The sequence below is a fragment of the Xiphias gladius genome, chromosome 22, assembly GCF_016859285.1.
Source record: "Xiphias gladius isolate SHS-SW01 ecotype Sanya breed wild chromosome 22, ASM1685928v1, whole genome shotgun sequence".
NCBI classification, from domain to species: Eukaryota; Metazoa; Chordata; class Actinopteri; order Istiophoriformes; family Xiphiidae; genus Xiphias; species Xiphias gladius.
The window spans coordinates 22,775,315-22,896,959 of NC_053421.1; the positions used below are offsets into that span (position 1 = coordinate 22,775,315).

At 40.3% G+C, this 121,645-nt stretch overlaps 4 protein-coding genes and 2 long non-coding RNA genes across 9 annotated transcripts; 2 read left to right on the forward strand and 4 right to left on the reverse strand.

Annotated features, from left to right (window-relative positions):
- Positions 1 to 3,024: 3,024 nt before the first annotated feature.
- LOC120783592 (uncharacterized protein C1orf232) lies at positions 3,025 to 6,148 on the reverse strand. Its single transcript, XM_040116660.1, has 4 exons — positions 6,068 to 6,148; positions 4,232 to 4,309; positions 3,810 to 3,916; positions 3,025 to 3,391 (listed from the first exon to the last, which is right to left on the reverse strand). Exons 1-4 carry the CDS (start codon positions 6,146 to 6,148, stop codon positions 3,025 to 3,027), a joined length of 633 nt encoding a protein of 210 aa, XP_039972594.1.
- Positions 6,149 to 25,623: 19,475 nt separating this feature from the next.
- On the reverse strand, positions 25,624 to 33,557 carry LOC120784621. Its single transcript, XR_005706469.1, has 3 exons — positions 33,459 to 33,557; positions 27,997 to 28,104; positions 25,624 to 26,350 (listed from the first exon to the last, which is right to left on the reverse strand). It is a non-coding gene; the product is annotated as an uncharacterized LOC120784621 (long non-coding RNA).
- Positions 33,558 to 37,508: 3,951 nt separating this feature from the next.
- LOC120784620 lies at positions 37,509 to 41,916 on the reverse strand. Its single transcript, XR_005706468.1, has 6 exons — positions 41,696 to 41,916; positions 40,230 to 40,247; positions 39,854 to 39,883; positions 39,384 to 39,431; positions 39,085 to 39,141; positions 37,509 to 38,191 (listed from the first exon to the last, which is right to left on the reverse strand). It is a non-coding gene; the product is annotated as an uncharacterized LOC120784620 (long non-coding RNA).
- Positions 41,917 to 46,839: 4,923 nt separating this feature from the next.
- Positions 46,840 to 53,340, reverse strand: dhdds (dehydrodolichyl diphosphate synthase). Of its 3 annotated transcripts, none has more exons than XM_040116675.1 (9): positions 53,232 to 53,340; positions 52,748 to 52,829; positions 51,385 to 51,501; positions 51,139 to 51,281; positions 50,122 to 50,238; positions 49,878 to 49,979; positions 49,627 to 49,741; positions 48,740 to 48,847; positions 46,840 to 47,602 (listed from the first exon to the last, which is right to left on the reverse strand). In XM_040116675.1, the coding sequence occupies exons 2-9, from the start codon at positions 52,808 to 52,810 to the stop codon at positions 47,360 to 47,362; spliced, it is 1,008 nt and encodes a 335-aa protein (XP_039972609.1). In that variant the 5' UTR covers positions 52,811 to 52,829; positions 53,232 to 53,340; the 3' UTR covers positions 46,840 to 47,359. The 3 variants fall into 3 exon arrangements, with proteins under 3 accessions (XP_039972609.1, XP_039972610.1, XP_039972612.1); XM_040116676.1 differs by having other exon boundaries at positions 53,220 to 53,331; XM_040116678.1 differs by lacking the exon at positions 53,232 to 53,340 and adding an exon at positions 53,099 to 53,213.
- Positions 53,341 to 56,334: 2,994 nt separating this feature from the next.
- Positions 56,335 to 76,051, forward strand: ago1 (argonaute RISC component 1). The gene is made up of 19 exons (XM_040116638.1): positions 56,335 to 56,476; positions 60,245 to 60,431; positions 63,630 to 63,750; positions 64,516 to 64,697; positions 65,458 to 65,594; positions 65,950 to 66,084; positions 66,373 to 66,460; positions 67,521 to 67,668; positions 67,903 to 68,022; positions 68,149 to 68,271; positions 68,423 to 68,556; positions 68,762 to 68,946; positions 69,210 to 69,369; positions 69,878 to 69,968; positions 72,447 to 72,641; positions 72,824 to 72,958; positions 73,057 to 73,158; positions 73,350 to 73,549; positions 73,708 to 76,051. Exons 1-19 carry the CDS (start codon positions 56,452 to 56,454, stop codon positions 73,814 to 73,816), a joined length of 2,577 nt encoding a protein of 858 aa, XP_039972572.1. The 5' UTR covers positions 56,335 to 56,451; the 3' UTR covers positions 73,817 to 76,051.
- Positions 76,052 to 77,423: 1,372 nt separating this feature from the next.
- LOC120783578 (protein argonaute-3) lies at positions 77,424 to 109,340 on the forward strand. 2 transcript variants are annotated; one of them, XM_040116636.1, is made up of 19 exons: positions 77,424 to 78,201; positions 91,839 to 92,010; positions 92,355 to 92,475; positions 92,736 to 92,944; positions 93,803 to 93,939; positions 98,057 to 98,191; positions 98,371 to 98,458; positions 98,760 to 98,907; positions 99,155 to 99,274; positions 101,974 to 102,117; positions 103,093 to 103,226; positions 104,041 to 104,225; positions 104,755 to 104,914; positions 105,104 to 105,194; positions 105,351 to 105,545; positions 106,084 to 106,218; positions 106,834 to 106,935; positions 107,885 to 108,084; positions 108,272 to 109,340. In XM_040116636.1, exons 1-19 carry the CDS (start codon positions 78,183 to 78,185, stop codon positions 108,378 to 108,380), a joined length of 2,604 nt encoding a protein of 867 aa, XP_039972570.1. In that variant the 5' UTR covers positions 77,424 to 78,182; the 3' UTR covers positions 108,381 to 109,340. The 2 variants fall into 2 exon arrangements, with proteins under 2 accessions (XP_039972570.1, XP_039972571.1); XM_040116637.1 differs by having other exon boundaries at positions 101,974 to 102,096.
- Positions 109,341 to 121,645: the final 12,305 nt, after the last annotated feature.

Here is a 121,645-nt window from a genome sequence, read left to right on the forward strand (position 1 = left end):
AAAGAACTCTCTAACACCCCTTTCTGGGCTTGTTTTTTATGGTCCCTGGCACAGAAATGTGGTGAGTTACATAAGTATGTCCAAAAAGCTGAACACATCGCTGTGATCTGTCAAACTGAGGCTGATAACTGTGGAAGTCTGGACAAAACTACAGAGACTCACTGAGTTTCACAGGATCCATGATGACAGCCCGAAATCTGACTGATGCTGGGAGCACATGGAAATAGTGTAGACTGGTCAGCTAAAAAAAAAAAAAAAAAAAAAAAGCAGCATGAACTTGAGCTTGAGGTGCATTTGCTCACGTAATTTTCACCTTTTATTGGGCCGTGTTGTCAAATTCAAATGGAAATGTCAACAAAGGCCCCTAAATTGAAAAGGAAACGGCATTGTATCTGAGGAAACATGGCACAGTAAGAGAGGAAATGGGTGTAGATGAGGGAAACAGGAAATACAAAGAGGAGAAGGAAAAGAGAGATCAGAAAGGACAATTGAGGTATTAATGACAGAAAATCTTTTGCACTGTTAGAAAGTTTTGCCCTCTATAGACTTTGGTGTGAACGTCATACAGATGTGGGCAGTAACACAAGAAAGAAGCATAGTTTTTTCAATACAGGGTTAAAGGGAGCCCCCTGCTGGTTAGAGGACCAATAGAGATTAAATTTACAATGTTGAAATATATATTCACTTTAAATTTTGGATTCCACGGTCAAAATTCAGAAAATGTATGTTAGGGCCTCTCAACACAATCATGGCCAAACCAGAGAGCACATGACATGCCCCCAAAAAGTTACTGAAGTGAGGATTCATAGTAAAGCAAGAATAAAACTTTACAGCCCAGACAAAGTGAATTTGGAGGCCTGGACCAGATCCAAGAAAAGGATGAGGAAGACCCTGAAACAACCATGGAGTACGCCATCAGCCCCAGGACTTCACGCTCAAATACCAAAGCAATCCCAAACTAAAGTTACCCAGAACAAAACCTAAAAACGGGGACTACCACTGACTTCGAACCCAGGCCCTGATAAAGTAGCTTCAAAATAACAAGAAGGACTTTGTGCCAGCTCAGATGCTCAGACGATCTATTTGTCAATTAGATGACGAAAGCAGCGGCAGAGGGCGCCACATACTATTTACTTATTTTTCTGACATTATTAATGTCAGAGATATTCTATCCCAAAGTCAGTTGTTTCTTATTTGGGGGAAAAAAGAAAACAGAACAACAAAACCAGATTGATTGACGTTATAAAAAGGTGAAACTGTGAAGAGTTGTTTATTCGTGCAATCCATAAAAAGCATTCAACGAACTTTGAACAATTTATGCTTCTGAGTTTTGTAATACAGTGCTCCTGATCGGACCTCTACAGTAGATGGTTCATCTTTCGTTACTGAATTTACTTTTCAATAGCCTTATCCTCTCTATAGACAACCATACGGTAGCCAGCCCCTTTTCACTGAGCTAATAGAAAGTCTTTTGATAATTCCTCATAACTAGATATCGAAATTTTATTCAGCTCCATTTCAGCTTGTCTGCTTTACCTCTGAGAGACAAAAGCTGCAACAAAGGTTCCGTTTACCTTTACATTTGTTTTGTAGTTGCGTCAAACAGTCTTGGCACGTTTTTGGCCTTTGAAAGAAAAATTACAACCAGTCATTCATGCTTGGTCAAATCTTTTGGTGCAATAGTCTTTATTAAAGCATACCAGAAACCAAAACAACAGAATAAAACATACAACAAAGCAAAACCAAAACCAAAACCAAAAATAATATTCATATTAAATATATTAAAATAATATTTCCTGTCACAAAATTAGGAAAGTTGAAAACTCACACTTTTTGCACATTTCAGTCTCAGTCGCAATCAGAAGATTCAAGTCAGTTAAATCATCATGTTAGCGCGCGTGACATTATCTCGCCACACACACGTTCAGTTTTTACACATTTCATATAATTGTGCGACACGTTTTCCATTCCTGGTGATGAAAACAAAAGAATTTACTAAATGCTTACAGATTATTATGTAATAGGTATGTTCCACTGCCAAATCCCGCAACTGTAATCCCCTGCCCCCTTGAACAGGTTAAGTGAGATAATCCTGAACTAATCCAGCTATCACCGCCTTTAATCTCTTAATCCAGTTTTTGCTAAACTACAGATTAGATCAAGTTTACTAACAGGTGTGAAGGCCCCCTTTTTTGTGGTTTAAGAAGCAGTTTGGGTAAATAGAGCTCACCATACAATCCCAGAAGAAACGAACTTCACTGTGTAGCCTGTTCCAGGTTCAACACTGGGTAAAATAATAAATCTGTTGACTTTACCTCTACCATACTGATCACTCGTTACTCTGTTGGCTGCACGCTGTTTCTTAAGATGGTACAGAGACAGCCACGAGCTCTGTGGGGAGATCTGCATGGTACACCCACCTCATTTCCGAGGCATAATCCAATATCTCATCAACTAGCCTTATTCCCTTTTAGTATGAACTATTTTAGAAGTCCCCCTAGTGAAGCAAATTCTAAACATTTTTTTGTGTAATAGCAGTAGTGTGTGTTCCTATATTCCAGAGTCTCCAAACTTGGTCTCTCTAAATGTGAATACAGAGTTATAGGTCAGTTTCAAAGAAATATGCCATCATTCATACTATAAACCCTCCTTTCTGGAAAAAAAGGAAAATTGAATACAAAAACTTTTTTCAAGACTATTTTCTATTTGTGTCCTGACAATATTTGGACCTAACACAGGGTTGAGGGAAAGTAAAGGTTATAAAACCCTGGTTTATTGTAACTTTTTTCGTTTATTGTGATATGGTTGTAAAAGAAAAACATTTCTGGGAGATGGTGCACGAGGTTCAACAGTTCAGAATGCAGTAATAAGGGACTTCTAAAATAGCTGTACAGTTCAGTGACAGGACATATTGTGTAAATAAACCCTGCTCCTGAACTTCCTCCACAGTCCTACATCGAACCCCCCTCCACCCCCACCGGCCACACATCGTTTACAACCTCCTGACTCCCTCTTCACGAGCAGCTAGTTGGTCTTGGTCATGCTCTTGGCCTTCAGCTCTGCCAGCTTGCTGGTGACAAAGTTCCACTTGAAGGTTGCCTCCTCGCTGCCTCCTCCCAGCGAGACGTATTTGGAGAAGCTGTTGTTGGTCCTTCCTCCACCTCCTTCACTCTCCTCTGCCTCGGCGATCTGCCCATCCTGGTGCTCGTCCCCTCCGGCCTCTGTCGCACTTTTATCACCTTGGCCTGCCGCCGCCGCCTCGTCTGCAGCAGCGGCAGCGGTGGCTGCGGCTTCGGCCTGCTTCTTGGCAGCCCAGTTCGCTGCAAAGCTATCCCAGAATCCTGTGTGTCTGGTGGGCCGAGGAGGCTCCTCTGGCTTTACCGCAAGCGGACTGAGAATTCAGAGGAAGTAGCAGGGTGACATGTGCTTTGGCTTTGAAACCTGAAAGCTTTTTAAATGTCTATGTTAAATATAACATATGTTAATAACAGCATTTAAATTACAATTTCTAAATGTACTTAGGACTTGCTTTACATTAAACGAATAGTTGGAAAATTTGGGACTACACTTATTCATTTTCCTGCTATAATTACATGATAAGATCGATACCCCTCACATGACTGTAAGATAAATATGAAGCTGGAACCAGCCGCAATTTAGCTTAGCTTAGCATAAAGACTGGAAACAGAGGGAAACAGCTAGCCTGGCTCTGTGCAAGGTAGCAAAACCTGCCTGCCAGCACCTCTAAACCGAGGTTGACCGAGAAGAAGGAGAGCACACGTCAACAGAAGGGAAAGTTTTCCACTCACTGGTCAGCAACCGGTGGGCTCTCAGTCTCCTCCAGAAGCTGGTGTTCATCATCTCTACTGAAGAGAGCTGATAGTCTGTTCCAGCTTTTGGCCCCGGCCCCCTGCATCTGGACACACAACCAACCACACACGCAGGGTCAAAGGTCAAAATAGGGACATTTAGGTGTTTCCATAGACTCAGCTGAACATCAATCCTCTCTGATACTTTAAAAAAAAAAAATTAGTTTACAACTACTTATTATGATATTCCTCATTACTTGTGCAGCACTGAAGCTGTAAGGTACAATTTCTGTCTCTGAAGTCTAACACTCAATAGTTGTATGATCACATCGTAAACTGTGTTTGTCCCCTAGGAAAAAAGAAATCTTTGTGGAAGATAAACTGTCCCGAAACTCAAGCAGGAGCTGTCAGCGGTCACATACTTTCTTGGCCAACTGGGAAATAGCGTTAGGCGCCTCATCTTCCTGCACTGGGCTCACATCATTCTCCACTTCTGTGACCTGCAACAGCAGAGAGAAACCGATGATGAAATGGATGCAGCAAGGTCCAAAATGTATGCACAACATGCTGTCAAACGTGACGGCAAATGCACAGGACCTGTGCACATTAGTCGCCATCTAGTGCATATAATGGATATTACAATAGAAAATGTTAACGTATTGAGAACGCTTAAGGAGAACTAGATAAATATATTAACATATGTTTTTTTGAGCCAGAAATATTGGCAACTTTTGAAAAACTTCAATTTTTTTTGAGATTCCTTTAATGATTTTATTTCTGATGTACAGTTATACACTTAGATTATCAATAATAATATTACAATCATATTTCCACATTAGTACATGTTTTGAAACAGAGAAAGGTCAAAGAAATATACTTTATTTGTCTCATATTTCACAAGTGCACGTGGGGTATTGGTGGAGTAATGACAGCCCCGCACATCCATCTAAATGGAAACTATGTCTCCACACACACTCCGTATTCCCTGTTGTCCCAGTAGAGGCCCTGGCATTGCGAGAGGCCACATTTTGAAGCTGTCGGCTGGCTCATTCAAATACACCCCAAGGCCCTGGCTATCTGGCTCATCCCTCTGTCAGTCGGTCGGTGGAATGCCAACTAATCCGTTTGTTCAGCTCCCGTTCAGGATCGAGTTTCGCAGCACTCTAGAGATCTGGGTCAGCACAACACTGTCTGTTTCGCTGGCACCAAACACTGGAGGGGGTAGAGGTGTCACAATGAGGCTATAAAAACCGGTGGTGGGAGAAGTACTCAGAGTATCCAGGTAACATACAGCAATTCACAGTACTCCATTACAAGTAAATTGCTGCATTCATAATCCCAGTGAAGTAAACTTACCGTTGTTGATGCAATGCATAAGCAGCATTTTACTGTTGTAGGTGTGTAGGTGTAGGTGGACTATTTAACTACTTTACACACAGTTAGGTAGTTTAGTCCAATGGTTCCAAAGCTAGGGGTCTGCCCCCTCCAAAGGGTCACAGTATAAATCTGAGGGGTCGTGAGATGATCATTGGGAGAGGAAAGATGAAAATTTGTGAGGAAACTGGTGAAACTGCTAACACCTCAGACATCAGAAATATGACAAGGGGTCCTAAAAGGACCCTGCTTTTTTATAAAGGGTCATTAGCCAGAAAGGTTGAGAACCGCTGGTTTAAACATGAACAATGCTTTGTATTTTATAAGCTTATTGTCATAAAATCTCTTGATCTAATAAGTAACTAGTAACTACAGTGTTTGGATAACAGTGGTGGAGGAAAAAGTACAGTATGTAGTGGAGTAGAGGCATAACGTAGTACAAAATGGAACTTGTACTTGAATAAAAATTGTATACTCTGTTTCGTTCCACCACTGATGAAAACCTTGCCTTGGCGCACAGTGCTTGAGTTACAAGTTGCTTCTCTGGCGCTACTGGGCTCCATTTTGACACTGGTAACAGGAGAGTTAACAGTCGATCTGTATACTGTGTCAGCATTAACTAGCACAGTTTTATCAGACAGTGATTGATTTGGCAGTCAGCCCTTCAAGAGGAAGCACTGAGTGGTCCCAACGTCTGCCTGAAAGTTCCCTTTGCACAGAAAAACGATACAGCTCAGCGAGCTCATCTGACCCTGTGATGAATAAAAAATGATCAACCTGGTGACTTTCTGACTTCAGTGCCCACAACCGTGTCAACTCGCTAATACCACACGCATATGAATGGCGAAGAGGAACAAAGACGGAGAAAACTGTTAATTCTGTACCTCTTCAGCAGCGTCCTCCTCATACTCAGGGTTAAAAGTCTTCAGCACTTTACTCTTATAAACCTTCCACATTGGATTCATAGTTGCACAGAGAGATGCTCAACACTCAAGGCAAGACCTTCGAAGACCTCTGTATGCCCCTGTGGTCCACCCTCGCCAAGTCTCCGCTCCCAGCTTCAGCTCGTCTCAGTTGGGACAACTTTGACCTGTTTCCATGCGTAAAGTTCTCAGTAGTTCAGTGGCGCACGGACCCTGGGCGTCACCGGGCCCACAGCATTTTCTGGTCAGATTATGTCTTGTCTTTTCAAGCCAGCCGGGTTGAAAGCTGCTTTCGTCCCCACAGATTGCCTGCACAGGTGAAGCTAGGAAGCGGTGCTGCCCACGCATGCACCCACGCAGGTGTATACACACACACACACACACACACACGCATATGCACTCCCATTCAGCATCACTGTTCAGAATCCTGCCTTGGTTACCTGGAAACAGGTGTGGATTTCCTCATTCATATTTCAGAGGTTCTCTTTTCCAGAGCCAAAGGTCCATTGTCAGCCAGCGTTGGTAGACTGGCTCCTGTAACCCTGATGCACATGCACACATACGTACACACACATGAACAGTACTGACTTGTCTCTGTTTAAAAAGAAAGCTTATTTTTATTATTTTTAACCTGCAGGAGCTCTGTGCTTGAGCAGGTACACGTTCTTTCATACCTGAAGAGTTAGCAGTTTCCATCAAAGTTTGGTTTTAACTCTCCCTGGTGCACCTTAGCAGGAAGGCCTTTTTTTAAAAACACGCATTAATCACTTAATCTGATCTGTATTTTCCTATGAATTGACTATACACACACATTCATGCCTGCAGTTTATTCATGGAAACCCCCTTATCTTCCACCGATACCTGGGCACTTCCTCACCGTCCTCGCCTCTGTTTTCATTGGCCGCTTCGGCAGTCGATCCCCAACCAGATTTCAGGTACACCGCAAGGTTTTTTTTGTGACCGGTCGCTTGGCAACCTGAGAGGGCCGGCAAGTGTCATGTAGATAAAGAGAGATGTATAAAGCTTTGAGGACTGATTGGGTTTCATCAGCCGCCCACAACAATGCAGCCGACTATGCTAATAAACAGTGTTTTTACTTATTAACATTCAAACATGTAGGCTAATATGTAAGAAACAACTACATTTATTGTAACATGTTATCTCGACATGTCTCAAATATCCCTTTCATTGCAATAATGATTAAGGCATGGGAAAAGTCTATATATTTACTCAAACAATAGAAATACAGCACATGTCCACTTACAATACATCTATTTAAACCCATCCAGTCTAGACTTGATGATAATCTTGATTATACACCTGGGAAATTGGATCTAAACTGTCCTATAGCTCTCCTGTTCCTGGTTTTAATTACGACACAGAGTTCGACAGAAAAGAAGCTCTAAGGTCGGGCAGATGCATAGGATCGACATGAATTATGAATGCAGTTCTATGGACGACGCGTCTATGCACACAGACTGATGCATGTTGGTTATCTGAGGAGCAGCCAGTTTGGTTGTGGCCGCAGCAGCTCATGTTTCAGACTGGAAAAGATGCGATCAAGTGTTTATCAGTTAGCACGCAACGCCAAGGCAGTCGATTGTTATGGAGGCAGCGTGGCTGCTTTGATAACCTACATCTCTCTTTGTTTTTTTAAAGGATTATATAATTAAACTTATCAAGCAGTTGCCAGGGGAGATTTGAGAAGAATTTATATGAAGTGAAGTTTTAGAGAAGTTATGGCACTTTTACTTCAGAAAGACCTGGGAACAAGATGAGGTGGATTCAACGTGGTCTCAGTCTGGATTTAATGTGCATAGATGTACTGTGCACATTATGATCTCACAATGATATGATGATGAGTTTATGAAATACAAAGCATTGCTATAGTTGAAACTACCTAATAGTATATGAAGAAGGTAAAAAAGGCACCACCTTGACCCCCCCTTTTTCATTATCACTGGTATTTGAACATTGTTTACTGACTAGATATTTCCCAGCTCAAGTGCTGAAGAGAAACATACTGTTAGAGGTCATAGCCTTAGATCAACACCAGGTGGCTCAAGAGCCATTTGCAGTGTTGAGCTTCTGGTTTTGCACATCATGAGGAAGGAGTGATTTCCATTTTATTCAAACGTATATGATTTATTTATCGCATGAAAATCTGCTGATGCAAAGTTGTGAGGGATTTTTCAAAATAATTTGACCAATTAAAGACTAAATATAACAATTTATACTCCAAAAAGCAAAAGTGCAATGATGAAAATGTCACAGTAGCATCATACAGTCTTTTAAGGAACTTTCAAGCTACAGAGCAGAGAACAAAGAGCTTCACTGATCATTGTGCGGCAGTTTGAAAATATACTTTGCAGATGTAGAGGCCGGAGTCATCTAAATCATGAGTACTGAGTTTGATTTTATGTTTCTTGACGACATTTATTAACGCAAAATGTCAGTGCAATCTCTGTTCTGTCTCTGTCAGGCAGTGACCTGGTTTCGTTCGGTTTTACTTCATCTTGCCAAGATGTGACCATCTTTTGTATTTTCCAGTCCAAAGTTCTTTGTGAATGTGGGACAACACCTGTGTCTTAAAAGCAGGCTACGCCTTGATGTGCTCTGTGCATGAGAAAATGATTTGTATTTAAACCTTTGAGAACTTGTACATTTGCCTTCTTGCTTGCCCCTAACTCCAGAGGGGATGGCACCCCGTGAACCTGGCAGGGGTGGAGTACGATCTCTGTGCACATTAAAACAGCCCGGTCCATGGCTGAGCATGGTCCTGACTGCCATTGACTGCTCACAATGCTTTCATGACTGTTACAATCCCCGAGAAAGGTTCCTCTTTGGAGCTTTTGAACAAATACTTCCTGCCTTCCTCTCCACTGCCAGAGGAGAAATGCCATGCTCATCTATTTATTTACATCATATGCAGGCCACGCATCCCTTTTTGTTGTTATATCATTGCCCTTGCCTCCCTTATTTGACCACTAGGGGGAAACAGTGGAACAACCCCATGCTCCTAGTGGTGTGCTTGAGAGATATAGAACAGAATGTACAGAACGTAGCATACATATACGTTACTCCATGTTTAAGATACAGTGTTAACATACAGGGCGGTTCAAAGTCATCTGAGAGTTCAAGAACAGCTGAGACTTCTCTGAGGACAACCAACATTACATGTAGAAGCAAATGAGCTGAGCAGATTCAGTTTGTTTTTTTATGCAGAATCCTACATTTTCCTTTAAGCAGTAAGATAACTCCCAGCAGATATAATGAAGACATTGGTTTAGTGAGAGCTAATCCAGTGGGCATGGGGAAACGTCCCACTCAAGAAAACTAAAGCAAGCCAGCTGAACCTCTTTTGTAGAAGCAGACCTCCCGCAAGCGCTGTGGGGAGCACTACATGGGGGATGGGGATGGAAGAAGAAGATGGCAGTCTTCGTTGACCGCTCACATGGACAGCTTTCCCTCGCCACGAAATGTAGACCAGCAGCCAGAAATCTAGTCAGAGGACTGTCATTAGATAAACCAGATCATTACCATATGAGTGTTAAACAGATGCGAGTTAGCGTTCATTGAACTGTGCTTTGTACTGGTGTCTCACATCAAGCAGCTCTGTGCCCTCATATGAGACCGACATCGGCAGTAACTTTCAATTATAATCCACATGAAATGCTAAAATGTACAAGAAAACTTTGATTTTTGTAAAGCAAATTCCCAGAGGAAACCTGTTGTCAGTGGGAGAAGTATTCTGATCCTTTACTCATGTAAAAGTAGCAATAAAATAGTGAAAGAATACCCCCTTTGCAAGCAAATAAAAGTCCTGCATTCATAATTTGACTTGCCTGAAAGTATCTAAGCATTAGCAGCAAAATATACTTAAAGCATGAGAAAGTAGTCATGAGCAGAAAAACATTATTATGTATTTATGACTATTTTTTACTGATGTATTTTCACAGTGGTGGAGGAAGTGTCAAGTTTAGATCATTTATTTAAGTACAGGCCTGTTTGAAATTATTGGCGCAACTGAATTTTAAGTACAGAATTTAGACTATCTTCAGAAATAAATGCAAAATAACCAATTTTATATAATCAGAATATTTAATCAAATTTCCAAAGTTGCTGAACAAAAGAAAAGAAAAAAAACTTGCCTAACAGTGAAATAATACAAATACAAAATGGACCCCAGACAGTTATCGGCACTTTTCACTAAGATTTGGTTACAGAACCTTTGGCAGCCTCTAAATGTTTCTTGTAGCCATCTAGAAGCTTCTTGCACCTGAATGCTGGTAGTTTCTGCCACTCTTGACGTTCTTTTAAGTTTGCAGGAGTCCTTTTCGCAATGGCAGATTTCGGCTCTCTCCAAAGGTTTTCAATGGGATTTGGGACAGGACTCATTGCTGGCCAGTTTAAAACAGCCCATCTTTTCCTTTTCAAACAATCTCTTGTGTTGTTGGATGTTTTCTTTGGGTTGTTGACCTGCTGAGAGACCCTACACCTTCGCCTCAAACCTAGTTTTCTGACACTGGGTAACAGATTTCGCTCTAAAATGCCTTGGGAACCTCTGATATCATCATTGCTTTGATACATTCAATGCAACCAGTGCCAGAGGCAGCAAAGCAGCCCCACAGCATGATTGAACCTCCCCCTTGTTTTACTGTAGGTAGGGTGTTCTTTTCCGTATCGGCTTCATTTTGTCGCCTACAACCAAACTCATGCACTGCATTCCCAGAGAGCTCTACCTTGGTTTCATCTTGCCATAGAACATTATCCCAGAAAGACTGGCTTATCGCAAACATTAGTCTTGCTGTTTTGCGCCTATCTTTCAATAGTGGAGTCCTCCTTGGCCTTGGCCCATGGAGCCCTGCTTGGAATTGTGTACGGCGTCTGGTACAGGCCGAAACCACAACTCCAGATTGCTCCAGCTCAGCCTGAAGCTCTTTAGATGTCTTCTGCAGTGTTTTTTTCCACAATACAAATGCAGACTTCTCTCATTGACTTTCTTCTTAGTGCCACATCCTGGAAGCATCTTAACATTTAAAGATTTATGGCGATTGCCTTGTAGCCTTTGGAATTGTTATATTTTTTGATAATAGCATTGCTGATGCTCTCAGAAAGCTCTCTTGTCTTCACCATTGTGAAAAAGTAACTAGACGCAATCATCCCCCTTTTATGCAGTAAAACCATCATTCATTGGTTAATTCAGGTCATGTGAACACTGACAATTAAGCACAGGTGAGTCTTATTTGTTTTTTATTTTGTTTCGGGAACTCATTTAAATTTATCAAAAGGGTACTATATAATCAATTGTGTCAAGCGTACATTTTTTATTTCACTATATGAAAGTATTTTTTTTTGCTGTTGTTCAATAACTCTGGACATTTTATTAAATATTCTGATTATACAAAATTGGTGAATTTGTGTTTATTTCTGAAGATATTCTAAATTCTGTACTTAAAATTCAGGGGTGCCAATAATTTCAACCAGGACTGTAAAAATAGCAATACCAAAATGTAAAAATACATCATTACAAGTAACAGTCCTGAATTCAAAACTGGCAAATATCCTTAAAATATCAAAAGTAAAAAAGTAAAAGTATTCATTATGCAGACAGATGGACTCATCTCAGTGTTATTATATATTTTATTATTTAATCATTAATGTCATAAGTGGTCAAGGTGGAGCTCATTTTAACTACTTTACATTCTTGTAGTTTAATCTATAACAATGCACTTTATCTTACGCTTAAGTTGATCTTTGTAAAATCTTCATATACAAGTTGACTGGTAATTACAGCTGTTAAAAACATCATGCTGATTGCTAATTTGGAATTTTGAGACCTGACAACCCACATCTGTGCTTGGCTTCAACCACGTAATGAGCCAGGCGTTGAATGGGTGTGACATGGACACTGCTGCCCTTTGCTCTATTTACTCTGCAGTGTGCACTGGCAGGACTATCTGACTAAAATGCAGCAGTGTTCAAGTCACAGCAAATTTCAGGTTTATAGCATCTGACATCTAATATCAGCTACAAGTGGAGCGACCAATTCGATGACGTAATGATATTTCCGTCTCCAGGTGAGTAGGTCATATTACAGGACAGGTGCTTGTCCTACTGTGTATGTACACAGGCTAGGCCTCCCCTGGCCTCTTCTTAGTGTTGCCTATGGTCCTTTGGTTAAGGTAATAAAGTAGATTAAATTAATACTTTGACAATGAATGATATACACCTCCACATTTTCTCGCTGAGAGATAGATGAGAAGATCAATACCACTCTCATGTCTGCACGCTACATGTGAAGCTACAGCCAGCAGATGGTTATCTTATCTTAAACACATTACTGTATATCTCCTTTAATCTGACCAAAAAATCAAAGCGTAAAAACAACAATTCCCGGCCTCTCCACTTGTAGCCTGACATCCAATCTTCTTGCATATAATAGTAAATTTTTGTTTTTGCACATCAGCTTTTGGCTTTACGTTTTGGCGGGCAGATTTTTTAAACTTTGGACAGAGTCGGGCTAGCTGTTCCCCCCGTCTCCATTCTTTATGCCAAGGTAACTATCTCCTGGCTGTGGGTCCATATTTAACAAACAGACATGAGAGTGGTATCGAGCTTATCATCTTATTCTTTGCAAGAAAGCAAGTAAACGTATTTCCCAAAATGTCCAACTATTCCTTTAAAACGAAGTGTTGTCTATTTTCAACCCCACTTCACGGATTCAATATTCTGTATCTATGAACTGCTCAACCACAAAACGATTCTCTTTTCCAATTTTCTCATCTTTCATTTGAAGATGTAAAACTGTACAGTATTTCAAAGAAGCAAAGATTGAAAAAAAGTCAGAATGGAAATCTAAATTTAGTTAGCAGCACAAAATCTTTCCTCTTTTGTGTCCCATTAATCATCTTTTGACCGCTTGGACTTATTTTGCAACCCTTTAGAGGAGCTCCCCCGGGTTGAGACTACTGTTGTATACTTTCAGTCTTTGTCAAGCATTTATTCGATCCAGTGGGTGTTCATCAATAAGTGACATATTGGGACAGCGCCTCAGAGAAATATTTCCCTCTCTGGTGTTAGGATTAGGGTCATAATCTGTGTCAGCTCAAGTGACTATTTCTCCTCAGAATTGCAGTTAATCTAACAACATTAACACCTTTTTTAAAATTTGTGTTTGTTAAAATTATTTCATGACTTAAAATGTGTTGGACCACGTGCACTTTTCTTATGCAAATGAAAACAAGGCCAAATGTAAATGTAACCAGCCACATGGTTTGTTGGTAAGGCGTGGTGATCTGCATCAATTTAAAAAACAAAGAATGCTCCTACTCAAAAAGTAGACAAAGAAATCCATGAGTAAATCACCATGGACTTGCTAAAGCATTTCAAATGGCTTCTGAAAAATGTCAGATTAGGACCTTGTCCCATTGGTGAACACAGGTAAATCTGTATTAGTGTGTATGTGCATGAGTTTAGAAGTACTCGTGTACATGCATGTGACTGCATGTATGTTTTTTTTTTCTCTTTGTGTACGCGCATATGCATTTTTAAAAGCACGCTACTAGATAATGCAATACCGTGCACGTTCGTTGCACACATCCTTCTACGTTCTTCTCATGTTTTACGAGGCCCTGCAGGCATGTAAATTTCTGCACATTGGCTTCCTGTCGTGCCAGTTGTTGTGTGATATCCAGTAAAATGTCCACCGACAGCTCCTCCTACCTCCCAAAACAGGCTTTTACTGTTGTTATGTTTCTATCATCAACTTGGCTTCAGACTCTGGTTGTAAATAAGAACTCTCAAGCTTTTTTTGACAGCTTGGCCTGCATTACAGTAGAATACATGCAGTTTACAAAACAAAAGGAAACCTCTTATGACAATGTACTTCTTATGAAATTTCTAATTTTGTCAGTATGCTTAGAGACTTCCCTATACAAATGGACTGCCATACATATGTGTAATAACTTTAGTGATGACTTTTCCTGACGTATCATCATCAAATTTTGGTAATGTCAAAATTATTGACCGAATACCTGCAAAACCAGTAACACCTGTACTTTGGATTTACTGCTAATTAGCAAATGTTGTCATACTGACCTGTTAAACTGAGATGGTGAACATGGTAAACATTATACCTGCTAAACATCAACATGCTAACATTGTTGTCTCTGCACTTGTCTTGTTAGATCCTAGTGCTGCATTTGATACCATTGACCATTGACCATCATATCCGATTACAGAGACTGGAACATTTAATTGGCCTTAAAGGAACCACTCTAAGTTGGTTTAAGCCCTATTTATCAGATCGATTTCAGTTTGTGCATGTTTATGATAAATCCTCCATATACTCAAAAGTTAGTCACACAGTTCCTCGAGATTCGGTGCTTAGACCAGTTCTATTCACCTTATATATGCTTCCTTTAGGCAATGTTATTAGGAAACACTCCATAAACTACAACTGTTATGCAGATGATACCAATTGTATTTGTCAATAAAGACTGGGGAAACCAATCAGTTAGCTAAACTTAAAGCATTCCTTAAGGACTTAAAGACCTGGATGACCAGCAACCTTCTGCTGTTAAACTCAGACAAAACTGAAGTTATTGTGCTTGGCCCCAACCACCTCAGAAAAACATTATCTAATGATATAGTTATAGATGGCACTGCCCTGGCATCCAGCACCACTGTTATCTTTGATCGGGATATGTTCTTTAACTCTCACATAAAACAGACTTCAAGGACTAACTTTTTTTGCCCATGTAACACTGCAAAAATCAGGCACATCCTTTCTGAAAAAGATGCAGAAAAACTAGTCCATGCTTTTGTTACTTCTAGGCTGGATTATTGTAATTCCTTATTATCAGGCTGTCCCAACAAATCTTTAAATACCCTCCAGCTGATCCAGAATGCTGCAGCACGAGTACTGACAGGAACTAGTAAAAGAGATCACATTTCTCCTGTGTTAGCCTCTCTTCACTGGCTCCCTGTAAAATTCAGGATAGAATTTACAATCCCCCTCCTCCCCTACAAAGCCCTTAATGGTCAGGCACCATCATATCTTAAAGAGCTCATAGTACCCTATTACCCCACTAGAACACTGTGCTCCCAGAACGCAGGCTTGCTTGTGGTTCCTAGAGTCTCCTAAAGTAGAATGGGAGGCAGAGCCTTCAGATATCAGGCTCCTCTACTGTGGAACCATCTTCCAGTTTGGGTCCTGGTGGCAGACACCTTCTCCACGTTTAAGAGTAGGCTTAAAACCCTCCTTTTTGATAAAGCTTACAGTTGAACCACCCCCTAGTTATGCTGCTATAGGCCTAGAATGCCATGGGACTTCCCATGATTCACTGAGCTCCCCTCTCCATCTGTACGCAGTGATATGGCATCAATGCTTGTTACTAACTTGACTTCTTCTCTCTCCCGTAGTTTTGTGCTTTCTCGTCTCTCTCCTCTCTCTTCCTGTTGCTTTCTGCAGGTATTTCTGCCCCTGGTGCTGCAGAGTCTGGATCTGTGACTGCAGACCACCTACTGCCCCCATGATCCTGCTCAACTACCACTGCTTCAATTATTATGATGATCAACTATTATTACATTTAATTTTATTAATACTATTATTCACCCTATTTTTTATAAGTATCTGTTTTATTATTAGTCTCATTATTGTTACACATCTTTATGTTATATCTGTACTGTGGTGTGCCCCCCCAACCCAGCCGGTCCGGGCAGATGGCCGCCCACCATGATCTGGGTTCTGTTCATGTTGGGTCTCTGTAAATATAACTATAAAGAGTAGAGTCTAGACCTGCTCTACATGAAAAGTGCCCTGAGATTACCCCTGTTATGATTTGGCGCTATATAAATAAAATTGAATTGAATTGAACTGAATTGGTAATGTGAGCATGTTCGCCCGTTGATGTAAGCTTTTAGCTCAAAGCAAAGCCTCACAGACCTGCTAGCATGGCTGTAGACTTGAAGTCTTATTGTGATACAAAAGCTGGTGTCAGTGTCTACGTGTCCGGCCAGTTCTGCTGTTGCAATGTAGCACTGGTATCTGGGTATGGGAACATTTTGGCTACATGACATAGGTGGTTTATTTTGGTGAGGAGAATCAGGGGTCACATTCGTTTACAGGTAAGCAGGGAGTTGCTTACTTTATAATAGAGAAAATTTATGCTTTTGTATTAACCTCTGTGTGTTTGTGTGCTTTTGTGGGATTGTATTTGCGATAGTTTGTGTAATACACAGTCACAGGAGAACACCAAGGAGTTCTTTTCAAGCAGGCTGGATTCAACCCCTTTCTCAAACTGTATATGCGGTTGTGTGTTTGGCAGTGCACTTGTGGAAGGATTTTTTTCATAAAACAACCCGTTAAAACTGGCTGTGAAGCGGTTACAAGCAGGTTTTCTGCTGCAAGGCTGGAGGCAGTTCCCTGACAGCAGGCCTGCTGTTTTGCTCAACAGGAATTTAAAGTTCACGACCAAGAAGAAAACAAACATACAGTTTAAAGCTAAAGTAAAATTAATGAGATACACTGAGACATTAAAAGATTTGAAGCAGATATGAACCTTGAATGGAAACAAAAACATGCTCATGGCTCCATATACACGGACTGCAAAAAAGCACATGGAAGCACATTTATAGTCAACACGCACAGGTAAATGTCATGCTATAGTCATCTTCACTAGAAAGTAACCTGAGAGGGGTTTTATTTTTGATCAAAGCTGGACAAAAAATTACAATTTATCGACTGCTTTACAGGTCATAAAAAACAAACGTATGAACTTATAGAAAGAGATTATCGTCATTTTTAAAAAAGCCACAGAGATGTAATGTTGACTTTGAGTCTCTGACAGCTGATTTTTTATAACACTGGAGCAACGTATCTTACTCAGTATCAGTACAAAACAAAGACGAAAAACATCAGAGAAAAAGAGAATTTACTGTAACGTAGCACAAAATCTGCATGCATGTGTATGAACATACTCTATGTCATGTCATACAATACGTTCCTGGTTGAAATTACTGACACCCCTGAATTTTAAGTACAGAACTTAGAATATCTTCAGGAATAAATGCAAATTAACCAATTTTGTATAATCAGAATATTTAATAAAATGTCCAAAGTTATTGAACAACAAAAACAACAACCAAATGATTTTATATAATGAAATAGAAAATACAGACATAAAATCTATGCTGGAAACAATTATTGGCACCCTTTTGATGAATTTAAATTACTTCCTCAAGCAAAATAAAAAACATATACAACTCACCTGTGCTTAACTTTCCAGTTTCTTTTTCACAGTGGCGAAGACAAAAGAGCTGCATTTTGTGTTTGTAATTTTTCACTATTATGCATGTTTTGTTTTTGTTTTTTATTTTTATTTTCTTTTGTTCAGTAACCTTGGGCATTTTATTAAAATTATTCTGATTATACAAAATTGGTTAATTTGCCTTTACTTCTGAAGATATTCTAAATTCTCTGCTTAAAATTCAGGGGTGCCAATAATTTCCACCAGGACTGTATGTACTGTCTCTGTACTTGTGCGCATGAACATGAGTGTGAACATGTTAAGGAGTGGACATGACCAGTATACATGACAGAGCTGTGAATCCTGTTATGCAACAGAGCCAAATGACCTCATTGGCGGCCAATCACAACATCCCCTTCTGCTTTATAGCATCAACTGTTGCTGCCATGATGATGTACAACTGCTTCCTTCCATCCTCACCAATCCGCGAGCTTTGACCTTAATATATCAATTAACTGATGGCTCTATTGACCAATGAGAACCAGCTTGGATGTAGAACAAACTTTACGAGCATGCAGGGGGAATTTATTTTCTGTTGCTGCTTGTCCCAGTGGTTTCAAATGGATGCAGTTACACAATTTACAATTAGCGTCCATACCAAGCTTCGCGTTCTGCAGCAAAGTCTCTCCGATGTCCAGCCACACCTGCCTTCAAATGTTCCCTTTACCTGACCTGGCTGGATTTGTATTTGTGAAGGAGGGAAGAGGTTGCTGACTCAGCAGTTAGAAGCCCAGCAAAGTATGACAACTTAAGACAATGTATGTCAATGTATGACTAAATGGATATATGACTCATTCTGCAGGGAGTCTGGAGCACCAAAAAATGTCAGAGTGTACACAAGGTAAGCTTAAGCTTAGATACTGTACATGAGAAGTTGCTGGTTGAAGTTCCTCACCCCACTGGGAAAATCTGAACAGAGACTAATAATTAGTGACTAACACCTGCACAAATGCCACTGAGCAAGGGATTTAAACTAAAATTGCTCCGAGGAGGCGACTGAATGAAACACTGTGACTTCAGTCGGCCTCTCCCACCATGAATAGATGACTGTGAAAAAAGACGTGGAGAAAAAGCAAACATTTCTTGCATTAATTTGAAAGCTGATACACTGTAGGTCCAACTGATATCACTGAGGACATTCCCAGAAAAGAAGCTACTTCATTAAGCAATGAGTGCTAGTGATTAGATTAAAGAGCTTTTAGTTAGTTCTGGATTTAACTGAGAAAAATGACTAGGTCAGGTCAGTTTGACTGACTGAAGACACAGATTCATTTTAGACAAATTAAGTAAAACCCTGGTTCCATTTTAAAGATTGAAGACTTGCTGTCTTCAAAACTAAACAGGTACACAAAGAAGAAAAAGTATGTCTGTGTTGGTGAGTGCAAGTGGGTAGTAAGATCTGGTTTTGCTAAAAAGGTAGGCCACTTCCCCTCCCCTAGACTCATATATGTCAAGGCCTGAACATGACATAACTGGGAAAGGTGATCTAATCCTAACAAGGCACGCCTTCCCTCAGAATGACAAAAGGTTTGGGTCAGCTACTCTTTAATCGAGCTTAAAAAAGAGACAAAACTGAAAACAAGTAAAAGGAGTCGGGGAGAGTTAACGAAAAAACCAAACATTGACAGGAACTGAATGTGGACGACCTTCCTGACACAGAGACTTCCACCAGACCTTCTCTTCATACTTTTGTCCATATAAATGCATCAAATGCCAATACTGAGCGCTCTCAAACAGGCCAAGGTGTTAATCTTCATAACTGAACATCTGTGAAAACATATATGTTACCAGTTTGCCCAGGGAAACTATTTCAGAAAGGGAGGGAATGAGAGCCTTTAATTCCCAAACCACCACCTATTTCCAGCTCTGGCTCCCACAATTGCTGGTATTCTCACAAGCATTCCCCACCGATATAGACAGGAAATCAGCAGCTCAGTGTCCCTGCCCCTCTCATATAGCGGCTCAGCCAAAAAATGTGCTCATCAAATCCATGTCGGGTGCTAAAACAACATTCTCAGGCTGTGGATTTTGATTAACAAAAGGAACAGTCCGAACTGGGATTGAATGATTTTAAAAAGGTTGAAGATTGAATAAATGCAGAAAACACTGATATACTTTTTTAACGGTTCATTCATCTGCCCATACAGTGGGATACGTTTTCCAGCACCATACCTCCACATATAAGTTGAATTACAGCGGAAACTACTGAAACTGTCATAACAAATCAACAAGTTCTTTCACTTATTTCACTGGAAATTCAGTTAATGAGAAAAGCATAATCTTTTTATTTATTGTGTATAACCATTGCACAGTAGGCCACTGCTTTCCATTTTTGATCGCTTAGCATTAGTTGTAAGGCTGAAGAATGACATCCAGCAGTCAAGATACTCATCATTTACCCGGAAGTGAAATTTGTAGATGGATATATACGCCAATCAACCACAACATTAAAACAACCTGCCTAATATTGTGTAGATCCCCCTCATGCTGCCAGAACAGCTGTAACCCGTCGAGGCATGGACTCAACAATACCTCTTAAGGTTTCCCGTGCTGTCTGGCACCAAGACGTTAGCAGGAGATCCTTTAAGTCTTGTAAGTTGCGAGGTGGGGCCTTCATGGATTCGACTTGTTTTTCCAGGACATCCCACAGATGCTTGATCAGTTTGAGATCTGGGGAATTTGGAGGCCAACCCAACACCTTGAACTCTTTGCCGTGTTTCTCAAACCACTGAACAATGTTTGCAGTGTGGCAGGGCGCATTATCCTGTGAAAGAGAATACCAGTGTGATGAAGGGTGTACTTGGTCTGCAACAATATGTAGATGGTACATGTCAAAGTAACATCCATATGAATTCCTGGACCCAAGGCATCCCAGCAGAACATTGCCCAGAGCATCACACTGCCTCTGCCGGCTTGCCTTCTTCCCATATTGCATCCTGCTGCCATCTTTTCCCCAGGTAAATGACACACACACACACACACACACACACGGCCATCCAATTGACGTTAAAGAAAACATGATTCATCAGACCGGGCCACCTTCCTCTATTGCTCCATGGTCCATTTCTGACGCTCACATGCCCATTGTAGGCGCTTTGCCACTGAGCACTCCGGTCTGCGGATACACAGCCCCATATGCAGCAACCTGCGCTGCACTGTGCGTTCTTCTCTTGTTAGTGGTTTCAGTTGTTGTGGCTGATTGTTGTATATAGCCCAGAATGTAGTATCGTCATTTTTATTTTGACAGCACAGTCACTAACTTCTGTGACAGTGCGATAGTAGTGGTTTACCAAGCCACTACTTCCTATTTCAGTGATTTCTATTTAAGTTTTGCACAGGTTCTGCAAATGCCTGCCCCTCGTGTTTTCTCTTGAAATGTCAGAGAGAGCTGTGGATTTAAAAAAAAAAAAATCAACAGTGCTTCTGGTGTGAGGAAGGATGAACACTCAGTAGTTTCAAGTTGTTTGACAGAGCAGGAATGGTCATAAGATTAAAACACAAAAAACAAAACATCCTTTAAATGATGTTTAAAAAAGTATAAGGGTGTGCAGCCATGCTAGCCCTTAGTCCAAATATAAAATCCAATGTTTTCAAAAAGAATCGGACGTATTGGCTTGATATTTATAGTCGCAGACGTTTGTTCTTTTTCTTTGAACTAAAGAGATAACATCAGCTGACAAGTCATAAAGAAATAAACCCTGTGAGAAAAAAAGAAACATTTGAACCCATAAATAGATAAACAAACAGCTTCGAGTCCAGAGATAAGCCGCTTTTCAGTAAATCCTAATGAAAAGGAGCCATAGGGAGATAGAAAAAAAATCAGAGTGAGATTAAGAGGCAGAACATGGCGCCCTACATCACTGACCTGGGAGGGTGAAGGGCTGAGATGTCGCACTAACAAACACTCTTTAAACTCCACGCCCTGCGAGAGAAAGGGAGAACGTGTGGAGAAGCAGTCGCCAATCTGCCTCAAACCTGTCTGTGTAGCAGGGGAACCAGGGAATAAAGTGCCAAGACATCCAGAATTCTGCCACACTTGCTGTTGTACCCTGTGTTAGTGAGGAACATAAATCTATAAACTACAATTTTACAATTATGTAGTAGCAATTTGCAATTTACTAATTTGTTTTTTGGGAGAGGCAGGTTTTCTGTGGCACTTAAAAGTGATCCAACAAGACAAACTTTCATGATCACTGAAAAATACACTTTTAGTTATTAGAAGGGCTTCTGATGAGTCAAAGCATATTATTGGAAGATTGGAGGCTTTTATGCGGCAGCAGATAAAAACGGATGCTGCTGATTGTGCTGCAGGGCGGGGATGTCTGGAGCTGAGAGACAGTGTGTTCTCTTCAGTCTGCACGTTGGAGGCCAGACACAACAGTGGGTCCCCCCCAGAGTGAACCTCCATGCAGCGCATGCTCCAGCCAGGCACGTGCACGCTGCCATCTCCTTAGCCTGACTCTGCCAGGGATGCCGAAATGTGACCTGATGCGGTCTGTGCACATAAACAGGACCGTTACCTGCTTCGGTTTGTACATTTTGTGTGATTAATAAATCTGTGGGGGAAGTCTGAGCACATCAGAGGTTTACATTCTTTAGCATGCGTCGTCCGAACTGCTTGTTGAATGGTCGAAGAGCTTCAGAAACACTCTCCGCACTGTCCGACAATGTCTGTCGGCAACTGAAACCGAAAATTGGACGTTCACAACCACTGATGAATGGCCATGATGGGCTGTGATTGGTCACCTGTGCAGAGGTGAGAAAGGAGCCAGGGTTTAAACTTGTCCGCTCTTCATTTCATTACACGACTATTTCTGTCACTTTTCATGTGAACGACCGAGTGAAACACATTGAATAACATCCAGGAGAGACTGTCTGAAAATGTGCACCACTGCCGCCATACTTAAATGATATCACGTTTCCCTCCTGTCTGCGATGGCTGGCTGTTTGCTCTGCCTCCGAGCGTGCCCTTTCAGAACAGCCGCAAACATATCTAATTTCCGACTAGTCGTTCCGACAACACATCGTATAGACGCACAAGCTATAGGCTGTGGTGAGGCCCATGACGCTCTAATGATTTCATTTGTAGCGTTTTTTTCTTTTGACGTACAACTTGAACATTCTGTTTTTGGCCTCACCAAGCTGACACATGCCATCGAGACGAACGCGGCTAAATACAAAAATGTAAAAAACGAATCCTGTGCCGGCTGAAGACAGTGGGCAAATACTTAAGGAGGCAGGGAAGTTTAGAAAACAAGAGTCGAACAACTGACAACGAAAACAACACTGAAGCTGCCCGTGGAGAGACAGAACCGGGAGGTGTAGGCAGTAAAATCATATCCCTTGCTAACAATAACACTGTTGTAGAGCTTGAAACTGAGGGTAAGTCAGCTTACCAACCAGTGGTGTTGGGTGTTGGTGTTACATAGTCCAACTTGTCTTTGTGGTTTAAGAAACATCATACCATTATATTACAATGGTGATGAAACATATTAGTCTCCTTTGTTTGTCACCTTTAAACAGTGGCATCAAGCTTACTATGTACTCACATGGACTCGACAGTTATCTACTTGTTTAATAATGACCAAACAAGGGGCCTCAAATGCTCATAGCCTGGGTCAACCAGAGTTATCAGCCCAGTCCTGGATATACAGTATATGGTGTAGGTGACAATCGCCTAATGTATATGACTTTTCAGCAGTATGCTTCTGACAAGACAATAGTTAATGAGGACAGTCACAAAGCTTTATTGGACATAAATCAGCTACAAAACATAATATTTTCATAGGTAGGAGAAAATTTCTTGTAAGGCATTTCATCCCCCATGAAAAGGGGTGTGTACAGTACTTTTTGAGAGAAAATAAAGCGGCTTCATACAGTATACAGCCTATGAAACAGGTCTGTAAACTTAAAATGGATTTTAATCAGTACGAACGTCATCCAGAACAATATTTTCTCATTACTGTACAGCCTGTCTAGAATCAGGTCATGTTTATCATACAAGATGATACATACAGGAGCAACAACCCTCCCATTGCCATACAGTACAAAGCTTTTTCAGGCACACGCAAGTTGAAAATATTTATGGTAACTCTGAACCCAGTGAGTGGAAAATTAAAGGTGATGTTTATCTGACAATGAGCTTCAAAGTCCTGTTTGTGTCTCTTGTTCATACCTGCAGCTCTTAGTCCCACCCATTCCTGATTTTTCTTTTTGTAGAAAGCTTCAGGACCCTTCACAAACATCTCCAAAGCCATCTCATATACAGAACTTTACTTGGTTTTGACTGTTACGGCGACCTCTCTCTTGAGTGTATTCACAAGCCCCTTTGTGAGAAGCGGTTGGATGTTGAAACAAAATAAAATTACGTGAACGGAGCCCCCCCACCCTCATCCCAAACAATGATCCTTTCGTCCACATTCCCTACCAATGACCTTATCCCCATCCTTTTGTCTCTGTGGCTTAGAACCAGACCAATTTTGGTGACGCATCACAGGTCAGCCAATGGGCGCTCTTCGCTAAGGGTCGTGTCCTGTTTCTACCATCACTGAGACACCAGAGTGATATTTTTGCCCAGTGATGTGCAAGGGGGAGGCGATGGGGAGGGCAGTGGGGAGGAGCTTGCGGCGGGTACAGGGGGGCACGTGGCGCCCAACGAGGTCTCAGCCTGTCGCAGGGCATCACATCAGCCTGTGAGCAGGCATGCGCACTTTCTAAACTCCGCGCCCTGCGAGAGAAAGGGAGAACGTGTAGAAAAGCAGTCGCTGATCTGCCTCAAACCTGTCTGTGTAGCAGGGGAAGGTGGGAATAAAAAAAATAAAATTAAGGAATCGGTTTTGTCCGACCAACTTAATTCTGCCACACTTACTGATGTACCCTATGTTAGTGAAGAACATAAATCTATAAAATCAGCGTGAAGAATGTTCCATGAATATTCTGAGATGACAAAAAAAGATGACATGCAATAATCAACTCTTAACGTGGAAGACTACATATTCCTTAATTTGCCATCCAGAGACATCACAGTAAAGTATATTCACAAACTAGCCAAACTGATATTAATCCCTGATCGATTCCAACATATTTCCTTGAGTTTTAGAACTTCATATCATTTAAATGCTTAAAGGGTCTTTTATGTGGAGCATTTTGGATGCACCTGAACACAGTCATCAACTGCCCTTTTAAACAACCCTTTCAACTTTGACTTCCTTAAAGCATATAGTCGATAATCCAAAATGCTGACAGAAAACTTGATGTGTCAGGTCTAATTGGACCCAAAAAGACTTGAACATGCTCTCCTTACACTTTTATTCCTCACGTGGGTTTTCTGCCATCATAAAGAGGCATTCATTCTCAAGTTCATTTATTGCATGAGCTTCACACGCCAACAATCGAGCAAAGCCATCGCACACAACCAAATTTTTGCTACTTCGTGATAAGTTTGGGCTTGCGTGTGCAGATGGCACACTAGCAGGCAGAAAAAAAAAAAACAACAAAAAAAAAAAAACAAACCATGCTTCCTCACTTAAGGAGAGAGACATGTGCAACAGCCTGACCACTTCCTGTTGCGTGCAAATGACACCACAGATTCTCTGATACAGAAAATACTGAAGCTCTGCAGCTTCCAGTGCCAACCTCGGGATTGTTCAGACGTAACTCAATTTCTCTGTAAATTAAAACAATCTAAGTTTGGGATTAATCTGAGAGGCTTCAATACTACTCGACAACCACTGTACATCTCATTCAGAGTATTCACAGCTTTATTAAATCATTACAAAATAAAGTAATACATTCATGCATCAATAAAAACAAGACAGACTTATGAATTTTGCTTTGATTAAAAGTTTGTACACCCATGCAGTGTTAAATGCTTGCATTAACATGTAGTCGATACTGCAGAAGGGTTCTTAACCAGGGTGCTTATCAAGGTCGTCACACATCTTATAACAGGACTTTGATTAATGTTAAACAGTGTGAAAATCACAGAAAAAAAAAGTCCCTTTGCAGTTCTATTGTAGTATTTAAAAATGTTCCTGCGGTTTTGTGCAAATATTTATTGACACCTGACAGATACAGCACATTTCACAAGTATATACTGCACATTGACAGTATGCGGGCACAGTTCCTGATCTGTTCACAGGTTCTGCGAGGTTTTCTTGTGAAGAGGGAAAAAAAAGAAAAAAAAAAAAATACAGAAAACCTAAAAAGGGTTGCGCTTACTTTTAATCCCCCTTTAACCATGTTCTGGGCCTGCCATCACTTCAATACAAGGTACATCTCAATTGCAGTCTGCTTTCCCTTAAAAAGGCATTACTGTTCATATTACTAAACATTATTTAACCCTATTTGGACAGGCTTTGAGTACTGGCAAAATTCACGTTTATACAAGAGTTTTAGTTTTTTCCCCGTTTTGTAGCTTAGAACAGTACTGACATGTTGCAAGCATGTACCTTTGTAACGGCTAATGGTCAGACCCAAAATCACAGTCAGCTGGCTTTGACCACCCATTCAAACCAGTCCTATCCACAACCCCGACTGAGCCAACCCCCACAAATACCTCAAAGTCTTAACAGAAAGTATAGAAAACACTTAGCAGCAGCCCTGAAATCTCTGCGCATGGTGAGTGAGGGATACCAGAAATTCAGTGTCCGAGTGTGACTATGACTGTCAGGTGAGAAAAGTGAGGTCCTGGAAGATACTGCCGTGCTTCCTGCTTCCTCACTCCATCTACTTCACTTCTCATTGGCTCATCCATTATCTCCACGATCATAGTAGTCAAGCTTCTTCAGGGTGCAGGCTGGACCTGGACCTTCTCCGTCATCTGTTTGGCACTGTAGTAGGACAAACTCAGGCCCATGATGGCCAGCATCATGGCTATCTGGTTGACAGCACGGTCTTGCGGCTGCGTCTGCACCTCACCAGCAACTTGCCTCTGCAGAGACAAATGGGACAAAAGGTCAGAGGTCAGCCAACAGTGCTAACAAGCAAGCCATTGAGAACTTGTTTCTTGAGATCAAAGATGTTCAACCCTGAATTGCTAAAACTGTATAAAAGCAAACATTCACCAAATATTTGTCCTAAGAGGTTTCTTCCTTAAAAAGACCTAACATCTGTGACTTTAGCTCCAAAAAGCCCTCTTCCGTGTGACCAAACCTTTGGCAAGAACAGTGATTAAACATTTAGGAGGGGGGAGGGATTTCAGCAAAAGGGGAACACAATGTTCTAAGCACAAAGTAGAGCATGAAGAGCAAACCATGCCCCCAATATCAAATTGGGTGTATTGTAAAGAATGACCGCCTCCATCAGATCATGCCTACTGTATGTGGTTTCTAAATGTAAAAGCTCCTCCTTGTTCCCTGTGACCTTTGCAGGGCCTGAAGCAGTAAGATAGTAATGTCGGCATTTATAAAAAGCTCAAGCTTCTGAGACAGCTGCCCACACTCCAAAATGCCCCCTTCATTCAAAGAAAAAGGTATACATACACACAATGTCAGATAAGACTTGACTTCTGGCAAAACTGGTAGGAAAAACTACACTTGTTAGCAAAATGCTAATGGAATCAAAGTTAGTGTTAATGTTTTCAGAACCAACGGTCAAAAAAGAAGCAAATTTCAAAGACATTTTTTCTTTTGCAGCAGTTAAGCAAACACGTAGGTGATTTGGTCCATGCCAATTTAGCATGTTGTTGAACTGAGCAAAATGTGAAATGCAAATGTATAAAACATACAAAGAGGAACTGGCTATTGATATCTCAGTTGAACAGCGACCTCTCTTTACGTACAAATTTCCACTGCAAATTAGTCCTTGGTAGCTTCAGAATCTGCCCTCACCATTACCAAAAAAAAAAAACTATTGTTACTATTGTTGCACTGATGTGTCAGACTGACTCTTTACCAAGTCAGCAATTATCTGAGTGTATCTTATTTTAGAGGAAATTATAATGTCAAACCAGATGGTGATATATTTGTTAATTCCAACCAAAGTGCTACATTTAAAATCAACTGAATAATAGATCGTGGTAGTAAAGTCTCCACCACAATTACTCAGAATTAGCAAAGCAAATTTACAGTTGCTCCAGTGTCAAGTATTACATAACAGCCAGTCAATTTTTCTACGGTTGCTTAAGCATTCGAGTCACTGTAAATGCCAAACGAGGGGACAACCTTTGTATTCAAATTAACACAATGGAAGAAGCATATGGGATCATTACTGATGAGTGGATTATGATGACGGCGAGAGGAACAAAAGAAACAGAGGAAATGATATCACAATGATTAGTGTCACCCCTAATTATACTGTTGTTGAAAGCGGATTGTGGGTCACAGCACAGCACTGGGCCCATTATCTGAAAGCAGTTCAGATTAGATCCAGTGTATATAGGATAAAGACAACAGTGGCCTAACAGTTGGAGAATAAAGCTAATTTGCCAATATAAAACCATTTATCATTAATTTTCCTCATCAAAAACTATTAAAATCATACTGGATGTACTGTATGTCTCATCTGTCACCTTTACACTGAGTAAGAGTATGATCCGTTCAGTGCTCATATTTGAACTGTAGTGAAAGCTGTACATACCTGGAGGAGGCGGAAGTACCCAGGTGTCAGCCTGCCGAGTCTGATGATCATGTCTGCTGATGTGGTGTGAGGTGGGTCAGTGGGAAGAGCTGGGGTGGCTCTCGAGACCTACAGAGAAAATGGAGACTTCAATTGGCATCCCCACAACAGTCCAAAGTGATATTTGAGAAAAATCAAATCAAGGATAAAAGTTGCCAACACAGAAATACAGTTGGAAAACTAAAATATCCACCTGAAGTGACACAGCTGCGTCCCAAAAACACATTTAAAAAATAAATTACATCTAAACATTTCTGGTCCTGTATTGAGGAATACAAATCTAGAAATTAATTATACTTTTATGGAAGCATCAGATAGAGTTGACTTTCCCTGTCAAACTTTCAGTGAAAAACTATTATTAAAAAAAAAGGGGGAAGAAGAACACTGCCATTGGCTTGCAAATAAACCAAAACCAAATGATCCATGTGTGAGGGAGGAACATCTCTCGCCTGAAGCCATAGCACATAACTTGTGCAGCACACTGTGTGCCAATCCAATATGATTGCCATGCAACATGTGCTGTGTGTAAAAGCTCACTGAGATTACTTTGCATGAAATGTGCAGTACAAATAAATTTTGATTTGATTTTTGATGCATAGACACCCAACATACACAATAAGTGTAAGAAGTGGAAGTCTTAGATGTAACCTAACCTGGCACAGTTTCTCATCTTGCACCTAAACCCCCCCCTGTTATTTAATCAGTATGTTTGAACCAGATCCGCAACCAAAGCAACAGAGCCTCTGTTCATGCTGTGTCATAACCTGGCGCAGCAAAGAAAATGACAATTTCATTTAATCGCACATGGACAATCTCTTATGTAATTGATCGGATCGCGAATGTGGAGCTTTACATTTAGTAATTGCTGCGAAAGGATATGGGGGGGAGGTCCAAACCAACCATGGGTTATGAACAACATGTACCCAACAGGCAAAGCCTAAAATTTTTACATTTCAAAACTGTATAAACTGTTGGAAGGAATGGCTGTTTAAAAAAAAAATAATAATAATAAAATAAAATAATAATAATAATAATAATAATAATAATAATAATAATAAAAAAAAGGTCATCTCAAAAGGCATCCCAGCAAGACTAGATGAAACAGAACAGATTGTTCTTTACTAGACACAAACCCCCAGGTGTTCGCTTCACAAAACCACTTAAGTCATGTTCAGCTGGGTTTTGGTCGTTGCATCTGAGATCAGGGTTCCAGGGAAGGGGAGGTGGAGGATTGTGGATAAGGTAAGACATATGTGAAGCATTGATGTGCCAACCTGGTTGGAGTTACACCTCCTTACGAGAAAAAGAAATGCAATCCAAGCTTCACAAGTTGCTCCTTGTGTGAAAAGTCAGACTTATTCATGAAAACCAAAAAGGCGTGGGATTCCTCACCTTTCCAAAAAACAAAACAACAACTTAAAAATAAGATTTAAAAAAAATAAATAATAAAAAATAATAATTGCCAGAGAGTGCCAGTCCAACTGGCCAGCAGGACCTTCCACTTCCCAGCCACACTGAAAATCCGAACAGATCCCACTGATGAACTTAAACTACTGAGAGAGCTTCTGTGCGGTGCTCCGCCTTTTTATACAACCCTGCTCTCACCCAACCAGATCTGCGGACTGGTCTACAAAAACACACGCCCACTCTCGAACACATACCCACTGCTGTCGAAATGCATTACTCTCAGTTACCAAACACAGCCCTTCCCACCTCCTTCCAAAACAAGAAAAACCCTTTGTGAACCATCAGATGTGATTTGCTCATCTGGTCAAGACAAAGTAAACAGGAATAATACAATACAGTGTGACTTTGTGCTCTCAGAGCATTAATGTCGAAATGTCAAAGTGTAGGGTTACATAACCAGCCTGTTGTTTCCATTTAATCTCAAACTGGTGCCGAAATTAAATATCACAGACCTCAGGACTGTCATTAAGAACCTAATACCTCCAGATTAGAAACATCAGACAATAAGATCTCCTTTTACTTAATATCTATTTCAGTTGCAGTGTTTTATTCACTCCAGTTGCTGGCTGTGTTATATAGCCTATTTCCATTTCACTGAACAAAAGAGTTGCAGTTTTTCGCCAAGGATCTTTGAGTGAGGTAACCAGTGTTTACAATCAATCAAACTTCTTAAAACTCGAAATTTGCATAACAATGGATCCATGAAAATACCGCATGGGTCAATTTTCTTACAGTGAAGTGTTTTACTCTACATAAGCAGATCACACCTTGAGCAAAGAGCAAAAGAATGAAAGCTCATTACTGGAGGTCTTGACAACATTTTGATTGGAAGACTAAGCCAAAGCTTGGTATACAACTCCCAGCAGATCTAAAGCAGCAACAATAACCCGATACTAGTAGCTTTCAATTGGTTTTACACTTCAAAAGACAAGTAAGGAAGATAGAATGTGTCAAAGATTTAAACCGACATTTCTGTGTTTGTTAAGAGCATCAGGAGGAAAAAAAACAAACCAAAAAAAAAAAAAACGGTGGTTACCTGAGGCTCTTTTGAAACCGTTTTCCAGTGATCAACTGGCAGTGCCAAATGTGTAATAATGGTGGACGTTCCAACAGGCTGGATACCTGCAATGGGCCGCGTTGCCAGCAACTATGATTAGACACAGTGATGTGGGCCTGTTTCCAGCCAAGTTGCCAAATGACAGAGACAACGCAGGGAATGGCATTGCTTCATCCACACAACAGCAAGCACTTTAACCTCTTTCACCTTTTTGTGTCTTCTACAAGCAAACTAGAACTGAAAACAACTTGGCCGCTGTGTGATGTACACATTGCTGTCATTTGGATATTTGTTTATTCACTTCATTGCCTTCAATCTGAATAGATCCAAAAAAAAAAAAAAAAAAAAATCTATCTATCTAAGAGAACTTAAGATTAAGAGCATAATGCAGAGAAAAAAACAAAAAAAACCCCAAAAAAACACTTGTTTAAGATGGCACTGACTCAGTCATGTCGTCTTCCTCAACTAATTAGTTGACTCTGCAGATGGTTTGAATGATTTGGCCTTGCTTACACTGCATGTCAGCTCAGTTATCACCTGCTACGAACTTGTAATGGAAACAGTCCCCTTGCACGCAATACTGTGCTTTTAAAAAAAAAAAAAAAAAAAAAAAAAAGGAGCACACCACCAATTTTAGATATTTAGTTTAGTTTACTCATCATGAGTAGTACCAAACAGTCTGTGAAAACAGGTGTCTGACAATTTTCATTTTCCATTGCTTATGGGGTCTCAAGAGTTAGGACATGTCACACACACACACAATCTCAGCTGCTGCTCAAAGATGTGTACAGCATTAAAAAAAAAAAAAAAAAAAAAAAAAAAAGGACAAAAAGCCAAGTCACCAGTCTGAGGGTAACAACTTCTGAATTCAGCAATTACTGGCACGCAGATTCAGTGGCTGAGAAAGTGTTTAGGAGTGTTTCACTACACACTTCGGCATGAGTCCAAGTGAATCACCTGCGAGCTATTCAGGTTTATCTGAGGCCTAACATCAAAGAAAGAGGGCGTTTCCCCCATTTGTGTGGTCTCGTTTAAAAATACTGGCTGCATAGAGGCTCAGTGTGTTTGGTAGAAAACAGATTGACTCCGGTCTCCTTAATGGCAAAAAACACTTATTTCAAATCCAAAAGTTTCTTAAATTTCAGAAAAACAAAACTAATCTTAATCCAGTTTGTCTAATTTGTAACGCCTCGGCTTTTCATCAGGAGACGCTGAGCAGAACGCGATAAAACAACAACTCCTCAAGCGTGTCAATCACATGTGAATGGGGCCTGTAAACATAGTTTGGGTACAGCGTGTACTTTACTCCAAAACAGCCAATCAAATCCAGTCAGCGCTCCTTTCTTCTGCCTACAGCATGGGATCTCCAATAAGTCGGCGTTGACAACAGCCGAGGCATCAGTGGGTAGCCGCGGTAGGACTATGACTAAGTAAGAGTCTCCAGCAAAGCAACAGCAGCTCAGGATTACATCATCTTCATCATCCTCCTCCTCCTCATTGTCTGGTCAAGCAGTCGCTCCACTCTAACTGTGCCATCCTCCATATTTCATGACTATGGCATGTACGTGTATAATCGCCATGGTTTTTCTGTGCTACCGAGGTGGTTTTCCTGGACTCCATCTGCACAAGCTCTCACGAAGATGCTGTAAAAACCGGCAACTACTAAGCTGAAGCTATTTCTCCTGAATTTTAAGACTCCTGGACCAAGGTCCATCATTGCACCGACATACTGTGTAAACATCCAAGAAACACCAGAAGAATTTTAAAAACTGTCAGGATCTAAAGAAACTAAAAAAGGTCTACCAAATTCCATAGAGATTATTCTGTTGATTATTTTTTTGGATCAGCTGATTAAATTGTATGTCTATAAAACATCAGAAAATAGAGAAAAACGCCTGTCACGAGTTCCCAGCGCCCGATGTAACATCTTATTGTGTTTTTACTTGGTGGTAGTGGGGCTTGGGGGCAAATAAAAAGAAAAAGCTACTGTCACTTGGGTTCATGCAAACTATTTTGTTCATTATTAGCGGACGTACTCAAGGTGTACAATGAAACTCAAGATGTGACCTCCATTTTGGGCCCCTGCTCTGAAGAAGCAGACATGGTGGACCCATAGGAACAAAGAAAAAACGTTTTGAGGGCGAAAAAAAAAAAAAAAGATTGAGGAATGAAGCTTTGTCAGTTACATGAACCAAATCTCAAAGTGTTTGCCCGCCTACTGTTACAAAACTACCCACTTGCTGGGCGGACACGAGTGTAAATCTAAGCAAGGAGGGAGACGTGACCCCAAAGTCCTGACAAGACGTTCAGATAACACGCCGTGCATGAAGAGGACTCTGCATAGAGCAGGTCAGATAAGCAGACAGTACAACAGAAATGAATGTAAATAATTAGGTAGTTTAAGATAAGCCCCTTGCTGATATTTGTAGGATCTTTAAATGCAAAAAGCTACAAAACAAGAGATGTTTAGAAGTTTAGCGCTCTCGCTTGCTATCGTCAGGATGATGAAATTATAGAAAAAAATTACACATAGAAAATGCTGCCTAGACTTTTTATTCACAGTATTGTCCTTGTAACGCCATTAAATGAACAGCAACAATGCTAAATTAAGGCAGAGTGGCTGTGGCCACCGGGGTCCTTTCCCAATTTGGACACGTTCAAGAAATTAAAAAAAAGGGGGGGAAAAAAGCATCTTCAGTAAATTCAACTCAAAAGATATTTAATTTAAGTTTAAGTAAAGCCTACAGACAAGCCACATCAACTTTTAACACTTTTTTTAAACCGGGCGCCGACTGTTGTGAAACCGTCTACGGTCGCTTGTTTACCCACGGGCCACTTCTTCGCTGTTTCGCTCAGGCTTCCCCGTCAAAGCGCCGAGGTGGCAAATCCGAGCGCTTACCTGTTCTGCGGGCGGGCGGACGGAAGGTCGGTCTGCGCCGGGATGGAGGGTACGCTTTGTCCCCGGGTGTGAGGTCTTTATAGGAACCCGGGCCGCGAGTGCCCCGCCCCTCCCCCCTCCGTGGAAGGTGTTTAGGGGGGGGGTGGGGCACTCGCGGCCCCGGCAGCACACACGAGGCATGACGCTCAGCATGTGAAACACATGCATGTAGTGGCCCCGACCCCGCCCGCCCCCATCCCACCCCTGCCCCCACTGCTGGGACATTTTGTCTTCCTCCTCCGTTGGTCTTGTCGTCGTGGAACACCGAAACATAGGTGGGCTACCGGTACATGTCATGTGCAGCCCATGCCTCCTGGTGGGTTTTGGTTCAAATATAAGTTGTCAGGAAAAAAAAAAAAGTTGTTTCCATGCCCCCAAAATTCACCTTGGAAACACCCAAACAATCTCAACACAGGGTCCACTTACTAGCTGTCCTGGAGCTTTTGCAAACATTAATGTTCAAAGTTCCTTTTTTTTTTTTTTGGGAGCACTTCTTCTCCATGAATACTTCAAAATTGTTGGCTTAAAAAAAAAGGGGGGGGGGCGCACACACACACACACACACACAACTCAGGTGATAAAATCAAAAAAACAGACTGACAACCTCCATCTAATATCAGCGTTATATGTCAGGCAGCAGGAACTTACCTAAAGTCAACACTTAACACATTATGTTCCCTAAATCAACTTCTCCTCCTGTTTGTTTTGCTTTTTGACATGCAGGTGTACAGTAGTAAAGAAACAAGAGGTTTGCTGGGACTGTAGGTGAGATAGATCCCCTGTCGAGGGGTGGGGGGGGCACCCTTCATCGTGTCGGCTGGGGTCAGTGCGTTCATATACATTCCAAACCCTGGGAGAGAAAAGCATGGTGTCCTACACATACCTCAGAGTAAACACAGCGCTTATTAGGTAACGTTAAGAAAGGTGTTACCAGGAGAAAAAAACCTCTCACCCGTCCTGGTTTACCTCTGGCAGTCTCAACTTTTAACGGCGATTTTGTGACACCATTAGACCAGCTACTGGATGCACCTTGGGGAGGGGACTGTGTTTGTCATCTAAATCGGGATCCCAGTGACCTTTAAAGTTTTGCAGTGTGGGCAAATACACCTGGACGTTTTGTGTCATCGGTTTTCTCCAATTTGACATCGGTCTAACGCAGTAATGTAGTCTTAGGTATTTGTCCCTGCGGGTCGAAGCCAATTAAACTGACTTGTAAGTCGCAGCTGTGTTTCGCCGCAGCCCGCCTCCTCTCTTTTTTGCCACCGCTGACATGTTTCCCCCCCCCCCGGGTCACACCGCATGCGGATTGACGCAACAGTTAACTGATTTAAAGTACGTGTTTACTCTACAGTATGTAAGAAACACACATTTTCTGTCCTAGTTCAGGAATGCATGTGAACCCATTGACCATAGCCAGAAGCATGGAGGATGTTCCTATTCCCCTATAAATCTTGTATTTCAGCACGTCAGCTAATAAGCAAACAATTTTAGTAGGGAAGTTCAGTTTAAAAAGTAAGTTTAGGTAGGTTAGTCTTACCTTTGATATTAGGATAAGGGTTGTTGATCTCTTCTTGATTTCGTCATCTGTCTGATTGATGTGGTGCTTGTCTTTTTCTTTTCTTTTATGAGCCAACATTTGTAAGCCATCACATCCACGATCCCGTATCAACTGGGAAAAACTCCATCCGCCGAGGGGGACCGTGGGATACGGTCGAAAGCTCCAGAACAGCTACTAAGAGTGGAGAGATGGTTTCTGTCAACTGTGCCGAGGTCAAGAGTGAACTTTGAATCTCATTGCTTTTTTTCCCTCTTATGCTGATACAGTTTATAAAAGTCATAAAAGCCCTCGCCTCCTGACATGTAATCCTTGCGCATACATTATACAGAGAGGCACGGTAGAAATCCAGGTGGGAAACATTACAGGGATACCATAGGAAACTGAAAAAGGTCTTTGTGCTCGGGAAACGTAGAGTAGTCGACATAAGCAGTTTCAGCACCAAGTCCACCGACTTACTCTTCTGGAGCTTTCAGTCGTATCACACAGCCTTCCTCGGCAGATGGGGTATGCCCAGCCGTCATAGAAATGTAGATGTTCAAGTTACCGTTTTTTTTCTCATCCATGTGGGCTTATGAATCGAGACTGAAAATCTACTTTGACATTTCCATGACAACTGGGCAAACTCCGTCTGCTGATGAAGATTAAGTGACGTGATGTACTTCAGCCTGTGGCTGCCCCTTACTTCAACATGCATTTTTTTTGTTTAACAAAAAAAAAAAAAGAAAAGAGAAAGTTACATTTGACCCATATCTGACATTACCGTTGCTGCTAAATCATTATGGGAGCTCACAGAGTGTTAAATGCACCAATTAACTACTAATAAATAAATAAATAAATAAACAAAATGACCGAGTTTCACAGGTTGTACAAGTTGAAGGAGAGGGAGACCCCAGCTGGAGTAAAGACAGGTATTTCATCTGTCTGCAGCGATGTGGCACTGTCCTCTAGTGGTGCTACACTGCACAGTCACCGAAGGTTCTGCCAAAGGCGGGAAGAACCTTTGGGCTCAGTGCTCGGTATTTTTGAGAACATGTGATTTTTGTGCGACTCTGTAATTCCACTTCACTGTTCCGGAGGAGAATGTTGTACTTTCCTGCCACTGTTTGTGCGTTGGCACAGGATTTTACACTGAAAAGCCGTGGCGGAAGAAGTATTCAGATCCGTAATTTATGTAAAAGAAGGAATACTATGTAAAAATACTGAAAGTCTCTCATTCAAAATTATGCTTAAGTAAAAGTACATATAATTATTTGATATGTGCATTGTAGGTTTAAAAATATATTAACTTGCAAAGTAACTGCCAAGATAAATGTAGTAAAGTATAAAGTAGCTCAAAATTAAAAAACTTAAGTATTACTTCCTTAGAATATAATATATAATATAAAATATGATGGACTGATTATCAAACTGCCCAAAATACCTGAACCAAATACAATATTAATTTCTACTTAATTCATCAGTAAATTCAGACCAAAGACCTTTCTTCCATGTGTACTTTAAGTATTTACTTTTGTAGTTATTAAATTATTATTATCATAGTTATTATTGTAATCATGATACTTTGACTACACTACATCACAGAGAAATATTGTACTTTTTACTCCTCTGCATTTATCTCAGTGCTGGAATCCTAGATGTCTTAATTTTCTTAAGACAAATGAACAAAACAAAAAAATCTGCTATGCAATGAGATCATTTCAACCCGGTTTTAATAGAATTTGACTTGTTTTGTAAATTTTGAAGCAATTATCACTTTTTCTGTCTTTTCTAATCTTTTGTAAACCGTACTGGCAGGTTTGATCACTCAATAACTTGATTGATTTATATTTAGCAAAATAGATTTTTTTTCAGCTCAGAACATAACGTGATTATCACATAAAGTAGCTACAATCTGCTCCACCAGGATCAGCTAATTAATTGTTATTGCATAATAACTAAATTGTTTATGTATTTAAAAGCTCTGAAAGGGGCAATTGTGCAAAATAAGCACTTTTACTTCTAATAGTGAACTTTTGCTAATTATAAACTTCTTGCAGGTCTTATAATGGAGTTTTTTCGCACTGCAGATTTGGTTCTTTTACCTACATAAAGGATACTTGTTCCACTGCTGGTTTTATTCTTCATTTAGACTCAGCCAATGTTTAAAGCCAAGTACAGTTCTGGGCACTCGTACAGGAGAGAAGCCTACTTAACAAAAAACTGATGTTGTCGAAATACACATCAGTATGTCGACAAAAAGCCATAAGGAGAAAAATTATCCAAAGACGGAGGAGCCTGCAATTGTTTTTACGGGGGCTGACAGTTAAGACCATTCAAAGATCACAGTATCACAACATGTTTGATTAATCCCCGAGAGGACACTGGGGTGGTCAGAGTATATCTATTAGACGCAAAGCTGCTTCCGTTTTCTTTGTCTCTAAAGTTTTCATCTCACAACAAAATAACGCCAACGCGACCTTTTGAAAATTTTTATTCAAGAACATTTAGATCAACCATGAAGTCAGAAAAGCTTCCTTTTCCCCTAACTGAAACATAACTTAACAGAACTTTTTTTAAAATCAGAAGACCAAGTTCACATCATACATGTTTTTGGGATGTATCAAACGTTTGACCTAATAACAGTATTTTTTCTGTGGCATTTTCACTGACTAAATCTCATGTCGACATACAGTGTTTCAAAACATTTGGTAAGCAATTCTTTTTATTAGTTCAACATTAAAATACAAGGAGATAAAAGGCAAAATTCCTATTCTCCCTCAAATTTTTAACAATATACTTTAGCTGCCTTATAATGTTTAAAATTAGATTTAAAATCCAACTTGTTGGAAAATATCTATTACTCAGCAGTTTACAATTAAAAACAAAACCAAAAAAAAAGAAAAAGGATTAGACAAACTAAAAATGCCACGTCTACAAGATATGGACGGTAATCATTTTAAAATGGATATAAAATGGATATGAATGTGACAACAAAGTTTTGTTACATCAAGTGCAAGCCCAAAACAAACCTATAAATGACATTTGTAATATAAAACTTGGTAAAAAATACTTATTTAAAACTGTACAATCACCAAGTACACAGAGTGAGCACATCAACCGTTATTCATTTGGCGTCAGTGGCTTCGGCCTTTGGCTCCTGGAGACAGAAAATAAAACAGCTTTACATGCAGTGCTTGCTTTGGCAGTATGAAGGTACATTCCCCTCTACTGTGATCATCATGTTATGATATCATCTCCGCCATCTTAATTAGTGTATTGCAGGGTGTTGGCGAGTTTGATCAAGTCACAGCCTTTTCGAATCTTTCTAATTCCAAATAAAGTGGGGGATTACCAACTTTATTCATCCAAGTCATAAAAATGATAGAAAACTGCTCACCGAACGGCTACATTTATTGAGAGAAAATAAGTGCACCAAGAAACCACAACTTGATACTTCTAAACCTTTATTCAAGTTGTATAAAGGGTAATAATCCAAATTTGTTTAAGGACTTTAATTTTCAGACATTTCTAGAGCTTGCACACACTCTTCATTGATTTTGATTGGCTGTGTTTTTATAAATAACACTGATATGCAGAGTCATATTATTATCCAAAGATGTAGAACTTTTCTTCTTAAAAGGAACAAACAAAAAAAAAAAAACAAAAAACCCAAAAAATATTTGTATTCTCAAATTAACAATTTTATCACTTAAGCACCAAGTGTATGTGCAACAGTTCAGCAGCTGTGATTTGGTATTGAGGAGCATGCAACCGCTGAATGAATTCCTTCATTTTAATATTGGTATTTTTCATTCAATGTATTTTTTCCACATACCCTAAACACTCTTTACATATGAAGAAATAACAAATAACTTATCTTTGACTTCTGTTAAGGTAAACCTAAACATATAAAAACATTTTAAAATATTGTTTAATGTGGGTTATGTTAATTTGCCAACATGAGTTATTTATTAATTAGACTGCACAAAAAGAAGAAAAAATATAATGTTTAACAATTATGGTTAAGCTTTCTCTCTTAAAGAAACAAACCTCAGCCTTGGTGCTCCCATTCTCAGCTGGTTTGGCCTTCTTTGCTTTGGGTCCCTTCTACAAAATAACACGACAACTGATTAGAAATCCCCTGCTCGTATACAGTTATCACATGCTTAAGAATTATGAACAAAAACGAGTGCACCAAAACATCTAAAACACTTCTCAAAGGCCTCTCCTTTTTTGGCTTGAACTAGGGCAAACCTAATTTCCCTTCCAGGGCCATGAATCGGTTTCACATGTGACATAGACAGAAGCGTTCTGTTGAGCTCGGCTACTATTATCAATGAGTTTCATACTTTTGCTGCAGCTTTTTTCTTAGTCTCCAACGGTGCAGCTTTAGGTTTCTGCAAAACAAGAAGAAAGAAATTTCAAATTGTATGTGACATTAGATTACACAGTAGAAGTGCCTGGGTTACATTAAAAAACAATGGCTTGTGACACTGAGCATATTATATAATAATCCCTGTTTTTTTACTGTACCCACAAAAGATTAGGAATTTGTTTTGTTACTTCCTCTTATCACAAAAGAATAATAATTACAAACAAGAATTTAATAAATTGATATAAAATGTAACATGTATGTGCAATCCAAATACGCAGGTGATTGGTTTATGCATACTTCATTTTAGAGGTTTAAGTTATTCCTTTGAGAAAGCTGTTATCAGGAAACATCGGGATTATTCCTGGATGTGAACCAAGAATAATCACATAGTAAAATACCAATCATTCATTAGTGATTCCTTAATGGTGTTTCTCAGGATCTTACCAAGGCCAGCCGTGGGGAACATCTTCTTTGCTGTAGAGATATTAAGAAGAAACACTTAAGTAATAATTGCAGGTGTAACTAGGTTGTCTTCTTTTTAACACGACCTTAAACAAATATTTACAGGCCTACGGTGGGCATTGGACGGCTTGTCCAGTCAAAATGACTTAAAACAGAAAAACTAATAACTAAGTAAAATTACACCATTTAACCACAAACCTCAGTTATCAACTACTATGCTGAAAAAGTGAAACACAATCTAAATTACTTCCTGAGAAGGCACAGTTGAACAATATTCATGCATAAACAGAGCATCAGTGTATGAATATATAGGAATCATGCAAACAGGGTTTTTTTAATTTTTATTTTTTTTACTAACCTCAGGGGGCACAATTTGCTGAAAAGACAAGGAATACAAAAGCACAATATTACAATTAGAATACCAGAACAACAAATGCATTACAACTCAAACAACACAATAACCTTTAAAATTACAGGGTATTTGAACAAGATTTCTGCAGACTTTATCTTGCACTTGCAGGAAAATAAAACACACGAGGCGTGAAGACAACATAATAAATTTCCACACCGGTTTCGATTTCGAAGTTCACAAAGAACTTCCCGCGCATATTTGAATTCAAATTTGGGCTGTCCTGTCACCGTGACACCGCCTTGGCGCCCTGACAGCTTCCTTTGTTTTGTATCAGTGCGCGCCGACCGACGACCGACCGACCGACCGACACACACACACACACACACACACACACACAGACACAGACAGACAGCTGTTGGAAAACTGATAAAGATTACTACTTTCCTAATCTGTAGCTACCGCCATATCATAAAGGCAACCGGACGGAAGCCTGCGGGGTTTGCAAACAAATCAAAATTTCATCTGAGTTGAGATTTTATTGAGAAACAATTTTTATTTGTTAATATCGAATTTTGAAATGTTCAATTTTTTTTTTTTTTTTTTTTTTTTAAAGATGCACACGACGCTGGTCCACAATCGTGTAAACACTAACTATCCGCAAGATTAATTCAATCCCGATAAAACAACAGTCTCATCATCGGGTCGTATTAATATAAATATTAAACTTTTCACATCGCTGCGTTCGTGCATTTACTGATAAGCACTGGTGCACAGAAACGTCAGCCGATTTTGACATTTTAAGCCTATTGTTGAATAAACTCAAACTGGCCGGTTAAATATTAAAGCTGTCGTGAATCAACATGCAGGAACAAGCCTAACTTTTCTTATTCAAAACATTGTGAGGGGGGGAAAAAAAAAAACTCCCCTCCCCCTGCTGTTTTGCTCAAATATGCAGGTTGAACCTTTTTCTTTTCTTTTTTTTTTTTTTTTTTTGATTGCTTGATAACCGCTCGACATTAGTTAATTTAGATCACGAGTTATGCAATCGTATTGACGCGTTAGCCACGGATTTACACCGTGTATCAAAAGTTGGTCGCTGCGTTCAACCTGTCAAGATTTCCCACCAAGCGACTGCCAAAGAGGGAAAACACAGACGGTGTCAGGATTTTAGTGCAGTGCAATGACAACGGCTGCACTGGGACACGAAATTATCCTCGTGTGCGTTATCAGTTGTGTTTACCCGGTCGGGAGATATTTTACACGACTGGCGAGAATATAAACTTTTATTTTCGACGAATGGGAGGATGCCTGAACAGGTCTTCCTCCGTCGGACCGCCATTGCTCTAACGTTTGTTAGGGATGATGACGTTCCTCTGATGCAGAAATATCAAACGCAGCCTAACGTTAACCTAAAGTTAACGACGCGAAACTGGTGCGCTGAGTTAAAATAAAAATAAAATTAAAAATCTTACCTTCGTTTTGCCCATGTTGCTAGCAGGAAATGAACGGAAAGCTCACAAAAATATACCTTAAAAACGGGCTTTTTTTCCGGAGAGGTGACACACAACAACCAAGCAGTCGCTGTGTAAAATGGCGAATGTATAATGCAAACGAATGTTTTTGTAGTTTATACACTGAAATATAAGAACGAAACCGGTTCGAACCAGTTTTGTATTTCGAAGTCTGTCATTGGGTGGAGACACGTCACGTGCTTCCAGGTACAACCCATTTGTTAAAGAGGCAGGAGGCAGCCCGGGAAAAAAAATACTGACCAGTGCCGCAGAGGGACGCTGTATCCAAGGTCTCCAAGGGTATCTACAGGTCTAGAGAGGTTTTTTTTTTTGTTTTTTTTTTTAAAGCACAGATTTTAGTTTCCTCAAAAAAGTCCCGCAAATGTCTTAGATGTAATTTACAAAGGTCTTAAATATTTTCTCCGGCCTTACGCGGGCTGTGATGTTACTTATATAATGTTTTTGTATGTGATTTCAGCAAAAACTGGCGGGAAAATCTCTGACCGCATATAAGTTTCATATGTGGACCTTACATAAATTATTTTTTTGTTTGTTTGTTTTTTTAACTCGTGAATCCATTCATCCATCTGTCCTTAGTCTTAATCGTCCTTATCGGTTTCCAGTGATATCTTTCATACTTTGAGTGGCATGATTGTGGAACTGGTATTAAATTGCATTCCATGTGGTATTGAAAAGGTCTTCAAAAGTTCTTCTATCAGGATCTGATTACTTCCTCCACCACTGACTGGGCCCACTATTATCTTAAATTAAGATAATAGGGAGGGAGGAAGGAATGGATATGGATCCATGTGAATTCGTCAATGATTTTGATGTTTACGTTTTTTCTGATGATCTGTGTCTTTCAGTGGAATGCAGGAAGTCTTATCACAGATGGACAGATGGATTTAAGAAATTAATCAGTCAATTTATTAGTCGGGTTAAACCTGACTTTTTATTTGTTCAATGAACGTGGTTAAAACTTTGCCTAGACTCTGTCATCCCAGGATATTTTCTGCACAAAGATAGACATTATAGGTCTACCTTTTATCAACGATAAAAAGAAGTGTGGAGTTCTCATGGCGTTAGTCAACCTCTATAATCTGTGTAAGTCTGTAATTCTATCCAAACTGGAGGATATAGTAAGTAAGGTTAACTCCCCTGTCGTCTGGGTAGGTGATTTTACTGGTCATAACCGCTTGTGGGGAAGTCAGGGAAGAGATGGCAATGGTGCTGTGATTGAGGAACTCTTAGACAGTTGCAATCTAGTAATTATGAATGACAGCAGCAGCAGACCAACTCGACTTGAAATTAATAAATTTAAAATGTCTTGTTAAGCTTTGACGGTTGCTTCACCAGCCCTAGCAAGAGTTGGGGAAGGGAATGTCCTGGGAAAAGACTCAATGGGTAGCGATCACTTTCCTGTTCTGAGCCAGTTGCCAGTTTCCCCGAGCTGAATGGGACAAGTTTGAGGAAGATACAGCAGTAGGTTTAGGGGAAGTCTATGGTGCTGGTTCACTTGAAGAGTGTAATGATTCTTTAATTGTAATGATCTTGGGAGTGGCGTCAGAGACAATCCCCTGCATAGAGGCCCCCAAGGATTGTGTTATTGTTCCATGGTGGAATAAGAACTGTGATAAGGCAGTGAGGAAGAGAAAGCAAGCATTTAGAAATTTACATAAGAACCTACTCAGGCTAATGGTATTGAATACAAATAATGCAGAACTTTAGCAAGAAAGACTATTAAAGATGCAAAAAGGAAAAGTTGGAGGACATTTTGTGGGACACTACGTCTGAATGCCCAAGTGAGGCAGATATGGTCCAGAATCCTTAAAATGTTTGAAAAAGTTGTCGAGACATCAATGCCAGTACTGAACGATGGCTCTACCGAGGCTGTAAATATTGAAGAAAAAGCAGATATGTGTGTGTTGAGATTCTTCAGGATTTTCACAATTCGAAGTCACGAGGAGTGAAGGGCTTCAGGATAAGGGAGGAAGTTTTAAAGATAGAAAAATGTAAATTAAACTATGTATGTGATGGAAAAAGCCCATACAAGGTGTTTTTGGGGCAAATACCACTCCAGGCCAGGATGAGATAAGTTATGCACTGCTTTTACATTTAGATGATATAGTGTTAGAAGAAATTCTTGCTCTTTTTAACTATATCTGGGAGGCTGGTAAGTTCCCCAAAAAAAATGAAAACATGCAGTAGTGATTCCATTGTTGGAACCAGGAAAAGATCCATCCTGTCCATTGTCTTATTGACCTATACCTCAGACACCTGTTCTGTGCAGGGTAATGGAAAGATCGGTTACCAATAGACTGCTATATTTCCTGAAAGCTAATGAATTTTTGGTGAACAATCAAAATGGATTCAGAATCGGAAAAAGCACTTTGCACTATTGCCGTTTTATACCAGGGCATTAGGAAAGCTGTTGTTGATAAGGAAGCTGTACTATGTGGAGGGAGGGTGTGCTTATTAAACTCCATGATGCAGGTATTAATGCCGCAATGTTTTATTGCAGAAAGGATTCCCTCAATTGTAGATCAATTCAGGTACAAGTTGGGGGAGTTTCTTTTCTGAAATTGTATACACTGAAAATGGTATGCCCCAATGCTCAATCATTAGTCCGGTCCTCTTTAATGTAATGATAAATGACATCATTCAAAAAGTTCATCGAGGTTTGGGGAACTTTCTCTGGGGATGATGGCGCCACCTGGAGGTGAGTGAAAAATATTGGTCATTTGTTCTGTCAAACTCAAAAATTCAGAATCTTTTGCTTCAAGAGGAGAATTCCTGCTTTAGATCTTTCTATGTATGAGTGTCCATTAGACAGATTCAAGGTCTTCAAATTTCTGGGTGTGCGGATGGATGAGAAGCTAACATGGAAGGCTCGTATAGATAAAATAATTTGTAAGTGTTAGAAAGTAAAAAACGTTCTCTGTAGTTTAGCTGGAGGTGATTGGGGGGCTGAGAGAAAACATTGCTTAGGGCTCATCGAGCCATGGTAACTTCTACGTTAGACTATGGGTGTGTTGTGTTTGGTTCAGCTGCTAAGTCTATTCTTAGCAAACTGGATCGGGTCCAGGTAAAGGCCCTAAGAATTTGCGATGGAGCTTTTAGAACGACGCCTGTTGCGACCATACTGGTGGAAATGGGGGAATCACCTTTAAGAATATGGAGAAACAAAAGTGGGGCTCCACTACTGGTTTAAGTTAAGTGGAATTAAATACAGCTGTGCAACAAAAGGTCTTTTGGAGGATTGCTGGGAATTTACATGTAAGGAGAAGAAGTCAAGTTTCCTTCGCCTCATAAAATGACTTGCAGTAAACATTGGGCTTGAGCAAGACAGTTTGATTGGGTCTGTCTGGTCTCCTTTCCCTTTCTGGTTTCTCCCTGAACATGAGGTACATTGATCTTTGCCTGCTCTGAAGTGTAATAAAAATATTCCATGTAGTCATATTTAGAAATAGTTGGGATAGTTTATTAGTTTTTCTGTTTGAAGTCATTTTGACTGGACAAGCCGTCCAATGCCCACCTTAGGCCTGTAAATATTTATTTAAGGTCGTGTTAAAAATAAGACAACTTAGTTACACCTATAATTATTACTTAAGTGTTTCTCCCTAATGTCTATATAACAAAGAAGATGTTCCCCACGGCTGGCCTTGGTAAGATCCCGAGAAACACCATTAAGGAATCACTAATGAAGGATTTGTATTTTGTTTTCTAGTTATTCTTTTTCCTCATCCAGAGGGTAGTTTTTTCTGCTAACAGCTTTCTCAAAGGAATAACTTAAACCTCTAAAATGAAGTATGCATAAACCAATCACCTGCGTATTTGGATTGCACATACATGTTACATTTTATATCAATATATTAAAATCTCATTTGTAATTATTATTCTTTTGTGATAAGAGGAAGTAACAAAACCTATTCTCAATATTTTGTGGTTATAGTAAAAAACAGGGATTATTACCAATAATATGCTCAGTGTCACAAGCCATTATTTTTCAGTAACCCAGTGCAATGCAAGTGTAACCCAGGCACTTCTACTGTGTAATCTAATGTTACATACAATTTGAAATTTCTTTCTTCTTGTTTTGCAGAAACCTAAAGCTGCACCGTTGGAGACTAAGAAAAAGCTGCAGCAAAAGTAAGAAACTCATTGATAACAGTAGCTGAGCTCAACAGAACGCTTCTGTCTATGTCACATGTGAAACCGATTCATGGCCCTGGAAAAGAAAATTAGGTTTGCCTTAGTTCAAGCCAAAAAAGGAGAGGCCTTTGATGTTTTGGTGCACTTGTTTTTGTTCATTCTTAAGCATGTGATAATTGTATACGAGCAGGGGATTTCTAATCAGTTATGTTATTTTGTAGAAGGGACCCAGAGCAAAGAAGGCCAAACCAGCTGAGAATGGGAGCACCAAGGCTGAGGTTTGTTTCTTTAAGAGGGAAAGCTTAACCATAATTGTTACACAATATATTTTTTCTTCTCACAATATAAAAATACTCACGAGTAAAGATCCTGAATTGAAAATGTTATTTGAGTAAAACTGCACAAGTCTTGTCAGCAATGGTCTTAATGTATCAAAAGTAAAAGTAATCAATGTGGGAAAATGGCCCCTGCAGGTGTCATATTATTCTTTACCATATCACTGGATTATTACTATCTTTGCATTGATGTGTATGCAGCATTTTGTTGACGTAGTTGGTTGAGGTGGAGCTAATATTTTACACACTATTAGGCAATTGTATGTATATGAATCAAAATGCATCATATTTTATAAGATCATTATGTGTTATGTCTGTCTAATTTTAACTAGTAGCTACAGATGTCAAAAAAAATGTAGTGGAGTAAAATGTATAGTTCCCACTGAAACGTAGTGAGAAGAAGCATAAAGTAGCATGAAATGCAAACAGTCAAGTAAAGTACAAGTAACTAAAATTCATACTTAAGTAACGTACTTGAGTAAATATACATTATATTTTTCTGCCACATAAGTTAAGACATTAATTGCCAATATAGTGGCAGCAAGATTGACGCAAGAACTGGGGCAACTGTCCATATACAGCCAGAACTGTGAGATGTGGTATGCAAGTACAGAGGCGTGATTTGTACATCATTTAATCATATCTGACATACAGCAATCACTTTATTCTATTAAGAAAGCTGGTCAAAATCTAGTTACAAGTTCATCAACATCACACGCAAGAGGCAGCAGTTTCTTTGGGCCTCAACAAAAATTCAAATCTGTACTGATTTTCTATTAATCCAGGGGACTGCATTGGAAGCATTTCCAAAAAACAGGATCCCTGGGTTTCACTTGTAGAATTGGATCTTCCATCAATGGCATGCACTTGACAGATAATTCACACAATTATTTAACTACATCTTGACCAGACGTTTCCACGTTAGACTTTTTTTTTTTTTTTAAATCTACAATCATAAATATCACAATTATTCTACAGCCCCATAGGGGTAAAATTGCCCTCTCGTAAATCAGCAACAAAAAGAAACCAGTCCCAGTTTCTGTTCATGCTTCTCTTTTCCACAGAAGCCCTTTTGGGAAGAGGATGGGAGAGGTTTCATCCCCAATTTTACCAAACCGCTTTCCTCTTCGGAGTCTTCCTAGCCCAAGACCGCTTCACTGCATAAGTCATTAAAGAAAGAGTCTCTCTTGTGTTTCAGGGCCTCCAGGAAATCCTGAACGCGATCTTCCCGGCAGGCGGTGTAGTGCAGCAGTGCCTCTTGCCTCCTTTGGACGTCGGCAGGTTTTCCATTCCCATGATGCTGCAGGTGTTCTGCTATGCAGGCACGATCTGCCTCTAGCTGCAGTAAGGCCTGATGCTCTCGATGGAGGTCTCTGGCTTTCTAAAATACAATGCACATTAAAATTCTAATGAGACATATATAATTAGAAATTGCTTTAATTACTGATTTAAAAAATGTCCTTTTATTTTGGTATAATGTCGATGTATACTGATGTCCCAATACTCATTACAATACACTTATGTGACGGTAGGGACAACAAGCTGCTATACCAAGCAATACTGGCCCAAGATATTTACTTTATCTTTGAAAGAAGTGGCAGCGATAAATTGACTCATTCAAGGTTTGAACCCTTGGATATTTATTAGGAAAAAAAAAATCTATGCTTTGTAACAAGTAAGTTGAAGCCAAGTTAATCTTCACTTACATACACAGTTTCTGTGCATTTGGAATATGTTCTTGTGATTTTTGATGTTTCAGACCTTGCCACATTACATCATTTTGTGTTTGCAATTGATAATTGATGACTTTTCAGATCAACATACAACCAACTAATGTACGAGGAGGCCAGGCAGACGCTCTGACTGTCTCCTTTAATAACGGCTGTCTAAATTTCTGGTGCACTAATTCTGCAGACAAAAAAAAAAAAAAAAAAATAATAATATTGGGGTAGTATTCATGTGTTGGTATATGGCTAACGCAGAAAAACTGTAGTGCAACAGGGAAATGAAGTCGTCACACAGAAACTGACTGAAGAGATGCCTATCAGGATATTTGCTTTATAACACTAGTCTTTAAAAAAATAAAATAAATAAATAAATATCTTTGGCATGGTCACAAAAAAACAAACATTATGTACCCTCTCCAAATCCACACCCAGTAGGCAGTTTATTGGGCTAAAACTAATGCAGTCTAATACAACAGCCCTGCAATAAATCCTCCTTCATGACAGTTATAATGTTCAGTTTGTGTTGGATCTGTTTTAGTGAGCTGTTGAGTCAACTTTATGGTCATTTTAGAGGCTGCAGTTTGTGGTGCTGTTGAGCTGTATTGTATTATACAGACGGGTGTTTCTATTATTTTGTCCACCCCATTTATATCTATGAGGGTAGGCTAAATAACATTTAATGCAAGGTCACTGTATTCTGAGGTGTTCTTGTATCGCCAGTCTCTACCCGTTCCAATGCAGACTCCCATATTGGTGACAACAAACAAATGGTGTCGCAACAAAAGCCTTACCTGAATGGATTTGTGATTTAATTGATACTGGAGAATGGCTTCACACAGGTTCCAGAATGAGTACTCCGGCCATAGAACTGACTGAAACACTAGACAGGAGTGGGAGGTCTAAGGGGAAGGCAGATGAAAATTGAATCAATATAAGTCTCAGAGGTGAAGCTGTAAAGTGTTTGACAAAATGTAGTCTTATTGGTTACTGTCAATCATGGTTGGAACCCCTAATTTGGTGGATAATACTTTGTTGTTACAGGCGTAGAAGCAATTATTTAAAAAAAAAAAAAAAAAAGGTTACATGGAAACAAAAAGTGTGCATTTCTAATAGAAGTCCTATGATCTAAACATCTATGGCTGATATTATAGAATACAAGAAAAAAATAAAAAAATAAAAAAAGCCCTGTATTTGGCTACAGTCTGTTTAAGTCACATGGCTTTATAAAATAACCCTTCATTAAAAATCAAATTTTATTAGTGAAATCCAACGGGCATTTCTCATCTTTGGTGGCTGCTACATTACAGATAAAAGCAATGGCATAATGTCACAACAACCACAGTCTTACTGGAAAACAAAAAGTTGACTTGTGTCACGTCTGCTTTGCTGACACAAATTCCCAGCTCTTGCGGATATCTTTTGTTGGAAGACAAATCTGGGCCAATGCCTACGTAAACTGAAAGCTTTGTTCAAAGTTATGTTCGAGAGTGAATACTTTGAACAGTATAACCTGACATACAAGTCTAACTCCCACAGTTACGGCTACTGTCCCCATTTCAGAATTACTTGTAATTTACAGTGATCAACACTAGGTGAGATCTCTCAAGGGACATATAAAAGACAACAAATCTCATCTTCAACTGGTGTCAATTTTCCACGCAGTCATTCTCATCCTCACCTGCCAAAGAAGGAAGTCGCTGAGGCGCACCTCTCCAGAGGTGCGGATGAGCAGATCGGGATTTGGAGAATTATAGCTGTACAGGCACTCACTTAGCAACGCCTCTGAAACGTCGCTGAGCACCACAAAAACACACACATAGCTCATTAAAGCAATAGCTCCCCTGGTTATCTTTTCACATTCTATGTCGCATCATCGATGTCGCTAAGATATCGACAATTTAATTCAGCACCGTCTTGGCCATTGCTTACCTTGCTTTGATCAAGCCCTGCTCCACTCCCCAAGCCATTTCTCTGACTGCATTTGTGATTTCATATCTCGACGTGTAGGCAAAACACACATTCAAGAAACATCTGCAAAACAAGCATTTCGATAACTGCGGTCATTTATAATGTACAAAATAAAATCTGTTTATGTTAACTGGGTAGTAAAGTGATAACGCTGAGTTACTAATGATTAGAGTCATAGACGGACAGGCAAAATTAATATACATACTTATTGTGAGCCCTTGTTGTGATCACAGCTTTGGCAATCAGCTGCTGAAGGTCGAGTGGCAGCATATTTAAGTCGCCCAGCACCCGGATACACACACCATGCTTCTCCAGATTGTCCCTACGGAAGGAGAGAGAAGAAAGGCATTTAGAGGAGGAGAAAAGCATGAAGAGCAACAGGGAGAACAAGAAGACTACTCCATGTATATACACAGCTGCTGAAACGTGTCTTTCCCGCCCAGAGACACACAAAAGGTGCCTACACACAGGAATTTCTACTGAGTAGTCAGTGAGTACAGTTTGAAACAGTCCAGCGTCTTGTGTATAGCTGGTTAGTCACATGTTAGTCACGACACAATAGCACTAACAAGCCTTCATCATAAACCGTCGTCTTGGTGGCAGCAGCCTTGTAGTTATAAAAACACGGGTTGCAACACATCTGGATCCACATATTGAAAATGCCAAGTGTCACACCAATACGAGGATTTTCTTTTCCCCCTACACCCTTACTGCTGCTGGGGAGGTAAGCGGTGCAGCTAACATGCCACATACTACTGATTGCAAACTCGGGCAAAAGAGAAGAAATTAGTCATTGGTAAAATATTCCCCTCTGTGGAAAAACATGAGGGCAGCTCTGCCAACCCAAGGCTAAATGTTTTTGGGCCGACATCTACTGTCTCTAGTGTCTGGAATTGTGGATTAACACGCCTCACTGTGTTGAATTTAAAACATCAACAGTGAACTGACAGGACCTGAGGCCCCATTGCCTGGCAGCGTTTAAGAGGTGGTTGGCCTCATTTTTGCAAAGACTGAAACTGAAACATGTAAGTTTCAGTCTTGTAAAGACACTTAACTTACTTTAACTACACAGCAGTGCTCCAGAGCTGCATTTGGTTCCTCTCAACTTTACTTTAAGGAAGCTGTGAATCATATGATGCATAAAATGTGACTAAAATGTCCCACAAGCAACAGCCAAATGAAAACTTATTTTAAATCTTTAGAGTCCCCAACTGAAACCCACCGTTCCTTCAACAGCCTTTCAAATTTCTGCCTGGCCAGCTCCATCAGCCCATCCACCTCATCTTTAGTGCGTTTGAAGTTCTCGATGCTGAAGGCGTACACTGTCACCTCTTTGATGTTGAGATGCTTACACCAGCGTAGTGTCTGATGCGGAAGGGACAATGGGTTACACACACACAAACAACCCATTTTATGCCCAGATGACCTGCTTTTGAGAAGACAAGCTTCAAACCCAGGGTAGCCCTACCTCTGCCAGCTTGTTGAAGCCCTGCATATGCCCCTCCTGGCGCTCCATGTTTTTCTTTCGTGCAAAGCGACGGTTACCATCCATGATGAAGGCCACGTGTTTAGGCATGGGTCCAGCCTGCGAGACACAACACACATCAGAGGAGTGAAAAGAGATTTGGAGGTGTACTGACAGAAACATCATACAGTGTTAAACATACAGTGATACAGAGCTGAAAAGTATTGGTCAACCAAAAGAGAGGTAATAAAGCAACAATTGTGATAATCGATCAATCATTTGGTCATATTTCATGTAAAAATTCCATGTCTTCTGCGACAGCAAACATAATATCTTTGTTGGGCGTAACATTTCATTTCTGACCTTGGAAGCAGTAGCTTGACAGAACATCAATCTTTACTCAAAATCCACATACTAGCTTTTTCCAGAGATGTCAACTGCATCTCATGGCGTTCATTAGCAGATGACATATGAGCAACTTCCATCCCCCGATGAAGATCACGACATACGGTTGAAAGAATGGAAAAAGAGGTTGGTTTCTCAAAATAAATGCCTTTGCATTTTGGGCTGTTTTCAGACGTCAAGCTGGGCTTGTGGAAATTGATTAGACAAATGATTAACACAAGTAATCGGGAATTTGATCAGCAGATTACTTGTTTAAGAAAATAATTGTCAGTAGCAGCCCTGCAGTGGTAGTTGATTGCTTTTGGGTGACAGAATAGTACTAGTTTGTGCCTCTCATGTATTAACATTCAAGTCACAGAGCTAAGTTTCTTTATTTTGTAAAAATACAGTTGTATGCAAAAGGGAGCTTACTAAATACTGACTTAGTAGGGTGAACTTTTTCACATGCCACAATTACTGTTTAATTTTTTTTCCATCTAAGTTCATTAAATAAAACTTAACATATTAACATTAGAAGAAAGACTGTTTTTATGTGTGTTTGCTGCAGAGATTGTAATGACTTCTATTCACTTCAAAAATCAACAAATCATGTAATTTGCCGGAACTTCTATATATAACATTTATATAGAAAAATATAACTTATATTAAAAAGTGGTTTATTTTGTTTCAGACTGAGAAAGGAGATTTATTTTCCAGCTGCTATCTTGGCACAGCTTGAGAAATGGGTGTAAAATCTTTTTTATCATTATGCGATGAATTGAACATTTCTTCGTGTAGATGGCTAGAAGAGTCTTTGCATATTCTGGAAATGCCTTCAGAAACGGGCTAAGTGTTTTTTTTAATGACCTTTTCCAGAAAAACAACGATGCTCAGCTGTGCGACTCAAATGCAAGAGCAGTACACTAGAGGCACGAACTGGAGCTGGACAAAAAGGAATGAGTGTGTACAGATTCTGGCTTACCTTTAGGACGTTGGCTGAAATCTTTTCAAGCAGGTTTAATTCACCTTCCTTTATCCACGACATTTTTCAGGCGTTAAACGGTCTGAAAGTAGGTGATGAAATGATTTTTAAAAAGATTTGTGAATGTCAACCTCATAAGCCACCCTACACTTCACGTTTAAAAAAAAAAAAAAAAAAAGTTACCGTTTATACGACAGGAAAATTATTTGAATGTCTCATATTTGTATCATTTAAAAAAAAATATGTTTCACTTTACACTCAGCCGGGAATGGATTTCTCCGTTAACCACCAGCCTGGCTCACAAGGCATGCAATGAACTTAACTGCTATGAGGCTGAAAAAATGCTCAAACCTAGTCAGACATGGTCCAGAAAACAACTACTCTTAATGGGAACGGCTTCATTCATTCAAACTATTGAAGCACAAGCGGTTCTCCTCGCAAATTTACTCTAATTTCGTCGCATTTCACAGACCTTCCAACTCACAGCTTTTACGATGACGACTTCTTCCGCACTGAAAGTCAAGTGACGTTCCCGCACCGTGACGATTTCCTGTCACGTGTTGGTAGATTTTCACGGTAAGTGGATGGACCCCGACGTCAGATCGAGTCCGGTCAGTTTCAGCCTGTTATCACACAAAAACACAATAATCAGCCAAAACATTATCTACAGTAAAGTGTAATTGTATTTAGCTACTTTCCACATCTTCCATACTCATATTTATTATATTATTACAAGATATGTGACCTGCTTTTTAAAAAACTAGCAGGCTTATTTATCTATATCTATTATATATGTATTTATATACAACATTTAAATGGGCAAATAACTCTTTTATATAAATAATGAGTAAAGATAAATTTGTAAATGTTAACAAACAAACCATGTATAGTGACCCAAAGTATTCAAAATTGAATAGATGAATCAAATTAAAATGGACATTATGAAATAATCAATAATATGAATTAGCACTACAGCAAGTGTTGTGATGATCAATTAAACAATGAAATCATTTACAAGCTAAGGGTCGGAAAATGAATAAGAATAAAAATAAGAATAAGATAGGGAATAAGAAAGACAATAAGAAGAAGAAGAAGAAGAAGAAGAATAGGAATAAGAATACGAATAAATAATAAACCATCTCCCAGTTTCAGTTCGTTAATTGTGAAGATTGCTGCCTTTCTTTATCTTATGTGATACTAAGTTGATAATCTTTGGGTTTTGTACAGTTAGTCATACAAAACAAGGAACTTGAAGACATGAACTTGGGCTTTAGGAAATTGTGATTGGCATTTTTCACTCTCTTCTGACATTTTAAAGACCAAACAATTGATCAGTCGATCAAGAAAATAATCCTCTGATTAATCGATTATGAAAAACATTATTGCATTTATTTCACAATGTCATTTTCCTCAATGAGAGTTTTTTGAATGTGATTTCACAAACATGAGCAACATGCCCCGACAAGGAATAAGAAGAGCGGTTAATAACTTCAGATGTATTCTCGTTAAGCTGGAGAAAGTTCTCTGCCATTCAGGATTTGTTTTCCTGAAGACAGTTATTGAGGTGTGTTGGTTTGCATGATGATTAAATCGTAGGGGAGGAATAATCTGAGCATAACAACGAAAAGAGAGGTTTTGCTTAAAGTGACTTAACGGGAACATTTAGATGGAGAGAAGGATGGGACCAAGTATATAACTCTGGGGATTACCACAGGAGATGAAGGCTGAAGAGAACGATGAGTTGCCAATCCAGAAAGTGAAGAATCTGTTGGATAAATATAAAGAAAACTAGTTTATCAGCTATTGATGCCTAAAAACAAAAGATCGGTTTATTTATTTGCGCAGGCAATACATATAATGTCAATTGCCGCTAACAGGCATGTCATACACCTGCTAAAATAGATACAAGGAGAGAGGCGGCCACAGTGTAGTAATTTCAAGTAGTTAGGTTCATCAAATAAGCCTCAGTTTAAACTTTGAGAGAGAGGAAGTCTGCAACACAAAGTACTGACCTGCAATAAACTCTGTTATTCTGAAAAAATTATGAAATAATATCACATAATCATAAACTCAGTTTTAAAATGTAGTGAAAAATTTCAAAACATTTTTGTCTCGTTATTCACATGATTAATAATGACATGATGTCTTATTTATTTATTATATCTTTAACACATTGGTGGAAAATAAGTAAGTACATTTACTCAAATCCTGTACCTAAGGATATTTGAAGTACTTGTATTTTACTTGAGTATTTTCTTCTCATGCCACTTCTACTCCACTACATTTCAAGGGGGGAAATATTGTAGTTTCTACTCCATTACATTTATCTGACAGTGTAAGTTACAAGTTACCGTACAAATTAAGATTTTTGCATGAAAAACATGAAGAGCTTATAAAATATGATGCGTTGTATAGATTAAACTGCCTAACAGTATACATAAGTAGAGCTGAAACGATAGTCAATTAACCAACCAGAAATTAAGGGCATCTATTTTGATAATGGTTTGTTATTTTTTACATGTAAAAATGCCAAACATTTCATGGTACCAGCTTCTCAGATGTTATGGTTTGCTCCTTTTCCTTTTAATCATTTTAATTATTTTAATTTATATTTAATAGTGTAATTTAATAATGAGGTTTAGAATATTGGTGGAACAAAAGCATGCCACTTTTGACATTGTTTAAATGCGATGCGCATGTCTAAGCATTGTCAGAATCTTTACAAGCCAAACAATCAGTCGATTAATTGAGAAAACGATCAGGTGATTATAATCATTAGTTGCAGTCTTATATAAAATTGTTAAATCCACGGCAGCCAACTACAACAGTAAAATGGTACTTACACACTGATGCATGAGTAATAATAATCTAATGATATAATATATAATAGCCACAGGGGCCATTTTTCTGCATTGAGTAGGCTTACGTTTACTTTTAATACTTTGAGTACATTTTCCTGATTATATTTACATACTGAATTCAGGCTTTTTCCTTGTAATGGAGTTTTATTTTTTTGTTTGTTTGTTTTTTACAGTGAGTTATTATTACTTTTACTTGAGTGAAGTATCTGGATACTTTCTCCAACTCCTGGAGAAACACTGGGTCATAATCATAGATCGATAACGCTGAGTCTGCTGTGACACTTGCCCCTATTTGACATTTGCATATCTGCAGTGCAGTTCCCCTTTCAACCTCTGGGGTGTGACAGCAAGTTCATCAACAGTTCCTTTGCACTTTTTTAATGGCAAAGAAGAAGTTTCAGATTTTTGGGGGGTGAGGGGCTGGCCTTTTTTGTTCCGCTGGAGAATCCTGCTTGAACGGTGAGCAGGAGCACAACAGACCGACGAGAAATCACAACGCCGCGGACAATCGGCTCAATCACGGCCCCGGGAGGGACCACACTTCCCCGCGAAGGAAGAGTTGTTGGAAAAAAAAGACGGTATCGCCCTCCAGCTCTGCAGTTACTAGCTCCGGGGTCAACGGGCAGGCAAGCAACTGGCAGCTATCGCCGTTAGCCTCAACTCCTCTGCGGGTCTGGGGGGTTCTGGTAGGGGCAGGGGGCGGGGGTACACCGAGAGGGGAGAAGACTACACGCCGAGAGGAGGGGGCTGGAAGTCTGAGACGCTTCCAGCCTGAAGGGGCCGGCGGTTTGGCCACTGCACCCTGGACTAGCTAGCTTGTACCCGCGCGGCTAAGTGAATGGGATGGAGCCGGGACCGTCTGGCGCTGGTAAGTTTATTTTTACTTTAGTGGTTTAACATGCTATGAATCCGGATATCTGATTTATGGCTGCAGATGTAGACTGCAGTTGAAAAAAAAAAAAAAAACAAGGCACCGTAGCCTGGCCTTCAGGGGGTATGTAAGAGGAGGCTTGGTGACAACCCCGTCTGTTGCACCGCAACGTTTAGAGAAGAGAGAGTGGGAGATGGAGGGGGCGCTTTTGCAGTCTGCATGGACAACACTTTGTAGGAAACGTTATTATTTATCCAGATTTACAGCCATAGACAAGCCTTTTGGAGCGCTGACAATATCCTCAGCCATGCGCGGGGGCAGGGAGGTCGTGGGAATCTCGGTGAGGAGGGACGAGGTGAAGCCCGCCTTCAAGCAGCAGCGGCAGCGGCAGCAGCAGCAGCTCAGCAGCAGCAGCTGGCTGCAACCCGCACTGCCCGCACGGCGGACCAGCCTCCCTTTTCACTGACAGGTCACGGTTGCTCACAGTGTTCGGGCTGTCCAAAGAGTGTTTAATATCTGTAGCTTACATGCGCACATTAGGGACGCAAGCACAGGCCTAACATCTGCGGAGACAGATGAATTATTTATTTATGTGAATCCAAAAATGATCCCCACTTATGATATGTGCACATCTTCCGTTGGAGTTGACAGAACCTGTGTTTAGACTTGGAAAGACTGAGAAGCGTGTGCATGTCCGTGGGGTTTTTCTCTGCATGCCTCACTTTAAGAAATACAGCTAGTGCTTATTTGGCAGTTTTCTTGAATGATACCGAGGAGTGAAGGCCACCAATTAAAACACAAAAGAGGTAGTGACTGACTTTATACCCAGTTCTGAAGTCCGCCTATTGTGTGAAAGCTTGAACCTTGGCATTAATGAAACAGCCCTGAATCTGTCTTGAGCTTTTGGAAGGCAGGCTCTTTTTTTTTTTTTTTTTTTTTTTAAATACATAGGTAGTGTAAATGTTCGGGCTGTCTTTATTTGCACAGGGAGGCCTGGGATTGCAATTACACTGTCATTCTAGATACCGAAACTTGAATTCAGTTGAATAGGCTTGTTTTTATTTTTTAAGATGGGGGAAGGGCCCCCGGGGCCCCCTCATCTCAAAGTCTGCTTTTGTATTTGAAGTGTGATGGTTCAATGTGCTATTTTTCAAAATTGAGCTGATTGCCATGTTAAGCTCATGGTCAACAGCCAATTATTCAGAGAGCCAACTAGTTTGGCCAAGACAATTGATGCATAATTGGTTGTTCATCCTCATTCATGTACTTGGCCTGTTGTGATCTCCTCAGGTCTCCTAGTAAACATCCACTACAGCTCTGTATTTTGAGATTTTTAAAGGGTCTTTTCATTGTGATAGTTTTTTTCTTTTTTTTTTTTTTTTTTTCGGTTTCAATGTGGTCTTGTATTTAAGCTCCGAATCACTCAGCCTTTAGCATTAGCTACACTGGATATCTGCTCTTTCCATCAAAGTCAGAACTTGCTGAACTCAGAATGTAAAAAAAAAAAAAAAAGTACTGTCTAATACTGTCTGTTTGAAAAAATGCTCAAAATTTGTTGTACTGCGAAGCTGATCAAAGGATCCTGTAACAGGCAAATTTGCCAACCGGCCATTAATAAGCCAAAATTAAGTGCACCAAAAACATCCATGACATCTGCAGATAAAATCTTTATGTGGTCATTCCCATGTAACTTGGGCTTATTACGTGTTACGTCATTGCGAGCACAGTAAATAGTGAGTGTCTTCAAGTTGTGATGCAGCACCAAAGCTCTGCTTTAAGTCTTACCGCCCGGGAAAGACTGCTATTGTCTCGGGATATGTGAGAGTGCTGGCTCCGCTTCTCACCATCTGCCTTCACTGGCACGAGGGTGAAGTGTGTGTCATTGTGTGTGAGTGTGCAACGATTACAACGCACTCTAGACACTCACATATTCACACGGACACATGCTTTCTTGCACATAGAGTATGTGTGGTCAACACATGCCTAATGCCTGTGTTTATTTTGTTTGTCAGGTGTGTTGTAGTGAGGTGTGATTCTACACATAGTTTTTTTTTAGTTTTGTTTTGTTTTTTGGGCTAATGTTACTCTTCTGTCAGTTTGGGATTTTCTGAAGGCTTAGTGAAAATGTGATTGAGTGGTGCGTTTGACCCAAGGATTTCCATAGCAGCAATTTAAAGCAGGGCTTCTCCAGTTTGGGATACGAAGGCGCCTTGGCCCAATGCTGGAACATGCACAGGGCAAGACCGAAAAGGCCAAGGTCTCTTCAGCATGACCACAGTAGCACACTACCCCCTCCCATCTCTTCCAACACCCTATGCACGCACACACACACACAGGTCCCCTGATATCCATGACAATACTGTGTTGCCGTGGTGTCTCCATGGTGAGGCTGGGAATGTAGAGGGGGGCCCCCTGTGTTTGTGTGTATCAGTGTGTGTTCGCCGTAGCAAGGGCGCTCCCTCTGTCATACACCCGTATTTGTGTGTGAGTTTGAGACAGAGGAGCAGGGCAGCTGGGGTCTTTGTTGTGGTGGAGGAGGGCTGTTCTCCAGGGACCCAGAGGTTAAGGCACTGGGCCCCTCTAAGGCAGGAGTCACAGATAGCCTCACATCTAGCACCCAGTCCAGGACCCCCTCTATATTAAACCTCTTTCCTGGCTCAGACTTGTTTTTTGGACATGATGCTAGTATGGACACTGATCGTTACTGATCAGTGACATTGAAAAATCTCAAATCTCAATCAATTGGTACATAGAAAGTTAAAAATAGTTGAAAATACCATTGTATGTTCCCAGAGCCCCCTGTGATGCCCTGAACATGATTTTTATTTGTCAGATCAACAGTTCAAAACCCAAAGACAATCAGTTTACAAAAGAAAGAAGCAGAAAATCCTTAATTTTTTAATGGTGGAATGTTTTCCGTTTTTGTTTCATAAATTACTTCATTGATTAACTAATAATCAAGATGTCTGTTAACCTGTATAGCAGGCACCACAAAACCAAAGTTTGCGTAATAAATGAATGGGAGTTGAATTACCATCATCCTCAACAATCACATGTTTAAGATTTAGACTGACATGTTAGAAATAACCAGATAGAACAAAAATATGTGAAGCCTTTGTCCAATTTGTGTAGAATTCCCATAAATGAATTTCTGTCAATGATATGTAAAGACTGTTTTTCTAATGTATTCTTTTTCCTTTCCTTGCCATAATTTTTCCTTGTATCGTCCTCCCCCTCTCTCCCTTGTCCATCCTCATCTGACCTGATCTGGTTGTTTCCCCTCCTCTTCTTTATGCCTTGTCAATATTCTCCTCCTTCACCCCTTATCTTGCTCCTTCTGTAACACACCTCTCTCTCATCTCCCTGCCCCGATATGCACAATTTGCTTCTTAACTTTTTCCTTCTCATTGTTTTCTTCTTTCCAATCTTCCCTTTTCCTTCTGTTACTGCCACTTACTCTCATGTCCACTTGTCATGTCCTCTTGGCCTCTGCTTACGCTTCCTTCCCGGCTTTTTCACACATTTCTTGTCCTCTTTGCCCTGCCTCTGCTGTTGACAATCACTTCCTTTGCCACCTCCTCACTTAATCGTTCTTTATCTCGTGTGTGCCTGCTTTGCCTTTGCCTTTTCTCTACTTTAACTTGTTCTTTTTCTGTACTTGCTGTTTTGCTCACCCACTTTCCTCATTCCTACCATCATCGCGCTGAACTTCCTCCCCTCTGTTGCCGTTCCTTGTCGATGGCTCCCTATCCCCTGTCTATCCAGTGCCCATGGGGGTCTTCCCCCCACCCCTGCAGCAGGTGTTCCATGCCCCCCGCCGGCCAGGCATGGGTACCGTGGGCAAGCCCATCAAGCTGCTGGCCAACTATTTCGAGGTGGAGATCCCAAAGATGGATGTCTACCACTATGAGGTGGACATTAAGCCCGACAAGTGCCCACGACGAGTCAACAGGTAATAGAACATCAGTGTTTCCCACAGAACTAGACATACTTGTGGTGGTAGCCGGCATTACCTGCCGTCACAAAAATGGTCTACTACACGTGACAAAGAACAAATACGTGTGACGTTTAACACAGTATTTTGATTTATTTAATATTTCTATTAATTTCATATAATAATATATTTCAAAGATCCATGTCAGTACACCCTTCTCGCGATAGCAGAACAAAGATGCACGAGCGGGGTGAACCAAGGGGAGACTTTTTTAATAAAAATAAAACACGCTAAAATAGGTCGCCAAATATACTTTGGTGGCCGTTTATATACCTGGGCGGCCCGCCCAAGTAAAGTCTGTGTGGGAAACACTGAACATCACAGTCATGGTATTTCTTGTAATTTCTGCCTGTGATGTCCCACACTAATCTTAAAGATCTATGTACTTGTCAATTGTCATTTGTCATAAGTGGTTATTAACTTGTGGCAGCAAAGCATGCATTATAAGAAGTCGACAAGGAGCTGAAATGTCTGCCGTGTTTGAAATTGGATAATGAAAGCTCAACAGCCACTTGTAATCACTGTGTTGTCGGTCTTTAAGGAGGCAGCAGTAATAGCTTCTTTCAACATGAACAATTCAACTGAGATTTAAATGTAATTCTTTGTAACAACTATTTATTTGTTTTTACAGATTGATTACCATATTTTATGAGGGGAACATAATGACAAATCTGTTGCTGCCAAAGCAAAGCTCTTCAGCACTCGCTTTCACACATGCACTGCAACCCTGAACTTTGGGCCATACCCGGAGGAGCTGTAAGTGAGAACGCAAATGTCCGAGTCAGTTGGACCGGACATTATATGGGCTTTACCCTGCCAGCTCCCTAGTACAAAGCCTGTGCAATGTCCGTTTCAGCCAATGTGTGAATAGAGCAGGTCATTGTCCAGGGAATTTATAATGAGCGAGTGGGAGTGTTGATGACGTTTCTGTCCTTCCTCCTGAATGCTCTACCCAGGCCCCACCCCGTGCCTAAACCAAAAGCAGTATTTCCAGGAGGTGTGAACGTGTTTGACATGGACAATGTCCAGAGTTCAAATGAGTAAATGGTTTTAGACTGGTGTTACTCATTTATGTAAGGAAGTTAAATGTTGAATTGGGGCGCAGTTTCATTAGATATCAGTATCAGTAGATATTAAGTACTAAGTCATAAATTGCTCAAATCAGCAGAAAATAACCTGACCCTTGTGACCTGCTTCAGATATTTTGAGCCAATAAAACTTATTTTTCAAGCTTCATATTGCGTGATATACTCTGCTTAATATGGAAGGTTAAGCTTCTGTGAAAACCAAACTCAGTATGACTCCACATCAGGCCTTGAAGAGCAAAAAGCATTGTGAGAAAAATCAGGCAAAAATTTAACACCAAGTATGCATAGGTTTCTGATCATATAAAGCAGTAGGAAGCTTTCTCTTCCTACAGTAGCTGTGCCCATGTGACTGGACTGGACAGATGGTGGAGTCAAAAGTGAATCTAACTTAACTGACCCTCTCATCTTTTTCTGATGTTTACGTTGCAGAGTGCCCTTGAAGAAACACTTGCTTGGGTGGCTAAATCGTTTGCTGTCTGAAGTAGGTTCAGTCAAAATGGTTGTTTAGATGAAGATCTAGACGAAGTCACTGATTTGAGACGGGTTCAAAGCATATTATTGGATAGCATTAACATACTGTAAGTGTATTCCAATCAATGCTGTGATATGATGCAGGAGCAAGATAGGCATCTTGAAGGTTTCAAAAATTAGAATGGAGCAGGTTTATTTCAAAAGTAATTCAAAGGAATTCTCTTTATGTGCGGAGATTTTTTTAGGTTCACTAACTATTCAGGCTAGCACAGATTGCTATGTTAGTTGCTACATGCTCGTAAGCTTCAGTATTGGCTTTATTCATGAAACTGTTAGTCCCTAGATAGTTTTTACTGGCTCCATCCATTTTTCTTTTTCAGCTGTAACATATTAAAAACAAGAAAGAGCTGCCATGTTCATGATTTGTCACATTTATTACTTTCATCCAGGCAACAAATGGTACATAAACATAAATTTCAAAATTCAGGGGGGGAAATGTGCTGTCCTCCGTGCCGACTTTGTTCATGGCTCTTCAGAGAAGTACATGTTTCATCATGTTCGATTCAGGACAATTCATCCTTTCGTGAACGCAGGAATGTCATTTTCCCTTTTTCTCAGCTTTATTTGCTCTCGATTCCAGACTGAAATTGTAGTGTCATGCTTGTGACTGTGAGGTAGCTGTCAACAAAATATGATTGGCTATCATGTTCCACAGTTGCCTTTTGTGTGATATGCGAGGGTGGCATCTAGATGTTCTAAGCCAGATTTTTATATAATAAAATTGTGTGGCCGTTACTGTTGACAATTTTTACAGACCTAAATTAAATATTTAAGCGGTTTTTGCATGTTTCCTGATGAGAAATTATCATCTCAAAACCTGAAAGGACCAACTTGACATTATTTCTGTCTACTAAAACAGCTTCGACCTCGTACACGTGTCCTCTTATAACATTCTGTTTTGATTAAACATGAAATCTTTTCTTGAAATCATCGAAGAGCTCAGCAGTGGTTGTTCAGCGAAACCTCTAGGAGAGGGTTGAGCTATACTCTTCCTAATTACCAAGGCTGTGAACAGAAACAGACAGAAATGAAGTACTTTGGTAATCTCCTATTTGTATCTAAACAGAGCTGTAGGCCTCAGCAAACCTGAAATTCTAAAGAAGAATCACTGAAAATTGCATGTGTTAGTACCATTTTCTCAAACATGCAGAGAGCTTCAGTCTCTTTTGGCTTGACAAAGGGTCCAAGAAGGCATGCAAAGGTCAAGCCCTTGGACCTTTCCTTTTTCAGGACAACCCCTCATCCCCCACACTTCTATGAAGACCAAGGCACCGTGCATTGGAAGGTGGCCCCCCGCCCACACCCCCTCTCTTTTTGTCCTTGCCTTTCCCCCACCGTGACAACTATGAGCTATTCCACCCACCAGCTGTATCCTGTTCGATCATTATTCTATCATCTTGAGAACTGCTTCCCCACTGATCACAATAGAGCATCCTGATCAGACAATGGGTTTAATTGACAGAGCAGGGTCTCTTTCTGTTTCTGGTGCATATTAATCCCATACTGTGTTATTTTTTTTATGTGTTGCCTCCTACAGGGAGGTTGTGGAGTACATGGTGCAGCACTTCAAGCCCCAGCTCTTTGGCGACAGGAAGCCAGTGTATGATGGCAAGAAGAACATCTACACGGTGCTAGCACTTCCTATTGGGAGTGAGAAGGTAGATGTTTGATGTGGCTTTGTTTTACACTGTTGCACCATACCATAATCCCCTACCAATTTCTCCTCAGGGATCATCATCAATGAAGTCTGTCTTAAGCCCTGTTTGGACAAGAATTACAGAATTTCTCTAGTCGCGGAAGAGTCATTTGAAACACACTGAATAGTGTGCACTGTTTTTAATTTCCTGCAGAGCACATACTGTATGTCTATGCCAATATTAAAAATAACGACGAACATCTACCATCTTAAGGAAACACTCTTACTGTCTGGTTGGAGACTTGTTGTTTTAAGGTTTAGGTGAGTATTTTAATAAAATGAGTTCTGTTTTCTGTAATTACTGATCTTAAAGGAATAGTTTGAGCCTTCGGGAAATACACTTATTTGCTTTCTTGCCGAGAGTTAGCATAGAAGATCAACACCACCTTAGACAGGTTTTAACCTTAGACACAGGTATCCAGGCTTTAAGCTGCCTTCTTGTAAGTGGTAGTAGGAGGAGTAGGAGGAGTAGGAGGAGTAGGAGGAGTAGAAGGAGTAGAAGGAGTAGGAGTCAAGTTGTTTATGAACAATCTTATGTAATGTGAAGTACGTCCTTGAATAATGAATCCTGTGCAACGTAGGATTTAGAGTAAACTGCACAGCCTGATAATTTGTTTTTCTCACTCTTAGTTAATTTTTATTAAAGTTACTGTTGGTTGCTGTTCTTCTCCTCCTGCAGTCTTGTCCTTTACCTCTTACATCCGTTTCTATCCTCTTATCACTCCAGGTGGATTTTGAGGTAACCATACCAGGTGAGGGTAAGGACCGAATCTTCAAGGTGTCCATCCGTTGGCTGGCCAAGGTTTCATGGCGCCTGCTGCAGGAGACTCTGGTCAGCGGCCGCCTGCAGGTCCCCCTCGACTCAGTTCAAGCCCTAGACGTGGCCATGCGCCACCTGGCCTCTATGAGGTACACCAAAGGCACCAGTGCAGGCACAAACACACACATATGTACTCATACTGCAACACCCCTAGTCAAAAAGAGTTATATGAATGCATGTCTTTAAAGCAGTTTGGAAAATCATGTATTTGTAGAGTTCATTTTTGTTGACATTGTAACCATGTAGCTAGGAAAGGTTAACTGGATAGTTCCATCCACTTGCATCAGGCCATCATAGGTCAGAGTCACTAAACAAAAGATGCTTGTCAGCTGAGACATGTGTGACAGTGTCCACTGAACAATGCTGAGCAGGGGAATAATGATAACTGGCTTGAGGACTTGACCTGAAAATGGTCATAAAGGAAGTTCTCCAGCCACAAAAGTAATTTCAGCGATAATTTTTATTCTTCTTCGCCTGTTTCTGAGTAAGGCTCTTCTGGTTAATATAGCGCTATATAGTATTTTTTTTTTTTTTTTTAGATAGATAGATAGATATAGATATATAGATATCTATATTATATATATCTATATAGATAAAGATATAGATATATAGATATAGATAGATAGATAGATATAGATAATGAGTTTTTTTCTTTTCTTTTTTTTTCTTTCTTTTTTTTCTTTTTTTTTTTTTCTAATGATTACTAACAGTTGACTTATTCTGAAACCTTCTCCATGATACACAATCTTTACTGGACATGAGGTCACACTGAAGTCATGCTCTGAATTCAGTCAAGTCATTCTGCACATTCATTATTTTCATTTTCACCTCCCCACCTCCTCCAATTAGGTACACTCCAGTGGGCCGTTCATTTTTCTCCCCACCTGAAGGATACTACCACCCATTGGGTGGGGGGAGGGAAGTCTGGTTTGGCTTCCACCAGTCTGTGCGCCCTGCCATGTGGAAGATGATGCTTAACATTGATGGTGAGTCACCGAAGACAAGCTCACCGGAGTGTCTGTGGTCAGTCAGTGATCTCAGTATGTTTTTTCCTGACATTGCTTGACTAGGCAGAAACAATGGGACAGAGAGAGTGCAAAGGAAAGTTTAATCTTGGACCAAAGAGGATGTGAAATATCTGTTATGATTTATATTTATGTTATCATAAATATAGGCTCCTGCTCTCCTTTCTGTTGGCTAGTTGTAACATTAATTTGGCTCTGATAAATGTCTTAAATTTGCAGGTAAATACTGTATAAAGATCTGGACATCGATCACCTTTTGTTAAGTTTCTCTTTTCTGACTTCTCTGGACCTGTTGCTGCTCTCTGTCTCCCCCCAGTGTCCGCCACCGCCTTCTACAAAGCCCAGCCTGTAATTGAGTTCATGTGTGAGGTTTTGGACATTCGCAACATCGACGAGCAGCCTAAGACTCTCACTGACTCACAAAGGGTCCGCTTCACAAAGGAGATTAAAGGTGGGCTACTGTGAAAGTCCCGGCCAAACATCATGATGAGCCAAAATCAAGAAAACATTTTTCACCTGCATGCCCTCCAAGCATATTTTCTCATTTTACACCTGGCAAATGCATTTCAGAACACTTCCTGGATCTTAAACATTATACATTTCCATTTCCCTTTTAACTTTTTGATTGTGGTGCTTTGTTATTTTATGAGAAGCTGTATTTATTACTTTGCTTCTGATCCTTTCTGTCTTTCTGTGTCTGTGTGTGTTCATTTTTGTGTACCCTACTTGTCGTTGGCAGGCTTGAAGGTGGAGGTGACCCACTGTGGCCAAATGAAGAGAAAGTACCGCGTATGCAATGTCACCCGACGTCCTGCCAGCCACCAGACGTAAGGACACAGACGGCATTAAATTACAGTATATTGCATTCATTTGGCAGACACCTTTGTAAATACAGTAACCAAAGGTATGATCAAATACGCCCACTGGTTATCTTGATACAAACCTTGTTATAAAGTAACAAACCTAGGTTAATTGATTTTTTTTTTTTTAATATTTATTTTTAATTTTTATATGTATATTTTAAAATTTTATTATTTTTTTGCCCCCTAGGGGGAATCGCAACAAACTGTACACAAAACATTGACATGTCATCACTCTATTAAGTTTATGTGGCAAATGTGCTAGCAAATGGTTTCCTTTTCATGCATCCAGTAGATATGGAGCAACATTGGCGTTCATTTGGAGTTGTGTTTGTGTGCAGCGGGATATGGGGTGATGGGAGTGGCGAGAGTGAGTCGTGATAGTAAATTTGTGTGGCGGAAAACCAAAACATTGAGCTAAAAACAGATGCTGAAATGCTCCAGAGAGCTGAGGAAAACTGCTGAGCTGGGTGACAATTATCTGTTGGTTCATCACTACAAGCTACTCCTCTCACATGCATACTGTCATTTGATCCTTTTTAATAATAAAAAACAAAAGATTATAGCAGATTTAATGTTTCCATCAACACGTCTCCAGTATTTGATCCAAAATTATTCATTTTTAAGAGCTGAAATGATTATTTGGTAAGTTGTCTGACAGGTTAGAATATTGTACTAAATAGGCAATTTTAATACATTACTTTGTAATGTACTAATGTGACGTCATTAATGTATTGAGGTTTGTACTTAATGTATTATGGTTTGACAAGGTTTGTACTTTTCCATTACTTTGACATTTTATTAAATAAATGGTTAATTAATTAATGGAAATAATTTTTGGACAATGGACGTAACTGTGGGGCACAATCCTCATTAAAACTTGGCTGAACCTGCAGATCAGGAGCATGAAGGCGTGTATTGCTCAAAAGCTTTTGTAAACCATTACAGCAAAGGCAACTCCTTCGTCTTTTTTTAAGATCATACAGTCACTCATGTTTCTCATTTTTTTTTTTTTTTTTTTTGCCAGATTTCCCCTCCAGCTCGAAAGTGGGCAGACAGTAGAATGTACAGTGGCCCAGTACTTTAAGCAGAAGTACAACCTGCAGCTAAAATACCCCCACCTACCCTGTCTACAGGTGGGCCAGGAGCAGAAGCACACCTACCTGCCCCTGGAGGTGAGGAAGGGTTCAAGGAGGATTTAACTGTGATATGATGACTGAGGTCATCATTTGAACAATAAAAAAACCAGAGGGTGTTCATATGTAATCATTTATTCTCTAGATGATTTGGATAATTTGTGCAACAGCATGTACGTCGTCTTTAAAACAATTTCGAGGTACATACAGTGTATTTATGCACGTAAATAACCAATGTTTCCGGACTAATGAATTCGGACTTACTTGTTCCAGGTGTGTAACATTGTAGCTGGTCAACGATGCATCAAGAAGCTGACAGATAATCAGACCTCCACTATGATCAAAGCCACAGCTCGGTCCGCACCCGACAGACAAGAGGAGATCAGCAGGCTGGTGAGTTGCAGAGACAGCTGGCGGGTGGAGGCCACATAACTGACGTAGCAGCACTGTATAGAAACGTATAACTCGGTGATTTAGAGTGTAAGTCACCAAGACAGTGATTACCTTCACTCTCCACAGATGAAGAATGCTAACTTCAACCTGGACCCGTACATCCAGGAGTTTGGGATCAAGGTGAAAGATGACATGGCTGAGGTGACAGGCAGAGTGCTCCCGGCACCTATCCTGCAGTATGGAGGACGGGTAAAAAAAAAAAGATTATCTTGTCAGCTTAAAGAAAACAGTTTTTGAGTTAAAAGAAAGCAAAAATTGTAGTGTGTAGTGTACATAGTTTGGTGTAGGTCCGACCTGATTTGGTTTATTCTTTCTCTCCTCTGGTCCTCTCTTTGCACAGAATCGTGCGATAGCTACCCCCAACCAGGGAGTCTGGGACATGAGAGGGAAGCAGTTTTATAACGGCATTGAGATCAAAGTGTGGGCGATTGCCTGCTTTGCCCCCCAGAAACAGTGCAGAGAAGAGGTGCTCAAGTAAGGACTAATGAGTGGGAGCAGTTGTAATTTATTTTTGACGGGGATTAAATAATTTTCCCCAATAACATTCTATGGTCTGTACAAGACAATGGAATCTCTGATACAGTGCAAGATAAACATATAAAACTACAGCATTAAAAACCTTAACTAGCCTTAGCTTGTGTAGCTACATTTTGCCCCAACTACTTTGGTTTCCCCTCAGGAACTTCACAGACCAGCTGCGTAAGATCTCTAAAGATGCAGGAATGCCAATTCAGGGCCAGCCATGCTTCTGTAAATACGCCCAGGGAGCAGACAGCGTGGAGCCCATGTTCAGACACCTGAAGAACACCTACTCTGGACTTCAGCTCATCATCGTCATCCTGCCAGGAAAAACTCCTGTCTATGGTTTGCTACATTATTTTTTTATTAGATACACACTCTATTTGCCATAATGAGAGTCTGTTGTCATTTTACATAGACAAATAATTAAGGAACGTAAGAAAAAAAGTGTCTAAGATAATCATCAAGCCACAGAACCATCTAAAGACATACTCTTCTGTCAAAGCATACCCATCAGGAAACATCAAGACAGATTATTGGAAAGCTGAATCTCTGCTCTTTAGCCACATTGTGTTCACATTATCGAATTTCCAAACTGTGCCTCTTAGCGGAGGTAAAGCGTGTGGGAGACACCCTCTTGGGCATGGCCACCCAGTGTGTTCAGGTGAAGAACGTGGTGAAGACGTCACCTCAGACTCTCTCCAACCTGTGCCTCAAGATCAATGTGAAGCTGGGAGGCATCAACAACATCCTGGTGCCCCACCAACGGTGAGGTTCTGTTTGGCTGCTTTTGAATTTGTTGTACACGTATGGCAGGAGAACAATAGTGAACATTTGATTAATACTACTGTAACATATAAAGAGGTGTTTCACCTTTGTGTGACACATTCACGCTAGACTACTGCCACTGTTCTTTGCTGTTCACACAAGACCTTTCCATATATATCTATGTTAACCAAAGAATTATACCATTCATATTGTAAAAAAAGTCGATTTTACATGAATTAATCTACTGACTTTCAGTCAGTGAGAAGTGGCTTTTGCAATTAACGCTTAAGATGCAAGTTTTGTAACTTCAGAGTATTTTTTCTTTATTTGGTCTTCATATTAAAAGTTTTTTGGTCTCCTTACTACAATTTAAGTGAAAATCCTACTCGATGAATTAAATTGACCCATCTCAGAATTTAACCCAGTGATAATAACATATCCTCAAAAGTAACACCGCACTGTCTTCATTGGCAAGTGTAAATTTCATCTCCTCAATTCGCACTCTCAGGTCAGCAGTGTTTCAGCAGCCGGTTATCTTCCTCGGAGCAGACGTCACGCACCCCCCTGCTGGAGATGGCAAGAAGCCCTCCATTACTGCTGTAAGTCTCAGAAATAACTCCTCCATTAAAGTACGCCAGTTGACCTTGAACACAATCTCAGGAAAAGGAAGTGAATTAACTATGACGTGTCACACCAACCCAGACCACTTTCAAATCTGGGCGTGCGAGTTCAGCCCTTGGGTGGGGTAGATTGAAGTGCTTTTGGGCTCTTGTGCATGTCATTTCTCATCATTCCTTCTTGCTTAAAGACTAAATGATTACTTGATTAATCAAAACAAAATCCAGGTCATTTGACAATGAAAATAAGTGTTAGTTGCAACAACAGATTGTGTAATTCTTTTTCTATGTCTTTTATTATTTAAAGATCATAGGCTGTAGAAAGACAACAGATTTGATAATACCCATAGGGGTTCTGAGGAAATGTTTTAAAGACTGAGTTTGGGTTTGCTGTTTATCACTATCTTTATCAGTTACTGGAGCCAGAGAATCCAGATTTGGTCTAAGAGGGCAGGCTGAGACACATTTTTAAAACATATTGTACTACTTGTTATGTTTTAGTATAGCTCTAGATTTGCCTCCAAGACGTACACTAGATATTTTAACTTTCTAGTTCATGAGAGAAACAAATTACTTCAACTTCAATACAGTCAGTTTTTTCTTTTTTTCTTTTATAACAACAGCAGCTTAAGGCATTTGTCTGTAACTTAGCATAGATAAACAAACAAGTCAAAGTTCACAGAATTGATCAGCATGAATGTCAGGCCTGTTCTGTCCACTGCTTCTGCTTCTGTTAGACACAGCAGCCCCAAATACAGCAGCTCTGTGTCAGCTGTGACACAGATGGCTACAAGTGGATCAAAACTATACCTGGCGAATAGTGGCCTTCGTGGTCAATGGATGGTTTCCAAAACAGGGATTTGAACCTTGGTCTCTCCTTTTTCCACCCATGTCAAAGCCATAAAAATGTTTTGTATCTATTTATAAGTATATAGTTTTGTAAAGTGAAAATTACATACTGAAGTCATTCAAAGTATAGTGCAGCTTCTCTGATGGCGGCCCAGATGCTTATAGGCAAATCCAAAAACATCCAGGGCATCTAGATAATGCAAATGAAGGGATGTCATAGAAAAGCAAATGCACAGGGTTGAGGTTGCTTGGTGACAGTGGCACTGGGTGGCTACGGCCCACAGCAGTGCTGATAAGAAAAGAATCCTACAGCCATAAATAATATGTTTGAGACAGAAGAGCTTTAACAGCTTTCATTTCTAATGACATTCAGATCATCTATGAATATAATCAGTATTATCCGTAATTACTTTGTTTGTTAACATGAACGTACAATAGAAATGGGTAAATACTACTCAATTTTTTTTACTGTTGGATAGATGAGATTAATTCATCACCTTGGGCTCTGTTAACTTGGGATGGGCATTGGTAATTAATTTAGGCATTTTCATTAAAACCATAATTACTAGTAGCCCTAATTATAGCTTTACTAAGCATTGCTTACGCTCAGGCTTTTCATAAAACTTAACAGGCAGTTTAGCCTGTAGAACAATAAAAGTGTTTTAGCTGATTAGAACATTTCAAAAATCCAAGTTATTCCCTTTTCTGATGCATTGAATGAGTCATAATTGCCCAAGCGCACCCTGCTTTGAAAGTCAAATTCATAAGAAACGTCTGCAATGGATTTTGCTTTTTTGTTTAGACTTGGATACACAATAAATGAGGATTAAAAAAGAAAAAAAAAGTAGAAAGAAAGGAGTTGGTGAGCTCATCACTGACTCGTGCTCAGAAAGGAAATGACGTCAGCCCTCGTCCACCGTTGACCTCAGCTCAGCTGTGGTTGGCTGTGTTGTTGCCTAGTGATTATGACAAACGCTTGAGTCACACAGAGAGAGGAGGACGATATGACTGAGGAGAAAACTGATGAAATAATGATGATTGTAGTGCAGTGAGAGGATTATAGGGAAGAAAAATAAATGTTTGATGCTGAACCTCCCACACTTTCCAAACACAGCCTCTAGGGGATGCTAACATACAAAAATACACATTGGGGCAAACAACTGGTAACTGTGAAAGGACAATAAGACCGTTGCAGTGTGAATTTAGTTAATACACGAAATAAATTTATAAACGTTTTTCATTTTTATTATTTCTTGGCAGCATATTTTGTTGCTTCTAATGCTTCTTTTTTATGTTTTAATTTGTGTGACAGAAGCTCTGGTTTTAATTTAGAGAGCAATGCAACAACGACTGCATAGACTTTCAGTTAAGTAAAAAGTCTTATTGAGTCCTACTCAAAGACACTTTGATACTAAGTAGATTAAGATGTAGTTAATTAACATGATTTTTTTTTCCCCCTCCATCATACATTTAATGGATGCCTTTATGCAAACCACCTCATAATTTCCAATGGCACACCTTTTTTGCCTGTGTGTTGCCAGTGGGAACCAAACACCAACCTTGACAGTGCCATGTTCCAGTCTGTCAGTTGTTTCCTCCTCCTCCTCACAGGTGGTAGGCAGCATGGATGCTCATCCCAGCAGATACTGTGCCACAGTGCGAGTCCAGAGACCCAGGCAGGAGATCATTGAAGATTTGTCTTACATGGTGCGTGAGCTGCTGATTCAGTTCTACAAGTCGACTCGCTTCAAGCCCACCAGGATAATTTTCTACAGAGATGGAGTTCCTGAGGGACAGTTGCCGCAGGTAAATGGAATGGGTTTTTTTTTTTTTTAAGGGTTGATATACTAAACACCAATGGATTGTCCAAAATGAGTTTAAAATTTTTGATTCCTGTTAATTTGCATAATAATGTTAGCAAAGTGCATTTGTTCTATAAAATTCATGATACGAACTTAAGTGCTAATAAAGAATGCTCTTGTGTGTAGATTCTCCATTATGAGCTCCTGGCCATCAGAGATGCGTGCATCAAGCTGGAGAAAGACTATCAGCCTGGCATCACCTATATCGTGGTGCAGAAACGCCACCACACACGCCTCTTCTGTGCTGACAAGTCTGAAAGAGTGAGCTTTTTAGTATCTAACACAATCACTGCTCATTTGATTAGACATACCTGTTTTCATGTGTTTAAAAATTATCACCTTGTGTCGTCTTTTGATAGATTGGGAAGAGTGGGAATATCCCTGCAGGGACTACAGTGGACACCAGCATCACTCATCCCTTTGAGTTTGACTTCTATCTGTGCAGCCATGCAGGCATACAGGTAATAATGGATGAAACAAAATGCTTTCGTGCTCTTGGGTAATCAGGTTTTTAAATTCCCTGATTAGATTAAAGAAGAATGAATGCCTCTGACGCCAAATCCCACATATCAGATTTGGTTGTTTTACATAGCCAGTTTTTTAGTGCGTATGTTTCAATAAATAATTTTCACTTCTTTCTCTCTGTCTCTAGGGTACCAGCCGGCCGTCTCATTACTACGTCCTTTGGGACGACAATCGTTTCACGGCTGATGAGTTGCAGATTCTAACCTACCAGTTGTGCCACACTTATGTGCGTTGTACCCGCTCAGTCTCCATCCCTGCTCCAGCCTACTATGCTCGTCTTGTGGCCTTCCGTGCCCGCTACCATCTGGTGGACAAAGAACATGACAGGTTAGTGTGGTTATAAAGGATGTAATGCAGGGGTTCTCAAAGTATGAAAGCCTGTGACCCCATTTTTTGTTCCCAGAATTCTTATGACCCACAGAAATTGAAGAATTTTCGTGTCATTTTATGTTGTTCTGCATCTTCTCTCCTTGTCATCTCTGCAGTGGAGAGGGCAGCCATGTGTCTGGTCAGAGTAACGGTCGGGACCCACAGGCGCTGGCTAAAGCCGTTCAGATACACCATGACACCCTGAGGACCATGTACTTCGCCTGAGCTACACCTACCATCACCACCATCGACCCCTCCCACCTCATTTCTACCTGAGTGGGCAGACGGCCCACCACCACCTCATCCCCATCCCTTAATCCCAGTGACTGCCCACTACACATACTCCACAGACCTGCCAGTCAATCACCCAAATCCAGGAAACGTAAGGCCCTTCACCTGTAAAACACAGGCAGACTCTACAGCCTCATGCACTCAAAAGGTTATGAATATTATTATTGTCATTTTGTTGTTTTTACTTTACCAGGACTATTGCTCTTTTTATGTTGAATTTTTAAAACGTGGGTATTATTATGTAATTGTATTGTACGCTACCTTCACACCCCTATGTATGTAAGTATGCAATACGGATGGGAGGAAAATAGGTGATAAAAGAAAAAAATCCTGAAAACTTTTTTAACTGCCACCACGATGCTGCCTCTTTACCCATCCGAACGCTGGATGCCAGTATTCCAAGCCCCTTAGTATGGGGATCCTTCAGAGGAGTGGTACTGGGCACGCACACTTACATGTATCATTTTAATGTTGTCATGAACTACATTCATGTTTTTAATGTTTTTGAATAATGTTATTTTTTTAAACAGCCTTGAGGAGTCTGAGGTATGGTACATTAGCACTTAGTGTTAGCATGTAGGTGCCACCAGTCCTGCACATAAGAGTTTGCTAGTACATGTGAGGCTAGCCCTCTGGTCTTTATATTAGCAGAGACAAAAAGAGCAGGTGTAGCATATCGTAGATCCAGGAGTGAAGTCCTGCCTCTGTGCTGGTTAGCCAGTCCCTTAGAAGATTTAGCCTATAGAGGCAAGCTTAGCTTAATAATAGAGGGACCATTTGCATAGAGTGTATCAAATATACTTGCACCCCATGCACCTAAACCAGCATTATTAACCAGCCAAAAGTGATGCCAACCAATGGAGAAAGGGGCACTTAAACAGGAAGATAATCTTTTATTTCTGTATGCATTGCTCTTTTAGGATATACGAGGCACTTTTTTATTTACTTATTATTTTACTTCGAAATGGTGAGACTTGTCTGTCCTGAGGCTTGACACACAGACTACTTTGAAGTTTTCACACACATGCTCGCATTGCTTTCAGAACAAAGAGGTAACTAAGGCAATAGGCAAGGTCAACACTCCTATGAAGATTTGAATACAGGCAAATATAAAGTCTGTGATCACTTAAGTGCTGCAAAGCTGAACTCACATTCAGCAATTGACCTTGCTCCGATCACTCTGCACATTCCAACACGTATGGGTGGAGATGATGCCTACTTCCACCCAAGCACTTCTTTGCATACCTGTACACACCATTTTTACACAAAGCTCTTCCCTCTGCAGGCATTTACAAGTCAAAGCCTGGATAGCAGAAGCACACACATCTCTGCCCTCTAAGTCTCTCTCTAAGCATGTAGAAACCAACCTCTTCAAATGCACTTGTCCCCTTATTTCCCTCCTGGCCGAACTCTCACTTGTCACCCTTTCCATCATCACCCTCTATCCCTACTGTCTATTATCACATTTAACCTGCAACATCCCCTGCCCCAATCCCCTAGCTTGTGTTAGCCAATCCCCATTGGTGCTCTGTGTGCATGGGCGGCACAGATAGGGGATTGCTACATTGGACAGGGTGGGCCACTATTACTACTACTTAATATGCCCTGCCTTTACATCTAGTCACTTTCCAGATTAATGAAAAAAAATGCATGTAATTATTTTTACGACTGGATATTCTGAGCCACCTTATTTTGGTTTTCCTAGAGGTAGGAGCCATGCGCTCACCACTGCCTGTCAGTCGTTTTGCCTCGATTGTGTAATGGTTATAAAGACTGCTTTTTTCTTTGTTATTATTATTATGAATATTGTGACTAGTGTCAGAGTGTATCCTCAAGAGGGCACTGTGGAGACGGTCTCAGAATTCCACCTCAGTTGCCCTTTAAGCGCCTCAAATCTTGTCTGACGGTCAGAGCCCCTTTGAGATGAAAGGGATCAAAAGAGAAGAGAGCAGATGAGTTTGATTTTTAAATCATGTTTATGAACTTGCATAATCAAAATGCCTTTGTACACCGTTTTACTGATCCTTCATTGTGTCCAAGGTGATTTGTATATATAAATATATAATATTAACCTGTTATGTATTTTGGCTCACCGGTTGCCGGGCCTTTCACAGTTGGGGTCAAGTGTTCTACGCCTCATTCTGTGATTTAAAAAAAAAAAAAAAAAAATCAGTTCGGGGGCATTTCCCAGCACCATTGAAATCAGATGCAGTTCTTCACTCACTGAAGCCACAAAGCACCTTGCAAAGGGGGGAGACAAAATGGCAGTCACCCTGGAAATGCATCATGTGGACACCGGAGAGTCCACTCTTCTCCACACAGCCTCACTGTCTGACTAAGCAATATTGAAGCCACTGATCAAGAACAGTCCTTGTCATAGCACTTCCCAGTAGATTTGAATGAAAGGACATGGAAGCATATTATTTTGGCTCTGTATGTGATAGTATGGGAACTCTGTTGGGGAGGGTTATTTTTTAAAGAAAATAAAATTGTTTTTTATTACTCGTCTTGTTTTTAACTTCCTCATAACTTGAACTTGTTCACTTCTTGGCTGGATTAACCTCCCAGGGGTTCTGTTGTGCCCCTACGGACCCCCACTACATATCTCTGTTTCATTATTTCCCTACGCACTCAGAAACTAACCATTCTGCCAGAGCTGAAAGGATAAGAAGATTGACAAAAAATATATTGGAAACAATTTTGATAATCGATTAATCATTTTAGTCATTTTTTTTTTTTTAAAGCAAAAATTCACTGGGACCAGCTTCTCAAATGTGAGTATTTATTAGTTTTTGTAGATTTCTCTGATAGTAACCTCCTCATATTTATGGTGGCAATCTGAATATGCTAACTTGGGCTTCAAGGAAAAAATTTTCGCTATATTCTGACATTTTATAGACTAAACCTTACAACACTTCTGTGATGGAATAATACTACTTTATCGGAGGTTTTCTGCGTGTTAATCACTTCAAATAGAGAAACAAGGAAGCAACTTGATAAAACTTTACAACAAATGAGCTCAATCTAAACCAAAACAATTTAAGTTAGTGAGACTAGGTTTTGACACGGAGTCCCTCTACAAGACATGGCCAAAAGATTCAGTGCAAATTTATGAAAAAAAAAAAATTCAAATTATTTAGACAGGAATGACATGGAGTAAACCTGTGGCTTTCAGGGGGGGGGCTGGGCAGTTTCCCGCTTTGCCCAGTTGGTAACCCAGCATTGGTTTCCTTGGATTTTAGTTTAATCCACACTCTCTAATATTCTATACTACCTACTATAAAACTGATACTCAAGTCAGAACAGAAAAGGAATTTAGCTAGGTTTACACAATTTCCAACAAGACTTCCAGTCATAAAAAAAAAATCTAGATAAATGATAATTCATAGATTCTGATGTTTTAACATCTCTGATCCAGTCATTTATTAATAGTGGTGTAAACGCAGGGGTTACCTTTGGGTAAGGGCGGAGTTGATTGTTCTGACGTCTGGTGACACCACAGAGCCCACCTCTTCCTGTCGGTGTCAGAAGGCAACTTCACCATATTTAGCTGGCTTGCCGAAGCCCAGCAGAGTTGATCTGTCAACCAGACTGAAAATCTCGACACTTGTCGGCGGATACAGCCCGTTGTTGACAGCCTTATTTTGGCACTGGGACACGAACCACAGAAGACGACGTCGTTGGGATACGGTGCCTGAGGAGCGGGGCCGTGTCGGCGGCCGTTTTTAACGAGATATATGTAGCCGTCGTCTGTCAGAATTCCAACTATCCAACAGCCGAGCTAGCCAGCTAGCTAATTACTGTAGCTACCCCGACGCTCGTTGTGCCGTGGTTACGGATTTATGTGGTTTCTGTTGACGTTCAGCTATCTGTAGGAATTCATTTGGACTCAGTGACCCCGCTGTGATGATATCCTGACAGCTCCTGTCGTCCTTTCCAGCCACTTTCCTGAGCCTGGCTAGCGAGCTACCTTGGCTAACTAGCAGGTTTTCACTGCCACAGCGTCGCGTCGAGGAACCACTAGGTTTCGCCGTGGCAGTGAAATCCGATTGGATACGTTGACAGTGTGCGAACGGCAGTGTGCGGGGACGCCGAAAACCCGCGGGCCGGCGAAACGACCGTACCGAAGGGCCCCTTTTGACAGTCGGCAGGGAGGGGTGCTAACAGAGACCAGGGTTCTCGGCCACTCAGTGCTGCAGAGGCAGTGCACTGCCGAAGGAGACACCGGATTGAACGGAGCAAGAGTCCCAAACGTTTGACATCTGTGATCCGGGAAGTGATCCGGGCAGGGACCTCATGAATGGAAATCGGAACTACAGGTAAATCATTCCGTAACGTTTCTTTACTAAACTGTTGGCTTTTGTACAGTAAATGTGTCAGTGGAAGTAACCTTTCCTGGGGATTGTACTAGCCAGTGAGATGAAACGCCGGGACGGTTGGGTTACTCCTGTGCTTGACATCCAAGGGTGACGCTTGACGGTGTGTGACTATAACCAGGGAGGTTCTCATCTTCTATTGTCAATTTGCCCAAACATGTGCCAGAGTAGAAATTATTTCACTGAATAACTCCTCCAGTCATGCGAAACTGAATTCGTCTTCTTCTTTGAACTCAAAAGTAAAATATTTGGCTCGTATTATCGATTTATAAGTCACTCCCCAAGTGCGCTGAGGAGTTAGTTCTGTCTTACTCATCAGAAACATCAGCCAGGTGTGTGGGCTTTATTAAACAGGGGCTGAGGTTAGTGTCTGGTATTCCCCTGCATCGTCCCCACACTATTAAGCTATTCCATTTTAATGGATTTTAATTCTCATCTTGACAAATTAGATGTTCCAACCAAACCTAGCATGGCTAGTCACCTGAGAACTTGTGACAGAGGATGAGCTCCCTGTCCTTTCAAGGCTCCCAGGCCAGGGTCACCCACTGACCTAACACCGACCTTAACATACTGTATTTAGCAGCAGCAGAGTGTAGGTGCTGTGGCCTTGTCCCACAGTACCTACACTCTGAGATTTAGCCTATTTTGCCATGTCAATGCTTTGTGCATATAACATGCAGCCAAAGCTGTTTTATAATTCCTACATAGCGAGAAGGAAGGCAGTGTTTTTGTTAAGAATACTGACAGGATACTTGATTGTTTTTGGTGCAAATTAGCTTCAACTTAAGCCTGTGAGGTTTAGCTTACATATTTGCTTAACCTAATAATAGCCTTGTTATTGAATATGTTTATCTGGAGCAGTGACCTCATGCAACCTTGAAAATTCCTGTCTAAAATTCTAAAATTCCTGTCCGGGTGAAAAAACTTGTCAACCTTGCCCATGGCCAGTAAACTATCTCTTTCTTGGTCGCAGTGGCAGTTAAACAGTTCAAACTGCCTAGCTTTGTCTCAGATGTAACGGAAGCTTTCCACTTATGTGACCATAAACGAATACCAGGTAGTCTTGATCAGCCAGTGACACATGATACAGCAGTCAGTACATAACCCACTCCCTCCTCCTCAAGAGGAGATCCGTCTATGCTGCCTACTGTCTCATTAGTATCTCGGCTCTTTTCAGTTGGGACACTTCCCAGTGTTGGTCGCATAAGGGACCCTGAGGTGTTTTCCCAGTAACCGAGCACCTACAGTAATGTCAAACAGACTAAAACAGCTAGGTGTCAGCGTTGGGGCAAGTGTGCGAGTTAAGATCACAGTATACTATGAATTACATTAAATTAAGCGTTTTCTTACAGACAAAATGATGAAGAGAAAGCAACAGATTTGGTTAGTATTCTTTGAGTAGGTTCAACCTATTATTTTCATTTTACTCCTATAGCTGCAGTATGGTAGTTTTATGATGTTTCTATTTCAACTTCTTTTTTTAGGACCTTGAATTGTGTCTGCTTCCTTCCACCATAACTCTCAAGCTCCTCACTCTGCATGGATGCCATTTAAAAAAAAAAAAAAAAAAAAAAAAGACCTGGGGACTGGACAGGAGTGTATTGGTGTTTGCTTGCAGCACAGTATTCCATAGCAGTCCGAGAACATATAAAATGCAATTTCATGTGAAGTATGCTGCTAGCCAGCCTTACATTAAGTGAATTAAGGAGTGTGGTGGGTGCTCTCACTTTGTAAGACGTAAATACAGTAATACAGTCAGACAGAGGCACATTTTACCATGTTATTTTGTGGCTTGTCCTTGTAATTCGCTTTGGGGTCTTGATATTTCACAATCTCATATCACTAACCACCACAGGCCAACCAGTGAGCCCTATGTCTGGGTGAATGATTAAAAGGAGACTCCTCCATCAATCAGCCAGTGGCCTGGAAATTGGCGTGACAAAATGCAATTTAATTGCACGGCCCGCTTAGATACTGACAGTTACTCTTCTCCCCACTAGTGGTCTAACCAGCAGCACATGTGGAATGGAAACCATGGCTCTGGAGAGATTAGCACTAGAGATATAATGAGTGCAAGGCCTCCGAACCTTAAGCTTATCAAATTCATTTTGATGTGCTAACCCTGTGGTATGCCCACAAACAGCTTGTCACATGATGTTGATGTGATGTTACATTGTGGTTGAGTTGCAAAGCCAGAACTAGTCAGAGATTTGAAATTAAGGACGTAGCATTGTTAATATATCTGGAATCCTAATAATTGAAATCAATCTTACCTAATATTGGTAGGTCATGCTGGTTTCAGCGGCAGGAAGCATTTAAAGGAAAGACTGGAAAAGGGAAAAACTGCTAGCCTGGCTAGCAGGACCCCTAATGTTCACCAATTAACACTATTTCTCTTTATTTTTTAACATGTACAAAAAACCCTGGTGTAAAAACATCAGGTTGTGGTTTTACCGGGAGTTATGTGGTTGACTATTTCTTGGCCGGGCATAGTAACTTCCTGGCGTCTCTGCTGGATATCTAGCAACCTCACAGGGATGACAAACAAGATACAACATGTTAATTAGAGAGCTTTGAAGTAGCTGAGAGGCAGATTTTGTTACCTCTGGAGAGAGCCAGGCTAGCTGTTTCCCCATTTCCAGTCTTTATGTTAAGCTAAGCTAACCATCTGCTGGTTGTAGCTTCATATTTATCTTATAGGCATAAGAGTGGTATTGATCTTCTCATCTAGCTCTTGGCAAGAAAGGGAATAATCGTATACCCCAAAATGTCAAACTATTCTATTAATCACTTTGCCGCTCATATCAAGGTACTCCTCTGCCAGCTTAGCAGAATACTTGGTTAACCTGTGAACATCGACTATACATGAGCCAAGGTTTTTCTTATCATCACGGAAACCTGTTACGCTGGCGACAACAACATAAATGTACGTTCCATATTGGGGGATGTGGCTTACTGGAAGACAGTGAGATGGCTGATACAGTACAGCAGGGGGGGCTCCGTCACCCTCCACCTGTCACACTCCACTTTGTAACCAGGTGGGATTTGAATTGGCTAGAGATGACTCAGCTTGGTATGAAAAGAAGCCCTCGTGGACGTGGGTTTTGCTGTCCATTAACACAACACTTATGGGGAATGGTAGTAGTTTCATGTACAACATCTCGAGTATTTTTGAGGAGATCGTCTGCCAGTCTCTCTCCCCATTTTGTACCCCCTTTCTTTCTTTCACTTCGGTGTTCCCGCTCTTTTTTTGATTCGCAGACAGTTACCACCCCCCTGCTTCTATTTCCCTCCCTGTGCCTCAGTGGGAATCTCTGCTTTCCCTGTCATTCTCCTTGTATGCCGGTTCTCTGTGGATTTTGTACAGACAGTGGGGTAGGCTTTGAGGGAGGGCTTAGTACTTGATTTGCAGTCTCTCCCCATAATACTCCGTTCATTCAAGCAGCCCATTCACAATAGACTACCCCCGTCCGCAACCCAAGCCACCCATAAGGCTACCTATTGGCATATTGTTGTAGGTTTCTATGGAAAAAGCAGTTTGCCATTGCTCTTTGTGCTCATTATATCAGGGAGATTTAGCCTTGGTTTTATTTTACTTAAGATAATTAAAAACCCGTCCTATTGACTCCTCTTAGATTTTTTTTCATGTCCCTTTATTTTTTCTATCAGATCATATGTGATAATTGGAATTAGATCGGGCTAATGTTGGTAATAATATTCTATCAATCAAAATAAGTAGTAGGAACCAGAATCTGCAGAGAGCTGCTGATACAATACTTGAGTCTCAGTTTGAGATCATTTTTAGTATTGAGCTTCTGTCATTTCTTATTATTTGTTTTGTCAATTTTGGTCTTTTTTTTTATTTTTTTCAGACAGTTGATTAATTCTGTTAGTGATATTAAGTATTATAAGTTAAACAACCAAGGCAGTGTTCCTTCTATTGTGTATATTTTTGAATTATTAGTAAAGTAACAGTTTACTTCTTTTTGTCGTTCTCATTTCTTTTTGTGTTGAGCCAGATATGCCTTCTGGTTTTACTACCACAAAAAGTAACTTTGACATGACAGTATTTACAAATATTTTAGACAATGAAGGTTTGGTTTGTCTTTTAAACTGTAAAATTCAAAATGACGCCTAAATCTAACGCAGGCAGGTGCTGCTAGATGTTAACTTTCCACTGATATATCATCATTCTCCATGTTTTTTCCTGCTTTCTGGCCTACGCGTACATGTCCCTTTTTAATAGAAAGAAAATATCCTTTTTCAGCCAAGTACTTTCAGTGTAGTTTTATGCATTGGAACAAAGTATATACCAATAAGTACATCAGTCATTTTTATATTATATTGTGAATCCTATGGCCCTGTTTGGAATATGTCTTTCTCATGTTCACTAAGAAGTCTTATTCATGTGTTCTGTGTCTGTGTGGTGTGTAGACACATATATCTACAAGCAATATCTCTGCCAGCTCTGTTGGCTGACACATGCTGTTGTCAGAGTTTGGAGCTGACAGCAAACTCCTACAAGTGGGCTGTGTAGACAGAGGGAAAATTCAAGGGATGGAGTGTGTGTGGGGAAGAAGGAGGGATACAGAGGACTGTGAGTAGGAGGAGGAGAGGGGGAAAGGCTGAAGGTTGGGATGTGTCACAGAGATCAGAAGCCGGAGCAGCCAGACCATGCCTCTTTTCCACCTCCTCCTCCCTCTACCTTCCCCCTTCCTGAGATCTGTTTTTGGGGGAGCTGAAAGAGAACCATTTTAGGGGGAGGTTATGGACAGGAAGAGTGGGAATTGGATGGGGAGGTCTGTGTGTTCTGTTGGGGGGCTCACTACAGGACAGACAGAAACCCGTCTGTTTATCAGTGGCGGAGAGACGGATTTGTGCAAATATCTCTCATCAGTATTCCCTACAGTCTCAAAATGAGGGTTGTTAATACAGTTTAATAGTAAATACATTATTTCACATTTAAAGGCCCAATCAGTAACTTTCTACCAGATAAGTTAGAGGTACATTTTTATGTAATTGAAGATCTTGATTTAAATGCTTCGCAGCTGATTTTAATTTTAAAAAAAGTAGCCATATATGTACTCATGTTTAGGATACAAAGTTTTAACAGCAACAAACAAAAACAAGAGGTTTCTTTTCATCCATCTGTCAATACGTTAATAAGCCAGGATGAGCAACTGCCATTTTTCCAAAAAATAATTGCACTTTGCCCACAGTAAGAGCACTACTTGATTTTGTCGATACCATCAAATCGAAAGACAGAGAATAAGTTGCTTTCATGCGTTTGCTTCACACAGCTTTCAGAGTTCTGTTTCTTGTCTCTTCTGCATTCCAATTGGTGGTGCTTTTGCATATAGTTGTAATAAATAAAACTCAGTGTGTCATAGAAAACCAGCTGAAGAATTAAAATTAACAATTTTTGGAACTATATCTTGCGTGGAAGTGAAAACTGTATGTAGCCAGGGATGAAGACTGTCCAAAAAACAGGGACACTGTCTCAGGAAAGACATGTTGATGCTCATTTTGAACATTATGAACATGGCAAATAATTTTGGCAAACTGAGCTTTTAATGTCCTGGTTGAGATTCTGACATGGCATTTTGCAATAATCTGATTACTTGCTTTGGTTCTAATTAATTTATTAGAGCACATGTAAACTTGCAGATTAGCAGAGCAGTTGACATGCCCAAGTCAACATAGAAAGTCAACAGCCCCTGTTCACTGTCCACTGTTCCACTCAGGCTGGACTAGCAAGACTGAGAGGACAGAAGGCTCCATTTACCCTGCTCGAGTAGAATCTCCTGGTCAATTTAACAGAGCTAGTACTTTGTGTGTGTGTGAAAATGTGTGTAGTTTTTTTACTTTGAGTACACCTGTGATTTTCACTTCAGGCTAATTGCATGAACAAGGTTATAAAATAACCCGAGGACAGCGCAGCTTCGTCCGTTTTTCCTTGGTTTTTGTCAAATACAACATGGTAAGGAAGTGCCATAACAAGTAACAAAACAGATTGTTTTATGTTGGAGAAAAAACACATAAATGGAATCTTACTTATGAAGCATGTACTGACATTTTTTTGCAGTTGGTTCTTTAATATGGACCTTTCATTATAGTTTAACTAGTCAGACATTTCTGTTTTTTAAATCAATTGGCTTCATTCCTCTTGGGTTTTGGCTAAAAACAAATAGAACTGTATTGAATGGACGGGATTTGTAATTATTTAAAATGTTAGTGATATTGACCAGGGTTGTACACAGTTTTGTTGTATACTGTCAGTCCCACTGAAAATATTTCCGTCATGTACAATCCTTCACTCTCACTCAGCCTCAGGTTTGTCCTGAGGGTGATGTCAACATTTTTGCATGTTGTTGTGACTAACCCTAACCCAGCTTGTCAGTATGAGGCTTCCTGCTGGTGTTTATCTGCGGCAGAGAGTGGCATTGACTCCCATAGTTGCCAGATGCAACACTCTGGAAGTTGATTATGGGAGGAGTCTGACTTTGTGTTACTTGCATCAATCCTTCCTAACCAGCTATCAGTCTTTCTGTGTACGCCTGTGCGTGCGTCCGTGTGTGTTTCTAGTTTCTGCCTCCTATGACTGACGCCATTGTGCCTCGCCACTGAGCACTTGCCCTGTTCCCACAGCTCAGGCCTCTCTGGATTAGAAACACAACAGCTGTATTGTGTGTGTATGTGTGTGTTGGTGTGTGGGCCTGTATGTGTGTGGACATGTGCAGTAGTTCGCAGCGTGGACGTTTGTGTAGTGGGGGGATGTGGCTGAGGGGGTTAGCAGGGACTGGATGTGAGCCTAACTTCTCACTATCCAGTTATTCTGGATCCCAGCCCACTGTGTACAGTGTGACTGTGTTGTGTTGCAAAGCAGCAGAGTGGAACGAGTTCACATTGCTGAGATGTTTCTGCAAAATATTAATTATTAAGAAAGGGATCACAATTATTGGTGTTTATATAATAATTGTTTGTTTTTATTTATTCCATCTGTACAATCACATTGTAGCACGTGTGACTCTCTAGCTGGCTTATCGCGCAGCTTTGTTTACAATTAATGAACTAAATTCTGTCCCTGTGCTCTCCAAACACTTTCCATTGATACAAAGAAACCAGCAGGGGAACTTTATTTAATGTTACTACCTGCTTTTACAATGGATTTGCATTTTGATCTATTCGGTCCTGATGTGACAAATAAAGAATGGATCAATCTTGGAGAAGAGAATGAGACTTGTACTATTAGTGTAATAGATTTTTATTATATTATTATTATTATTATTATTATACTATAGATGCATGACTGTGCCGGAGCTGGACTTGGATCAAATTGAAGAAATTTAGAAAAATACTGACAATAAACTTTAATAAGAAACAGCTACCTTCAGGAACAGTGGCGCAGAAAAAGCATTTCTAACCTCGATTATTGTGTTGCGTACATATATATGGTGAAAGATTGAGGTTTGCTTAAACTGCAAAAGGTGCCTGCAGCTTTTCACCTAGCCCGTTGACTTGTGTAAAACTGAACTGACAACAAAAAGTGTCAGATTATTACCAAATGTAGGGGTTGCCAGCTAACCACACAAGCGGCACACAGAATGAACTCAGTACACAAGCACAAAACTGAAGCTGTGTGTTCAGCAAAATTTTGGCAAAAATATGAGTGTCTGGAGCATATTGGGCATGCTGATGGACGGCGGAAAAGTGGATTATGTTGCGGGACTCGTAGGCGTAGTTTTGATACTGTATTTCTGCCATAAAACCATGTTACTTTTGGAGTACATTGCAAGTGACATAAATTCAAGCTGACCACCGTTCACTAAAAAAGGAAACTACCAACATTTAAGAGCTATTTTTTAAGCCTGCAGACTGTAAGCTTATTAAATCATAGATTTTGGTTGACACATCATTTTATAGTTTGTAGATAATCAGCAACATTAACATATTTCATTCTGTTTCAGTAAGAATATCTGCTATATCTGAAAGTACTATATTTGGCTCCGACAAGAAGAAATAATTAGACTAAATACTTAATGAAGGACATAACTTACATTCATGAACACAGTTTCATTGAAATTAACATTACCTGTGATTGTGCCTCCCTCGTATTAATTGTTAATTCCACTCTTAAAGTAAACCCCACACTGCCTTTGGGCCTAAGAATTATTTTTAGAACTCTCTATAACAGTTAATATTTCAGTGGCAGTAAATGGAAAGAAATTTAAAAATATGAAAGTTTGATTTGAAGAAAGAATTTCTGATTGCAGCCTGTTAGTGACAGAATCTTAAATGGCTATTGCACATCTTCAGTAAACAGCCTATGTAATAATCCAGCACTAAGCCTAGTTTATAGAATGAATCGTTTGCTTCACAATATAAAAGGTGACAAAAACACCTAAGCTACTCTTTCAGCACGATCCACATACTACATAGTTGTTTCGTTTTCACTAAAATACACTAATTGTAGATTTTATTCATGGTCAAGAGGGGCTTTCCCACCTTTTGTCATCTCTTACTGTCTGAATGTACAGGCTCAGGAAATGAGAAACATACTTATACTTATAGATAGGAGGAGGATTAAATCTTCTGTCTTCTGTTTGTTGAAGGATGTCCTTCCTGTAATTATCTGAAAGTGCACGCACAAACACACAGTGCAGCATTTTTCATCTCAACAAGGGGGAGTTTCCTTGAACCCTTACAATTACTGTACAAAGAGTCAATAAGCCTTTCATGTGTCTGTGTAGTTTTGTGGGTGAGTTTTCACTATTTGTTGTAGCCAAGTATAATACTTCACCTACCAGAAGAAAAGGTCATCGATCCCCGACAAGTTCTTAAGTAATATTCTTTATTTAGTCTTGCAGTAAGCTGATGTTCTTGTGAACTCATGAAATCATCATTGTGTGTTACAGGTTGTAACAGGTTACAGCTTCCCACACACCAGGGGATGAGAATTGATAAGATTTTATTGATACCAATACCATTATCGATTCTGTTTGTCGGTCCGTTTTTTTTTTAATCGATTCCCTTCACAATTCCTGATTTAATTTCCTGTGTGGAATAAAAGTAGGCCTACGCACGTTGTCAGCGTCAACGCAACTGTTTTATTATCTCTTGAGTTTGCACACTTTGTAGGAACAGTCGAAACAGGGCATGCAAGTGAGCTACAACAGTCTGTCTGCTGTCATCTAAAATGGTTGAAATGGGAGAACATTTGTACAACATTCGTTTTCATTTAAGTTTTCTTAGGCAAAGAAAAAAATCTGCTAAGCCTGCGTGCGTGGCCCTAGTGTTGTTATTATAACAGGATATTTACCCTCGGTAACAGACATGCTCCTCAGCTGGGAAGCAGTGGCTCTCATACGTAGATTGTCAAATAAATGGCATTCCTGGCATTTAAACCCATGTTTCAAAAAAACATGTTTCAGCATATTGCTGATGTTTCCACCCTTATGTGAAATTACCATTTTACAGACAATACAACTGTCATTCACAACTGTCTTTCTTCGTGAAATGAAGCAACGCTTTGGACCGTTTCCTCCTGTCTGCCATGACTTCTTCTTCTGGCAAGTTTCCAGCAGCGTAGACACACGAGTTTGACATCATTGTTTTACAACGCGCAACTGTCAAAAAAACATGCCGGTATCGATAAAAGGTATTGATAAACTCGGAGGCATACGCTTCAGATGGTTTGGAGAAGTTGGAACCAGTTCTCAACAGGAACCAGATTCCTATCCCTACACACACCTAACAACCCCAGAGAATGGCCATTTTAAAGCAAAGTCTTAGTCATACATAAAAATACCAATAACATGTCTTGAACATTTGGTTTTCTGTTCTACATGCCTATTGATTTGAAAGTATTTGTATAATCGGTCTGCTGGGTAATTACTGCACGACCTCTAAAAGTTTCCCCTTTATTGGTGGTCGCATTGAGTGACTATCGGAGAGATCTACTTATGCCTAAAGAAGCTTAAGACTGAAGTACTTTGCTCTTTTCTTAAGCTGCTGGTTGACTGGCTTCTATATTCTGATTTCAAAAAGAAAATCAAACTGTACTACATTAAAGAAAAAAACGCCCTATGTAAATAAGTACGTCACATCTTACTAATTTTTAAAATTTCTGTAACATTTCACCAGATGGAGAGACATTTGTCCTTGGAGATATATGAATAGTCTCTTTGCAACCTAAATATACCAGCCTCACAATGTCTCAAACCATTGCTGCAAGTGACAGAATCACCTAAAGGTCTGTAGAAAATCTGCAGGATTCACAGGAAGCCAAAGAATGCAGAAGCAGCCAAATAGCCAAATATCATGGTGAGGGAGCAGTGTTTTGATTAGATCTACACAACTTGCTTGTTTTGATGCCTGTTTGCATCTGGTTAGATAGCCACCAAGCCAACAAAAAAATCATGACGACTGGTGGTAGGTTAGTCTGTGCGATCAGGCCCTTTTTGGAGGTTTGGCCTTGGAGATTGTGCTGTGTCAGGAATAATTTGTAGCAACTCTCTGTATAATGTGGGAAATAAGAGTTCATTCTTTCAGTGTATATGTGCAATACCACAGCAACAACTTGCTGTGTGTCTCTGTGTGTGGGCTTCATACAAAAATGAAACCAAGTGGCTGTGTATGTTTATGTATGTGCACATGTGGATGGAATACCAAAACTCTGTTTTTTTTTTGTTTTGTTTTTTTATTTTTTATTTTTTTTATAAAGTTCTCTTTTTTTCTCGCTGTAAGACCCTCTCATTACTACAGTAATTCATCCACTTTTAGTCCAGATGCAGGATGCTCTAATGTGTGTTTCTCTGCCCATGGAGGCTCTGTGACTCATGCTGAATTGAAGCCAATACTGAGAGGCAAATAAAAGCCTGAAAACACCAACCCTGCCCACTCTCTAATCCTGCCACTCCCTGCTATTCTCCTCCTACTTTCCAACTTCACCAGGACCATCACAGCACAGAAAAAAGTGCTCTCAGTAATGGAAGACCCCCTTGAAGTTTGCACGGACATCTTGAGCGAGTTCTGTCCTGTAATTCCCTGAAGTCACACTCCATGGTAAATAACCATATTTCCATAGCCTTAACGAAGACTTACCAGAATATCAGTTGTCCTTCTTTTCGTCGCTCTTGTATGGGTGAAATCGGGCTAACCTCACAAGTTTCACCGAGGGCCCCAGGGGAATTACCATTACAAAAGTTTGTGTGCACATAGTTTTGTGTGAGAGGGACAGCCGTGGTAGGAATTCCAGACTTTCCTGTCTTTTTCATCATTTTATCCCAGCAGTCTATTTCAAACATGAGGCCTTCACCCTCCATCAACCCTGTTAGCCTCAACTTCACAGCCCACCAGAGGAGAGACAGAAAAAACGGAGCAGGGTGGAAAAAGCATACTTCGAACGCTTTCTGACTGTAAACAAACAGGGTTGCTCATGTTGTCTGCTGTCACCTCACAGAATGTTTCTGTTCTGTTATGGGGAGGTTTCTATGAACTTCCCCTCAGCAGGGCCCTCAATACCAACATCACCCACACATGTGAGCCCTATGAGTCAAATCAGTGATGAATCACACTCAACCATGACTCTCATTTATCAATGACGCATTTTTGGGCAGTTTTTTGGTTGAGAGTGGAGATCACTACGGTTGTGGAGACAGAATGAGACATTTGAATAAAACTGAAAAAAGGCCGTGGGGGCTTTAGGGGGGGCATATAGAAAGCAAAACTTGCCAGGCAAATGGATGAGTCACATCTGAGTTTTTGTGTAATGATGGTTGTTGGATAACAATAGCAAAACGGATGGTAATATCTGACAATCTAGACATTGTATTGGCACGTTAGCAAAGCCATCAGTTCTCTCTCTTTATGTGTGATGTGGAGGGCAGGCCTCAGCAGACCCAAATGTAGCACTGACATGAGAGTGGCACGTTAAGTTGAACAGAACTCACTGTTTCTGGATCAAAGTGACTCATATGTACGGAATCTCATGGTTTTTGTTTGAGTGTGTGTGTGTGTGTGTGTGTGTGTGTGTGTGTGTGTGTGTGTGTGTGTGCGTGCGCGTGCATAGTAATATCACATTTTAGAACAAATGTGAGAACTGTGTAAACTAATACGTAGATTGTCAAGCGCATGTTCTGTTGTGAGTAGCCCTATACAGTTAACAGTCTTTAATGTTGCACTTTATTGGTCTATTGTAGAGCAATTCTAAGAGCTAGTGTGTGAGCAAATTTATTTTTTAGTTGAATCATTATGAATTGACTTTTGCCTACTGGTCATAAATCAAATCATAAAATCCTGTCATGAAATATTATCAAGATAATTGTCTACACAGTATTAGAAGTTAGAGCATCTGAAATGTAAGTAGAATGTCATTTTTCTGTCAGTTTCAAATCATTCATCTTGGAGGGCCAGATCTTTTATTTCCACCACAGTGAAATTAAAAAGCTTAAGTGGAAACCCTGTGTAAGAGTCACATTTTCCATCTGTTGTATTGTTTCTTTAAATGCGACAGCGACATTATTTGGCATTATTTGGAAGGCAGAACTGCTGTATCTTGCATCATAAATTTCTTCTATTGCCATCAAGAAAGCTTCATTTGCCGATCCAGGCAATTCCTGTGTGAGATACTGCGTACAGTACATGGTCAATGCACCTGAGTCACGTGTGTTTTCAGAATACACGTCGGTCCATGTGTAACCTGCAGTTTTTTTGCTTTAGACTTTGTGCGCCATGAAATGCTCAAGCATGTGTCAGGGTGTTTATAATCCTGGCTGTGTTTTTTCTTAATGGGCGTGTATTGTTCATTTTGAAACCAGATTCATTCCCCTGATACTTTTTATATAATCTCTGTACTTTTCTCAGTATATCAGATCAAAATAAAGTGCCACTGCATAGAAGTGTTAAACTTTTATTGAGAATGTGGTGGGTGTGTATGTTTGTGTTGTATAATGTTTAAAATGTCAGTCAGTTGTGTTTATTCTTGGTGTTTCCGCTAAACAGCAACTTATCTTGACATTTTGGAATTTCACTGTATATTTTTTTCCGCCACCAGCCACTTGTTACCTTGTTACAGTGTCTAACAAACCACTGACAGGGTAGTTTTAAGACAGAAAAGTAGTAAAGTACCTTTTTAAATCATTCAGTTCTAACTTTGTATAACACTTTATTAGTTCCTAGTTAGCCAACCGAACATAAGCATATTGTTTTGGAAAGGATACCTCAAATTTTGCTATTTAATTGTATGTACTGAGGCAGAACATTATAACTTATCAGAAAATTAAACCAGTAAAATTCACTGGGAATTGAGTTACAGATAACTATAAAGATAACACAAATACAAAAAAATGTTAAACTCCAATTTAAAGTAATGTATCAAATATACAAACTAATAGACCATTAAAAATGTATGTACTGTACTGTACCATATTTCAGTATCTTTGATAAATTATTATCTGTCAGTAATGACAGTTTGTTTAATACAACATGACTTGTGTACATACATTCTGCACATGCTGACCCTGAATGATCCACGCTGAGTATTCTTTCCATTTATCCTCTCCTCCTTGTTTTACTTTCAGGAGCCGTTGGGGCCCAGTCCCTGTTCTCCATGCCTCGGCGGCCTGGCTATGGCACCATGGGGAAGCCAATCAAGCTGCTGGCCAACTGCTTCCAGGTGGAGATCCCCAAGATGGATGTCTACCTCTACGAGGTGGATATCAAGCCTGACAAGTGTCCACGGCGAGTCAACAGGTAGGATGGAACTTCTGGTTACTATCTTGAAACTTCTCCCACACCTTTCTCTGATATAGTATTTACATTTAGAAATAGGCACTTAGCTAATATCTAATATAGAGCAGCTTGCAGTGAGTGAGCACATAGGGTTGCAGTGTCTTGCCAAAGGATAAATGGGGCTGATGGACGCATGAGATATTGTTTGGGTTTAATCTGTGACACTTTGATTCACAGATGTTTTCACTAATCATTTGTGTGATGATGATTGTTCATTTGACAGTTTAAGGATTCTTAATGAAATCTTAAAGATGTCTGGACTTTACTAGATACAGTAAAACTGAAAGTCTGGCTGTGTTGTGCAGGGAGGTGGTTGACTCTATGGTGCAGCACTTCAAGGTGACAATCTTTGGGGATCGCAGGCCGGTCTATGATGGAAAGAAGAGCCTGTATACAGCCAACCCACTGCCTGTGGCACCTACAGGGGTGAGCTAGAAAAATCATACTGCCTCTCCTCAGCACCTCCTGAATGCATGCACACCATGTGTGATATATACATACTCACAAACCTAACTGAAACATGTTGTAGTTAGAGTACTCACACATAGCCCGCCCGCACACATGCACCCTTCAAGCACATATACAAATACATAAAACATTAACAACCACCACGTGAAACCTCCCTTCATTAAATAATCTAACCTTCTCTGTGCTGTCTCGCCCTCTCTTTTTCCTTTCCCCCATAGGTGGACCTGGATGTCACTCTACCAGGTGAGGGAGGGAAGGATCGTCCCTTCAAAGTTTCCATCAAATTTGTGTCTCTGGTCAGCTGGCACATGCTCCACGAGGTGCTGACTGGCCGCAGCATGCCTGAGCCTCTGGAGCTGGACAAGCCCATCAGCACCAACCCTGTACACGCAGTGGACGTAGTCCTGCGACACCTGCCCTCCATGAAGTGAGCAGTTGATGTTTTTATTTGGCCTTTTTTTTCCATAAAGGTTCAGAAGTTGCTTACCACATCAAGAAAATTTCCTATTTATCCTTACCTACTTTCCCCACCTCCTTCTTCAGTCATCAAACATAAAGTCAAAAGATAGAAAAATCAAACACATTGTAAAAAATGATCCCTCTTGTACTCATAGCAAATACTATATATTTGTTTTGTCAAAGTGGCACCAATATCAGAACTCGGATCCCAACGGAAATCAAACACAGCTTATATTGGCTCTCTCGAAGCGCCATACTTGACCTCGTACTGTCTTCCAGTCAATATCACTTTCCTAAGTCCTAGCAAGAGCACAGTTGAACATAATATCACCAGTGCTTTAATGAAAATCTGTTTCAAAGCATTATTAAAAAGTGGTTATATCGACACCTTATATTGGCTCTGCTTGCAGGTGCTAGGATCCCAGTATTACATTGACATCTTGAGACAATCTCAGTGCAGGAATCACTGAGAAAAGTGTTGCTTTTGTACAATTATTAATGTGCCTCCTGGGCAGAGTAAGAGGTTGATGGATCCAGGCAGTGTCACCGCTCTTATTTCACTCGTGTAGTTTCAGGCCATATTGAAGAGCAGCTGAATGTGACAATTCATAACACATATTGACCTAAATTCTCAATTCATGAAGTGTCAACTAAGCTTACGTATCCTTTCATCTCCTGCGCCGTTTCCTATTTGGCCCATGGTCTCCTCCTTTTCTTCTTGTCTTTAAAATTTTCATGACCTTTTGATTGTTTTCACCTACCATTTCTTTTTCATCTCTTTTTTCTTTCGGCCCTTTTCTTATAATTGTTACTTTGCTCCATCAAGGTACACTCCGGTGGGTCGATCCTTCTTCTCAGCTCCGGAGGGCTATGACCATCCCCTAGGAGGTGGGAGGGAGGTTTGGTTTGGCTTCCATCAATCTGTGCGGCCCGCCATGTGGAAGATGATGCTTAACATTGATGGTGAGAACCAAACGACAGCTGTTTTTATTGTTTACTGACTCAAACACAGTAGTTAGTATGTTTTGTAATACAGCAGTCCATATTTCAAAATATTCCAATATATATTAGTTTTGACAATGTTTTCTTTGTGATTCAGTCTTTGGTTTAAAAAAAGGAAAATAAAACTGTCTTCTTGTTCAGTCACACAGAAATTGTTTTCTCTGTTCCTCGGTCACAGCTGGGGAAATGAGATTTTAATAATTTAACAGTTAAGTTAGATTGACATGGAGCCTCCATGATACAAGCTATTTTTAGAGATTTGTGCATGACAAATTTACTTTCAGGGATGTTATGTTTGAGAAAATGTATTAGTTTTTATTTAACATAAATTTAATGTGACAGTGACATGCTCATGAGAAAGTTATAGATAAGATAGTGAACCCTAAATTGCCCCAGATGTATCGTGTGTGTGTGTGTGTGTGTGTGTGTGTGTGTGTGTGTGTGTGTGTGTGTGTGTGAATGTGGCAGTAGTGGAAAGTGCTTTCACTAGTCCATAAGACTAGAAAAGCGTTATATAAATGCGGTCCATTTACCATTTTGGCAATTTTTTCATCAAATCAAATTTGAAACTTTACTTACGGCTTGTTTTGGTTTTACTTGGTGATGTTACTGCTCGTCTGAGATCACAGGTTATTTAGTTTTAGACCAGTATATTTATATTATTATTATATTTTATATTTATATTAGTCAGGATGGAGGCAGCTCTGCTGGCTGAGAACCAGTTTTTTGGATACAAACTGAAGATCTAGTTTGGTAATTGGCTTGAGCTTGGGCCCTTGTCAGCAGATAAACTCTGTTTGATGACCTGTAATAGTGAGTTACAATTTCAATCTGTTATTATTTGTGGAAAATATGTGACAGACAGGGTGGTGGAGAATATGTTTTGCCATATGCACACTGTAGGAGGTTGATGGAGACCAAGGCTCTGCTGCTGACAAGAGAGAAAGTGTTTGTGTGTGTGTGTGTGTGTGTGTGTGTGTGTGTGTGTGTGTGTGTGTGTGTGTGTGTGTGTGTGTGTGTGTGTGTGTGTGTGTGTGTGTGCGTGTGAGTGAGGAGCTTGGAGGAAGGTGAGTTCTTGGCTGGAATGAAACTGACTAGTTGGTTGCTGTGGAGACAGGGCAGCTTTTGCGCACGCCGTTGTGGTTGTGTGTGTGTGAGTGTGGTTCTGTGTGGTTGTGGTTGTGCCTACATGGGTTAGACTGGTGGGTGTTGCTGGGGTCAGGAGGGTAGATGTGTGGAACATTTCCTTGAGACAGCTTTTGTTTGCTCCAAGTGCCTGAAGCTTCTCTATGTGAGTCTTACCCTCTCAACTCTCCTATTCTCTCTTTTGTCTCATTTTCCCGCCCTCTCATCCTTGGAAATCAATTGCCACCTCAAGTCCCTTGTCTGCTCTCCAACAACAAAATAGAACGCCAAGTGTTTGCAAAACATTTGTTTTCTGACTCTTCAGCAAGGCATCATGTACTGCAACTGCAACAAATTCTGCCTTCTGCACTCAGTATCATGGAGATCAAAAAGCGCAAACAATTGTAATTACAGAGAAATGACACCTTTCAATTTTACATTTACATGACTGACTCAGAGTTATTTCTGCACACACAGAAATGAAAATACACCTCAAGCGACGTCACTTCCTGTCGGTAGTCAAAGGCTCTCATGTCTTACGGTGTAAGATTGCGCGGCCATTAGCCTTCTTGTTAGGCATCATGCATAGGTGTAGTCAGAGAGGGGCTTATTACATCACGGCAGCTGAGCCACATTAACCGTCAACAACTTCTTCAACCTCAACACCGGGACCTCTTCATCTCTATATGCCCATTTTTAAATTTCTTTTGATCTTCTTTGTGTTTTGTCACACCTGTTCTTGTCTCCTCTAGATTGTAATATCTGTCTGATGTTGTCTTACCTATCGTATTTAAATTTTTCAGTGCGTCAGTCTTTCCATTTATTGAGGTAAAGTAGTGTATCAGAACAAAGGGAACCTGCCTACACTTGACAACAGGAGACTCTCCACAGACCACAGATTTTGCACTGCATGAATTGCACTTCATGTGTTCAGTCAGTGTTCCTGCTACATTTATTTTGCATGGTGGGCTAATTATACAACCATTATGTGATAAGCCTCGTAAGAGTTTCATAATAGCGACATTGCATTCCATCCCTATGTTACAGTTCATCTGGTAATCATGCATTGCTTTTGTTAATTGAAGCTGGGTATCATTTGGTTGTCTGAACATTACAAAGTAGCTACCATTTAGAAGATATGGACTTATGAAGGAGTTATAAACTGCTGAAAAGCATTATAGACCTTTATTTGTGTTTGTAAACGGCAACGACTTGTTTTGTGGGCAGAAACGAACTCATGGCAAAAAGTGACAGTTAGCGGTGTCAGGTGTCAATTTAAAATTTAGGAATATGGATCATCCAGAGACCCTCTCCAAATATTTTAATGGTTTGCCAACAGAAGACAGTTGTCCTACACTAATAGGCTAACCCATGGCAACGGGGTGAGGTTTCCTGACTGGTACTCACTTTCGTGTCAATGGGTCAAGGATCCAACTAAATGGCCAAAGTTACAGTGGCCAGACATCTTCGTGTTCTTTATGGAAAAACCCAGCTTTGTTTCTGATTGAGCTAAAAGAAACGCTCCTGCTTCCAAGTGCCTCCTTCAGCTGCTCACTCTTCTCTCTGAGTGCGCTGCATTTTGTGCATAAGTTGACAAACTTTATCAGAAGCTGGCCATGCTGGACTTTTGATTTCACTGTAGATGGCTTGAGGGATCATTGCATCTTTTTCATCTGAGTGAGACAGATGATAGTATGCGTGGTGAGAAAACTTCATACTTTTGCCAAAAAGGATTCACCATGCTACTATTATTAATGAATAATTTTCAGCATTTTGACATGCAGGTGTTCATCTAGTGCAACATTGAACATTTAAATATACAGAGATGGATAAATGTTAGACCAGTGGAGTGCACCTACATACTTAAGGTGAAAGGACTAATTGAAGAGTGGAAAGGGTCACATTATGCGCACCCAACTCAAAAGCTTGGTTCCATAGTGGAGGACCCTTGAGCTGCAGGGAAAGAACTTGATGTGGCAGCCAGAGAGGACTAGCTGATAGCTTCTGTCCTCTTTCACTTCCTATTGAACCTATACCGAAAACAAATAACGACCAAGAAATATTAGATAAGGTATAGTATCACCGTTTGGTAAGGTAAAATGATAGCAAATCAGGGGACAAGGTTACCTGTCCATTTTTTTTTTTTTTTTAAGCTTTCATACATTGACTCTGCTTTGAATAAGTGAACAATGAGAGAACAAAGTCTAGACTTTTTGGAATGCCTCTCTGTAAGACATCCTCAGTCATTATGTTGTAACACCAATGTTATAATGTGGTCACAAGGCTTAGCTAAGTTTGTGATCAGTAATAGTGTAAAGTAAATGCTATATCACAGACGTAATTTTACCGTATGCTCCATTCATTCATTAAATGCTTGCATTCATACTGACTGATGATATAGCTAAACTGTCTAAGAGCAATTTGGTGTGTTTACATGCTACTTCTGCTTACACGCTAATTTTGGTAACGTTGGTCAATGGTGTTTACCATTATGAAACAGCCCACTGAAAATACCAGCTTTGTGGTTGCTGCAGTAACTAATTTATCATTATTAGCGATATCATTGATTTTGCCTTTTTGTGCGATAAACAGTCGGAGGAAACCTTCCCTGTTTTGAAATGAGCACTGCAGAGATGAGCATTCCATATGATTTAATCAGTTGAGTCTGCCTGCAACCATTAACGTCTGTGTTTAGCTTCAAAGGGCGTCTGTTATGCCACTCCAAATTGGTCTTTTGAAATTGTCGGGCCACCTTTAATTTTCAAAACATAATATAGACAAACAAAGTGCCCAGTAATCTTTGTAATGCTATTTAAATGTTTAGCTATGATTTAACTGTAGCCAGTGGTGTAGTATTGTTACATTACAGATCAAGTTGTTGTTCAGTGTTGTGTGATAGCATAGCAGTTTTTTTTTTTTTTTAAATGACTTTCATCCTTGTTTTATCTTGCAGTGTCTGCCACCGCTTTCTACAAGGCCCAGCCTGTCATCCAGTTCATGTGTGAAGTGCTGGACATCCACAACATAGACGAGCAGCCTCGCCCTCTCACAGACTCGCACCGGGTCAAATTCACCAAAGAAATCAAAGGTGAAACTGGGGGATCTCAAGTGTGCCTGTATTTGAGAAAGAGTTAAAACAGATGATAAAAATGCATCATGTGGGCGGGCGGGGGATGGTTTGAACAGGAACGGTGAAAACATATGTCCCAGCCAGTCACACACAGATACATCCTTAATGCTACTCCAACACTTCATATTATTCACCAGGTTTGAAGGTGGAGGTGACACACTGTGGAACCATGCGGAGGAAGTACCGTGTCTGCAACGTGACCCGTCGGCCTGCCAGCCATCAAACGTGAGTCAGTCTTCTGGGCGGAGTGTGTCGATGGGTTGGGGGCGGGGCACGCGGTCCATAGAGGATGTGAACACCAGTCACCACCAAAAAAACCAAATAATGGCTGACTCATCCAACAGCCATGCGGTCAACGTTAGTCATTCATTAATGAAGTGCCTGTGTGGCTGCTGATCTTCTGTGTTTGTCATCCATATAAAAATACCACATCACCATACAGACATCAAAAGGAATGAACCATATCTATTCCAATGTGCCATGTAGAAATATGGTGTTGACATAGTATGCTGGTTTTTCTCTGCAGGTTTCCTCTACAGTTGGAAAACGGTCAGACGGTAGAGCGTACTGTAGCCCAGTACTTCAGGGAGAAGTACAACCTGCAGCTTAAGTACCCACATTTGCCCTGCCTGCAGGTGGGCCAGGAGCAAAAGCACACCTACCTGCCCCTGGAGGTGAGAGAAGTCATTTCTCTGTTATTTCTCTTTGTTATGGGGTCTTATATTAAACATAACTACAATAATGATGAAAACTGAGGGGTACTGGACAGCTTACAGGTGTGTCTGTGTATCAGCTGTATAAATACGAAGCAGGGCAGCTGCAGAAAAGCTTTTTCCAGAAAATCTTTTGCTGGCTAAATAATAACTACAATGATGCATGTTCCAAGGCTTTGTTCAAACTTTTGCCTTTGTTTCCTTGCAGGTCTGTAACATTGTAGCTGGTCAACGATGCATCAAGAAGCTGACAGATAATCAGACCTCCACTATGATCAAAGCCACAGCTCGGTCCGCACCCGACAGACAAGAGGAGATCAGCAGGCTGGTGAGTTGTGGAGACACCTGGTGAATCAACGTCTCTTTTATCACTGTCACAGACAACATGTTTAAATGCTGAAATGACATTAAGTGATATTGGTAACACTTTATTTTACAGGTCTGTTATTTCCTAATAATTTCTTGAAGGTTTCCTGTAAAGAACCATCTAATTTGGCACTAATCACAAGAAAAGAATAAACAAAGTTTTGAGACTTTAGTTTTAGTTTGTTCAGTTAGTTGTTGAATTTATTGTTGACTTCTGTAAGAATTTCAATGAAAGAAATTGCTTAATTTAAACCCCAAGGATTATTTATTACTCATCCATTTATCATTTGAATTTTTTTTCCTTCATTTATGCAGAATTGTATGTTAGTTTGTAGACACATTTTGCATGTTTAGCTCACCTGCTGACCTGCTGACCTTAAAAATTTATGCTAGCTTAGTATTTATAAATAACTGGAAGTGCCCCATTGATCACTCTCTAACTGTAATTAGTGCTAAATTATATGGATCTTTCCAGGAAACTTCTAATGAGATTATTTGGAGATAAATTGGAATTTACGGACCCGTAAAATAATAAGTAACCTGTTTTTTAATGCTGAAGTCGCCAATCATTCCTTCAGCATCAGCATACTATAAATTTAAGGTAGTGATATTTATTTATTTCCATATTGACAAAAATATTTTTTTTGGTTTTGTTTTTGAATGAAAGGGCAATTGAAAATCCATTTGGTTCAATCTTGATGGGTTTTTTTTTATTTTTATTTTTTTTACAGATGTTAAAATATAGTGAGTCGAACAAAAAAAAAAACCAATAATATTTGTGCTTTACACGCTATCCGGATTTCTCCATCGAAATGTGTCTATCAAGCAGAGCATAATTTCATGCTGTGCAGTGCCACAAACGCGCCATCATTCAGATGTTTAGGTTTAGATTTTAGAGGTCAAAAGTTAGAGCTATTGTTAGGGGTCATGGTGTCGCGGTCCTAGTGAAGGCGGCAGGTGTGGACACTGCCCAAGACAAAATGTTACCTGGGAGGCTAAATTCAGGGAAAGAAAATCCCTGTATCCAGAACAATATATGATATAATAAAATCATAGAATATTTTAACATGTAACCATTAACATTGATTTAAGGATGTTCAGTTTGGACAGCACCCCACAACAGTTTTATGAAATGCCTGTGTTGCTATGCATTGATATCCTAATTGCTTGTTTTGTAATCACCTCAACCAGATTCTCATTTTATATTGGTAACAGAGGTATATCGGTGTGTTTGTCCATTGCATTTGACAACTACAAGGCAAGTCTACCTAGGGTCAACAAAATGCCAGAGTCGTAACAACTTAAATGTGTGAGGCTGCTGCAGTGTCTGCAGCTTATGGAGAGATTGACAGACTGTACACCGACTGCCTCTGACCACCATCAGATGAGCAATGCGCATTTGGTACCTGTTGTTACCATATTAAACATCATCTCTCTGTCTCTTCACTCAGGAACAAAATGACTTGTGGTGGCAATGGACTTTCTTACAGGAAAACATTGTAGACATCATTGTAGTGGCATTTTCATTTAGATGTACCGTTGCTTGAAACTGACAGGGCAGTGTGGGTAGAATAGCATAGGTTGAGAGGCAGAAGAGGATAAAACAAGCAGATAAGCCGTGGTTGTCAGGACAACATAATGAATTCTTTAATGAATTTGGAAATGTAGCCAGCTGGTCTTATCATATACACTGTTTGCAGTCTTTTTGTATTAGGGTGCTGACACCTGACATTCTGTGGCATGTCACCAATTTCTCATTCGATTTTTTTTTTTTTTTTTTTTTTTTTTTTTTTTTTTCTTTCTATCCACTAACATACTAGAAAATAATAGAAACAATAAAAATGCTAACTGCAAGAGAGAAAAATTGTATAAAAAAGTATAAAAGGAAAGAAATACCCATACATACACCAGAGAAAACCAATGCCTCATTAGGGTAAAAAGCATAGGACTAAAACCATGATAGCATAAGCACTTGGGACAGCGGCAAGAATTGTAGAGATCACATTTTTTTAATATAATACCCACTGAACTACTGCTGCACTTTGGCCTCATTCTTAAGAGAACTCAGAGCTGTGTCACAATATACAAGTTCTGTCCTACTTTACAACACTCGACAATAATTGTCTACACTGGTAATTCACAACAACTCAATCAAATTTAGCTAGTGCTTCGCATAAAGACTGAAAACTAATAGCTTGTTTGGCTTTTTTTTTTAAATATACACAGAATAAACAATGTGAATATAAAAAATAGAATAAACAAATGACATAATAACATGTTAATTAGTGAGCCTAAGAGGCTCTGGTAATCAGATTTTGTTAACTATGGACTGAGCCAAGCTAGCTGTTTCCCCCCGTTTCCAGGCTTTATGCTAGGCTAAGCTAACCAGCTGCTGGCCATAACCAAATACTAACGGATAAGACGGATAGGAGAGTGTTTTTGCTCTTCTCATCTAATTCTCGGCAAGAAAAGCAAATAAGATTTTTTCCAACAATCTCAAACTATTCCTGTAACCATAACAAGCCACGAGTGATTGATTAAATGAAGCCACAGTAGAACACATAACTGTATAATATTACCTCTTAGCACTGCAGGGTTCTTCACTCATGCTATCATCAACTGCCTTAGCCTGACCAATTTTCCCACCCGTCTTCCTTGCAGGTGCGTAGTGCCAACTACGAGGCCGACCCATTTGTGCAGGAATTCCAGTTCAAGGTGCGCGACGAGATGGCCCACGTGACGGGGCGAGTGCTACCCGCCCCCATGCTGCAGTACGGCGGCAGGGTGAGCACAGAGCACTTTATGGTACCCTTCCTTTAAATCACGCCCATTCTCTCTGTTTGTTTGACACGCTCTCCCCTTCCTCAGCTTTATTCCACTGTCTCTGAGGGGAACTAACTCACTGGCTTCTGTTTGAACTTCATGGTGTCAGTCTTTTTGGCTTATTTTTTGTGGTTGAGTCTCGATAGTGCAAAATTTGATTCCACCTTAAAAATAAAAAATAAAGGCGATTGCTTTATCAGTTTCAAACAGGACAGGAAACACTTTGTCCATCTGCCGCAAGGGTTATTTTGAATAAAAAAGAATACTTAGATCATGATTGGATAGCTTTTGATCTATAGATCATTATGGAAGATGGAGCCAAAAACTTACTAGCATTGCCTAATGTTAGTCTTCATTATTAAACTTAGAAATGGGTTTAAGAGGTTTCCGAAAGAAACCTCTTAGTTGTATTGAGACTCAACCATAGTGTTGATTAACATCTGTCTGTTTATCTTCTTTGAGGAGACACACCTGTATTATTGAACATTTCCTGTGTGTATTACAGAGAACGATGATACCATTATGTACACTACGCTGAGCATGACACACAGTTTACATACTCTATATCCCATCACACGGTGCATCACACTAGCTTTTTGCAACAACATTCAAGGTTCACATCAAAACCACTTGATATTTGTTATTTGACTTGAAAGGTAATGTTTCTCTGATGAGAACTGAGCCTTTTTGCAAATGCATGTTTCTTGGAGTGATTTTATTTTTCTTCTCGGAGCCTGAATTTGTGTAGAAAAACGAGTGTGATTACATTTTGGGTGTGGATGACGAGTGTGTGTGGTTCTGTTGGGGTTTTTTTAGAAAATAGAAGTGTATGTATGTGAGTGCGTGCACACTTGTGTTGTCTGCCTACTCAAGTGTGAGTCTGTATGAATAGTACGAATGTGAGTTTTTGCCCACATAATCATGAGTATATGTGGTGAGACTGCGATGTTGTTTCAGAACCGCACTGTAGCCACGCCCAGCCACGGGGTGTGGGACATGAGAGGGAAGCAGTTCCATACCGGGGTGGAGATCAAGATGTGGGCCATTGCCTGCTTTGCCACACAGAGGCAGTGTCGGGAAGAAATCCTAAAGTATGATTATTTACTCAAGTTTTTTTTTTTTTTTTTTTTTCCTGTAACATTTTCATACAATCTTCTCTGAGATTCTGTGACCACTGTGCATGCGGTGATGAGTATATCTGTGATAGTTTAAAAGACGTTCATTAGATTGCTATTCAAACCACTTACCAGTTTTGCCTTTCTCACTGTAATTATGTTGGAAATGATATTATTTGTGTACATTTGTCTCCATAAATTGTAATCTGGTATTACTTGACCATTTCTGTTTTTAAATCAATCTTGTATCTTAACCAGTTAATACCAGAGGGACAGTGTACATTCATGAAAAATAATCGTAACTATATCAGTTACACAAAAGGATCGTTTCCATCTGTAGCCCCTTTCCAGATATTAAAAAAACCCACCCAAAAACTTAGTATTGTATAAGTCAAAAAGAAAAATTCTCACGTACATGGGAAAATGCAGTACCTGTACAACCACTCAAAGTGGAATTGCAAGTACTTAGGTAGGATTTCTCAACTCCAGGGGTTATGTGACATGATGTCAAAATGGATGTCAAGACAGTAAATACCAAACAGCATTACTGTAGACATGACTACACATCAGTTTGATTTTTGGCATTCTGGATAATAAAAGTTGAGTAAATAGTCAAATACATATATTTAAAATTGAAAACTTTACTTAATAGACATATTATTATACAGTATTTATGCTGTTTGCTTATTTTGTTTTTTCCAAGCTGGACCACAGAGGGCTCAAGTTTCCAGCTTTTCCAACCCTATTCTCCTGACTGTTTACCCTTTGCTCCCTTCCTTTACTCATGCAGGGGTTTCACAGACCAGCTACGTAAAATCTCGAAGGATGCCGGGATGCCCATTCAGGGCCAGCCATGTTTCTGTAAATACGCCCAGGGAGCGGACAGTGTGGAGCCCATGTTCCGACACCTGAAGAACACCTACGCCGGACTGCAGCTCATCATCGTCATTCTGCCGGGAAAGACTCCTGTCTACGGTTAGAAAACTGCTAAAAAACAAATATTAAATTAAACTCCATAGACATGTTTGCGGTTAAGACTGTGCCAAAACACTATTCTAGGATTGAGTGCTGGTGCAATATTCTCTCCTCCTCAGCTTTCCAAATGTATGTCAATGGAACAGCCATATTGAGGAGAATGTGCTGCACACTCTATTAAAAAAATATTCCCTCTGTTTCTTATATATTTTTCAGTGTTTTGTGTGTTTTACTCAGACTGAGTACCTTTTCTTTTTTTTCTCAAATCCTAACGTGTTTGCATTTGTGATTGCTCTCTTGTAACTTTTAGACTCAAAAATGTTTGACATTTACTCGTAAAGCTTTGAATTACATTACTGAACATGAGTTGAATAGTATTCCACTGCTTTCCTAAATCTCCATTTTGACGGCTAGATTTTGAAAAGTGACAACTTCGTAATGTATGTGGTACTTTTACACAAGGGTGACATATTTAAAAATTTTAAATATTCTTGCTTTTTTATTGCCGTCATTTTTTAAACACCCATAGCGGAGGTAAAGCGTGTGGGAGACACCCTCTTGGGCATGGCCACCCAGTGTGTTCAGGTGAAGAACGTGGTGAAGACGTCACCTCAGACCCTTTCCAACCTCTGCCTCAAGATCAATGTGAAGCTGGGAGGCATCAACAACATCCTGGTGCCTCATCAACGGTCAGTCATGCTCTCTCTCTCCTCGTGAATGGCAATGGCTGCTAACGACTTAAATTGTTAAAAGAGATCTTACGTTTTGTGTTAGTTTATATAGTAACATGCATGCTACCTGGCAACAAGACACTTTCCTATTTTCATATTAATTTTGTTTGTATAATTCATGTCTTTGTTATGTTTCTCTATCCATAGACCCTCAGTTTTTCAGCAGCCAGTTATCTTCTTGGGAGCAGATGTCACACATCCTCCTGCTGGAGATGGGAAGAAGCCTTCAATTGCAGCAGTGAGTTTTTTCCTCATTTTCCACCTCAGATAATCTTTTGATTGGCATTTCTTTGTGATTTCTAATCTCTTTTTTACTCCCTCCTAAACTCCTCCATCTCCCCCTGCGACCTATCACCGCCACCCCTCACTTGTGCTCCTCCCCCCCCCCCTCCAGGTGGTAGGTAGTATGGACGCCCACCCCAGCAGGTATTGTGCCACTGTGCGGGTCCAGAGGCCCCGGCAGGAGGTCATCCAGGACCTGGCCTCCATGGTGCGGGAGTTGCTCATCCAGTTCTACAAGTCAACCCGCTACAAGCCCACCAGGATCATTTTCTACAGGGATGGAGTTTCAGAAGGCCAGTTCAGACAGGTCAACTCCTACTTTTTTTTACTTCTTTCACAATAAAGATTGGTTGGAGTCATAAGGAGGCAGAATTTTCTTTACAGTTTTTTACGAGTTATATTCTAAATGTTTTAGATAGACACGGCATGTTTGGGTAATTTTTCTGGTTCTGTAGCTGATGTATACTTGTGGGAATGTGTGTGCTCGGACTAGTATATCACTTCAAATAAATACCTGATCATATTGCAAAAATATTTTTCAATCACAACTTTTTAAATGAGAAATGTTTTTAAAGTGGAGAACAAAATTCCCAAATTTCTGGTATTTGAACTATGAAGTTAATAATATGATTGGTTGTACAGGAGGGATATCAAGAAATTCAAGTAAGGATCCGTATCATCCACAAATGATAGGGCAACATGAAAGTAAAATGACAGATATAAACAAGGACATAAGAGTATACAGTTTACAGTTTATGGAGTATATTATCAACGTATTTTTCTTCAGTGGTAGTTTTAATTAACATTTTGAAGGTGATTTTTTTTTTTTTTCTCGGCTTCCTCAGGTGCTGTATTATGAGCTGCTGGCCATTCGTGAGGCCTGTATCAGCCTGGAGAAGGAGTACCAGCCAGGCATCACCTACATTGTTGTGCAAAAACGCCACCATACACGCCTCTTCTGTGCTGACCGCAATGAAAGAGTGAGTCCCCACCACACACAAACACCAGTACACACACACACACACACTCTTTTAGTATGACACAGCGATGGTACCCATTAAAGTCAGTACACTGTGTTATGTTTTAGTACAGATTCTTTTTGATGCTCTGTGCCAGCATGTTAAGTACTTGAAATGAGCATCCTTAATTACCTTTTGTTGTCAATTGGACTGTTCACCCTCCTAACCCCTGTAATTGCATTCGATTAAAGCATTACAGCCCAGTGCAAACCGAGAGCTCTGGAGTGGCACTCAAGGCCCCCAGAGTAAGACTCAGCTGGTAACAACCTTATTTTCAGTACAGGCACTCTCATGTGGAGCATTAGGCTCTCTGGGGCATTTAGCATTTAATTGGTTGGTTGGGAGCACTTGGTAAACCTTTGCCAGGGTCATTCCATCAACTAGTTCTTTTTTCAGAAGTTATCATTTTTAATTCGTGACCTCATTTAATGCTTTAAAAGCTTTGTTTTCTGCTGCTATTTTCCCGCATCTTCCACTTCCTGTTCTTGTTGTTTTTGTTTTGATAGTGGAACATAGAAAAAAATCAGTCAAAGGGCAGTAGTAGAGACTAACAGACCTCAACTTTGCTTTTGTCAGGTCGGACGTAGTGGAAACATTCCTGCTGGTACTACCGTGGATACGGACATAACGCATCCCTACGAGTTTGACTTTTACCTCTGCAGTCACGCTGGAATACAGGTCAGACCAGTCTCTTGTCTTCTTTGCCCAGCCTGCATCACACTCTCCTCCACTAAAATCTTAACATCTGAATGCTTGTGTATTTTTGCGTAGTCGTGCATTTTTTCAAATATATAGTGAACAAGATTCAGAAAAAAAATGGCCACCAAAAAAAAAAAAAAAAAAGGAAATTGTTAATTTTTAATTTTTCTTTTCTTGTACTTATCTGAAGTTAGATCCTCAGGAACTGGAGTTTTTCCCCTGGCAAAATTTGTTTGAGAACCAAATCTAGTCATTATGGTCATTTTCAGACGTCTTAAAAATACTTTTTTTTTTTTTTTTTTTTCAAAACAACTGAAAAAGTTTTCTAGTTCATTGGAAGGTATGATGAAACTTTATCGAGAGCACCCTCAGTTCTGCAATGACTGTGTGGAAATGGCAACACTTTGGCACAAAACAGACAACAGCTGGACAAAATGTTGCAAACTGCAGCAAAAATCATATGGCAGGATCCCTTGGAGAAATTTACAGCGTTTACAACAATAGACTACAGAAAAAGGGACCCGAGATCCTACAAGGCCCCTCTTACCCTGCTGATCATCTTTTTAGCTTCCTTCCTTTTCAAAGACTGAAAAGTATTATAACTAGAACAGCCACGTTCTGCAACAGCACATACCTGCCTGTTCGCATCCTTAACTCCTATATCACCAAATCATATTTAGTTTTTTATTTATTTATTATTTTTTAACCACACATGTGTAATTGTTTAACTGATGTCATTTTATGTTTTTACACTTGTTGTCCTGTTGTGTAGTTATGTGACGTCTGGGGGTTTATGTTTCTTTTTTTGTTTTATGTGAGCTCACCAAAGTAGATTCCTTTCAGTTATATTAAAATGGCAATGAGGTACTAAATCTTGAATCTGAGTCTAATAGTAATAGAACTGTGTCATTTAATTGTTTTCTTCCAGGGCACCAGTCGGCCCTCCCACTACCATGTACTGTGGGATGACAATTGTTTTACCGCTGATGAGTTCCAGCTGCTCACCTACCAGTTGTGCCACACCTACGTGCGCTGTACCCGCTCAGTCTCCATCCCTGCGCCAGCCTACTACGCCCATCTGGTGGCCTTCCGCGCCCGCTACCATCTGGTGGACAAAGAACATGACAGGTAAGGGGGGAAGATAGTGAGCAGAGTAAACAGCAGTTTCCTCCTTTTCACTCTGGATGTTATATTTATAGAGAAGTGTTTTAATAGCAGTTGTGTATTTCTTGCAGAACGTGCCAGATTTTCTTGAATGCCTGCCATTATTGTTGAACATCCATCATAACTGTTTCTCTCTGTTTCTACTCTGCAGCGCTGAGGGCAGTCATGTGTCTGGTCAGAGTAACGGTCGGGACCCCCAGGCGCTGGCCAAAGCTGTTCAGATTCACCACGACACTCTGAGGACCATGTACTTCGCCTGAGCTACACCAACCCTCCCCAATCATTGCCACCCTTAACACACACACAAACACACACAGACGCAACCATGCACGCCTGGCTTGTCAGTCAAGGATCCTCATAGGTGCAAGTCCCGCCCCCCACACGCCTAGTCAATCCGGACCTGACACTGTGCAGAGGAAAGCAGGGAGGAGGGAGGGGAAGAGGCACCCCCACACTGGACTGAGGATGCAAACGCTGCTTTAAAAACAAACAAGAGAGAAACTCAGCACTATTATGCAATATTAAACCAGCCAACTAGTTATTTTCACCCTCATCAGGCCCTCTTTTCATTGCCCCTCCTATCTGTTTTCCCCTGTTTGTCTCCTTTACTTGTGGCCTAGTGGGTGTTTTTCTTGTTTGTTTTTACTTTTCCCCTCCTTTGGCACAGTCTCTCTCTATGATCTACTAATCTGCCCCTTTGCCATCTACAGTACCTCAAGTCAGTTTGAGCAGCAGCACTTTTACATTCTGTCAGTTTTACTGTAGTTTGTTGTTGATTCTCCCCAGTGTTTGAAACGAGGGAGCAGAGAAGGAAGGGTCAGACTCTGGAGTTTTTCAGTGGTGTTTGATTTCTTTTGGAATATAATTATTTCGTTGGACGAGAGGTCCTCCCAGTTGCCACCTTTTATTTTTCCTTTTTTCCTCTTGTTTCCAATGTTCTGTCACTTTTCACTAGTGTGTGAAATCACCAGTTACATGTATGGAGCAACATGTTCTTTTGAGCACACTGCCACCTGTTGGCGACGAGGTATAAATGCCCCCTGAAAGTCACAACAAGTTGTTGTTGTCTTGTAAGGTTTTGATTTATCTTTAGCAGTCAGCTGTCACATTTAAATGGGGGCAGTTTATATTGGCTGGTATATCAATTGCTCAATTGCAGCCATCTATGGATTTTATTTGAAGTATAACACTGTTATTTGATTCTGGTTGTTATTTTTCCTTTCTACATTATGTGAAACATTTTATGATTCTAACTTTTTTTTTTTTTTTTTTAGTCATTTAACCATGTAATCTTATATTTTTAATCTCAGTAGTCATCATGCATTAATTTCCCTCAGTGCTTTATCTCACATTTCCTTCTCTTGAGTTTGAGATGGTGGTTAAATAGAGATCATGTCGATGGTTTCCTCTAGTGCAATAATCAGCTGAACGAAGGGAAGAGGATTTTAGGGGACTTAAACAACTCAAAAGAACAGTTACACATTTCATTTGAAAGTGAGTGTCCTTGATAGGAGAAATGTTTGACACTTGCAAGGCACTTTCATGTATTCCTCGTCTGTGAGATGATTGATAAGCATGTTTTATGAGTTTGCCTTTGCTGTTGGGCAAAAACGGTGTAACTGCAGTTTTAGTGATTTTCATGTGTTTACTTGAAGGATTTTATGCGCCTCTGTGGTTTCAGAATATTTTATCATCAATGGGCATAATCTCAGAATACCCGATTATCAGTTTTTTTCTAAATTCCTTAAAAGTACCCATTTTAGAGAACAAAGCTTTTGACTTGACAGCAGCAAAAGTGAAGTCTAAAGGCCATAAAGACGTAGTATTCAAGTGCCTGGTGGAAGTTTAAGCGTGTAATGGTCAAAAGCTGCATAAACTATTATAAACATCCTGTTTCAGTGGGCAAAAGAATCAGAAAGGACATTCCAACAAATGGACAGCATAAGATAGATTGAAGCATGAAAGTTTCACCCAATGCCTCTTATTCTTCTAAACAACCGTCTACTGACTTTTCTATATATCTCATTCAACTCATCCTAAAAATCGGTATATTTATTATGTTTGCCTATACAGCAGTGTTAGCTGTTGGCTTTGCTTCGGAGCAGCATTCGAGCAAAGCAGGCTGTCATTTGCTTAATATTCACCCGATATGGATCCAGCTGCTACGGTGTGTTTGTACCCATGGGGCCGGGTTCATGGGCATGGAGTCAACCTCGTAATAAACTAATTTTTCAGTAAACTGTTTCTTTCAGTACACATTCAAGTCCGGGACTAGGTTTAATTCCTGTCCATTTAACCGGCCCAAAGTCGGGACTGGCTTCAGAACAGAGCCGAGGAGTCAAGTGGATGACCAACATTTTCAGCAGAAGTACAGCCGACTGTTGATATGAAATGTGTGTCTGGATTACAGTCACCATTTAGCTCCTTTGTGCCACTGAAGCTCGTCAGGGGGGTGTTTTTAAAAGTTATCTGCACTAAAAAAAAAGCATGTGTTTCAGGACTGAACACAGGCGTGGTGCTACTCATTCTGAATTAGAATCTGAAGCTCAACCTCTATATGAGACTGTATATGAGCAGGTGAGTTGGGTAGAAAACGGTAAACCTCACTCACTGAAGGACAGGAGAAAGCCCCGCTGCTACGGTTGGGCTTTGGGGAGCTCTAGATTTATGATTTCGCTCGGTAGTTGTGGTCAGCATTGAGAAATGGTACAATGGCAGACGTTCCCTTGGACAGTGAGGTATAATGTAGGGTCCTACATCCGCTGTTGCATTTGACTGCCTTTCCTAGGCTAGCCTTCCAGTGTGGAAGCCAGTGGGTTTGAGCCTTCATGATTTCACTGGTGTCTGAAAGCCTTTTTAAAAAGCCAGATCGAAAGTATATTTGTACATTTTAAATTATGTAATGCACACCACTTATTTTTGCTAACAGAAAAAAAAGTAGTCTAATTATTAATCTTAGTAATAAATGTATCATGATAAGTAACGGTTAAAAACGTATAATAACAAAGTTTTATTATTGCAATAGACTGTTGACTTGTTCCTGTGTCACTGTATAACGTATAGTGTATGTGTGAACAGTGGTGGGGTTGTTGAAACTAGTGATGTGTGTTTGGACTGTCGTACTGTTATTGATAGGGATGTGGACTTAAACCGCCTCTTGCTTCGATGTTTGGAAAAAAAAAAGCTGCAAGATGTTGAATGCTTATTCCTCTCCCTTTGTTTCTTTCTTCTTTTTTTTTTTCCCCTTTTTTTTTTTTTTAAATGTTCGTACAGTCGTATAACAGAGAATCTCAAGAGAGAAAATATTAACATACTGTACTCAAAGGCTTTGTATTAAGACATTACAGCCCTATTGTGACAACAAACAGTAGGATAGAAGAAGAGTCAGCTGATGAATTGAGCTTCAGCTCCCAAATGTTCTCTGGTTTTCTTCAACTGGTGCTGTTGCCTGCTCCTTATCAAGAGGGAGAGTGAAGGAATGGGCAAGTGGTTTTTAAAGTGTTGTTGATCCATTTCAAAGACACGTGATCAAAGAATAACCTAACAAGGGGTAGTAGTTCGCCATTCCTTTGTGTTAAAGCCTCGGGGGACTTGTGCCTCTATTGGCACAAGTCTGTTGCTTTTTCCTCAAACTCCTCCATACCCAAGCCTCTTCATGCGCTCTCAAATACAAAGAGTTGGCCTCCCAGTAAATCTGTGGTGTGACAAAAGCCTGTAAGTTTATTGCTGCTCTCTTTCCCCTTTGCTCCCGAACATTTACTCCCCTGTGCCAGAGGACTACATTCCATGGCCGTTCAATCCCATGCACCCCCCCCCCCCCCCCCCACCCCCCACCTCCACCCCCACTCCCCGGAAGGCGCAAAAAAGATTAGAGCCGAAGGACAATATACATGTACTGGGATATAGTGGGTTCTGTGATTAATTGAATGTGTGTGTTTGGGAGGAATCAAAGCTGATCAGTGATAGCTTTGTCAGTATGTGGATGGCTATGTTGGAACAAGTCTGAAGGTTGATTGTGATAATTAGAGTCCATTTATTACTCACTATCTCTGCTGTCTGTGATGGATGTTCAGTTTGTGTATAAACTACACTCTTGAGGGCAGTTGAACACATGTTTACATAGCAGATGTGTTTGCCTCGCTTACAACTGAAATGTCATCAGCTCTGCTTTGCAAATATTAGCTAGTAGAGAAGTGACCTAACATTAGCAAAACCATTTGGGGCCTGTGGAAGTGAACGCTTGGAGGGATACGAAGACATTGCTTATTTGGCCAATTTTTCCTCACCAGACATCTGTGTTACATAGCAAGGGGGAAGTCTTGTTTGTCCTTCTAGTTCTATGAAAATGACTTGTTAGATCGGACTGAAATAAAAGGGTACACTCAGCTTGCAGCTAGCTGTGGCCATTAGCGCTCAATCAGGATTGTTAACAACACAGACAAGTCTTTTTATGGAAGCTGATGAACAAACGTCTTACCCACCAAGTGACAACTGTCTGGTAAAGAAAAATAACCAAATTAACTTCAAAAGGTCAGTGTCTCCTTTTTTAAATGGAAGCAAAGGTGTATTCCATTTCGAGTAGTCGATCAATATCCCCGATTTTGGTTGCTCTCTATTTGCAGTGGAAGGTAGCAATTGAGTGAGAAAAAGTCCACAGAAAGTGCCTTTCCTCTTGATGGTGCTGTAAATTGAAAGATAAAATGTAAAATCAAAGAAACTGAATCTCCTTTTCAAGAACACATTGCAATGCAGGAGTGGCTGCATTTTACACACACTCACTGTACACGTTTGTTTTTTAGGGATGGCAGTGCAAACTTGTGTATTTAGACATTAAGCCTACATAGAAACAGAATATTATGCCAAGTATATGGTTGTGGTTGAGCTTTCGCTTCCTAGTGCATTTAGTGTCTCGGACCAATGGTGTGGTTGGTACAGTGGAATGTGCGTTGGGGTGGGGGTGGGGGGGTTGGTGGGGTGGGGGTGGGGGGGGTCATAGCTGACTAGCGTGATGTGACACAGCCCAGCCCAGCCCACAAATGACAAACATAGCACAGCACTTTAGAGACTGCCACTCTCACTTAGACACATAGCCAAGAGGTTTCGACCTCTGTCCCTCCAGTCCCCTTCTTCCTCCTGTTCAGGAGGAGGAGGAGAGGATCCAGACCTCAGTGTAAACAAGAAGTCGAAGGGATGTGTGTGTGTGTTACCAAACGAAGCAGTCAGTCATTAAAAGTGTGCCTCATGCTCTCGTGACTTTATTGTTGGCCCGGTTGAGTCAGCCTGCTCTTGGGTGGTGGTTTTCCCTCTGGAACAGCCACTCGACACTTTGTTACTGCTAGGGCTGGGTGTCAAAACCTGATATCAGCACTTCCCAGATTTTTGGCATCAAACTTTTGAAGCATCCCCAAGTTAAAAAAAAAAACACCAAAAAAACCAAACAGACCAGAACTTTTTACAATTGTAGATTTTTGCACTGAGGAATCAAGGTTTTCTTCTTGAAGGGCATTTTTACTAAGGAAAGCAACATAAGTAGGATCTAAATCTGCTTGCAAAGGCAGGGGGAAAAAAAGCACGAACGACCGAAAATACTTTAGTCTGTCGCACAGCGAAGTATGCTTTCATCCAAGTGTAACTTTACAGCAGTTGTAGAGATGAAATCAACAGAACCGGTGTCAGTATTCAAACTCTCCTCATGATGCCCAGCCCTAGTTACAGCCCATGGCATTCTGTCATCGTAGTGCAATGCCCTGCCATGTGTCTTGTCCCTAATGGAGGGAATGTGTGCCCAGTAGTATCCCTGTCTTGAGCCGGTAGGGTGTCGACTGAAAACCGAGGGTGGTCTGTAGTTCTGTGGGTACCTTTTCAGTCCAGGGGGTGAAATCTTTCTATTACAAGAGATCTCAAAAAAACACTGCACCTCACTTACCTTGGTATGCTGCATATGTTATACTACATGAAAGAAAACTGCAAATTGCTTTTATTATGACATATAATGCTTGAGTAATGCCTGATTGCGATATTCTTATACAGTAACTATTTTAGAGTCAAATAAGTATAACTGTAAAAATATTCTGTTTTTGTCTTAACACTTATCCGATTTTGAAAAATTGTTCTTGAGCCGACTTTTATTTTGTTGTCCTATTTAAATGTGTTGTTCTTTAAATATATATATGAAATATATATATGCGGAATATTTTATGGTGTATTTATTGAGAGTGCGTTTAAGCGGCTGGAGTCTCCGCATCATATTGCAACATGGCGGGGGCGGAGCCGGGAGGACAAGGCCTTTAGCCCCTCCCCCTCCATGTTGACGCCTTATTCTCCTAGACACGCAAGCACAACAATATGGAGGGGGGTGTGAGGTGGAGAAAAAGCGGGAGGTGGATTTGACTTGTATTTAAAAAAAAAAAAAAAAAAAAAAAAAAAAAAGCCGTGTGTCAAGTTTTGGTTGATGTTTACAGGTCAACTCTCCCTCCTCCTTTTCCGAATAATCTTTAGCCTCCACTCTTCTTTTACCACCCGAGAAGGCCAAATGCCAACCCCCACATGTTGCAGCTCATCTCTGATGAAGGGAACCATTTCTGAACCACACTGACTTGAGTGTCGAATAGCTGACTTTTTTTCATCCCAAGCTGCTAACTGGTACGTTAGCCATGTCAATTCCCCGAGCCAGTACAGGGCAGGTGGGAGAGTGTAAAATTTAAAATTAAAAAAAAAAAAAAAACTACAGGGGAAGGAAAGAAATGTGTTGGAAAGGCAGAACTCTTCTTGGATTATGGTGAAAATTTTAGCGTAGGTGTTGCTGCTTTCCTCTTAAATTGTCTCCTGTCAAGTTTTTTTTTTTTTTTTTTTTTTTTTTCCTTGTGCCAGAACATTTTACAGCAGGAACAGGTCTCATTCCACAAGAAAAGACATGCCTCAGCCTTAAGTGCGTTCTTACTTAATCGTCAGATTTCTATGTGACTTTGCAATGCCTGTGTTGGGTGGCCTACCAAGAAAAACAAGCCTACGTACTTGATCTGCCCTAATTCCCCAACCGGCATCCTCATCACCTCTCATGTCTCGTGTAAACCACTAACGTTGTTACAGAATCTAGTGAACTCTGATGTACGAACAAGTGTAAGCTTTCGAAAATTGCTCTGTCCCATTTGTACTGATGTCAGAACAGAACTGGGTCTGGGTCAAACAGTATTTGGAAACAATTCTTGGCATTAGTTTTAACCAGATGAGCGGGACAATTCAGATATCGACATAAATTCTGAATGACCTGAAAACATACGCTAATTCACCTTTTTATACACTTCCACGTGCTGTTGTAAACTTATTGGTGATTCTATTGCCATTGATTGCAAATCCAAAGATTGGTATTTTCAGATACCGTTTGACTCGGGCCTGACGGGAACCTGGGGGCTCCCCAGAATGCTGGATTACAGAGACCTGTGCCTGTATTATGAACCAAGGATGGATTGTGTTGTGATGAATTGCTGTTCTTTTCTTTTTCTTTTCTTTTTCTGTTGGTTTTCCCCTCACCCCATCGGAGGATCAGAGACATGGAGCTTTTGAGTGTTGTCAGTCCTGTTCCAAAGCAAATAGGCCCTTTGTCCATTCAGCCAAATAAATTTTGGTTAATAAATGTTTACTGTAATGTTTACTCCCATGGCTATCAGATGTTGAACCTGTTTTCATCCCATTAGCATTCCAATAACGACTACGAACCAAATATTGCAGAAGAGATTAGGCTCCTGATGCCGCTTTTCCCCTGTATACACAGTGGTTTTGAAGACAGATACTTGACAGTGGCCAAGGATTTTATGTGTATGCTGATTTGTCCAGATTGTCCTTTTTTTTTTTTTTTTTTAGATGTAGCGTCACTCTTGTGTCAGTCTTATTTCAAACTAAAGATCTTGGGCTCTGATACCTCTGAGTGAGGCACCAGCAAACGGATGTATACGTTGAACAGTGAACCTTCACCACCAGATGATCCATGTCTCAGTCTGTGTTAGCCTATGTTGCAACGGCTCTGTTGTACCAACAGCTCGATTCCTTTCGGTTTTAAATGTCTTTCTTTTTTGTAACTCTCTCTTACAGGATGTTGGCCTTTTAGTGTTGCTTTGCTTCAGTTTGAAGTGTATCTTTGACTAATACTTGCAATAAAATGCTTTGCTTTACATTTGTTGTCTTGGTGAGATAATGTTGGTGAAATTGCAGGAAATTTAAGGTATGAGGAAATGACTAAACGTAATCGCCTTTAAGGATATACTCAGTAGCAGCAGAAACGCATAGGCCTGTCACAATTACAACTACAAAACAAAGATGTTGATTCATTTAAGATTTGTCTAATGAATCTATGACAAATGTAATCTGAGACCCGGCTGGCTCCTGGTTTTTCCGGGTGTTCACATTCAGCTGAATTTACTTGGAGACTGGAGATGCCACATTTTCATCTGGACTTGGCTAAACTTCAGTCCAACCTAGCTTTGTAAACCCCCACTACACGGCTGCACTTTGGCACAGCTGTGCCTTGAGCTAAATGCTAACATCTGCATGCCCACAATGACAAAGTAACATGTTGATGTTTGGCAGATATACACTGTGCCGCAAATCCATTCTGCAAACTAATTCTTTACGGTATGTACTAAATACCCAAGCGTCATAGTATAAAATAATATAAACAAACTAACCACTTTATACTAACAGTAAGAGACACTGGTTGTCAAAATGTGACCTTGGAATATCATTGCCACTAAGACTTCACAAAGTAGACATGAAAATGTTTTTCTTAAGATTTAATTGTTAGTTTTGGAAGTTTTTTTTTTTTTTTTTTGGAGCTGTTTCACCGCCACCCACAGTTTATTTATATTTTTTTACATCTGTGAGAAGCTCCTCCGTTTCTCTCGTGCATTGAGTTGTGGAAGGAAAGTTTGTGCATCAAAAGATCACGCAAAACTTGACCTTATTTATTTTCTGAACGGCACTGGAATGAGAGAGGCCTGAACGACTTATCTTGTAGCTTTTTTTATTGGGAGTTGGTGCAAGAAAACTTTTTGTCAGCGGCTCTGCCTGATATCTTTCTCTCTTAAATGACAGCCAAAGGAATCAAGTAACTCTAGTAGCCGCTGCCAGATTGTTTGACACAGTACCTGATTGAGGACGGACGTGCCGATTTCAATCTGAAATCAATTGTTGCTTTAATTACATATAATCCTAAAAAGAGCCCAAAACAAGTTACTACAGACTGATACTAGGAATACTTTCTAAAAAAAAAAACCACTCATGTAGGTGACTATTTTAGAGGAGGTTTCACCACACACTCAGACACCTAATCGCATGTACATGCGCACACACACACACACACACACACAGCATGCAAAGAGTGATCGTGGAGGACCACACCCAAGCAGACAACCAGTGAGATTAATCAGTAAATGTTCATCAGCACCTACCAACGACCAAACTGACACACTCATCTCTACAGCGCGGCTCCCACTGATGAGCTAAAGTGTTTACAGGTGAGATATCTGGGGTCGAAAGGAGCGGGGTTTACCCGAGAACCAGTGGGAGCGAGAAGGACTATTATCAGGTCACTTCAAGCCTCCACACAGCCATGGGAACGCAGGTGTTTTCATTCATTTTCCCTGATTGCGCCTCTTTGACTGTGTTGGAGTGTACAAACCCTGATATCGACATGTCTTTCCCTCCCCTTGATGCTGTGTTGCACCTGTTAGGTCAAGTTGGATTACACTTATATTATTCTTGTCCGTACATGATTTCACATAATTCCCAACGAAGCTCCGCACAGCGTCAACCCGAGCTGAGGCTCAATCAGCCACAATAACTGAGAAACACCTGTGTGAGCGTGTGGGGCCTCTAAAAAATGGCAAAGTTGCCTTGAAATGAATACAGGATTGAAATATTTAAAAAGCTGAAAACCCTTTAAATCAGTTTTTATATGTTGACAGGTTTTTATAAGAAAAGATTTCAGACATTTTAGCCACAAAAGGCTGAAGTGCAGGATTAAAAAAATAAATAAATATATATATATATGAACAGTATCATTTAGAAACTTAAGAAAATGCTGTCCTGAAGTATTATCTTGAAGACCATAAGAGGACCCTACAGTAGCACCTGGCCTCATTTCACAGCAGGTTTCCCGTCAGGACAGAAGAGGAGACCATGCAGATTCTGAAATTCACTGTTCATATATTCATATATTTCCACACATGCCCAGTGTAACTACAGACTTCAGTTACTGGCCACTGAGCAATACACCTGTAGTAACTGGGATTTTCCGAATGAACAGTCAAAGTTTTTGTGATTATTTTTGTTCCCCAATCAGATTCCTAAAGATTCAAACTGCCAATATTCTGCCCTCTGTCCCAATTCCATGCTAAGGCCGTACTTACGAGAGCTGAAACAATTAGTCCATTAAACAATTTGTCAACAGACGGAAAATTAATCACATCTATTTTAATAATCAATTAATTGTTCCCGTCATTTTCAAGTAAAAATCCCTAACATTCTCTGGCAAAGATTTGCTGACTTTCTCTGTTTTAAATCAGTGTAATTGAATATTTTCAACTAGTTTTCGAACAATTTGAAGAAACCTTGAGCTCTGGCAGAGAAGCCAATAACAGCCAAAACAAAATATGCTAAAAATGTGCTAAATGATAAAATAAGCAACAGATTAATCAATGATGAAAGACATTGTTGGTTTCAGTCTTCTAACAATTTTTTTTTCCGTATGTAGCATGTTCATACTAGAGTGAAATGACCCAATGAATTATAGTTAAGCTGCCAGCATGCACACTGAAATTGCTCAATTTCTGAATTGTTGGATTTATGGAAAGTACTGTCCCACAATGCACTGCACAGCAGAAACACAGAAGCTATTAACGATTTAAGAAGAAGCGGGGGTGGTGTGTTCCCTTCTAAGAATTCTAATAAACAGAGCAAAAAAAAAAAATTCTCTATAAAAACTATTCTGTGAATTTTCTAATTTTAATTTTGTAGTAGTCCTCTAGAGTCGCAGTTTGGTCAGGGTCCTCTAACACACTTCTTCTTATTGAAGTATTAAATGTTCACACAAAAAAGTTTACTTTTCTGTTCCATACAAAAGTCAATGCAAAGCATACTTCATAACATTATTAAAATGCGGAATTGAGACATAGGGCTGGGTTCGTGGCCACGCAGCCCCTGTCTTTCAGCTCAGTCAGGTCTCCATTTAGAATTGTTTGTTATGGTTTAAAGTTCCCCAAAAAAAAAAAGGAGGAGTATCATCACTCGTACAGCAACAAACAGTAAACGATCCCTTCCCGTCATTAAAAAAAGGGAGCGATGGATGCTCCGTGACAAGCCGGATGCTCTGCAGGGTGGGACTCTGCCCTGATTATGATCACATCCTAACTGTCAGAAACAGCCCAGCTACGTCCGACGGACAAAATGACGGTGTTAATTTCCACGCATCATTTAAATAAGGGAGAGTTTACCGACGTCCCTCTGTGGGGCCTAAATGCAGCTGCCACAATTTTTTCCCCTGCCTGAGAGTAACAAGCTGAGCACTTCATGATGGTAAAGTAACACTGTGACCAAAGCTGCTGTGAAAAGCTAAATCAGGCCAAAATCACATGGGACAGAAAATGCACTGCTGTGTAATTTCAAGCATGGGGCATTTGTGGCCAATCAGTCAAGCCAAAGCAGGTTTTCCGCTAAGATTTTGAGATCCAATAACCAGTAAACAGTTGCACACGACATTTCCACAGACTGCTTCAGCTACCAGGACTGGGCAGGAGTGAATCATACACAGTTGTGGGACGTAAAACCAAAAACAATGAGCTGAAAGATGCTAAAAAGCCAAAGGTGATCATTCTCTGTGGATTCATCACTACGAGTGACACATTTCATATTACAGTCTTTTTTCCCCCAATTGTTGTTATGTGAGCTTTAACAGAATATGAATTTGTCATCAGTACATGTCATTGATTTATATATTTCAAGTAAAACTTTGTCCTAATCACCAACGCAGCTAAATAACTGCTTCTAATTAAAATGAAAACCAAGTGAAAGTATTTGTCAGCTTCAATACAGGTCTCGATCACCATTTTTATAAATGAATTTACAAAGTAACTGAAGGTGAAAACAGCTGATGGGCACTGCCTGAAGTGCACAGGTGTCTCTCATACAGCTGATTAGGTGAGTGAACTCTCTCCCTCTTCTGTTTGCTCTTTCTTCCCGTAAAAAGGTTGCCCTGACTGAAAACATTATTTTCCATAATGAATACAAAACACGATGTTACACGTGCCCCTTTGTTGGGGATCCCCTTGCTCATTTGCTCTCTCTCTTTCTTTTCCTGTCTTGCTTCTAGCTCTCATCCCCGCAGGACTCCTCGATTAACTAATGATGATTAGCTGCATGTGTAACACCTTGACCCGGCAGCTACAAAAGGAACAATATGGAGAAAGGGAGTGGGAGCGCTCTGCTCAAGTGTGTGTGTGTGTGGTTCTTAGCTGTTGCAGTTTTGTTGAGGTTGTGTTGGAGGGGTCTGCTGGCCTTTTTTTAAATCAAAAAAATAAATAAAGAGATCTCTTTTGCCAAAAAGGCACTGGGGAAAAATTAGGCATTGTACACAAAATAACTGTGTAAAATGAGAGTTATGCTGAATAAATGCTCTCACTGTGAGCTGTGCAGCAAACCTGCAGCAGATCACTTAATTTCCAGGGTGTGGAAATTCACGGAAGAGGCTTCGTCATAGGGCTGGCAGTGAGGCCACTTTTTCTGGGATCCAGTAGACACAGTCTGATGATTGCATAAGCGCTAGATATCCTTTTTATCTATTCAGGAAGTCTCACTGAGATCAAGCTTTCTTTTTTACAAGAGATGTATTGAGAACAAAATCACAAGTTTGGAGAAGAGTCAGTCACACAAGTACAAAAAAAACCCCTCTTCACACAGGCATGCTAATTAAAATAGTAGGACTTTTAAGTCCCTGAGAAATGAGGGATGTTTCATCCCAGTAGTGAAGTGAACACTTCCCCAGTAAAGAGTTGGTATTAAAAAAAAAAAAAAAGAAAACTTCAGAGCTAACCAAGCCTGTGACTCCAGTGTCATGATTGTTCCCATTTTAAATAAGGTTAATAATTTTTCTTTCTTGCTGTTTTTACACCCATCACTGGCCTGGATAAACATCCCCTGCAACTCCACCTCTCACCAGGGGTGGGAGCAGTTCACCAACAAAAAAAAAGGTCTGGCCTGTTGAGGAAAGGATGAGGTGCTGTGAAGTCAGTCAGGGCTCACATAGAATAGGTACGGGAGGATGTAAAGCGTGTGTGTGTGTGTGGTTCTTAGCTGTTGCAGTTTTGTTGAGGTTGTGTTGGAGGGGTCTGCTGGCCTTTTTTTTTTAAATCAAAAAAATAAATAAAGAGATCTCTTTTGCCAAAAAGGCACTGGGGAAAAATTAGGCATTGTACACAAAATAACTGTGTAAAATGAGAGTTATGCTGAATAAATGCTCTCACTGTGAGCTGTGCAG

Excerpts from the sequence above, each read along its gene's own strand:
- LOC120783592 (XM_040116660.1), bottom strand. The coding sequence starts at position 6,148 with ATGAATCCAATGTGGAAGGTTTATAAGAGTAAAGTGCTGAAGACTTTT. Across the intron at positions 4,310-6,067 it reads AGGAGGACGCTGCTGAAGAG|GTCACAGAAGTGGAGAATGA; the intron begins GTACAGAATTAA and ends CTGCTGTTGCAG. Across the intron at positions 3,917-4,231 it reads TTTCCCAGTTGGCCAAGAAA|ATGCAGGGGGCCGGGGCCAA; the intron begins GTATGTGACCGC and ends TTGTGTGTCCAG.
- dhdds (XM_040116675.1), bottom strand. The coding sequence starts at position 52,810 with ATGTCGTGGATAAAGGAAGGTGAATTAAACCTGCTTGAAAAGATTTCA. Across the intron at positions 51,502-52,747 it reads TTTCAGCCAACGTCCTAAAG|GCTGGACCCATGCCTAAACA; the intron begins GTAAGCCAGAAT and ends TGTGTCTCGCAG. Across the intron at positions 49,980-50,121 it reads ACAACAAGGGCTCACAATAA|ATGTTTCTTGAATGTGTGTT; the intron begins GTATGTATATTA and ends CTTGTTTTGCAG.
- ago1 (XM_040116638.1), top strand. The coding sequence starts at position 56,452 with ATGGAGCCGGGACCGTCTGGCGCTG. Across the intron at positions 60,432-63,629 it reads TGCCCACGACGAGTCAACAG|GGAGGTTGTGGAGTACATGG; the intron begins GTAATAGAACAT and ends TGCCTCCTACAG. Across the intron at positions 66,085-66,372 it reads CTTCACAAAGGAGATTAAAG|GCTTGAAGGTGGAGGTGACC; the intron begins GTGGGCTACTGT and ends TGTCGTTGGCAG.
- LOC120783578 (XM_040116636.1), top strand. Across the intron at positions 92,945-93,802 it reads CGACACCTGCCCTCCATGAA|GTACACTCCGGTGGGTCGAT; the intron begins GTGAGCAGTTGA and ends TGCTCCATCAAG. Across the intron at positions 104,226-104,754 it reads GGGAAAGACTCCTGTCTACG|CGGAGGTAAAGCGTGTGGGA; the intron begins GTTAGAAAACTG and ends AAACACCCATAG.